General features: G+C 42.7%; 5 protein-coding genes across 6 annotated transcripts; 3 read left to right on the forward strand and 2 right to left on the reverse strand.

Annotated features, from left to right (window-relative positions):
• Positions 1-1,439: 1,439 nt before the first annotated feature.
• LOC311144132 (aspartate--tRNA ligase, cytoplasmic-like) lies at positions 1,440-33,218 on the forward strand. The gene is made up of 18 exons (XM_084180119.1): positions 1,440-1,620; positions 6,894-6,996; positions 12,570-12,599; positions 12,780-12,837; positions 14,354-14,446; positions 15,602-15,704; positions 19,335-19,437; positions 19,704-19,784; positions 20,559-20,618; positions 27,351-27,462; positions 28,110-28,244; positions 28,983-29,130; positions 29,354-29,500; positions 29,767-29,809; positions 29,929-30,009; positions 30,147-30,258; positions 30,464-30,535; positions 32,559-33,218. The coding sequence occupies exons 1-18, from the start codon at positions 1,598-1,600 to the stop codon at positions 32,648-32,650; spliced, it is 1,596 nt and encodes a 531-aa protein (XP_084036245.1). The 5' UTR covers positions 1,440-1,597; the 3' UTR covers positions 32,651-33,218.
• Positions 33,219-34,291: 1,073 nt separating this feature from the next.
• LOC311144134 (protein lifeguard 3-like) lies at positions 34,292-40,058 on the reverse strand. The gene is made up of 12 exons (XM_084180121.1): positions 39,898-40,058; positions 38,509-38,740; positions 38,285-38,355; positions 38,119-38,183; positions 37,940-37,993; positions 37,758-37,808; positions 37,616-37,655; positions 35,856-35,893; positions 35,652-35,739; positions 35,181-35,276; positions 34,977-35,030; positions 34,292-34,858 (listed from the first exon to the last, which is right to left on the reverse strand). Exons 2-12 carry the CDS (start codon positions 38,717-38,719, stop codon positions 34,709-34,711), a joined length of 918 nt encoding a protein of 305 aa, XP_084036247.1. The 5' UTR covers positions 38,720-38,740; positions 39,898-40,058; the 3' UTR covers positions 34,292-34,708.
• A 2,680-nt stretch (positions 40,059-42,738) lies between these two features.
• pnkd (PNKD metallo-beta-lactamase domain containing) lies at positions 42,739-49,826 on the forward strand. The gene is made up of 9 exons (XM_084180162.1): positions 42,739-42,902; positions 43,077-43,192; positions 43,300-43,412; positions 44,068-44,126; positions 44,361-44,453; positions 46,302-46,465; positions 46,659-46,745; positions 46,888-47,003; positions 48,600-49,826. The coding sequence occupies exons 1-9, from the start codon at positions 42,745-42,747 to the stop codon at positions 48,771-48,773; spliced, it is 1,080 nt and encodes a 359-aa protein (XP_084036288.1). The 5' UTR covers positions 42,739-42,744; the 3' UTR covers positions 48,774-49,826.
• Positions 49,827-57,138: 7,312 nt separating this feature from the next.
• Positions 57,139-64,170, forward strand: LOC311143303 (mannose-1-phosphate guanylyltransferase regulatory subunit alpha-A). Of its 2 annotated transcripts, XM_084179133.1 has the most exons (13): positions 57,139-57,255; positions 57,748-57,845; positions 57,927-58,030; positions 58,126-58,318; positions 58,466-58,525; positions 60,475-60,605; positions 60,799-60,813; positions 61,666-61,806; positions 61,925-62,022; positions 62,108-62,154; positions 62,284-62,376; positions 62,589-62,757; positions 63,200-64,170. In XM_084179133.1, the coding sequence occupies exons 1-13, from the start codon at positions 57,216-57,218 to the stop codon at positions 63,298-63,300; spliced, it is 1,290 nt and encodes a 429-aa protein (XP_084035259.1). In that variant the 5' UTR covers positions 57,139-57,215; the 3' UTR covers positions 63,301-64,170. The 2 variants fall into 2 exon arrangements, with proteins under 2 accessions (XP_084035259.1, XP_084035260.1); XM_084179134.1 differs by lacking the exon at positions 60,799-60,813.
• Positions 64,171-65,052: 882 nt separating this feature from the next.
• Positions 65,053-73,869, reverse strand: LOC311143339 (rac GTPase-activating protein 1; the record flags this gene model as incomplete). The annotated part of the gene is made up of 17 exons (XM_084179181.1): positions 65,053-65,134; positions 65,284-65,386; positions 65,573-65,699; positions 65,946-66,078; positions 66,345-66,447; positions 69,624-69,822; positions 69,917-70,012; positions 70,095-70,256; positions 70,343-70,512; positions 70,602-70,746; positions 71,939-72,037; positions 72,119-72,172; positions 72,316-72,388; positions 72,484-72,620; positions 72,910-73,112; positions 73,601-73,692; positions 73,808-73,869. 17 exons carry the CDS (start codon positions 73,867-73,869, stop codon positions 65,080-65,082), a joined length of 2,013 nt encoding a protein of 670 aa, XP_084035307.1. The 3' UTR covers positions 65,053-65,079.
• Between the last annotated feature and the right edge of the window lie 70,310 nt (positions 73,870-144,179).

A 144,179-nucleotide genomic window follows, 5' to 3' on the forward strand; every position in this document is an offset into this window, starting at 1 on the left:
CAGATCCAGAGATGCAATCTGTATTGCACTCCACACTGCCCTTTCCCACCTGGACAAAATGAAAACCTACGTGCGAAAGCTGTTCATTGACTACAGCTCAGTGTTCAACACCATAGTGCTCTCAAACTCCCTGAGACTAAAACCTCCCACTGCAACTGGATCATAGACTTCCTGACGGGCCACCCCAAGGTGGTAAGGGTAGGCAACAACACATCTACCATGCTGATCCTCAACACGGGAGCCCCTCATGGTTGCGTGCTTAGTCCCCTCCTGTACTCCCTGTTCACCCACGACTGCGTGGCCAAGCACGACTCCAACACCATCATTAAGTTTGCCGATGACACAACGGTGGCAGGTCTGATCACCGACAACAATGAGACAGCCTATAGGGAGGAGGTCAGAGACCTGGCAGTGTGGTGCCAGGACAACAACCTCTCCCTCAATGTGAACAAGACAAAGGAGCTGATCGTGGACTACAGGAAAATGAGGGCCGAGCATGCCCTCATTCACATCAACGTGGCTGTTGTGGAGTGGGTCGAGAGCTTTAAGTTCCTTGGTGTCCACATGACCAACAAACTATCATGGTCCAAACACACCAAGACAGGGCACGACAACACCTATTCCCCCTCAAGAGACTGAAAAGATTTGGCATGGGTCCTCAGATCCTCAAGAAGTTATACAGCTGCACCATCGAGAGCATCCTGACTGGTTGCATCACTGCCTGGTATGCCAACTGCTCGGCCTCCGACCGTAAGGAACTACAGAGGGTAGTGCGTACGGCCCAGTACATCACTGGGGCCAAGCTTCCTGCCATCCAGGACCTCTATACCAGGCAGTGTCAGTGGAAGGCCCTAAAAATTGTCAAAGACTCCAGCCACCCAAGTTATAGACTGTTCTCTTTGCTACTGCATGGCAAGTGTTACCGGAGCACCAAGTCTAGGTCCAAAAGGCTCCTTAACAGCTTCTACCCCCAACCCATAAGAATACTGAACAGTTAATCAAATGGCTACCTGTACTATTTGCATTGACCCCCTTTTTTACGCTGCTGCTCCTCGCTGTTTATTATCTATGTATAGTCACTTTACCCCTACCTACATGTACATATTACCTCAATTACCTCGACTAACCCGTACTCACGCAAATTGACTCGTTACTGGTACCCCCTGTATATAGCCTCCTTATTGTTATTGTATAGTGTTACTTTTTTTTACTGGAGTTTATTTACCCCCTGTATTTAGCCTCTTTATTGTTATTTTATTGTGTTTTATTGTGTTTACTTTCGTTGTTTTAGCAAATATGTTCTTACTCTGCGTTTTTGGTTAAGAGCTTGTAAGTAAGCATTTCACGGTAAGGTACCTGCTGTTTTCGGCGCATGTGACAAATCCAATTTGATTTGAAAGATGACAGGATGATATTTCCACAGCTTTTGCGGAACTATTGTTCTTTGACCTAGTTTCTGCCCGGATTGATATAAACTATTTTCCTGTGCATCAGGGAAACAGGTCCTTCTTCTACCACCCACGACTCTGTCTCAGAAGTAACTGTCAAGAAACGTTTGATATCAACTAACTACAATCTCAAAATAATAATAACTGTCATGACTAAAGATGGAGTCCAAGGGTAAGAGAAATGATCAGCTTTCTCGTGTCTCAGAATGTTTTAAACGCGAACGTTAGCTTGCTGGCTAGCTAACGCCGGTTGTATTTGCAGATGATTGCATCAGCAATTTAATTGATCAGTTTTCCATCAAGAAAGTAAACTAGTTTGCTAGCTATCCAATTTAAAACATAGAAAACGTCACGAATAGCAGCTACAGCCGTGAAGTCCACGTTTCTTTCCACTTGCTACTACAGCTAAATTCTGACAGTTAGCTAGCTAATTACCTAGCTAACTTGCTAGTATCTTAACAGTAGCAAGCTAACCACCATGCATGCCAATGCTCTCTGACCGTGCCATCATGCTCAAGAATACATGCCACTTAATTTAGCTGGCTAACAACTGCTTTTCATGCGTGCTGAACCCAGTAGTTAGTTCGGTAGCTAGCTTGCTAGTTAAAACAACAAAGCCTTGATTTAGTGGTTGAACTGTCATTTTGCAATTTGGATTCCTCCATGCTCAAAATAAATGATGTAAAAAAACTACCGGTATATCGTATAAAACCTATTTGAGAGGGAGGTAGTCAGCTGTAATTTATTGCTGCATGTATTACATCAAATGACACTGGCCTACTTTCTGTCCCACCATTCATTATTGAGTGTGGCTGTAAAGGCTCTTCAAAAGCGAACTTGACATAACCTGTCGATCCATACACATTCCACCAGTTGTTTGACCAGTGGCAGTTTCATAGAGCACAACCATGTCATAAAAAACAGTGTTTTCCTTAAAACAGCTAGGCAGGTGTAGGGGAAGCATTACAATTGATTTTGGGACAGAAATAAACCTTATTATTTTTTTTACTGTAAAGTCTGGATCCCTGTTTGACAGTCAGTGTTGGACATTGTATAGCATAAATGTGTAACATCAATGAATGCCACTCAAAATGTTTGCATATAGTGTGCATTGAACAACTACAACTGGCTGTGTGTCAATGTAATGAATAACAATAAGCTCGACATTAACGCATGTCCGCTTGCCGGGGCAAGTTAAACAAATTGTAAGACAAGCAGATTATAGATTTAAATTGTCAGAGTGGACAAGTAAACAAAAACATCACGCAAAAATCACACTATCAAATAATTAGGTTACTCCGATCAGAATTGGATCAAAGTGTCCTCTGCATGTGGTGTGTTGCGCACTGTCCTCCCAATCTCTACAGAACGCATCGCAGTATAATTATTGTAGGCCTGCATTGACAGGCACCAGCGGTCTTTCAATCATGCAGTCGCAAGATGCGTTTTTGAGATCAAAGCGAGCATAGCCGCGTATGCACATTTGTTGATATTCATTGCTAGTTAGTGAGTTATTTGCACAGTTATAGCTGTAAAAGTCATGGTGTGTGCATACCTGCATGCGTGCCAGTGCGAGTGGGCCTTTGCCAGAGGAGAGAGAGACATTGCAGCAGCAGATAAAATAATGATATACAACAGACTAATTAGATAGCCAATTCAAAACATATTGTGTAGTTTGGCAAGTTTTCTCGCTAGTTAACTATTTACCTATTCGCATGTATTAATGTCATTGTCATGTCCAATGTCCTAAATAACTTTCCACCGGCACTTGTGTACAACCGCAAATGGCCGCCACACAGTTGATATGGGTGCACATTTGATGAAACCAATGCTGAGTACTCCGGTTGTAAATGTCTCTCAAGTGTTTCAAAATTGGGTGTTGAAATCATTCTGACACCGTTGGAAAGATGGGATTCTCCTCTATTCAATACTGGCCATATAATTCTGACAACGTAAAAAATATATCTTAGAATAGCCTAATTGACAAGTAACTCCTAGATCTTCCCTGAAAAGAGATAAACATGTCTTAGTTAGCTACCTTGCTTTGAAGTCGCTCACCTTAGCCATTTGATCCCTGGTAATTGTATGAGGGAATTATTTTATAAAAACATAAAAAGTATTTGGTTGTAATTGTAATGTTGCAGGGTCGCCAACCATCATCCAGGAGAGTCCTGGAGAGCTACTGAGTGTGCAGGCTTTTGCTCCAGCCCTGCTCTAATACATTGTAAAAAATCAGCTCCTCAGCAGTCCCTTGATTTAGAGACCAGCAGCCTTCCATTGTCAATACCAGTGCTTTTTATTTTGTGAAGTGGTTCCTTACATTATGCAACACAATTTTCTGGCACCATTTTGGCCCATGGTGTTACAGATGTTCTTTTAATTTGTAAGTGACTTGAGGTTTCAGACAAGTAAAACATCTGTCCTATTTGTCCTATGGACAAGTGACACTTTTTTTTACTGTCAAGCCCTGCTATGTTCACAGCATTTTACATGAGGGCAGGGGCGCAACGTTTTGGAACATTCAGATAGAAATATGCTACAGTATGTAGAACAAACATGCCTCTCCGTCATGTAGAATAAGGAATCACATCAGCTCTATTCATGGGATTTCTATCTGCAACGTTCAAGAACGTTTTGTAACTGAACGTGGCCCAGGTGTCATGGGGGCAGCAGCTGTCCCAAAAAGTGGAGACAAAAATGTTAAAGTAGGCCTATAAATGATGAAAATTAGAAATGAGTAGGGCGCTTAATCAGTCAGTTCATGTCTGATCTTACTTTCACTTATTCAACACATCAAGTCTTCCTTTGTTTTCTGTCAAATAACCCATAGTCTATGCATGATGGCACATGTTGAAGTAGTCACACGGACTCTCTGAGTCTTTCATTTGGAGGAATATGGGCTTATTCTCACTGAATAGAGTTATCGGGACGAAATTTCTATTTACTTAATATGTACATATACTTAGAGAGGGTTCGGTTGACTTTCTTGCTTTGCAGCTCAAAAGTACCGTAAATGTCACAATAGCCAGCCACTAGCCAGGAGGCTAAGCATGGGAAACTATTCTACTAGCTAGCTAGCTACTAGCTAATGTTAAGCAAGCAACTCTTCATGCATCTACCATATTACACTCTTAATTACTGCAACAAAACACTCTTGAATAATGCAGCAATTCACAAGCATGTGCAGATAATTAAAGGGTTTATTTTCTCATCTGTACACTCATTACATTTGAGCTTCAAGACAAAAGCACAGAGTTACTGCTAGCACAAGCTAACACCATGTCTTCATCAAGTAATGTTAGCCTATCAAAAATGAACGATTACCCCTGTAATACGAATAAAAAAGTACAGTAGGCCTACCTTTCAACATTACAACAAACCATGCTTCATTTTTATGAATATCATGCAAATCATTAGGCTACATGTGGTAAAAGCTAATTGGGTATTCACCAGGGAGTTGAGCTGTTTTTTAAATAAATAAATATATATATATATATATATATATATATATATATAGAAACCCATTCCCACCACCCAAAAATAATATGCATATAGATCGTACAGGTTATGTTTTTTAATTTGCAGCATTGTGTGGCAATTTCCTTCTATCCATGTAGCAGAGATCAGCTCAGCAGGGCCGCCGGCAGACGTGTGGCGAGCTGGCATTTGCCCCAGCAATTTCTTTTTTGTTTAATAAAAAATATTGACAGAAAAGCATTGAAAAGAAGGACAAAGTACTGTTGTTTAGACTGATTCGCCTCATGATTTGTTTGACAGGATTTTAATGTTCTCATCCTTCTTATGGCCAGGAGTTTTCCCATACGTTTTTTTAAATTTAATTTTCACCATATGACCTGATTATTTAAAAACTCAGGTCCCATCATAGCCCATATAAAACCGTTTTTTTTTTGTTATTGCAGCTGCTGAATTATTACTATGTCATACCTGGAGTTTTACCTGGTTAGGTTAGCCTACCAGATCAGGAGAAACTCTGGTTCCCAGGAAAACAATGTCCCCCCCACCACTCAGGAACCTGTGGTGCCAACTCTGAAATCACCACACAATGTTACAAATGAAAAAACATATTCTATTTGTATGATCTACTATCTCAAAATAGTTGACTTGCGTTGTTTCACTTCCTTATCTCAAAATGTTGACTTGCATACGTCAACATTTTAAGATGGTATCAACATGTTTTTAAAGAAATGTTGGTGGGAATGGGCTTCCATAGTTTTCCGTGGCTCAGTGCAGCTCTCAGGCGACAGCTACTGTGCCAATTTCAGACTGTAACAGACCATTTCAAGTAAAACCTCAATAAAACAAGTCTGAAATATAAGGAAAATGGCTATACATTTCAGCAGTTTCAAAAACATTGCTCTGCTATTACCATTTATACTGTAGGAGTGTTGAGCTCAACGAGACAATTCTGTTCACACTCGGAGCGGGGCAAGTGTTGTGCGCGACCTCCGGAAGTAGCCTAGCGCTCGAGAGGTGATCATTTCACAAGTTTACACAACAGTATTGTCTCTCGAGTATCGATACCTTTCGAGAACCTCTCAAATGTCCCTTTGCTATCGTCAATGTGAAAACGGCCAATGTCATCTGTGAAGCTAGATGCCATTAAATCAGTTGCAGCCTGGTCAGGGGTCCTACCACCATTTCCTCCTCTCCTCATTGTGTGTTAATGCCACTGGATATGTAGATAGGTGTGAATGTGCTTAATTGCCCTCACTCATCCTGACTCTGACATGCTCATATGGTTCCCAGGGGTTGCTTTTATAGAATTACAGGAGATAAGGATGATATTGTTTGAAAATGTTCATGATTCAATGTCACGAATTTTGAGTTTATGATTTCCTTTGCGAAAGGAAACAAGTGGAACGGAAAACATTGTAAAAGCACTGGCAGGTCCTTCTTTTGAAGTCATTGCCTAATGCCATCTGTTGCTGTTGTGATTGTTGTTTATATTGCTATTTATATCACCGTTCTCCTTTGATCAGTGTTATTTCCTGGAGATGCTTACTGTCAGTAAGTACAATGACACAACCCCACACTATCACAGGTTGGGATGAGAGAGATGCCTCCTGCTGTGTGTGTGCAATATGCGTAGTAATATTGTTGAGGAAGCGCAAAGTTCTTATTTTTCATGGAATCTTTGATCTCAGTCTGAAGTCTGGAGACAAATAGCTATTGTATAGCTACACCCTTGTAGTCCGTATTGACCTAGAATTTTAAGTAATCAATTTTTTCCCCAGTAGCTGTGTTTATTGTTAGCCTGGACAGCAACATGGCTCATCAACCTATGTCATTAGCCACATCCAGAGGTGGTGATGATGGCTGGAACACATTTTCCCACCGGTCAAAAACTTCCTACAGGAAGCCCAAAAAAATTTACCTAGCTAGTTGACTTATATGTTTTGCATTGGTCTTGATTTCCTGTTGCAGGGCTGTGGAGGAGGCGGACCAGGCCCCGTCGAAGAAAGGCCTGAAGAAACAGCAGAAGGAAGCAGAGAAAGTGGCAAAGAAGGCTGAGAAGCAGGCCAAGCTGGTCAGTAATCCTCTCTGCCCCTCACAGCTATTGACGTGACACAATCGGGCGGGGCAGGGGTGGGGGGGGTTGTGGTCCATTGTTTTGCGATTCCTGTCGTTGTTGGTTCATTTTTGTCCACTCAAACAAAGAGCAATTTTCTTAAAAGTTGGGTATCATTGTTGCATCGTAAGCAAGTGGGAGAAAGTTGAAAGGTGTATGAAGAATGGTATTTTTGGTGGGTCATTTTCATTCTCTCATTAGGGACAATCTCAGTTCAGATCCTTCAAAGTAGTCACCCTTTCCTTGATGACAGCTTTGCACACTCTTGGCATTCTCTCAACCAGCTTGATGAGGTAGTCACCTGGAATGCATTTCAATTGACAGGTGTGCCTTGTTAAAAGTTAATTTGTGGAATTTCTTTCCTTCTTAATGCGTATGATCCAATCAGTTGTGTTGTGACAAGGTAGGGGTGGTATACAGAAGATAGCCCTATTTGGTAAAAGACCAAGTCCATATTATGGCAAGAACAGCTCAAATAAGCAAAGAGAAACAACAGTCCATCATTACTTTAAGACATGAAGGTCAGTCAATACGGAAAATGTCAAGACCTTTGAAAGTTTCTTCAAGTGCAGTCGCAAAAACCTTCAAGCGCTATGATGAAACTGGATCTCATGAGGACCGCCACAGGAAATGAAGACCCAGAGTTACCTCTGCTGCAGAGGATAAGTTCATTAGAGTTAACTGCACCTCAGATTGCAGCCCAAATAAATGCTTCACAGAGTTCAAGTAACAGACACATCTCAACATCTGCGTGAATCAGGCCTTCATGATCGAATTGCTGCAAAGAAACCACTACTAAAGGACACCAATAAGAAGAGATTTGCTTGGGCCAAGAAACATGAGCAATGGACATTAGACTGGTGGAAATCTGTCCTTTGGTCTGATGAGTCCAAATTTGAGATTTTTGGTTCCAACCGCGGTGTCTTTGTGAGACGCAGAGTAGGTGAACGGATGATCTCCGCATGTGTGGCTCCCACCGTGAAGCATGGAGGAGGAGGAGGTGTGATGGTGTGGGGGTGCTTTGCTGGTGACACTCAGTGATTTATTTAGAATTCAAGGCACACTAAACCAGCATGGCTAGCACAGCATTCTGCAGCGATACGCCATCCCATCTGGTTTGGGCTTAGTGGGACTATCATTTGTTTTTCAACAGGACAATGACCCAACACACCTCCAGGCTGTGTAAGGGCTATTTTACCAAGGAGAGTGATGGAGTGCTGCATCAGATGACCTGGTCTCCACAATCACCTGACCTCAACTCAATTGAGATGGTTTGGGATGAGTTGGACCGCAGAGTGAAGGAAAAGCAGCCAACAAGTGCTTAGCATATGTGGGACCTCCTTCAAGACTGTTGGAAAATAATTCCAGGTAAAGCTGGCTGAGAGAATGCCAAGAGTGTGCAAAGCTGTCATCAAGGCAAAAGGTGGCTATTGGAAGAATCTCAAATTATAAAATATATTTTGATTTGTATAACTCTTTTTTTGGTTACTACATGATTCCATATGTGTTATTTCATAGTTTTGATGTCTTCATTATTATTCTACAATGTAGAAAATAGTAAAAAATTATAGAAAAACCCTTGAATGAGTAGGTGTGTCCAAACTTTTGACTGGTACTATATATATACAGTTGAAGTCGGAAGTTTACATACACCTTTGCCAAATACATTTAAACTCAGTTTTTCAGAATTCCTGTAATTTAATCCTAGAAAAATGCCCTGTCTTAGGTCAGTTAGGATCACCACTTTATTTTAAGGATGTGACATTTCTGAATAATGGTAGAGAGAATTATTTATTTCAGCTTTTATTTCTTTCATCACATTCCAAGTGGGTCAGACGTTTACATACACTCAATTAGTATTTGGTAGCATTGCCTTTAAATTGTTTAACTTGGGTCAAACGTTTCGGGTAGCCTTCCACAAGCTTCCCACAATAAGTTGGGTGAATTTTGGCCCATTCCTCCTGACAGAGCTGGTGTAACTGAGTCAGGTTTGTAGGCCTCCTTGCTCGCACACGCTTTTTCAGTTCTGCCCACACATTTTCTATAGGATTGAGGTCAGGGCTTTGTGATGGCCACTCCAATACCATGACTTTGTTGTCCTTAAGCCATTTTGCCACAACTTTGGAAGTATGCTTGGGGTCATTGTCCATTTGGATGACCCATTTGCGACCAAGCTTTATCTTCCTGACTGATGTCTTGAGATGTTGCTTCAATATATCCACATCATTTTCCTTCCTCATGATGCCATCTATTTTGTGAAGTGCACCAGTCCCTCCTGCAGCAAAGCACCCCCACAGCATGATGCTGCCACCCCCGTGCTTCACGGTTGGGATGGTGTTCTTCGGCTTGCAAGGTTCCCCCTTTTTCCTCCAAACATAAAGATGGTCATTATGGCCAAACAGTTCTATTTTTGTTTCATCAGACCAGAGGACATTTCTCCAAAAAGTACGATCTTTGTCCCCGTGTGCAGTTGCAAACCGTAGTCTGGCTTTTTTTATGGCGGTTTTGGAGCAGTGGCTTCTTCCTTGCTGAGCAGCCTTTCAGGTTATGTCGATATAGGACTCGTTCTTACGTGGATATAGTTACTTTTGTACCTGTTTCCTCCAGCATCTTCACAAGGTCATTTGCTGTTGTTCTGGGATTGATTTGCACTTTTTGCTCCAAAGTACGTTCATGTCTAGGAGACAGAACGCGTCTCTTTCCTGAGCGGTATGACGGCTGCATGGTCCCATGGTGTTTATACTTGCATACTATTGTTTGTACAGATAAACGTGGTACCTTCAGGCGTTTGGAAATTGCTCCCATGGATGAACCAGACTTGTGGAGGTCTACAAAAAAATTTTCTGAGGTCTTGGCTGATTTCTTTTGATTTTCCCATGATGTCAAGCAAAGAGGCACTGAGTTTGAAGGTAGGCCTTGAAATACATCCACAGGTACACCTCCAATTGACTCAAATTATGTCAATTAGCCTATCAGAAGCTTCTAAAGCCATGACATCACTTTCTGGAATTTTCCAAGCTGTTTAAAGGCACAGTCAACTTAGTGTGTGTAAACCTCTGACCCACTGGAATTGTGATACAGTGAATTATAAGTGAAATAATCTGTCTGTAAACAATTGTTGGAATGATTACTTGTGTCGTGCACAAAGTAGATGTCCTAACCGACTTGCCAAAACTATCGTTTCTTAACAAGAAATGTGTGGAGTGGTTGAAAAACAAGTTTTAATGACTCTAACCTAAGTGTATGTAAACTTCCGACTTCAACTGTATATACATATACACTACCGTTCAGAATTCTGGGGTCACTTCGAAATGTCCTTGTTTTAGAAAGAAAGCCATTTTTTTGTCCATTAAAATAACATCAAATTGATCAGAAATACAGTGTAGACGTTGTTAATGTTGTAAATGCTATTTTAGCTGGAAACGGCTGATTTTTAATGGAATATCTACATAGGCGTACAGAGGCCCATTATCAGCAACAATCAGTCCTGTGTTCCAATGGCACGTTGTGTTTGCTAATCCAAGTTGATCATTTTAAAAGGCTAATTGATCATTAGAAAACCCTTTTGCAATTATGTTAGCACAGCTGAAAACTGTTGTGCTGATTAAAGGAGCAATAAAACTGGCCTTCTTGAGACTAGATGAGTATCTGGAGCATCGGCAATTGTGGGTTCGATTACAGGCTCAAAATGGCCAGAAACAAATAACTTTCTTCTGAAACTCGTCAGTCTATTCTTGATCTGAGAAATGAAGGCTATTCCATGCGAGAAATTGCCAAGAAACTGAAGATCTCGTACAACGCTGTGTACTACTCCCTTTACAGAACAGTGCAAACTGGCTCTAACCAGAATAGAAAGATGAGTGGAAGGCCCCGGTGCATAACTGAGCAAGAGGACATACATTAGAGTGTCTAGTTTGAGAAACAGACACCTCACAGGTCCTCAACTGGCAGCTTCGTTAAATAGTACCCGCAAAACACCAGTCTCAACGTCAACAGTGAAGGGGCGACTGGGATGCTGATCTTCTAGGCAGAGTTGCAAAGAAAAAGCCATATCTCAGACTGGCCAATAAAAATAAAAGATTGGCAAAAGAACACAGACACTGGACAGAGGAAGATTGGAAAAAAGTGTTATGAACAGACTAATCGAAGTTTGAGGTGTTCGGATCACAAAGAAGAACATCTGTGAGACGCAGACCAAATGAAAAGATGCTGGACGCGTGCTTGATGCCATCTGTCAAGCATGGTGGAGGCAATGTGATGGTCTGGGGGTGCTTTGGTGGTGGTAAAGTGGGATATTTGTACAGGGTAAAAGGGATCTTGAAGAAGGAAGGCTATCGCTCCATTTTGCAACGCCATGCCATACCTTGTGGACGGCGCTTGATTGGAGCCAATTTCCTCCTACAACAGGACAATGACCCAAAGCACAGCTCCAAACTATGCAATAACTATTTATGGAAGAAGCAGTCAGCTGGTATTCTGTCTATAATGGAGTGGCCAGCACAGTCACCGGATCTCAACCCTATTGAGCTGTTGTGGGAGCAGCTTGACCGTACGTAAGAAGTGCCCATCAAGCCAATCCAACTTGTGGGAGGTGCTTCAGGAAGCATGGGGTGAAGTCTCTTCAGATTACCTCAACAGATTGACAACTAGAATGCCAAAGGTCTGCAAGGCTGTAATTGCTGCAAATGGAGGATTCTTTGTTGAAAGCAAAGTTTGAAGGACACAATTATTATTTCAATTAAAAATCATTATTTCTAACCTTGTCAGTGACTACATTTCGTATGCATTTTGCTATATTTCCTATTCAAACTCATTTAATGTATGTTTTCATGTAATTTGGCTGAAAATAAAATTGAATCGAGTAGTCATGAGTGCAAACGATTTGGTTTAATTTGAAGGAACAGAATTTTCCGACATGACTTCGGCTTTTCTTATGAATTAGGATCGGTTTTATGTAATTACTTGAAAAATGTAAAAGTGAGGTGTAACTTTGCATTGTGACATTTGATCCGTATACTAATGCAAATCCATATGTTATGTTTATGCTACCTACCCTTTAAGATCATAGTGACAAGTTACAACTTATATTGGTTGCAAAGCCACCGCTTGCTCCTCATCTCCCTACAGTGCAGTGGCGCGCATCAGTTATTTCAGATGGTGTCAACCACCGCTGCTGAAAAATATCCTAGGGGAAACACTTAAAGTAGCCTATATTTCAGATGGAATATGCTTTCCCTTGGATCTTAGAAACTGTAAAAGCATCCATCCAGTTCCATGGCCATGCCATTCACTCTCCCTCTATTCCACCAGCCAATACCGTAGACATATCAATTTGCATGGGAAATTAAATGGTAGCCTAACTGTTAATACTAATGCTCATAGTTTGGAGATTTTGCATAAAAAGGTAACCAATAAGTCGTTGCACAGATAATATCAGTCCACTTGCTGTTCCTAATACAAGGCAGTTTACCATGATTTAAATGCAATGTTAGGCCTATGTCCCACTGTATTGATTTGCCTCTTCTTTTCAGGCTGCTGACCAACATAGCACAGATGACGATGTAAGTATCCAGGAGGATCAATTCAAATTCAGTTAGCTTCAGATATTAAATATTTATTTACACCTTTTCTATATGGTGCAATACCAAAGGAAAATGGAAATGAATGCTCCTCTAGTGATGTTTCCTATAAAGCTACTGTATTTGAATGCTTAGCAGATTAATGCTTCTCTTATTCATCAGGATTTTGCCAAGGATCGGTACGGTGTCCCCCCGATGGTACAGTCCCAGCAGAAACTGGGTCAGTAGTACAGTCAACAACTACCTCCTCTCTTCTTTGTTCCAACAACATGTTCCATTTCAGCAGCCACTAATGTTAAGGAATATAGATAACGTGATTATATCTGAGTGACTCTTTGACATGGTGGCAGTAGTAGAGACGGCGTAGATATCAAAGATGATTGTGGCGTGCCGTAACTCCCAGATAAACGTGACCGAGACAGATGGGTCGTCTGCCTGCTCGTTCAGCTCCAATGGCAGAGAACAAAGTTGCCGTCTCACCTGCATGCCTGTCCACTGGGATGAGGAAAGCAGGAGAGAGACAGCCTGCCTTTCATGTGGGTGGAATCAGGTTCAGCCAAATGGGCGGCTCACTGCTGTCGGGGCGCATGAGGCCGCTCTCTGTCTCCACTAGCCGATCATAATAACGTTAAGCATGCCTCAGTGACACAGGGCAAAATATAGTCCATTTGTCAGAAGACAGAGAATGGGGCGACTTCTACGCAGGGCCGCGTAGTGTTTCATATTTATGACTTCTGTTCTCCTTGTAATATGAGGGTCGTTCCACGAATAGAGTGCCCTTTGCGTCCCTTAGATATTTTAAGGAGAAATTGCACACCAACATTGAATTTTAAAAGCCTTTTATATTAAATGAAGTGCCCTTTTAATATAGACCACATGGGTAATTTAATCAATCCATTTTTTAAATGAATAAAGGCTTGCTAAAGTGCCAAAATGTTGCATTTTCAACCCTGTGTCACTTCGAGGAGGATTTCAACCCACTTAATCCCAAAATGTCTTCAAATTTCACCATCATTGTAAAGTCCTAGTTATTTTGTTGCTTTGACACTCATTTCTAAAGATTATTATTTTATTTAATGTGATTAGTGATTCATTTACGTCTGTCCCTCATTTTAAGGTCACCCTGTTACGTGAACTGAACTCGCGTTTATAATGGTGAAACTATTCCTTTTTAAATATGTATTTCAAAAGGAACATTGAACATCTAATATTCAAATCATAGTGTAAAAGCAGGTGAAATGGTTCTACTCTTTTTTGCAGTTTTGTGGTGGAAAACGGAATGGGTCGAGCATAACAACGTTTTAGCATTACATTTTTTAGGTGAAGCTTACATTCAATTGCCGCTCCTTGTAGCATACAACAAGTTTCCATTCCCCCTGTCTAGGGATTTATGGCTGTTACTTTATTTGGCACTTAGGCCTACTATATATATATATATATTAATATATATATATATATATATATATATATATATTTATATTTATTTTATTTACCTCTTGAGATGGGAAAATTTGTTTTTATGAAGTTGAATATGTGCTCTTTAAGACAGAATGTTAAAATGAGGTGAAATCAAACATTTTTGTTTTCTTACCAAGTTACGCTTCTCAAAAGGCACCGAATTAGTGGACGCCCCATGAGCTTCTTTGTGTGAATGTGTGTGTGGGTAGAGGGGGAGGGAGGTATATGGTCTTTTGAAGTTTTATTGAAAGGCACACTTTTCTTCCCCTGTGAGCCAGACAGAGGGTTGGTGCGTGTCCAGGAGCTGACACCTGAGAAGGCTGGCCGGCTGATCTGGGTGCGCGCCAGGATTCACACCAGCAGAGCTAAAGGTGAGAGTCTCCATCTTTGTCCAGCTCCATATCATTCATCTTTTCCCTTTAGTCCTCAGGACACAGCCAGGCTTCTAATCTGAACGGCGCCGTAACTGAACCGTTGGGTTTCCAAAAAGATTACCAACTGTCCTTGGGCCAAATAGTCACTATTCAGAGAAGAGCTTCATTTTTATCAGTCAACTCCCCTCAGGTTGTCAGATATGGAAGGTCAAAAAGCTAAAAGAGTTGTGCACAATCTTGGAAAATCACAGTATGAAACCAGACTTTAGTTTTTTACCTTATTTGCGGGTGATGTGGGACATAGGGGATGGGGGTCGCAGAGCGCTATGTTTTTTCTATTATAGATTCATTGCACAGGCACATGCAAGTTCCTATTTGAAAAGTTTGAAAACTCAGACCGAAGCTCAGTTACTTAAATGGCACCTCAAACATGGATTAAATTGTTATTTTCCAAACTTGTCAGAACTTGAGGCTATAATACAATGAACTCATTGAATCTTGTATAACTGTCGGATCCCATCCAAAACTATTAGAAACGTCGAGCACGTACACATCTGTGCTAACAATATGCTAATAAATAAACCATCTGATTATGTTGATATTGCGACGGCTTCCTTCCAGGACAACTTCCGTGTCAAAAGCCATTTTCCTCCCCCTCCGTTCCTTCATTCAGCTCCACAGTGAAGGATGTCCTTAAGAGCAGAATAACATCCTGGTTTACACTGGGATGAAGTGACTGTTTTTTTTGCGATTGCAGCACTCCTCTCACCCCCCCCCAGTCAATGAACAGAGGAAGCCACATCAAAGCACTTGGGTGGTGTCTGATGTTGGCATGATGGTTGACAAACCTGGTTTACACAGTCTCTCAAGGTGTTTGGTTGGGAATTAGCTCTCAGCCTCCCTCCATACACCTTTCTTCAAAGGGTCGTCCGTTCACGGTTCTGACAGTTACCTGGAAATGCTGTGAAAAGCGTTTCAATGGGTGAGAGGTGGGGATCTGAAGCAGGTATGACCTCTGCCCTGTTGGCCTGAGATAGAGACATGGCATTTTATAGAACCACCATGGCACCTGGTTTGACAAGTGCAATAGGTGTTGTAGCCCAAATGAGAGGGCCCCTGCTGATGCCTATTGTACGGTTGTCATCGTTTTAGGGAAGCAGTGCTTCTTGGTCCTGCGTCAGCAGCAGTTTAACGTGCAGGCCCTGGTTGCCGTGGGGGAGCGTGCCAGCAAGCAGATGGTGAAGTTTGCTGCCAAGTGAGTACAAGACTGCATTTCCTGTAGGCCCCCGACAAACAATGGTGGGAAAAGCTGGCTCCTAATGGGCCCAATCCATTTTCACACATTCTGAAGGAATCAATAATTTTTCACCTCATGACAAAAGTGGGATACAGCAGTGTTTAATGGAGCCATTCCTGCCCAGATAACAGAGTAAATACAGTAGATCAGATGGGAAGAGCCTGAGCATCATTAATCACTCTTGGGTCCTCCAATTTGGAATTTCTTTTTTGGGGGGGGGGGGGGGGGCATAAACATAGAATTACATATAGAATCCCTGTTAATATAATATGATCTCTATGGGTCTGAAAGTTTATTGTTTACCATTTAAAATGTATTCACTTTTAATGTGGCATTAACGTAACCACTCATGCTGTTTTCATCTGATTACCAAACAATCACTTCAAACTAACAAAACACCCATAAGTTTAATGAATGACATTCAGTGATTTCCTACACCTGTAACCTGAATTGATGCGTCCACTGTCGGCGCGTCTGTCTCAGCCACTCATCTCTGCCTTTGCAAAATGTCACTGTTATCGTCGAACCACACCGCATTCTGAGCGTATTCCACATTATTTCAAGTCCCTTCATAAATGTTTCAGGCGGGTGACTTGCGGTAATGATAAATAATAGTGTAAGGGCCTACAGTTTTCTTGGCATTTTTGTTTTAATTATTGTGATAGGCTCACGTTCAACCGGTACGGCATACCCCTACTAATTATTTTCCCGGGACTCCTGTACCGGACCCTACCGGTTTACTTTCACCTATGGGTCAGACTCAACTTAGTCTGCTACTGGAAAAGCATAACAACGAGGATACTGTACTTTTCCAAGCCAAGTATGTCAAATATGTTCTAATCTCTTTAAGTTTACATGATTACACTTAATTAAGATGAACGAAGTGTAAACGGAAGGACTACTAACTGTAAGTCGCTCTGGATAAGAGCGTCTGCTAAATGACTCAAATGTAAATGGAAGGACTGTACAGGCCCAACACCACTTATTTTATGATCAGTAAGTCAGTCCAATATGCTTGGAAAGTGGAAACGTCACAAACATCAAAAAGTTAACATTACTGGAGACGTTTTGGTGGTGACTAATTAACGGTAAATAAGTTAATTGTTCCGCCCCACTGTTAAAGTTGACTACAGTTAGTTAGCAATCACTCCTACACTTTATTGCTAGCTACAGTAGTGCTTCCGTGTCAAAAACATGTCTCCAAAAATGACAGTGTCTCCAGTAGTTTACGTTTAGCGATTGCGACGCAATGCCAAGATTGTGCAAAGCTGTCATCAAGGCAAAAGGTGGCTATTTGAAGAATCTCAAATATAAAACACTTTTTTGGTAACTACATGATTCCATATCTGTTATTTCATAGTTTTGATGTCTTCACTATTATTCTACAATGTAGAAAATAGTAACAATAAAGAAAAACCCTTGAATGAGTAGGTGTGTCCAGACTTTTGACTGGTAGTGTAGGTTCAGGATGGCAGGAAGCTTGGCCCCAGTGATGTACTGGGCCGTACGCACTACCTTCTGTAGCGCCTTACGGTCATATGCCGAGCAGTTGCCATACCAGGTGGTGATGCAACAGGTCAGGATGCTCTTGATGGTGCAGCTGTAGAACTCTTTGAAGATCTGGGGACCCATGCCAAATCTTTTCAGTCTCTTGAGGGGGAAAATGTGTTGTCGTACCCTCTTCACGACTGTCTTGGTGTGTTTGGACCATGATAGTTCGTTGGTAATGTGGACCCGCTCCACTACAGCCCGTCAAAGTTAATCGGGGCCTGTTCGGACCTCCTTTTCCTGTAATCCACGATCAGCTCCTTTGTCTTGCTCACATTGAGGGAAAGGTTCTTGTCCTGGCACCACCCTGCCAGGTCTCTGACATCCTCCCTATAGGCTGTCTCATCGTTGTTGGTGATCAGTCCTACCACTGTTGTGTCGTCAGCAAACTTAATGATGGTGTTGGAGTCTTGCTTGGCCACGCAGTCGTGAGTGAACAGGGAGTACAGGATGGGACTAAGCACGCACCCCTGAGGGGCCCCAGTGTTGAAGATCAGCGTGGCAGATGTGTTGTTGCCTACCCTTACCACCTGGGGGTGGCCCGTCAGGAAGTCCAGGATCCAGTTGCAGAGGGAGGTGTTTAGTCCCAGGGTCCTTACCTTAGTGATGAGCTTTGAGGGCATTATGGTGTTGAACGCTGAGCTGTAGTCAATGAACAGCATTCTCACATAGGTGTTCCTTTTGTCCAGGTGGGAAAGGGCAGTGTGGAGTGCGATTGAGATTATGTCTTCTGTGGATCTGTTGGGGCGGTATGCGAATTGGAGTGGGTCTAGGGTTTCCGGGATGATGGTGTTGATGTGAGCCATGACCAGCCTTTGCAGACGAGCTAAATGCCTTTTATGCTCACTTCGAGGCAAGCAACACTGAAGCATGCGTGAGAGCACCAGCTGTTCCGGACGACTATGTGATCACGCTCTCCGTAGCCGATGTGAGCAAGACCTTTAAACAGGTCAACATTCACAAAGCCGCGGGGCCAGACGGATTACCAGGACGTGTACTCAAAGTATGCACGGACCAACTGGCAAGTAACTTCACTGACATTTTCAACCTCTCCCTGACCGAGTCTGTAATACCTACATGTTTCAAGCAGACCACCATAGTCCCTGTGCCCAAGAAAGTGAAGGTAACCTGCCTAAATGATTACCGCCCTGTAGCACTCACGTCGGTAGCCATGAAGTGCTTTGAAACACACCCCATGGACATGACGCTAGTCTAGGTAATCAAAAGTCTTACTTGTATGACTTACTCATATTAGTTGATGGGCAGTGTTCATTGTCCCCGGGCAGGCTGGCCAGGTGTTGGAGGGAGGAGGTTATTAATGTGGGCGTTATTTGTCTAGCTGATCCCCCATAGTGTGAAATGTCTGACTGAGGCAGCTGCAGTGGACTGACTGGGTTCACCATTCACAACTCTCTTGTCTCTCATTACTGCTTTTTAATGAGAAGAGGGGAAGGATTACACTGGGCTTGCTCCATCTGGCCCCATGCTATGTGTTGGTTTTGACAGTTCTTCATATTTCTATGAGGCTCTCCTGGGGGCTAGGACAGTGGGATAGGAGAGCAGTGGCCTGCGCTGGTAGTCACTCAACATGTCTTTAAGAGGATTGTTTAACCTCTGTCTTATTGTTGTGTGGCCACTGGTGTTTTACTGTAGTTCATATCTGTGATGTTTGGTTTTTACACGTTGTCACAATCGGCTGATTAAATCAAAAGAAAATAGGAATGTCTGACACAATGGTAACCGTGGCTCAAAACAACATCATCCTGTGACATTTTGCCTATGGAAGAGTAGCATCAGGTGAATTTATGTAGCCTAGAGTGTTATAATATTTGTATTTTGTTTCTTTATATCGTGGTTACCAACTGCACAACAAACCCCCCACCAATTTTATCAGATCATGAAAAGCTTCTGTGACTGTGTGAATCAGGGTTTGGAATGGAGACGTTCAGTTCTCAGATAGCCTCCCATTCGTTTGACTTCAATTGATCTGTGTAGACTGCTAAGCGCTGTGCCTCTTTACCCCCCCCCCCCCATCTGCAGCATCAACAAGGAGAGCATCGTTGATGTGGAGGCGGTGGTGAGGAAGGTGGAGCAGAAGATTGAGAGCTGCTCTCAGCAGGATGTGGAGCTGCACATTGAGAGGGTAGGTCAGTCTTCTGCTCTGTTTGACCACACCACAGACAGACAGACAGGAAGGACAGCCGTGAATCAGAGGAACTACTGGTTCAAAGATATCAGTCTACGACTTCCTTTGAGTGCTTTCTCTTTTTGAAATTGTGGTACTTTCCATTCTGCCTAGCAGTTGAACCTGGAAAGTACTTTGAGTTTAGAGGTACTTTCTAACTGTGAATCTATTTCAACCAACGTCTCCCTTCTAAAAACAAATCTCACCTTCTTTTACTGTTTTAGATTTTTGTGATCAGCCAGGCCGAGCCTCGTCTGCCCCTGCAGCTGGAGGATTGCGTGAGACCGGAAGGAGAGGGGGATGAGGTGAGGATGAGGGCCTGGGCTCCTGGGCCTCGCACAGGCAGCTTTCTGTTGCTGATCAAAGGTCAAACTCATTTCATCCAGAGAACTTCCTCCGTCCTGATGCTGGGTGAAAAACACATGACTGCGTTCCCACACTCAAGGCCTGCCACTGTTGTTTTTGAATAGTATTGGTTCTATACTGTCACGTTGTCAGTCAGTGTCTGTGTTAAGGGTGATCTCTCCAGTGTGGTTCAGAGACAGCTGAAGTGTGTCTGTGTTTATGCAGTAAGCCAGCCCCAGCGGCAGTTGTGTCTAGGGTGTTGCCTGTGGGGAGTCTTTCTGTCAGTTACAGCACCTACCGTTGGGGAGGAGGCTATAACTGACTGGTCTCTCTTTCATGTTCTGACTCAATATGAGCAGGATGTGTGGAGCTTTCTCACAGCCTGTTTTAACCCCATGGGAGCGCCATGGAAGCCTGACAACCTTTGGCATACTGTGATGTAACATTTAGGAGCTTTGGTGCTCTTTTACTGTTTGTAAATTAGTTGTATTAGTTTAATAAAAAACAGGTTTATAAGATTTAAAAATAGAACGGGATAGTGGTTCATTTCCAGGGGAGGAAATAAACAAACATTAGAACACATATAGATCATGTTACACATCATATTTCAATGTCGTACTGTGTTTTCACACTTGTCCAATAGCTTGTTCCGATGTACTTCAGATGTGTTTAATACTTAAATGTTTTGTAATGTGGTCAAATGATGTTTGTGTTATGGTTATGCGTTTACTCAGGATGGAAGAGCGACGGTCAACCAGGACACCAGACTGGACAACCGAGTCATTGATCTCAGGGTAAGTTCTACTACACTATCACACTTCAACCAGTGTTAAATTCCACCAAAAAGAAATGAGTTATTCTAGATTCAAATTGGGTTTGAAGACGCTACATTTGTATCAAAAAATATTGTGATGATGAAAAATGATAAGATGGGCAGTCCTGCCATTTTGACAGAATCGTATCTATCCCTTTTTGCAGTCCCGTGAGTTAGCCTGCTGGTAGAGTGGAGTATAGAACTGCAGGAGTTCAGAGGTTAACGGAGAGGTGGTGCTAAACCAGACTCTGCTAGAGGCCTCATTGTTCTGCTCTGTTCTGAAGCGCACCCACACTAGTGATGTGGCAGCAGTAGCAGGAAAACAGCCCTAGTGCTCGCCTCACCCTGGCTTTGTCACAACACCTGTTTCTACACAATGTCTCTTTGAGCTTGAGGACTTGGGCCTGTTATCACAACCACACTTAAATGAAGAGTAAACCCATAAACAGGGTTTCACACAGACAGACCCCTATCCTTAACCCCAGTCAACAATAAAGGGCAACCATAATGAAAAGGTTCCTAACAACCGAGCACTGTTTTAGTGAAAATGAAAGGATTTTTTCACAAATAACTTCACTTTTTCACAGTGTACAGGCTAGCCATTTTGTTGAAAATAAATGATTGATGCTCTCTAGGGAAATACAGTACTATCCGTTAGGCACAATATGAGTGGTGGTGGTGGCGTGTGACCAAAACCACAAGCCATGGGCCGTTACACGCTATTGTTTTGGGAGCTTGCATGTCAACGAGAGTGACGCACTAAGAGTTATTCCGCTCTCGCTCTGTTTTATTACCCCCCCCCCCCCTCCCAGTAGAGAGAAGTGTTTTGCACAGGAGTTATGTTACACATTTTTATATGTCTGTTTCTAATCAGGCTTTCATGGCAGTTTGGTTAGCTCACTAGGTATTTGCTTAGCAATTTTATCTAGTGTTATCCAGAAGTGGCAGTTATTCATCAGAGCAGGAGTTATTTTCCAACCACAGTCAACTATAGGCTACATATCAGTTGACCATTTCTACCAGGGTCTTCTGGACCAGAGTCATTGTCTGCAGATTCATTCTCTGACAATGAGAGAGTCCGAAAACTCCCATTCAGGGCTTTGAGAAAGTCTAGAAGATAGAAATGTGAGCCTTCAGCTTTCAGTGTTCAATCAGGAGGCTCAGAGCTTTTTGTATTAAACTCTTTGTGTAGATTACTAAAACCAGAGATGAAACCAGATAGAACTGGTTGAAAAAATCCTTAGTAATAACACCAGTCATATTAAGAAATGAGTAATCTGATCAACTGAGAACTAAGTGAGAAGAACACACCTATTGGCTGTTAGGGTAGGGGACTTTGGCTGTTCCTCTGCTCGTTCCCAGACATGATGTGTAATACCCAGTTTATTGATGTGCCTCATCACAAGTCATTTTGATGACTGGGTTATTTTCTACGCCACTAAGTTGACCTCTGTATACAACCAGAATGAATTGCCAATGTTAGGTTTTGAAAAGATGACAAAGAGCTCTATATCTCAGGTTTATTTTCTAAACGCTTAGATTATTGTGAAATGCACCCTGTCTCCACTCCCTTTTCTGAAAATAAAGGTGTCGAGACTGTACAGGGCAAGATGTGACGCAAGCAGTGTTGTTGTCTGTTTTTGACTCTTTTTTGGCATTGTGTAATATCTGACTCAAATCTGTGTGTGGGTCGTTTTGTTGACTGGGTTGTTATCTACTCCACACATTTTGTTCAGAGGAACCTTTATATGCTAATGTTAAAATACGTCAGTCTTCATATCATAGAAACTGCCATGACTGCATCCCACTCTTAAACTTCAAAGTTGAAAATCAGTGTTCCATTGATTTGCAACCTTTTCAAATATTAAAGGTGTGTGTTTGTGGAGGAGCTTCTAGTTTTGTGCGAACATCAAACTGCTCAACTCCTGACGTTTTTCTTTATTTATACATATATACAGTCGTGGTCAAACGTTTTGAGAATGACTCAAGTATTGGTCTTCACAAAGTTTGCTGCTTCAGTGTTTTTAGATATTTTTGTCAGATGTTACTATGGTATACTGAAGTATAATTACAAGCATTCCATAAGTGTAAAAGGCTTTTATTGACAATTTACATTAAGTTTATGCAAAGAGTCAATATTTGCTGTGTTGACCCTTCTTTTTCAAGACCTCTGCAATCCGCCCTGGCATGCTGTCAATTAACTTCTGGGCCACATCCTGACTGATGGCAGCCCATTCTTGCATAATCAATGCTTGGAGTTTGTCAGAATTTGTGGGGTTTTGTTTGTCCACCCGCCTCTTGAGGATTGACCACAAGTTCTCAATGGGATTAAGGTCTGGGGAGTTCCCTGGCCATGGGCCCAAAATGTCGATGTTTTGTTCCCCGAGACACTTAGTTATCACTTTTGCCTTATGGCAAGGTGCTCCATCATGCTTGAAAAGGCATTGTTCGTCACCAAACTGTTCTTGGATGGTTGGGAGAAGTTGCTTTCGGAGGATGTGTTGGTACCATTCTTTATTCATGGCTGTGTTCTTAGGCAAAATTGTGAGTGAGCCCACTCCCTTGGCTGAGAAGCAACCCCACACATGAATGGTCTCAGGATGCTTTACTGTTGGCATGACACAGGACTGATGGTAGCGCTCACCTTGTCTTCTCCGGACAAGCTTTTTTCCGGATGCCCCAAACAATCGGAAAGTGGATTCATCAGAGAAAATGACTTTACCCCAATCCCTGTACCTTTTGCAGAATATCAGTCTGTCCCTGATGTTTTTCCTGGAGAGAAGTGGCTTCCTCGCTGCCCTTCTTGACATCAGGCCATCCTCCAAAAGTCTTCGCCTCACTGTGCGTGCAGATGCACTCACACCTGCCTGCTGCCATTCCTGAGCAAGCTCTGCACTGGTGGTGCCCCGATCCCGCAGCTGAATCAACTTTAGGAAACGGTCCTGGCGCTTGCTGGACTTTCTTGGGCGCCCTGAAGCCGCCTTCACAACAATTGAACCTCTCTCCTTGAAGTTCTTGTTGATCCGATAAATTGTTGATTTAGGTGCAATCTTACTAGCAGCAATATCCTTGCCTGTGAAGCCCTTTTTGTGCAAAGCAATGATGATGGCACGTGTTTCCTTGCAGGTAACCATGGTTAACAGAGGAAGAACAATGATTTCAAGCACCACCCTCCTTTTAAAGCTTCCAATCTGTTATTCTAACTGAATCAGCATGACAGAGTGATCTCCAGCCTTGTCCTCGTCAACACTCACCTGTGTTAACGAGAGACTCACTGACATGATGTCAGCTGGTCCTTTTGTGGCAGGGCTGAAATGCAGTGGAAATGTTTTTTTGGGGATGAAGTTCATTTTCATGGCAAAGAGGGACTTTGCAATTAATTGCAATTCATCTGATCCCGTGTACCTCAGTTGGTAGAGCATGGCGCTTGCAACGCCAGGGTTGTGGGTTCAATTCCCACGGGGGGCCAGTATGAAAAAAAAAATAAAATGTACGCAGTCACTAACTGTAAGTTGCTCTGGATAAGAGCGTCTGCTAAATGACTCAAATGTAAATGTAAATCTGATCACTCTTCATAACATTCTGGAGTATATGCAAATTGCCTATAGGCAGCAGACTTTGTGAAGATTAATATTTGTGTCATTCTCAAAACTTTTGACCACAACTGTATTTACTACCGTTCAAAAGTTTGGGGTCACTTAGAAATGTCCTTGTTTTCGAAAGAAAAGCAATTATTTTGTCCATTTTAAAATAACATCAAATTGTTCAGAAATATAGTGTAGTTGTAAATGGCTATTGTAGCTGGAAACGGCTGATAAAAAAAAAAAAACGTACAGAGGCCCATTATCAGCAACCATCAGTCCTGTGTTCCAATGGCATGTTGTGTTTGCTAATCTTTAAAAAAAAAATGTTTAGTCATTTAGCAGACGCTCTTATCCAGAGCGACTTAGTTAGTGAGTGCATACATTTTTTTCATACTAATCCAAGTTTATCATTTTAAAAGGCTAATTGATCATTAGAAAACCCTTTTGCAATTATGTTAGCATAGCTGAAAACTGTTGTGCTGATTTAAAGAAGCAATAAAACTGGCCTTCTTGAGACACACTCTTGGCATTCTCTCAACCAGCTTCACCTGGAATGCTTTTCCAACAGTCTTGAAGGAGTTCCCACATATGCTGAGCACTTGTTGGCTGCTTTTCCTTCACTCTGCGGTCCAACTCATCCCAAACCATCTCAATTGAGTTGAGGTCAGGTGATTGTGGAGGCCAGGTCATCTGATGCAGCACTCCATCACTCTCCTTTTTGGTAAAATAGCCCTTACACAGCCTGGAAGTGTGTTGGGTCATTGTCCCACTAAGCCCAAACCAGGATGGCGTATCGCTGCAGAATGCTGTGGTAGCCATGCTGGTTAAGTAAATCAAATCAAATCAAATTTTATTGGTCACATGCGCCGAATACAACAGGTGCAGACATTACAGTGAAATGCTTACTTACAGCCCTTAACCAACAGTGCATTTATTTTAAACAAAAAAAAGTAAGAATAAAACAACAACAAAAAAAGTGTTGAGAAAAAAAGAGCAGAAGTAAAATAAAGTGACAGTAGGGAGGCTATATATACAGTAAAATAAAGTGACAGTAGGGAGGCTATATATACAGGGGGGTACCGTTGCAGAGTCAATGTGCGGGGGCACCGGCTAGTTGAGGTAGTTGAGGTAATATGTACATGTGGGTAGAGTTAAAGTGACTATGCATAAATACTTAACAGAGTAGCAGCAGCGTAAAAAGGAGGGGGTGGGGGGGCAGTGCAAATAGTCCGGGTAGCCATGATTAGCTGTTCAGGAGTCTTATGGCTTGGGGGTAGAAGCTGTTGAGAAGTCTTTTGGACCTAGACTTGGCACTCCGGTACCGCTTGCCGTGCGGTAGCAGAGAGAACAGTCTATGACTAGGGTGGCTGGAGTCTTTGACAATTTTGAGGGCCTTCCTCTGACACCGCCTGGTATAGAGGTCCTGAATGGCAGGGAGCTTTGCCCCAGTGATGTACTGGGCCGTACGCACTACCCTCTGTAGTGCCTTGCGGTCAGAGGCCAAGCAGTTGCCATACCAGGCGGTGATGCAACCAGTCAGGATGCTCTCGATGGTGCAGCTGTATAATTTTTTGAGGATCTGAGGACCCATGCCAAATCTTTTCAGTCTCCTGAGGGGGAATAGGCTTTGTCGTGCCCTCTTCACGACTGTCTTGGTGTGTTTGGACCATGATAGTTCGTTGGTGATGTGGACACCAAGGAACTTGAAGCTCTCAACCTGTTCCACTACAGCCCCGTCGATGAGAATGGGGGCGTGCTCAGTCCTCTTTTTTTTCCTGTAGTCCACAATCATCTCCTTTGTCTTGGTCACGTTGAGGGAGAGGTTGTTGTCCTGGCACCACACGGCCAGATCTCTGACCTCCTCCCTATAGGCTGTCTCATCGTTGTCGGTGATCAGGCCTACCACTGTTGTGTCGTCGGCAAACTTAATGATGGTGTTGGAGTCGTGCCTGGCCATGCAGTCATGGGTGAACAGAGAGTACAGGAGGGGACTGAGCACGCACCCCTGAGGGGCCCCCGTGTTGAGGATCAGTGTGGCAGATGTGTTGTTACCTACAAGTGCCTTGAATTCTAAATAAATCACAGACAGTGTCACCAGCAAAGCACCATCACACCTCCTTCATGCTTCACGGTGGGAACTACACATGCGGAGATCATCCGTTCACCTACACTGTGTCTCACAAAGACAGCGGTTGGAACCAAAAATCTCCAATTTGGACTCCAGACCAAAGGACAGATTTCCACCAGTCTAATGTCCATTGCTCGTGTTTCCCAAGCAAGTCTCTTCTTCTTATTGGTGTCCTTTAGTAGTGGTTTCTTTGCAGCAATCGACCATGAAGGCCTGATTCACACAGTCCCCTCTGAACGGTTGATGTTGAGATGTGTCTGTTACTTGAACACTGTGAAGCACTTATTTGGGCTGCAATTTCTGAGGCTGGTAATGCTAATGAACTTATCCTCTGCAGCAGAGGTAACTCTGGGTCTTCCTTTCCTGTGGCGGTCCTAATGAGAGCCAGTTTCATCATACCGCTTGATGGTTTTTGCGACTGCACTTGAAGAAACTTTCAAAGTTCTTCACATTTTCCGGATTAACTGACCTTCATGTCTTAAAATAATGATGGACTGTCATTTCTCTTTGATTATTTGAGCTGTTCTTGCCATAATATGGACTTGGTCTTTTACCTACCTTGTCACAACACAACTGATTGGCTCAAATGCATTAAGAAGGAAAGAAATTCCACAAATTAACTTTTAAGAAGGCACACCTGTTAATTGAAATGCATTCCAGGTGACTACCTCATCAAGCTGGTTGAGAGAATGCCAAGAGTGTGCAAAGCTGTCATCAAGGCAAAGGGGGGCTATTTGAAGAATCTCAAATATAAAATATATTTTGATTTGTTTAACACTTTTTTGGTTACTACATGATTCCATATGTGTTATTTTATAGTTTTGATGTCTTCACTATTATTCTACAATATAGAAAATAGTAAAAATAAAGAAAAACCCTTGACTGAGTAGGTGTTCTAAAACTTTTGACCGGTAGTGTATGTTGACTTACACGTGTGTGTGTGTGTGTGTGTGTGTGTGTGTGTGTGTGTGTGTTTTTCTGCTTGTTTCTCCTCTTGTAGACAACGACCAGCCAGGCCATCTTCCGCCTGCAGTCCGGAGTGTGCCAGCTCTTTAGAGACACCCTGACCAACAAGGGCTTTGTGGAGATCCAGACCCCCAAAATCATATCAGGTACCACCACTGGGCTCATATAAAGCAGTGCCGGCTCGACTCTGACTATCTGGTCATTCGTGCTCTTTATTGATAAGCTGACTCTTAATTGCACTTCACAAGCGTGAGCACATAGACAATGTGTGCGCATGTGTCATATTTTGTAGCCATAGAAATGTGTGACAACAGTGTTGTTTACTACAGTACTTGCTACCACAACCCCACGTGATAGAGTTTTTGAACTGAGCTGTGGTGAAAGAAGTGTTGCTTTCACTTCCTCATCTTCGGTAGGAGCCAATGACATTCAACTCAGCCTGGCATTGACGCATTTAAAATTGCCGCCTTTTTGGTGCGAGCAGCTGCGGATCAACAGTGTGTACTACTCTAAAAACCGCATTTTCCTCTGCCAACACCCATTACCCATCACACGTACCCTGTACAAAATGTTCTATGTGACCATCCTTCTGTAAAGGAAAACACAACAGACAATCTACTATTTGATGTGAACGTCAAACACGTGCGTAAATAAGTTAGTGGCACTGGTATGAAAGGGTGTTATCACATAGACGACTTGAAGAAAGGCTGTTCACTACAGACAGATGATTTTGGGCCATGTATTGCTTCTCTCCTGGGATAGTTTGTCTAAAAGCTGTCGTTCTCCTCTCTAGCTGCCAGTGAGGGTGGGGCAAATGTCTTCACTGTGTCCTACTTCAAAACCAGTGCCTACCTGGCCCAGTCTCCCCAGCTCTACAAGCAGATGTGTATCTGTGCTGACTTTGACAAGGTGTTCTGTGTGGGACCAGGTAAGGCAACACCTAGTGAAGAACCCATGGTCTAGCGGTCATTCTCCTAGCCAGGCACAGGGACACTACTCCCCAAGCCGAGACCAGGGTTTAATCCCTATGTCCACCCTTTCTTAAATGTTCCCTCTGGTCTGTCTCCCCCTTTGTTTCCAACTGTCTGGATGAAGTATAACATTTAAAAAAAACAACTATATATAATACTACATCTCTAAGCTGTTCACCTAACCCCCTATTAACTCCCTGTATCCAATAATGGGAATTAATTTGGACTATTGTGTTGAATACATCAGTCACTCTAGTTATGTAGTCAACAAACAAACAGTGGCTTACACAATATTAAAACTGGGCGAATAACTGCAAATACACCAATTATTTGACACATAGATAGTGTTGCGATAGGGCACATGTTGAGCAATAGGAAACATCATGTATCTGACTGGCTTGCGCTTGGTTGCATAATGACTCTTTGTGAGGTAGGTCAACAGGGCCATCACCTGGCCGGATCCACATGTAACCAGAGGAGTATTGATGTTGTTCCCCCCCCCCCCCCACTGCAGTCAAACATGTCTAGTGTGTGTCCCAAATGGCACTCTATTCCATGGTCAAAAGTAGTGCACTATAAAGGGAATAGGGGACCATTTGGGACACAGCCTCTAGTTTATCTCTGGGCTGATGGATCTAATCCTCATACTGAAATACTACGTCGCTGATACTAACTGAAGATGTTCTCCATTCCAGTGTTCAGAGCAGAAGACTCCAACACCCACCGTCATCTGACAGAGTTTGTGGGTCTGGATATTGAGTTGACCTTTAACTACCACTACCATGAAGTGATCGAGTCCATCACTGACACCATGGTTCAGATCTTCAAAGGGCTCGGAGACAAGTAAGATGTGATTCACTTTTTACCCATATTTGCAAACAACGTGAATTAGGATGGTTTAAACTTTAGAGGGCCTATTACAGGGCTATAACTGAGCAAGTGGATGACACGCCATATAAAGTAAATATGTGCCTCCACCGCCATCTCCTGGTTTGAAAGGGCATTGCATCTGTGCTAAGGGAGCAGGTGGTATTTGAGTTCACTTTTGTGCGTGTGTGTTGGCCAGGTTCCAGACAGAGATCCAGACGGTGGGGAAGCAGTACCCCAGCGAGCAATTCAAGTTCCTGGAGCCCACTCTTAGGCTGGAGTACAGGGAGGGCGTGGCCATGCTCCGGGAAGCAGGGGTGGAGATGGGAGATGAGGAGGACCTCAGGTCAGTAGCAGGTCAAGAGTTTGCAACATAAGACATTAAAATGGGCGGCAGGTAGCGCTTAATCCCCGAGCTGACTAGGTGAAACATCTGTCTGTGCCCTTAAGCAAGGCACTTGACCCTAATTGCTCCTGTAAGTCGCTCTGGATAAGAGCATCTGCTAAATGACCAAAATGTAAAAATGGAACGTAAAGAGCAAATGAAGACGTTGTTTTTAAGTCTTTTTTTTTATTTCCTACTGAAAATACTTTTTTAAACGTTTTTCATAGCACTCCCAATGAGAAGTTGCTTGGTCGTCTGGTGAAAGAAAAGGTATGTTACATTCAGTTTCTTTGGGATGTCAACAGATTTTATATTATTCTATATGGTACATGCTGAGCATTTTAGACTGTAAAGCAAACTAACTCATTTATTTATCTCCTTTCTGTTAGTATGACACTGACTTCTACGTGCTGGACAAGTACCCACTGGCAGTGAGGCCCTTCTACACCATGCCTGACCCCAACGACAAAGTATGCAAGTCACTACACACAAACATACACACACACCACACCACACACTTCACCAGGTTGCTTATGACACCATTGTGGCAGGCATTGGCAGTGTTATACCAGAGCAGTGACTGACTTGACTGATGTTTCCTCCCCAGAAATATTCCAACTCCTATGACATGTTCATGAGAGGAGAGGAGATCCTCTCTGGAGCTCAGAGGATCCACGATGCCCAGCTGCTCACTGAGAGGGCCATATACCACAACATTGGTAATTAAACAACTCTGCCTTGTTATTCAGGGCGGCCATATTGATCAATCAGTAAATCAAGCTTCCTTTCTTCTCTTAATCGATTGCTAGAGAATAAGCATATTATTACTATGTTACAAATACACTGGTGGCTGGTACTAATATGTAAAGTGGTGATGCTAGTATCAAATATTACCATGACTTGAAATGATTTGTGTTGCTGCAGACCTGGAGAAGATCAAGTCCTACATTGACGCCTTCCGATACGGAGCTCCCCCACATGGAGGTGGTGGCATTGGTAAGAAATAAAATACTGATTCTAAACCTTGGCCCATACCCTGTCAATAAGAAAGACATTGTACATCTATTCTACATACAGTGAGGGAAAAAAGTATTTGATCCCCTGCTGATTTTGTACGTTTGCCCACTGACAAAGACATGATCAGTCTATCATTTTAATGGTAGGTTTAGTTGAACAGAGAGACAGAATAACAACAAAAAAATCCAGAACAACGCATGTCAGAAATGTTATAAATTGATTTGCATTTTAATGAGGGAAATAAGTATTTGACCCCCTCTCAATCAGAAAGATTTCTGGCTCCCAGGTGTCTTTTATACAGGTAACGAGCTGAGATTAGGAGCACACTCTTAAAGGGAATGCTCCTAATCTCAGCTTGTTACCTGTATAAAAGACACCTGTCCACAGAAGCAATCAATCAGATTCCAAACTCTCCACCATGGCCAAGACCAAAGAGCTCTCCAAGGATGTCAGGGACAAGATTGTAGACCTACACAAGGCTGGAATGGGCTACAAGACCATCGCCAAGCAGCTTGGTGAGAAGGTGACAACAGTTGGTGCGATTATTCGCAAATGGAAGAAACACAAAAGAACTGCCAATCTCCCTCGGCCTGGGGCTCCATGCAAGATCTCACCTCGTGGAGTTGCAATGATCATGAGAACAGTGAGGAATCAGCCCAGAACTACACGGGAGGATCTTGTCAATGATCTCAAGGCAGCTGGGACCATAGTCACCAAGAAAACAATTGGTAACACACTACGCCGTGAAGGACTGAAATCCTGCAGCGCCCGCAAGGTCCCCCTGCTCAAGAAAGCACATATACAGGCCCGTCTGAAGTTTGCCAATGAACATCTGAATGATTCAGAGGAGAACTGGGTGAAAGTGTTGTGGTCAGATGAGACCAAAATCGAGCTCTTTGGCATCAACTCAACTCGCCGTGTTTGGAGGAGGAGGAATGCTGCCTATGACCCCAAGAACACCATCCCCACTGTCAAACATGGAGGTGGAAACATTATGCTTTGGGGGTGTTTTTCTGCTAAGGGGACTTCACCGCATCAAAGGGACGATGGACGGGGCCATGTACCGTCAAATCTTGGGTGAGAACCTCCTTCCCTCAGCCAGGGCATTGAAAATGGGTCGTGGATGGGTATTCCAGCATGACAATGACCCAAAACACACAGCCAAGGCAACAAAGGAGTGGCTCAAGAAGAGGCACATTAAGGTCCTGGAGTGGCCTAGCCAGTCTCCAGACCTTAATCCCATAGAAAATCTGTGGAGGGAGCTGAAGGTTCGAGTTGCCAAACGTCAGCCTCAAAACCTTAATGACTTGGAGAAGATCTGCAAAGAGGAGTGGGACAAAATCCCTCCTGAGATGTGTGCAAACCTGGTGGCCAACTACAAGAAACGTCTGACCTCTGTGATTGCCACCAAGTACTAAGTCATGTTTTGCAGAGCGGTCAAATACTTATTTCCCTAATTAAAATGCAAATCAATTTATAACATTTTTGACATGCGTTTTTCTGGATTTTTTTGTTGTTATTCTGTCTCTCACTGTTCAAATAAACCTACCATTAAAATTATAGACTGATCATGTCTTTGTCAGTGGGCAAACGTACAAAATCAGCAGGGGATCAAATACTTTTTTCCCTCACTGTACTCATTGTAAATATACTCAATAAGAAAGACATTGTACGTCTATTCTAAACATACTCATTGTAAATATACTCAATATGAAAGACATTGTAAATATATTCTAAATATACTCATTGTAAATATACTCTGCATGAAAGACATTGTAAATATATTCTAAATATACTCATTGTAAATATACTCTGCATGAAACACATTGTAAATATATTCTAAATATACTCATTGTAAATATACTCTGCATGAAAGACATTGTAAATATATTCTAAATATACTCATTGTAAATATACTCTGCATGAAATACATTGTCATGGTACTCTAAATATACTCATTGTAAGTGCACTGTAATGCTGACAAGTGAGTTGTTTCCCTCAGGACTTGAGAGAGTCTGCATGCTCTACCTGGGTCTTCACAACGTCCGCCAGACCTCCATGTTCCCCCGTGATCCCAAACGTCTGACCCCCTGAGCGGCCATCGATCGCCACTGGACACGGATGCAGGACATGGGAAACTACATGAATCTCCAATACACCAGACAGAGGATAAATGAGTGGCACAACACTGAAGTGCCACTGTGATTAACAAGAGAAAAATAGAGAATCAAGCCAGGCTACTATGGTTACCAGTATTCAGTTATAGAAAATGACACAGGAAGAAATAGATCCATAATATAAGGGATAAATTATTCTTAGACATTAGAAGTGGAATATGATTTAGGGATGTAATAACTTAGGCTTAGCTTGACTGCCTGTCTGTTTCTGCTGTCTTGCCAACTGCTTATGCCATGTTTGGCTTGACAATGATAATGGAGCAGGCAAAGGTACAAACAGATTCCAGGCTTCCCTAGGCTCACCAATGGGATAACACACCTGTGTTTTATGTCTAACACTTTTCTATGGGGTTAATACACTTTGATAACAGTCTTTATCACACTGCAGAGCTATGACTAATAAATAATTGTGGTCTGGTGACAATTTGTAATTATTGCAGATGTTTTTAAAGTAATTGGAGGACAAAAAGTACTTCAAAAGCATATTTCGCTTTCCGTCTTATTTAAAAAGACAATCCTTCGTTTCGGGGTGGATTCATCTGTATTGGGTTACTGGAGCCCCTTGGATATATGATGTCTCGGTCGCTCAAGGAGGAGCCACTAACCAAGTCATTGAAAACAATGGGGGAAACAACCCCTATCATATTCTACACGTTCTTTGCTATGAGCAATGTGCTAAGGAGCTTGCTTTGTTCAAATTATTCATGTGGGATTATTTTATCACTACAAGCCCTGTCATTTGAGAAACATTCATTTAGAAGTATTTTGATTACCTTTCAGGAGGAATGCTGTCATGTTTGAAATATATTTCAGGGTTTGTTACATTTTGAAATTGGTGGACATGATAAAGTGCTTTTTGTCAGGAAAAGGACCATAGTGAACTGGCACCTGAAAGGAGTAGTGTATGAAATCAACTCAATGGAAGGACTCATTATCAGTAGGCACATAATTGGAAAAGTCCACACACTAATAAGCTGTATAAGAGAACATACCTTTTTCATTACTTCCCACCTCTATGCCATCCTGATTCAGTTGGTGATTAGGTTGTAATTAAGTAAAAGAAAGTCCCCATGCAATAATTGCTCTCACAGAAAAACTGCATGACTAACAGAACCGTCTGAGGTATCATTGTCTTTAATTATTGGTTCTGATAATCAGAAATATATATCTCAAGAAAAGTTAATCCCTTTCAACAGTTATCACATATACAATTCCAATTGAGGAAAATGGAAGCAATGTTAGAATATACTGTAATTTGTATTATAAACTGGGTGGTTTGAGCCCTGAATGCTGATTGGCTGACAGACTTCTATCAGACTGTATACCACATGTATGACAAAACATTTATTTGTACTGCTCTAATTACGTTGGTAAGACGTTTATAATAGCAATAAGGCACCTCAGGGGTTTGTGATATATGGCCAACATACCATGGCTAAGGGCTGTATCCAGGCACTCCGTGTTGCGTCATGCGAAGAACAGCCCTTAGCCGTGGTATATTGGCCATATACCACACCCCCTTGGGCCTTATTGCTTAAATATAGCACCACCAATAGATGCATACATGGAAAGTTTATTCAGCCATTTTGACATATAAAGGACTGACAATAAATTATTTAATTATGTTTTACATTCTTAAGGACAAAGGCAACATAAGGACAATAAATATATGTTAAACAAATATGTAGGTAAAATCAAATGCGATTCAGACAATCATGTATGCATATTTCATTCATAACTTACCAAATAATCACATAACCAACATCCATTCTGGGAATAATAAGTAAATATACTATAGATATATAACAATCTTAATTGAAAGTTTGCAGTACTCTCATAGGGTTATGTTAATGGCATTAAAAGACAAAAAAATAAGCATAATTTACAGTTATGTATGAGCAGCAACTGTTTGAGATGAAAAATTACAATATAAGTAGGATCCATCCACACTAGGTCGTGCATCATCCTCCTGCCTTTAATCTGTGGAAGCCCCAACTAGTTGTAGGAGGAAAATGAAGATCTGGACAATGTCAACATAAAGTGAAAGTGCTCCAAAAACATACTCCTCTGGGCCGATGGAAAGCTTGCGGTTTCCGATGAGAAGCTGGGTGTTGTATGCTAAAAACTACAAAATAAAAATGGTTCATTTCATACGTACAGGTTGGTTCAAGAGACATGAAGAAAGTCACCATTCTCCTATTCCCTTTGATATACTGAGGCTATTCAAGAAAAAAACAACTCACCAGGGTGTAAATGACAGCTCCGATAGCAGCATAGAGCATATGAAGCCATGGGACCTGTGAGTGGAAGAAAACACAGGACCTTTTGTATGTATAGGCCTACATTTCTCCGATTTGTACAAATGCCATTAATCAATCAAAATGCATGCGTATTACTATTAAAGCTTTTTGAAGTAGTTCAACTTTTGACCAAACTGAGGCACTTACATATTTGAAGGACAGTACGACGACTGTGATGATCCCAGTAACCAAGAGTACGATGGCAAGAATACTGAAAAGTCCCCCACAAGACGTAAAATCCACCTGTCATAAGCATAGACATACATGTTCTTCACAACATTGGTCATACGACAATCATTAAGGTACAACAATGACCCAATAGTTGGAATGTTTCATAGGATGGCACATGAATGGACAATGAACTAACTTGATATGAAAGGTCTACAAAAATGAACACAACCATGGAATGTGTAACAGCACAATAAGCCCAGGGAATCAATGTATGCTATTTATTTTGACAATCGGTTTCATAAGGAGGAATTGCACAAAATGTCATGAATATTTAAAAGACAGTCGCCCATTGTAATCCTATACAAAGGAGTCATTTGACACTGACAACAAAGACTCTCACAAGCTACAGGCTGTAGGTTCTAAAGAGGCAGGATGTTATACATGTACCTTAGTTTGAAAGCAGAAGATGGTGACAATTATGCACACTATTGCTGTTATTCCAATGGTCAGAAACACTGCTTTTGTGTCATAGTAACTGCAAGAAATACAAAGTAGACAGTCACAAAACAAACAAACTGCACCTTACATTAGTATTTCTAGTTGTATTATGTAAAAGAAAAGAAAACAATATATGAAAATTCTATAACAAACCTTGATATTGTTCCTGTCATGTAGGACATGGCCAGTGTCTAAAATATGAAATATAAAACAATACAATCATAACATACAGTGAGCAAAAAAAGTATTTGATCCCCTGCTGATTTTGTATGTTTGCCCACTGACAAAGACATGATCAGTCTATAATTTTAATGGTAGGTTTATTTGAACAGTGAGAGACAGAATAACAACAAAAAAATCCAGAAAAATGCATGTCAAAAATATTATAAATTGATTTGCATTTTAATGAGGGAAATAAGTATTTGACCCCTCTGCAAAACATGACTTAGTACTTGGTGGGAAAACCCTTGTTGGCAATCACAGAGGTCAGACGTTTCTTGTAGTTGGCCACCAGGTTTGCAGACATCTCAGGAGGGATTTTGTCCCACTCCTCTTTGCAGATCTTCTCCAAGTCATTAAGGTTTCGAGGCTGACGTTTGGCAACTCGAACCTTCAGCTCCCTCCACAGATTTTCTATGGGATTAAGGTCTGGAGACTGGCTAGGCCACTCCAGGACCTTAATGTGCTTCTTCTTGAGCCACTCCTTTGTTGCCTTGGTCGTGAGTTTTGGGTCATTGTCATGCTGGAATACCCATCCACGACCCATTTTCAATGCCCTGGCTGAGGGAAGGAGGTTCTCACCCAAGATTTGACGGTACATGGCCCCGTCCATCGTCCCTTTGATGCGGTGAAGTTGTCCTGTCCCCTTAGCAGAAAAACACCACCAAAGTATAATGTTTCCACCTCCATGTTTGACGGTGGGGATGGTGTTCTTGGGGTCATAGGCAGCATTCCTCCTCCTCCAAACACGGCGAGTTGAGTTGATGCCAAAAAGCTCAATTTTGGTCTCATCTGACCACAACACTTTCACCCAGTTCTCCTCTGAATCATTCAGATGTTCATTGGCAAACTTCAGACGGGCCTGTATATGTGCTTTCTTGAGCAGGGGGACCTTGCGGGCGCTGCAGGATTTCAGTCCTTGACGGCGTAGTGTGTTACCAATTGTTTTCTTGGTGACTATGGTCCCAGCTGCCTTGAGATCATTGACAAGATCCTCCCGTGTAGTTCTGGGCTGATTCCTCACCGTTCTCATGATCATTGCAACTCCACGAGGTGAGATCTTACATGGAGCCCCAGGCCGAAGGGAGATTGACAGTTCTTTTGTGTTTCTTCCATTTGCGAATAATCGCACCAACTGTTGTCACCTTCTCACCAAACTGCTTGGCGATGGTCTTGTAGCCCATTCCAGCCTTGTGTAGGTCTACAATCTTGTCCCTGACATCCTTGGAGAGCTCTTTAGTCTTGGCCATGGTGGAGAGTTTGGAATCTGATTGATTGATTGCTTCTGTGGACAGGTGTCTTTTATACAGGTAACAAGCTGAGATTAGGAGCACTCCCTTTAAGAGTGTGCTCCTAATCTCAGTTTGTTACCTGTATAAAAGACACTTGGGAGCCAGAAATCTTTCTGATTGAGAGGGGGGTCAAATACTTATTTCCCTCATTAAAATGCAAATCAATTTATAACATTTTTGACATGCGTTTTTCTGGATTATTTTGTTGTTATTCTGTCTCTCACTGTTCAAATAAACCTACCATTAAAATTATAGACAGATCATTTCTTTGTCAGTGGGCAAACGTACAAAATCAGCAGGGGATCAAATACTTTTTTCCCTCACTGTATATATACTGTAGATCTAGTTCCATTATGTGTTAAGATAGGATATAGAGATTCTTTTTTTGCAAGCGTTACTTACAAAAATGGCCAGCAGCACAAAGTTCCAAGGAAAGCGTCTCCTAAACAAAGATTATTAAGATCAAAAGATAAATGTCATTATCTGATGTTTAACGGTATGTACTGTTGTATACACAGTATAAAAAGGGCATGGATAATCTTACCTTGGCCCTTTGCAGCAGACAAGAATGCAGTAAGTGACTAAATAAACAGCGCTGGAAGAAAAACAAGCTATTAGTATGATAGGTCAAAAATATTGCTCATGTTTTATTATAATATATAATTCAGTAATAATGAATGAGTAATACATGTAGTAAGGAACCTTAATGGAATATGAAGTACTTACAATGATGTCCAGTACACGGCTGGGTTCCTAATGACAAACGCACGTACTTCATCACTGTAATATAGATGAAATGCTCAAACGTTAGCATTACACAAACAGAAAACACAAACGGAAAAGAGCTCACATTGATATGAAATGGTACAACAGAGATAATACAATGTAACATTGTTGACACTTACACAAATGTAAACACAGCCACAATTGATACAGTGACGATGAGCTGAGCAGCCAAAATTAAGTACACCTGTCCCAACACAAAAAGGGTCAATTCTTTCATGATCACAGCAAGTATAAGTAGACTGAGTGATTAGGACGTTGATGTGTAAAAGGTATAAGATCTCATACTTTTCGGATGAATGCATGTCGAATAGAAGTGCTTTCCCATGCAGTAGAATATGCAAATTCATCGTCTTCCACTGCATTAAAGAAATACATGAAGTTAAGACATGAAGTCAATAATGACCAAGTAAAACTATTTTGACAAACTTCAGATATTAACAGTATATATTTGTTATATTCTGTTACATAATATGTAATATATTATACTGTACAGTAAATAGCTCCAGAACCTGGGTTGGAGGTGGGCATTCCTAGAGGAATGGAATAAGGCATCCCAGATGGAGGGTAGCCCAGAGGGTACCCTGCTTGTCCTGGGTATTGAGCTGAGGACTGAGCAGGGTATGGTCCATATGCTGGTGGGGGCTGTGGGTAGTTCCCATACCCGGGCCTGCGGCCATGTAATGCATCTTCATAGGCTGGAGGGAAATCCGACTTCAACATTATGATATGCGATATGGGCACCTTATAAGACAGAGGGGGTAAGAGGGAAACATTATGCCGCGTTCAAAACAACTGGGAACTATCTCCGACTTCTGCCTTCAGTGCGTTCAAGACAACTGGGAACTTTTTCCCCCAGTTGTCTTGAAAGCACCATTAGACCATGCCAAGAGTTTCGTGGGTAAATTAGCTTTTGTTGTTTAAATAAATGATGAAAGAGATTTGTGTGTTTTCTCACTATCTAATCATGGCATGATGTTCAATGACATATAGCCTATGTACTATATCTGTTTAAAATCTATCACTTGATGGTTTCATTTCAGAGAGAAAAATGCTATATGTCTGCCTCACTCAGAGAAATAGGTAGTAGCCTACTGCTAGGTTTTGCACAGTCCAATGTAACAAATAACTACAAGTAAAGAACTGTACAGATGATACAATTGTGACATCAATATTTAAAAAAAAATATATATATATATATATATTGTATACAGTAATATGAGATCTGTATGTAAAACATTTACATTTGACATTTTAGTCATTTAGCAGATGCTCTTACAGAGCGACTTACAGTAAGTGCATTCATCTTAAGATAGCTAGGTGAGACAACCACATATTACATTCAAATGTACAGGATAAGAACATTCCATTCCAGCTAAACAATGGATAGGCCTATATTGTGCAAAAAAAACACATTTTCATACACATCTAAAATCTATGAATGAAAAATCTGTTTTACATACACACGAGGGTACCCATAAGCAATCATTTCTGATGAAAAAACACAAATGTTAAATTTCTTGGAGAAATTGCGTTTTGGAAATACACTTTGACTAGTGGGGTATTTAAGGTTGCACATATAGAGTCTCAGTAACTTCAGATAGGGATTCCTGCATACTTCAGATGACATGTTTGATGTTAATGATAAAACATGTCAAAAAAAAAAAATATATATATATATATGATGTCATCACATTTTCCACAAATACCCAGCAGACGACACTGTCTGGCATGACAAGCCTTCTAGCATCTACTGTATAAAGGTGTATAACACCATAATAAACGTACACAAATTGAGTACAAGATATCCATCCATATTGTTATAACAAAGTCTGAATTAAATTTCATAACGTAGTTTCGACTAAAACTGAGCAAAAACATAAAGACGCATGTATACTCACCAAGTGGATTCTGATGAGATATCGATCTGCGATGTAAAACACCTAACGCTTAAATGGTTTGATAATTTAGCCTGGTCAAGTCTGGGACACTGCGTGTGTCGCCGACATTTCACGGAGTTGTAATGAGATCTTTACCCAACATGCCCCCCTGCTGATACATTCTAAATTTGGAAGAAAAAAAGTGTGGTTATTTTTGGTTTGTTCCAAATGAACAATTATTGAAGTTTTAAGGCCTGTCATTAAAACCATTATTTATTCACCTTTATTAAGACCTTATTTTGGTAGAGAAATGTGAATACCTATCCGAATAACGCAGCATTACTAGATACATTCCAATAGGCACTACCAAATAGCAACATTTCCGCTGAAGTTACACTGTAACAATGTGTCAACAATGTTTAATAGATCAATACAATATTAGTTACATGTCATACTAGTAGGCGTCACTGTTTGGAAACAAAGTGTGACACACAGTCCCAATTCCCTTCGCTAGTTCCTACTCTCCTGTTTACACATTTGAAAGGAAAACAATGGACACATTATGGCGCAAATTCCACTATGGTCTATTAACTGGTAGTTTTGTAAACATCACAATATCTTTGCATCCAAATCCTTTCAGATACTTTCTGCAGCAGTGGAAATAACAATAAGGTGAAAGTGACCGGGCCCATAATCACCCAACACCACTAGTCTCGAAAACCAGACCCGGAGCGTTTGAAAATTGTGGGAACGCTGATGTCTACATTTTTATTTTAGTCATTTAGCAGACGCTCTTATACAGAGCGATTAGGGTTAAGTGCCTTGCTCAAGGGCACATCGACAGACTTTTCACCTAGTCGGCTCGGGGATTAGAACCAGCGATCTTTCGGTTACTAGCACAACGCTCGTAACCGCTAAGCTACCTGTCTAGACTAGAGACCTTTGGGTTTAGTTGTCCGTTTCTTTACTTGTTTGTAGGTTCTTGACTTATCGTCTGTAAACTGTATGCGCTATCAATATTCAATTCATATTGACTAGAAACTATATTCAGACTTGGCTATATGGTTCGCAATGACATGGATGACACAGGGAAAAGGCTATAAGGACACGCCTGACGCCCAAACCGATATTTAATTTCAGAATGTATAGGTTAGGGTTAGGTTTAAGGGTTTGGTTAAGGTAAGGGTCAGTTTTAGGTTTTTGCTAGTCGGTTTAAGCGTCAGCTGTGTCCTGATGATGCTTTCAAGGCAACTGGGAAAAACGGGGTCAAATCATGACGTTAGTGATTTTCAGGTCGGAAAGTCGGAGCTCTAGAAAGAGGCCCCAGTTCCCGAATTGAAATCAGAGTTGAATGACCGTACAAACCGATTTTTCCCAGTCGGAGCTCTTTTTTTACGGAGTTCCCAGTTGTCTTGAACGCACTGAACTCGGAAGTCAGAGAACTTTCAGTTCTGAGCTCCCAGTTGTTTTGAACGCGGCAATAGTCGCTCCCACGACACACTGGAGGAGGAGGAGGAGAAATTTAGGCTACGTGTGTGTCGTGAACAACATTAGCGTGAGCAACACTAGTGGAATCGGCGGTTCGCCTTCAAAATAAAAGTCGCCCGTTGAAACTAACGCAAACCGATACAAATAGTGAAAACATCCCACAATTGGACTGATAAACACGGTTGGAATGTTGTTATATAAATTCAACAAAAGATAATTATTCGTTAATTTGACAACAAACAAAATCTGTTGAAATCGCACTCTTTCAAACCTAACCTATAGATTGTGCACAGTGCTTGACTTGGACTGAAGTACACTTGAGTTTACAAAACATTAAGAACACCTGCTCTTTCCATGACATAGACTGACCAGGTGAATCCAGGTAAAAGCTATGATCCTTTATTGATGTCACTTGTTAAAGCCACTTCAATCAGTATAGATGAAGGGGAGAAGACAGGTTAAAGAAGGATTTTTAAGCCTTGAGACAATTGAGCCATGGATTGTGTATGTGTGCCATTCAGAGGGTGAATGGGCAAGACAAAATATTTAAGTTTGCTCATCTCATATGTATTTACTGTATTCTATTCTACTGTATTTTAGTCTATGCCACTCCAACATTGCTCATCCTAATATTTCTAATATTTATATATTCCTTAATTCCATTATTTTACTTTTAGATTGTGTGTATTGTGTGTATTGATGTGAATTTTTAGATATACTACACTGTTGGGGCTAGAAACACAAGCATTTCGCTACACCCGCAATAACATATGCTAAACATGTGTATGTGACAAATACAATTTGATTTGATTTGAATTGAAGTGCCTTTGAACGGGGTATGGTAGTAGGTAGCAGTAGAACATTTGAAGTGCCGGTACTCAGCTCACCATCAAGCACTGATTGTGCACCCATGAAATGAGGTATCAGCCTATTCAGTGACAGCCACAGAACCCAACTATGTAGAGTTTACACAATTATTAGTGTCTACAAAGCTACATAGTTGTATTCTGTGGGTGTTAGTGAGTAGGCTGATACCCCATTTCATGGTTAGGCTGTACAGTGTATATTCTGTAAGCATGCCCCCAATGCAATTCTGAAGTCTAATACATCCACAGTGCGGTTTCAACAAATGTTAGAATTTTGGGGGGCAAATTAACTAATAATTGTATTTTGTTTAATTTATATAACAACATTCTAACCTTGTTTAGCGTTATCTAGTACAATTGTGGCATGTTTTCAACATTTGTAGTTTCAATGGGGTATTTTTATTTTGAAGGCGAATCGACGATTCCACAATTGTTGTTCACGCTAATGTTGGTCACAAAACACTTCCGATAAATGCGACGAAAATTGAGTCATATGTTGCACCGCCCACGCAATATGGCGCCTCCTGACTGGTCGGTAACCCTCATTGCAACTGCATCATTTTGCAGTGTGTTATATTTATGTCTTCGTTTTAGGCGCACAGGACGTACCATTTGGAAAAGCTTTTTTGGTAAAATAATGGCACGCACGGAGAAACCACTGTTTCGGATCGCGTAAGTTGGTTGAAGCTTCAGGATTTGAATCAAATTGTATTTTTTCCATTCTCGTTCCTCACTTCTTACAAAATGAAGCGATGCTACCGTTAGCTAGCCTAACTAGCTACATCTGTCATTATTTTGCCTGCAAATAATGTAGCAATGAAAATAACACAGGCTACTACATTTTAGGTATACATTGTACACAAGAACCAAACTTGGTTACCTGTACTACAAGAGGCAGATGAGGAAGGCACGCGAGCAGTTCCCCACTGGACATTCCAGAGCACAGCCCATGGAAGTAAATGGTAGTTGTGATTCCAACAACAGGTTACTCATGTTTAGTCGATGAATGTGAGCTAGCATAAAGATCAGTGCATGACTTACACGTCTCCTTTCACTCTTCTATCTACAGGTATTAAAATAATGCCCATTTCAGTACTGTCTGATAACTACAGCTACCTTGTCATTGACACGGCCTCGAGCGTTGCAGTGGTGGTAGACCCTGCAGACCCACAGACAGTTCAGGTGGGTGATGGGAAATGGTTATGCCTTCTTTGTAAATATAATTTCTGACCATATAATACTCTCTCTTGAAATAGATGGGACACTATGAAGACAATGTCATGTTAACTAACAAAGCATCTGGTGAGCTTGGCATTTTATAGGCCTATGCTACATTGGATATTCAGTAAATAAGTCACCATTCCAAGATTACATTTTACTTTATTTTATTTTATTCATTTAGCAGACACTCTTATCCAGAGCGACTTACAGTTAGTGAGTGCATACATTTTTCATACTGGCCCCCCGTGGGAAACGAACCCACAACCCTGGCGTTGCAAGCGCCATGCTCTACCAAATGAGCTCAGTCTGGATTAGGCCACACTGGGGTTTATGGTGTCCTAGATAAATCCACAGCATGTTTTAGGAAGTGCATGTTTCATATTTTCTCAACAACAAAAAAAATCCCAAATTACTGCAAACATTTGATATTATCTCTAGTTGTTATACATAATACAACACACTATAGTTCCAGCACTTTTCAGTTCCAGTCTCTGTTTTACATCCATCTAGTGTTGCCTATATCTAGTGAATTCAAGTGGTGGGTTTAGCCACTGGCATGATATGAATGTTTATACCCTGTCGATTATAATTGATGCCTCTGTCTGTAACCATTTAGGCAGTCGTTGAGGAAGAAGGGGTGACGTTAGAAGCAATCCTCTGCACGCATAAACACTGGTGAGAACAGAGCATCATTACTTTTAATGCAAATTCCTTGTAGATAGAGTTAGATTAACTGGGTTGTATGTGTCATACATAACAATGGATCTATTCAATCTTTTTTTGGTTGATGCTACATCAAATGTTCTATCTCACATTGCAATATGATATTCAGTGTTGTTCTGTGTTGTTCATCTACACACATCTATAAGGAGCTGTTTTTTTTATAGACATATTCTGTTTTATCCCTAGGGACCACAGTGGGGGTAACAAAGGACTTAAAAAACTCTACAGCTCATGTCGTGTTTATGGGAATGCAACTGATAACATTCCTGGCCTCACACAGTAAGTCTAGGGTACAGCTGCTTAAAAAGTCATGATCCTATCTTTGACTGCTTTTCCGTTGTATTTGGAATTTCAGCCTTCATCTTTCATCATTATGTTGTAGTGAAAATGTGTAGTTATGGCAAATATTATATGGGAAATTGCATGTTATTTGCCCAATTCTGTGATTCAGAATCATAGAGGAGGTTGGTATGTATCATTGATGATATTGATCCAGAGGGCAAACATGCATTTCACTTGCTAAACAGAATGTCAACAGTAGTTCCCATGGCACTGTCTTTTAATTTGTCTGCTAAGGATTTGTGGAGAATTATCTCCTCAGTCTCAGATTACATAAAATCAGAAGAGGTCAAATGATTCACTCTGATCATCACAGTTTCTCACTATTATTGGTTTGTATTAGCATGTTAATCAGTGCATATTCATTCATATAATCATCAATATGTCAGTGCTTGACTTGGGATGGAAGAAATGCAGGAGATGTCTTTTTCCAAGTCAGTCCATTAGACTATGTTCACCGAAATTCACAAATTACATTATGCTATAGAGATCTCTGATCTGTCTCTTAACGGTTTATACACATTTTCCATGACTTCTCCATGATTTTAACCACATTTTCACGACTATTATTATAGCCTAAATGTAAGCATTATTGACACTGGAAAGCTGCTGTGTCTGATCCCATTTAGACCTACCACCTCCTGCCATTGTGCCCTTGATCAAGGCACGTAGCCCTCCTGTAGCTCAGTTGGTAGAGCATGGCACTTGCAAAGCCAGGGTTGTGGGTTCGATTCCCACGGGGGGCCAGTATGAAAAAATGTATATACTCACTAACTGTAAGTCGCTCTGGATAAGAGCGTCTGCTAAATGACTAAAATGTAATATTGAACTGCACTGTTAGTCACAAGTTGTCAACCCTCCATCTGGAGAGCTCCTGGGTGTGCAGGCTTTTTCAACATTACAACCAAATACTTTTGCCTTTATAAAATTATTTCCTCATTCAATAAATCAGGGATCAAATGGATAAAGTAGGCTACTTCGAAGCAAGGTATCTAACTAGACATGTTTATATATAAGGCTCAAATATTCATGTTTCAGGGGAGATCTAAGCACAGCAAGTTAATTGTCAATTAGGCAATTCTTAAAATATTTTTTTTACGTTGTCGCAATTACATGGCTACTGTTTAATAGAGGGTAATCCAGTGCTGGTGGAAAGGCGACAACCAAATGAATGCTTAATTAGCTATAGTTAAATTGTAGCAGTTATCTCGCTAGTTATGTTTTGAATTGGTGATCTATTTACTCTGTCATTATTTTACACCTGCTGCTGAAATGTCACGCTCTCTCTCCTTGGGCAACAGCCCACTCGGACTGGCACACAGGCAGCACCACAGACATGCACTGAAAGGTCATTCCGATAATGGCTGATATGTCGTTTTTTAATTGATTGATCATATTTAAGTGTTTTTATAGAGGAGCCAGTACGCAATTCCCCAAAAATTGGAAGTGCCGGTACAGTGTTCCGGATAGCTCCAGCCCAAGTCAAGCACTGTATATAATAGATTGGGGGTACAGCACTGTGGTAGACTAGCGTCCTGTCCAGGGGATGTACTTGTACATCAAGCTGACTCACGCTACAGAGACAGGCTCCTCCTCCGATGAGCCGTTCTGGTTCACACAAACCAAGGCTACTTATTTGTACTTTGAAGCATCTCACAGTTATGAGTGGTGTGAATAGGTAAGCAATGGTACGTGACTTGAATATGCACATCAACTGGCCAGGTGGTCACATTTTAACTTATCTGATGACCACATGCATGAAGCCTTTGTCTTTTGCTTGGTTTCTAGCCCACTGACAGACAAAGACTCCGTAGACGTGGGCCGTATGCACTTCAAGGCACTGTTCACACCTGGACACACAGTGGGTCATATGATCTACCTCCTGGATGGTCATGCCATAGGAGCCCCCTCCAGCCTGTTCTCAGGTGACCTGGTGTTCCTCTCTGGATGCGGTAAGTCCAGCTCCGAATCAACTCTGTAGTTATTTTGAAGCATTTAGTGAGCAATGTGCATGTATTGAAAAGCAGGTTCAGTTGTCCGGCTTCTGTAGCTGTAATGCACTATGCTGCAGTTTGCTTTGAGTTTCATCCGCTGTGTTGTGTATATAACTTGGTAATTACAGTAGATCATCTATTTTGTCTGCAGGGAGGATGTTTGAAGGCAGTGCCTTAACAATGCTGTCATCACTAGACACGGTCTGCTCCTTAAGTGATGAAACCCTCTTATGGCCTGGTAGGAAAATGACCTTCTCCCTTTTGTTTGCATTAAGTGCAAATATATGCAATAGAATTACAAACAAAATATTTCAGAACCAGTCTTCTGTAAGAGTTGTGTTGATGTCTGTGTTCCGTGTGTGCGGACTCGTATTTCCCAGGCCATGAGTATGCAGAGGATAACCTGATGTTTGCTGCTGAGGTGGAGCCCCACAATGCTGCCAGGGAAAATAAATATCAGTGGGTCCTACAACAGAGAGGTCAAAAGCTGTGTACGGTACGGAGAATAATCCATCCTCATTGTTATTCCTTACTGGTATCAATTCCCAAAGGTATTCACTATCCCAGGCTGTGTGGAAGAGAGGCTTGTCAGCGGCCCACAGGACAGGCTTTGTCAGAATGCCTTTGCACTCCCTCCTCTCTGAATGCTCCCATCATGCACAGGTCTCTTTGGTGGTGCAACAGTCAGTGTATCTACTGTATCTGTTAAATGCTGCAAATAATGTCCTCATGACCTCATGTCAATTAAACTTATATGTAGGAGACTAAAAATAACCACGAATCAGTGATCCCACACTCCTTGTGTCTTTGAAGTTAGTGGAGGCAGATTCCAACGGTGGAATGCATGCCAGACTAGCGCTGTGGGTGGGATTTTCATTTGGTCAGGAGGATAAGACCAGTCTTTGCTATGGATTTGACAGATCCTAGCTACTGGGATCAGGGTGTTGGTCTGATGCCTCTGCCCACAGGGGAAGCTTTACTAACAATGTGCATTTGGTTACCGGACAATAAAATAAAGTTGAGAACATGAGAGAAGTAGGCTACTGGTTTCAATGGCTTATGGAAGTCTTTATAGAATAATTGCCTCCATGGATATGGTCTGATTTTGGCTAGGCTACTAGGAAGCAAGGGAAGACATGCCTCATAAAATGTAGTAAAATGTTCAGGTTTCAAACAATTAAGTAGCTATATGTTTTCAAAATGCATACTGGCTCCAGCTCATTGAAAAGTGGTGTGACTCGCTTCAATTACCAGTTGAGAAATAAAACTAGTAGCTATTTTTAATTGTGGCCCAAAAACTATTTTTAACATTGCATTTAGAATGGTTGCGCAATGATTGGGGTATAAAAGCGCTGTCTGACAGATTTTCCGCTCAAAGGCTCTGTATCTGTATGCTGTGCCCGTGTGATAAATAAGAAACAGAACGAATATACACACATGCCAATTTAATTCCACTAAATTATGCAAATGTTCCTATAGACCAATAAGCATGACCGGTCAAATGTATTTCCATCAACTGGTATTGCCATCAATTAATGGGCTAAAAAGCATTATTTCGCAATGAGATTTTTTTGGCTGATTTTTTTTTTTTGTGTTGCCTGGAGCCAATTTTATCGGCTTTTCAATTTTTTTAACGGCCAAAAGCCGGCTAACAAGTCACCGCCCAGGCAGAAACGTATTGTGACTACCAGCTAGTGTAAAGCACGTTACGCAGTGAGTACCGCTTCCTCCTGATCCGGCTCACACGGAGGCTCGAAACCAGGACCTCTGCCTTGCTAGCACACGTGACCACGCTCCTTGAAGCGTCTTACCAGTCGGCGCCAGGCGTAAAGCTAGCTCTCCGCTGGCGCAATTGGTGACACTTCAGGCTGAGGAGTACGTTTTACACATTCCCATGTGCTACATGAGCATAAGTCTCTGTCTTTACATACAGTACATGCAGGTAATTTCTATCAAACTATTAATTGAAGAAACCTTTCAGACCTCTACTTAGAAAATCTAAGGCAAAAACTACCTATAGTATGTTGAATTGAGAGAATTACTATTACTGTTTTGTTCTTCATACATTGTTTACAAAATCATGTGGTTTCAGAGTCCCTCCACCATTGGGGAGGAGAAGGAGTACAACCCATTCCTGCGCATCCACTCCTCTGAGCTGCACCAGGCGTTGGGCCTCCAGCAGGACCAGGATGAGGACTGGACACTGTTCCGGGCTCGCATCTTGGAGGAGCTGCGAAGGCGCAAGGATATTTACAAGGGCAGATAGTGATGAGAATAAATTAGAACAAAATGCCTTTAGGTGAATTAAGCCAATGGGGAACTCCTATATTTATGTAATGTGAGGTTTAAAACAAATACAGGCAGGTAGCATTTCCACTAGCATTCCTTTAAGAATGCCATGTTCCGTTCCATTCCATGTTGGTTGTTCTGACCTTCCAGCTCTAATATTGCAGGTGACAAATATGAAACCTATTGCTTGAAATAAGCACACAGAAACGTTTAGTTCAGGACACTAGTTGTAGCACCTCACTGTAAAGTTGATCTTGTGTGTGTGACTCTAAAAGTTGACATGGTCAACAAATGTATTACTTTACTGTAAAAGTGACTTCCTGTAATGCAGCAGTCTTTTCAAACAATTGTACAGCTTCTGGTACTCAAACTAGACTCAGTGTCTAAAAGACTTGTTTGCACATTATTGTTATTTGTTGTTAGATTGAATTAATATTGAACTATAAAGATCAAGGGATAGGTACGGTTTGTTCATAGTTAGCTGCTTTTATAGGTTTGGTTTTTGTTTGACATGCAGTGTAATAGGAGTAAACAGATTGATATTGGAAAGCGTGTATTATATCTTTTACGGTTAAAACACAAGCTTCAGACAGGTACATGCATGTTAACTCAGTTTTACTGGACCATATTGATACCACTTCAGTCAATGGGCACATGTTTTATATTTTATTTTGGCTGAATTGATAATATAACTCCACATTGTATGCTGTGATAAAATTATTAAGAATTGTTGCCATTTTATGATTTTTTTTCAAATGGCTATAGATTAAGTTATTGTTATGTGTAGAAATGAATGAAATAAACCCTCGTATTCTTTATATTGGTGACTGCTGCCTTCTGAAAGGTTGAATATTTTTGCTACTTTTCTTGAACGTGTTACTTAACAATTGAGATATCCTTTATATTGCATTGAAGGAGACAATTACGAGCTATCATCAATGATACATTTGATATTTGGTAGAAGATTGAGTGCACTGATTATTTGATTAAAATGAAAGGGATTTTATTGCAATAAAGATTTTATGCATTATTTGTTGTATTTTCATTTTTTCTTTAGTCACCTATATCTTTTGCGTTGTCATTAACTAACCATAAATGGCCTTTGTACTGTCATCCTGATCCTGAAACGTCACAATCTTATTGGCTCTTACATGCTGCGCCCTAGTGGTGAATCCTTTTGTTCTCATGAATGGTAGGGAAATGTGTTTATTATAAGTTGTGCTGGTTTGTTTAAATTCAAGACATATGACATGCTGTATGAGGGGAATTTAAAGGGATAGTTCACCCAAATTTGAAATTACATTTTGGTTTCCTTAACCTATAAGCAGTCTATGGAAAGGATATGACAACAATCCATGCTTTGGTTTAGTTTCCCTGGCACAGTTTCCACATGCTAATGTTTTAGCATTTGTTGCACAAATCCCATTCAAATCATGGAACCGATATTAGCATGTTTTGCGCATCATGTTCCAATCATCTATAAGTTACTTTGTTGAGCTTCACAATCAATTTCAGAGATCCAATTTTAGCAGATCCAACCTCCTATTTACTGTTGCTTTAAGCATTCCTCTCTAACTGTACATTTTGGGAGCTGAAGAGGCCTTCAAACCAGTAACTTCTCCAGAGAGACTCATCTCAGAGCTCCTTTCAGTCTTATGATTATTCCAGTGATCATTTCAGGTTATATTTTAATGAGCAAATAAAAAAGTCAACTCCTTGGTTATTGCACCTGTTTGTGTAGTTGTCTTTTATTGAAGCTCATGATCTACTTGGACCTTAGGCATGTTTCATGCATAAAATGTGATGTGAACAAAACAGGTATCAGTGCGAAGCAGGTGTTAGACTTGCCTGGTTTGAACTGGATTTGGAGAGACATGAAGGAATTCTAGTAGTGGGAAGAAGGGAATGATGAGGAAGATAAATACATGTGCCCCATTAAAGTTTTTTAATAACATAATTGACCCTGGAGGAAAATGGGGGAGGGTCATGCTTTTTCAATTTCAGTCAAGGGGAGAGTTTAGTTTAAAAAAAATCTTAGTCCAGGGGAGAGTCATGCAATTTGTAATTGATTATATTTATCAGTGTTTTAGAATGAGTTTCTTATTACGGTATATAGCGATGTGTGCCCGATGCTGCCCCTCATCTCTGATTATCCGCTGGGCAATACCAAGTGCGCCTATTGGCTATTTAGTGTGGTCTCAATCAAATGATCCACAGCCTATAGGCTACGAAGTGCATGCTCGGAGAAGCACCGAGCAAAGTTATATTGATAAGATACCTGCTGGGATGGTGTAAATAACACTAGGCTGCATTACACACTGCAATCGATATTCCAACCCTGATCCCCGGCCTGCTCTGCTCTTGGTAATCCAAAACTTTTTTTGTGTGCTGCCTAACCAATGTGCTGCCTAACCAATGGCTGTGCTGTGTAGGCCTACGGTGGTAGTTCAGGAGGAGAGTCAAAGGCTTCTTCCGAAAATAATTTTTGATTAACCTAGTCCAAAAACATTCACTATCGTGAGTGTGGACTAGCCTATAGCCTATGTTCTGTTCAGTTTGAGGAGGCGAGCGCGAAGATGAGGAGGAACGGAGGTCAACTTTGATGGCTTGCTACTAATATAATTGATTTTATTAAGAACAATATGTTTCTTGCACATGATGTAGGCCTATTTATCAGAGTTATTGACCTCACAATAAACCAGATTCGGAGAGGACGGCTCATAATAATGGCTGGAACGGAGCAAATGGAATGGCATCAAACACATGGAAAACATGTGTTTGATGTATTTGATACCGCTTCACAAATTCCACTCCAGCCATTACCACAAGCCCATTCGCCCCAATTACGGTGCCACCAACAACCTGTGCTACATGTTTGACAGACAAAATTAGGCTGCTATATCCATAGATTTTTCAGTCAATTCCTCCACCAACCATGCACTCTTTAAATAGGTTACCTCCGTGTCAGTGAAGGGCTGTTAAGTTCAAACCAAGACTCGATTTGATGGGGTATGAGAGGGTATGCCATAGGCCTACTTTCTATTAAAGAAAATGCCAAAAAGCACAGGCCTACCCCTTGTTAGCATATGGGGATATCATTATTTTGTTTCTTTGACATTCAGAGGCTGAGCTACAACCTTCTATAGCCAAGGAGACAGAAAATGACATCTCAGATTTAATTATTTGCAAACAAGACACTGATTTGGCATTGGAAAAATATGATAAGATGAACACAGGCCTATCTCTCTATTCATTCTTAACCTGTAATTTGTGTGGTATTAAAAAATATTCTGCTAATATGTAAAAGGACTTAGAATTACATGAAATGTTTATAAAAGGCAATTTTTTCTCAGACCTGCAAATACCATGATAGATTCATGCTATGCTTTTACTATAAAGGAGTTCTTTCCACCCCTACTCTTGTCCATGGTGGTCGGTGAACCCATAACCTTCTGCCCCGCAGCCCTGTGCGCTATCAAAGCTGCTGTGTTGCCATGTAATGTTTACAGTACAGTTACTAAAACTGCATATCTAAGGCTCTGGGCCCAGATTCACAAAACACTTCATATGAAAAAACTTAAGAAGTATCTTAAGAAAATAAAAAAAGAAGTTCATAAGATAGTTCGTAAGTGCAATTCCTCAACAATATCTTAAGATTTAATGATTTTCCTACGAATTTCTTAAATATCTTCTTACGAATCTTCTTAAGATGTTTGTTGCTAGGCAACTGATTTAGCTAGCTATCTAGCTAGCAATGGCAATCATGTTAGCATATTTCCTACTGAGATTACTGTTCTAAAACATGTTATTGGGTTTAAAATAATCAATACTGAAACTTTCAGATGAAGTTTGTGAGTGAATTAAACATGTTCAATTGCTTTCATGAGCTTTTTCTCTCACTGCCCTGAGTTTAAGACAAGGGTTTAGCTATCTTGGAATAAAGAACATTTCCAATAACTTTATTTTCAATAATTTAATTTCTTCTTAACTTGTTGCTTAAGGAGAAACAAGAAATTGCATAAGAAAATGTCCAAGAACCTTTTTGAGGAATAGCAACTTTGCTTAACTTTCTTCTTAAGTCTATAGTCTATAAAAATGGCAGTTAAGAAAAAATGTATTCTTAAGAAGGTTTAGTGAATCTGGCCCCTGGTCTGTCAAATAAGTGAGTGTAAATGGTAGACATGTTCTCTGCTATCCACTTTATGTTTTTATTATTATTTTGGGTATAGGGGAGGGTCCCTTGTTTTTTTTTTCAAGCGTTCAGAGAGGGTTTAGGTAAAATATATTTTGTTGAAGGGAGGGCCATTTATTTTCATTTCAGAGGTCCGATTTTCTCCATGTAACCCTTATTATAAATTACGTTCACTACCTAACCACTGGCAAAATCCCCTCACAATGATCTTAAACTCAAACTGTGTTTTTAATACACAATCAAATTAAACCCAGACTACTCCTTGCTAATCAGGAAGCTCTTTGGTATGTTGTGGTGGACTCAGAAACCTAGTAAAATTATGTTTGTAGTTAGGCTAGCCACTCCCTGCATCCAAAATAACACTTTTTTTTGGATGCAGTAATTTTGCAGTGTAGCTGCAATTATAGTGCAGTATAACTGCAGTTCAACTAGTTATTCTGCAATTACTGCGTCCCAAATATCACAGTCGACTGCAGTTACAGTGGGGGAAAAAAGTATTTAGTCAGCCACCAATTGTGCAAGTTCTCCCACTTAAGAAGATGAGAGAGGCCTGTAATTTTCATCATAGGTACACGTCAACTATGACAGACAAATTTAGAAAAAAAAATACAGAAAATCACATAGTAGGATTTTTAATGAATTTATTTGCAAATTATGGTGGAAAATAAGTATTTGGTCACCTACAAACAAGCAAGATTTCTGGCTCTCACAGACCTGTAACTTCTTCTTTAAGAGGCTCCTCTGTCCTCCACTCGTTACCTGTATTAATGGCACCTGTTTGAACTTGTTATCAGTATAAAAGACACCTGTCCACAACCTCAAACAGTCACACTCCAAACTCCACTTGGGCCAAGACCAAAGAGCTGTCAAAGGACATCAGAAACAAAATTGTAGACCTGCACCAGGTTGGGAAGACTGAATCTGCAATAGGTAAGCAGCTTGGTTTGAAGAAATCAACTGTGGGAGCAATTATTAGGAAATGGAAGACATACAAGACCACTGATAATCTCCCTCGATCTGGGGCTCCACGCAAGATCTCACCCCGTGGGGTCAAAATGATCACAAGAACGGTGAGCAAAAATCCCAGAACCACACGGGGGGACCTAGTGAATGACCTGCAGAGAGCTGGGACCAAAGTAACAAAGCCTACCATCAGTAACACACTACGCCGCCAGGGACTCAAATCCTGCAGTGCCAGACGTGTCCCCCTGCTTAAGCCAGTACATGTCCAGGCCCGTCTGAAGTTTGCTAGAGTGCATTTGGATGATCCAGAAGAGGATTGGGAGAATGTCATATGGTCAGATGAAACCAAAATAGAACTTTTTGGTAAAAACTTAACTCGTCGTGTTTGGAGGACAAAGAATGCTGAGTTGCATCCAAAGAACACCATACCTACTGTGAAGCATGGGGGTGGAAACATCATGCTTTGGGGCTGTTTTTCTGCAAAGGGACCAGGACGACTGATCCGTGTAAAGGAAAGAATGAATGGGGCCATGTATCGTGAGATTTTGAGTGAAAACCTCCTTCCATCAGCAAGGGCATTGAAGATGAAACGTGGCTGGGTCTTTCAGCATGACAATGATCCCAAACACACTGCCCGGGCAACGAAGGAGTGGCTTCGTAAGAAGCATTTCAAGGTCCTGGAGTGGCCTAGCCAGTCTCCAGATCTCAACCCCATAGAAAATCTTTGGAGGGAGTTGAAAGTCCGTGTTGCCCAGCGACAGCCCCAAAACATCACTGCTCTAGAGGAGATCTGCATGGAGGAATATGCCAAAATACCAGCAACAGTGTGTGAAAACCTTGTGAAGACTTACAGAAAATGTTTGACCTGTGTCATTGCCAACAAAGGGTATATAACAAAGTATTGAGAAACTTTTGTTATTGACCAAATACTTATTTTCCACCATAATTTGCAAATAAATTCATTAAAAATCCTACAATGTGATTTTCTGGAATGTTTTTTCTCATTTTGTCTGTCATAGTTGACGTGTACCTATGATGAAAATTACAGGCCTCTCTCATCTTTTTAAGTGGGAGAACTTTCACAATTGGTGGCTGACTAAATACTTTTTTTCCCCACTGTAGGCCTAGTGCACTTACTGCAGTTTCAAAACGGCCATCTTTTTTGTAAGGGCTGAATGGCTCTGAATTCACTGTCAGCATGCAGTCAAGGCTACAACCACTTTTGGAGCAAACGAGGGCTCTCAAATCGTGTCACAACCAGTATTATAAACTGGGTGGTTCGAGCCCTGAATGCTGAAAGACATGGTAATGAGACCGTATACCACGGGTATGACAAAACATTTATTTTTACATAGCCCTTAGCCGTGGTATATTGGCCATATACCACAAACCCCTGAGGTGCCTTATTGCTATTATAAACTGGTTATCAAGGTAATTAGAACAGTAAAAAGTATGTTTTTCTAATTCCCGTGGTACATGTCTGATATACCATGGCTTTCAACCAATCAGCATTCAGGGCTCAAACCACCCAGTTTATAAGAGCTTCTGCTAAATGACTAAAATGTAAATGTAAATAAATCCCGTTTGCGCATGTGCATAACTATAGATAAATCCGACAGGAGAGTTTGAGTGTTGAAAGTTGGACAGAGGATCTCGAAATCTCTGTGCAAGAAACACTTTTTTTTTGCAATTGTGCCATTATTATGTGCCATATACACATATATATTTTTCTATAGAAATGCCATGGCGGCCGCACAAAAACCCGCCACCTACGACAACTACATTTTCACCAGCACATCATTTTCAAAGTAGCACAATTTGGCTGGAAAACCGAAAAATTAACGTAGCAGTTTAGGAGAATTAGGCTAATGTTGGGTTCTATTTTTCTCATAATTGGATCTGTATGTGTTGAATAGCTGGGAAGGAATGCATTAATGAGGAGCATAGGTTTGAACTGTACTGATATGGATTGTTTCACATAGCAGGCTGTGATTCATGTGGGGAACGTTAGGGGCTAGGATGAGATAAGACTTGTATTTCTCACAGATACGAACACTCTCTCTTTGTTGTCTGTGAAACCGTCCTTGAACGTGGGTACATGGAGTACAGTGGAATGGTGTCTTTTGGGTGCTGACTCCGCAGGTTATTATGATAGCAACTTATGCCTGGCAACAGTGTGCAACAAATGGAGTGCCGAGGGGTGGGACTAACCCGTGCACCAACGGATTGGCTGAGTGGAGTCTGGACCACACTCAGTCCTTTGCTCTGGTTGGCCAACAGAAGAGGTGGAGGCTTTCTGTCAGAGTATTTGAGAAAGAACCTGTAAACAATAGTTTAGTTCTCTGAGTGCCCTGCGTGGTATTTCAGTGGACCCGTATATACGAACCTTCATACTTATCATACATACATTTTGCATATAATAAATTAAGCTTGGATTGAAGATCTCTTGATTCTTATTCCAATACCAGATTTGAATTACGCAATTTCTAACACTAAGGTTAGGAAAAGGGTTAGGGTTACCTAAAATGTTCTCTTAACCTGCTACGAAAAGTAACTTCCGGTCGTAGCTGTTGCTGTACTCAATTTAGTGACAACCCATTCATCCCGATTCATTTGCACCAATGTGGCTAATATTTTTTTAGAACAAACGCAAGATAGAACAGCGCCTGTCGTTTTGAATGGGAGCAAATTACTCAAGGTGGGCAGAACAAGCAAGGAGGTGGGCAGAGCCAAGCACGAGCTAGTGAGATCCAATGGGCTTGTTCTAGCAAATATTTGCATATTTCTGTTAGGGAACACCTGCTCTTTGAAGTGAGCGTGTGCAATAACTCAATTCGCCCCTGTACGCCTAAACAACGAAACTTTGGCAAAGGGTAAAGTCTACAAAAACGCAGTCCTCTCTGTTTGTTACAGATTCTAGTTTTGGAAACAGAAAACTGTATGGAGATCAAATGTTTTATAGTGAGAAAATTAGCAGAATGTCGGCCTAAATCCATCTTCTCCCACTGCCGGCCATTGGGCTTCCTCTCATCACCATATTTGGTAGTAAGCGGAAACGCCAACCGGATGCTTCACATTTATACATCCGGGGAACTATCTGGCTTATTGTTCTATTTGTGACTGAGGTATAAGATTCGCTTTATGACCCACAAAATAACTCAAATTCCCATAATCCTCAGTTTTACGTGGTGACGTTATCAGCATAACAAACAAATCCGGAAGAGCATAATTTATCCAGATTAGACAGTTTGCTACACATTCAAAATGCTGAAGGCTGTGATTCTCATTGGAGGCCCGCAGAAAGGTAAGTGTTAAATAAATCACTCTTTTACAAATGCATACATGTTCATTCTCCAGTACTGCTCTAGAGCCATGTATCTTACTAACGTTAGCTAGTTAGCCTTGCTTTAAAGGGCTAGCTAGCTAGTTGTAATGAATGACGTGGCGTATTCATGGAAACCCTCAGGTGCAGCTTGCATATCTAAACATTCTGGCAATAAGCATTTGGTCGAAAAAGCTAACAAACAAACGATTGCATGGGCTGACAGCTTGCCACCAAGATAGTTGATAGCCTTGCATAAACATTCTGTGCTAGCTAACGTTACCGGTACTTGAATTGTCATTAATTGAACGAGTTGTGTGCTTTCAACGTCTTAGAATATAATATAATAGTATGGAGTGCTTTCTACTACATCAAATAGAATCTAGAGTGGAATAATTTGTTTTTACTTTTCCTAAGGTCACTTCTGAAAATGTAATGTGATCAACTGAGCAGGTGACTTTCATTGTCATACAGGTACACGGTTTCGACCATTGTCATTTGAGGTCCCGAAACCCTTGTTTCCAGTGGCTGGTGTGCCCATGCTACAGCATCACATTGAAGCATGTGCCAAGGTCGGTTAGGACTGATAAAATAATCAATTTCCACATCTTTTTCATTGGTAGAAAGAAACATGTTTTTAATTTCCCCAATAGGTGCCAAATATGAAGGAGATTTTGCTTATCGGCTTTTACCAGCCAAATGAAGAACTTACCAGATTCATGTGTAGCGCACAGCAGGAATTCAAAATCTCAATCAGGTAAACAAGAGGATCTTACAGAAATGTCATAAGACAAAGCATAGAACACATTCAGAATGGATGGATCATTGATAAACTTGTTGAAACTCTTGTAGGTATTTGCAGGAGTATGCTGCATTGGGCACTGGGGGCGGAATCTACCACTTCAGAGATCAGATTCTATCTGGTGGCCCTGAGGCATTCTTCATTATGAATGCTGACGTGTGCTCTGAGTTTCCTCTACCAGAGATGCTCAACTTCCAGAAAGAACACGGAGAGCCAAGCAGTTTCATCATCCTGGGGACAACTGTGAGAAGACTCCCATGATTTCTATGGCTAAGGCCTTGAATAATACAAGGAAAAGTTGGCCAATGAACTGTTGGGAGTATGTTTGGTGGGGACATTGGGGTATAATTCCTTTGACTTTGAATAGTTTTTTTCTTCTTTGTTTTGCAGGCAAACAGAAAGCAGTCCATGAACTATGGCTGTATTGTGGAAAACCAGCAAACAAATGAGGTGATGATGCAGCACATTTTAGTCATGGGCAATTCCACTGTAACGGAATTGTGCAGAGACTCAGATCTTTCACTTAAAATGTATGCCAAACAAAAAACATTAATTTCAAACTTTAACAAACTCTATGCACAAGGACTACTTTTAACAATTTACACTGAACATTTTACAAAAACACATTTACTGGAAGAACTGTGCAGATGCAAATTTAGGTAATGGAATTTCTGTAAAATCTCCCTCAGTTTGTGTGTCCACGTTTTCAAAACTCTCTTAAATACTGCTGCAAATTTAGATTCAACTATGTCTGCATAAAGAATGGGGTGTCAGCTATGACATGACACATTGACTTTGAAAAAATCTATTTGGGTTATTGAACTACATTAAGTGAAGTGGATCAACACCCGTAACGGAATTGCGGCAACGGAATTTCATCATGGGTCCTTGATCTTTACCACACATAAATGCATAATTATGGATATGAACGTCATTCTCTTCATGGTGATGTATCCTAAATAGGTACACAAAGGTATAAATATGCAATAGCCTTCTTTGCATATTTGGGTATTATTCTACACACTGGTTATTATTTTAATGAGCTCTGCCCTCAAACCGGACCAAATCTGAACCAATTATAAACATCTATGTTTCACAAGTTTGGACATCAAAGTAGAGCTCAGTACAGTAGAATTCAGTACAGTTCAGTAAAGGATACACTGATGTACAAAACATTAGGAACACCTGCTCTTTCCATGAGACTGGTGAAAGCTATGATCCCTTATTGATGTCACTTGTTAAATACACTTCAATAAGTGTAGATGAAGGAGAGGAGACAGGTTAAAGAAGGATTTTTATTGTGTTTGTGTGCCATTCAGAGGGTGAATGGGCAAGACAAAAGATTTAAGTGCCTTTGAACGGGGTATGGTAGTAGGTACCAGGTGCACTGGTTTGAGTGTGTCAAGAACTGCAACGCTGCTGGGTTTTTCACGCTCATCAGATTCCCATGTGTATCAAGAATGGTCAATCACCCAAAGGACATCCAGTCAACTTGACACAACTGTGGGAAGCATTGGAGTCAACATGGGCCAGCATCCCTGTGGAACGCTTTCGACACATTGTAGAGTCCATGCCCCGCTGAATTGAGGCTGTTCTGAGGGCAAAAGGGGTACAACTCAATATTAGGGAAGGTCTTCCTAATGTTTTGTACACTGTAGTTCAGTAGAGTACTTTACAATACAGTACAGTGTAATCAACTCGTGTGCTCTACTGTGTATTGTACTGAACTCTACTGTACTGAACTATACTCTACTTTTCTTTACTGTACTGGGCTGTCCCAACTTGTGAACCCAACTGGTTTGTGACTACTATGATTTCCCATTGTAGCCAATTCAATTGCAGAAATTCCGTTACCGATTTGGTAACGGAATTTCGAGTTAATCAAGTAATAATTCATAAATAAAATGTATATCAGTAAACTAACTAATTAATAGGTCTACCTTCTGTGAACTTTAATTATAAATGTGAAAATATCTTAATGATATGTGGGTTTTTGGTAATGGAATTTTAATGCACAAGGCAATGTTTCTTAAACTTACAAAAGGCAGAAAAATGTCTAACTAAATATAAGTGTTGATATTAGTTGGCAGGGGTCTTTGCTTCAACAGTGAGTATTGATGTACTTAGAACACCTTTTAAGACTTTTTTGCTAGATGTTTTCTAAGACTATCCATCTGTTTGACATGAAATCAAAGCCTAATATTTAGGATGGAAAATGGTAGAAAAATGTATATGCCTTCATTTATCTAAAATAGACGTACCTTTCATTTGACACCCAATTAGACATGCTCCTATGAACTTCACGTTTGTGATCATGGTTCCTTTTACATGCTTTTATACAAACATCTGACAGTTCTTACTTGATTCAGAAATGATTTACTAATCTGCTCTTATTTCAGGTTTTACATTATGTGGAGAAGCCTAGCACTTTTGTTAGTGACATCATCAACTGTGGAATCTACCTGTTTACCCCGGAGATCTTCCAACATATTGGGGAAGTCTTCCAGAAGAACCAGCAGGACTTGCTGTTGTGAGTGGGAGGAATCCCTCGGGGACCCTATCGTGGGAGCATAGAGATCCTATAAAGATCCTAGGATCTCTATGCGTGGGAGTGGTGCATGTGCATGTGATCATTTCCTATCCTTGGTTCTCCTCATTTGTCTTATTTCCTTTTTTCTTTCCTGCCATCATTCTGTTTCCTGTTTCCTGTTTCCCATCACCAGATATCCATACGAGGGGTAAGTCGGTACAGCTAGGGTGCACAGTGTGGTTGTAGAGTAGAGATGTGCATTAGTAAAATACGTCACACCAAAATATGTATCTAAAAAGTGTATTTCTTTTTGGAGTCACAATAACAGCACATGGTGTGATAGATCATTCTTAAAGCTGCAGTATGTCACTTTTTGGGCGACCTGACAATTCACAGAAATGTGAGTTATAGATATTTCGTTTTCATGGAAAGCCTAAGAAGAAGGTAGATGTGCACTTTCTATGCCTCCTGTGCTTAAGTGTCATTTTTGCGTTTTGTACACCAGCTTCAAACAGCTGAAAATACAATATATTTTTGTTATTGAAAATATATTTTACAGTTGTTTAGATGTACAATGATTCTCTACACTATACATTGCTTGTTTTGTCACAAACTATTTCCCCACACTGCACGTCCTCATCACTTTTCAAGATTGAGAGCGTTGGCATACAGATTTATACAATTGGTTATTCACAAATCACATGTACAATCAAGTATTTCAGTATAACATTTGGACCCATTCAAAATAATTGGTGTGATGTATTGATATTCATAGTTTGGACTATGAGTATGTGTACCATTACTCAAGTCAACCATGTTGTCTCTGATTCCTCTTCTGTCCAATGCATGTTCCTGTCACAATCCATTTTAATACTACTGTGCTTGTCAACTTAACACTCCCCATGTATCCTTGGGCACTTGGGGAATCCTTTACTCACTTTGTCTACAGCCCTTCAAACTGTCTTGTATAGCCTTTCAAAATTCAATCAGAAATAGTTGTGATCTACCTTTGGTAAACACTGTACTACAGAATAATCTCCTACATTGGTCTCTTCCTCAGAGATGAGCAGACCAATGGCAACGGCTGGCATCGGGCTGAGGCCATTCGGTTAGAACAGGACATCTTCACAGCCCTGGCTGGGCAGGGCAAGCTCTACGTCTACAAAACACCCGCCTTCTGGAGCCAGATCAAATCTGCAGGGTGAGTAGGTAGTCTGCATCTGTGGAAAAACTATTGTGTGGTCAGTGAAACCTGAAGATGTCGGAGTAGTATACCCAACCATATTATGAACCGGCTTTGTCTCATTTTTTTTTAACAGGTCTGCAATATACGCCAGTCGCTTGTACCTTAACCAGTACCATAAAACCCATCCTGAAAGACTGGCTACAACTGAAGATGGAGGGCCTAGAATAAGTGGTAGGCTAATCCAGTACTTGCCGTTTGTTAGCTTTGCAGTTTCTGGTTTGTGATTACACACCAGTGATTTGTTTTTGTGTCCCAGGAAATGTTTACGTTCACCCAACAGCCAATATTGACCCTACTGCGGTGGTAAGTGCTTCTTGTCCTTGGTATTACTACTTACCTATGCAGCACAATACAATTCAAAACTCCTCAGTCAAAGACACAACAACAACATATTCCTAATAATAATAATGAAAACATTTTTATTTTCTATAGTTGGGTCCCAACGTCTCCATAGGCACAGGAGTGACCATCGGGGCTGGGGTGCGCGTGAGAGAGTCCATCATCCTCCACGGGGCTACTCTACAGGCAAGCAGTTACCAGTGGCATATCTTACCTTTGTGGCAAATGTCTTTTTTTATTTTTATTAGCCAGTTCCTCAAGCGAAAAATAAATGCTGAAATGGCTCTTCTTCCCTTGATCATAGCTCACAGATCATATTTTTATTTGTATCATGTCCACGTGTTCATAAGTATGATTGATAATTGAGTGACCTAATTCTGTTGTTATGTTTATTTTAGGATCACAGTTGTGTGTTGAACTGTATAGTGGGGTGGGACAGCACTATCGGCAAGTGGGCCAGAGTTGAAGGAACTCCCAGTGACCCCAATCCAAATGACCCCTTTGCCAAAATAGACAGTGAAACACTCTTCAGAGATGGAAAACTCACACCATCAATCACCATTCTTGGTAAGTTGCTAATACTTTTACCCTTATACCACTGAGTTGAGCTGTACTGGGCTGGCCTGGTTATGCATACACCATAGTTGCTGAAACTGTGCTGGAACGGACTACAATATCTGAGCCAGCACAGTGCGGTCCGGCGAGATAGTGTGAAAGGTATTGGATAAGTGTTGATTTTTGGATCATGTAACTTTTTGTATAAAATTAGTTCATAAACAATAACATACATACTAAACGACTACATACATCACCTGCCCAGACCCGTTAGCCCTCACCCTTATCTCCAGCGCCCTTATCACTTTCTGCCACATGGCCTCAAACTGCGCCATTTCTCTGTCGCCCACGCTTTTTCAATTTTTAGATCAAGCGTTTGACCTTTCCATTGCGTGAACGACAGAGGATTGGCTGATTTCTAGTTGACATTGTTTTAATATTGCTCTTTTTTCAGGATGTAATGTGACTATCCCATCGGAGGTGATCATACTCAACTCAATTGTTCTGCCACACAAAGACCTCAACAGGAGCTTCAAAAACCAAATTATACTGTAGTTAATTTGCTGTGTTCTGTTCATTTAGTGTCAAATGAATTAAGGAGAGTAGCTTGAAGAACAATGTCACTGCCTATGGGTTCTTGTATATAAGATGTCAAATAAAGATGACTTATTTAGGTGTTTGGAAAGATAATGTTTTAGCCTTTATGAATTAACTGACATGTGAGAGGCTTTGGGAGGATGATAGTGTGTTGGTTAGATTACCTCAACATATTTGAATGTCATCCCATAACTTATGAAAAAAGTTTTATAAAATTAACTGTTGAAGCGAGAATCCTTAATTTGAAACACTAACAAAGCGGTCACCCCACCTGTGTTTTGGTAAAAAGCTGAGGAATGGGCCTGGAGAAATGTAACCAATCAAATTGAGCTATGGGTGCAACCATGTTGAGGCTAGACAGTGTTTGTTTACAAACATTGGAGTAAAACAAGCTTCTATTTTGGCTTCTGATGGGGTACGACAGTTGAACTAAGCTCATGAGGTATGTATAAGTTAGTCTTCAAGAATCATTGGATAGATGTGTGTGTGTATATATATATACACACACACACGTCAAATGGATGTAGCAACTAAGGATTCTAGCTTTACATTTCTGCACTATCCCTATGATTAGCTCTGTATTCACTACCATGTAAGGGAAATAAAACAATGGTTATATTTTGGCACGGGGATTGCTAGCATTACTTACCATTTGGTGGTGGTGCTAGCCTAGTTACTGAGAAATGTAATCTTGAAAATGTGAAAGTCTGCAGCTGATTTAGTCAAGATTGCAAAATTAAAGGAATTGTTAGCTACGAACTTCAATTTGTGAGGGGTAATTTGGGGGCCTTTTACATGAGTGCTTTGATTAAAACATGACCATTTTAATTGCAAGAGTTATTCTGGCATTCTTCTGAAAGAAATGCATGAGTCTCATGTTTTAGGTTAAAGGGACAATCAGTGGCAACCCTGCCTGTTTTGGTAAATAGCTGATGGATGGGGCTGTTGAAATGTACCACTTCAAATTCATAGACAGAGCTATGGATGCAAGGACTGACCAACCATGAGAAACAGTTTAACCTTGAGGCTATACAGTGTTTGTTTACAATTAAATTGTTTACAAACATTGGAGTACAAATCTATTTAAGTCCAATAATGGATGTACCAATCACAGATTGCCGATTTTAAATAGCAATCAAGAAATGTTTGCTTTCAATTTGAACATGGCAGGGAACCTAAAGATTCGGCCTGTGTGGGTGGGGAAGGGGCTGTAGGAGAGTAACTTTAAATTAGTAGCCTCTGATTCTGTTTTTTGCTAGTGACAATCATAACCGGGAAATTGTTACCCAGTATTCAAATGGTTGCTGCATGCCTAATTTGAAAGTGAAATAACGTTGGCTTCAATCAAGCACTCCTGGTTTAAAAAATAAAAATACAGTTTTGAAACTAAATTGCAAGAGTCAGTGCCGAGTATAGGAGAAAAGGTTTTGATTCTCACGTTCATGCAGAAATGTCTCGTTTCACAGCTCTATCCATTTAGAAACAGTACTACAACAGTTTCATAATGCAGTTTATTCAAAGTTTCTCATGCATTAGTGTGGAGTTCCTAGAATGTACACTGTTCTAACCCTTCAAATCATACTCCATGTTATGATACCAAACACATACATATTACATTTTTACATCGAAAAGATAGCTAGCCAAATGTGAAGTGCTTTAGTTTCTCATGAATATACAAAAACAGTCTTCATTCCACACAAACTAATCCAACTTAAAAGAAGTCTGGAAACCACAATATCAGTTGGGGGAAGTAAAGAACTTATTTTTGCCCGGGTCAGTCTTTGCCCTGTTACTGCAAAATAAAAAGACCACCACAAGTGACAAGATTGTTACAAGAACCAATGAGAAAAGCTAGCAAATCAGTCGTATACCATCAACAAAACGATTTAGGCAAATTACAAAATGTTCATTTAAGAAGAAAAAAAACTCAAGTAGTCTTACGTATTATTGAAGGCATTCTTCATTCTGCCCTTCAGGGAACCACTGGTAGGAGTCTTTGGGTATTTACTCAGCTCCGGGGAAGTCAGCGGTTTAAACAGACGATCTGAAGAGATGGTAGATACGTGTTAGAGGCACCATGATGATTTAGCCTTCGTCATAGTCCAGCATAGTGTACATTAAAGCGGACACACAACCCCGGTGATATTTGGGTGAGGCTGTTGAGTCACCATTGATGGACAGTTTTTCGATAGCACAGCAGCTTAGTGATGCTGGCAGGTTGTGTGTTTACCGCGGTCTGTGCTGTGGCTCTCGCTATTGATGTTGGCATCGACAACTGATGATATAACTTGGTCCCTCTCCACCATGATGAGGCGTTTCCAGTACTCAACAGGGAACGACAGCATTCTGCCTATGACCTGAGAGAGATGAAATCAAATACAAAGAGGCAATATACAGAGGCATCACACCGAATTCAAATCGTATTAACATCTCCATGGGTGACATTGACAGTGCAAGTGTTACAGCACCGAAAGGACCGTATCATTGGAAATACTGTGGCACTTCATAAAAATAATCTATATATATATAATAAAATCAGGAACACTGCAAAATACTGGAATAGTGACGATCTCAATTGCATTTATGCACAAGACAGTGCCCACCTTTGGCTGAATGTTTGTGTCTCTCATAATGGTCATTGGGGAGGGCTCTGCCATTCCATGTCCAACAATGGTTGGTCCAAACACCCTGGACAAATTGTTCTTGTCCATCTGACAGAGGGGGCTCTGCATGACTCTACAGTGGGAGATAAGGCAGTGTGCAGTATTTTTATTAAAGAAATTACCCCTTATTGAATATAGACTTCCTGTTTACTCATGCAATAAACTGCATCTGAGTGGTCCAATTTTGCTTCACTACCATTATCGTGACAAGTTATGAAACTCGTCATTTATGGAATTGCAAGTTGAGAAAATGGTTCAACGTTGCAAATCAGTGCCCTCTCGGAGAGAAACCAAAATTCACTCCAAAGCCAGAGGTATCCCATCACCCATAGGTGTTACCTCTGTAGATGAAGCATGAGGAAAGCCAGTGTATCTCTGTTGGGCTTAGGCAGATCCCCTATGGCCCGGTACATTATTGCTGCGCTGTCATCATCAGGAATTTCTGTAATTGATACACATCAGTGAGGCTCTTGGGACACCTTAGGATAAAGAACATTGTAACAATGCTGAGAGATACAGTACATTATACCTCAAATCTATACTCCCTCAGCAGATTATAATCTTTCAGTTGATTAGCTCACTTCATTATGACTGAGAAGGCCTCGAGTGTAGAAATTATGGTTCTCTGTAGCATATGTCCATTATTGGCTGCCAAGGAAAATTAGACAAGGCAGCCCTGGGCTCCCTCAGACATCAACGCAATTAACAAAAAGGGAGGTGCTGTGTCCTAAAGTAAAATTGGCTTTTCTAAGAGGCAGCAAGAGAGACTGATTTACATTGGATAATTTCCAGCACGGTGCAAATTACCACTTACCCTTCACTCAAGATCATACAAGATTGAAATGAATATGCTGAAAGTAGACAAACTGGGCTAGGATAAATATTGAGCGTTGATTGTTTTACAGTCATCAAGGAGTTGTCAGGAATTACAATGAAATAACCATCTGCCCTGAATGGATGAGCTTAAGTAAACGCATTCCATGTCTCCAGCACTTGATACCTAAAAGGTTTCCGAGGCGATTTTGAGATCATTAAAAATCAATCCATGAGTTACTGCCAAATGCATTCTCTTTATGTAGAAAGCATCGTTCAGATACTCTAGTGCGGCTTAAAACCAGAGGCGAAATCACTAAGTCTGAGTGCAACACTCAGATCCTGCTTTGCACATTCAGGGGCGAATACCATCTTCCACTTATGTCGAATTTGTCTCCCACGGACATCACTAGGTATCAAGTGCTGGGGACATGGGAATGCGACTTAACTAATTTTCACCATCTGCCCTGAATGGATGAGGTTAAGTGGAAGTTATGTGCCACATAATAAACATAAGGTATTTGCTGATCATTAAATGTGATAGTTTTTTAATTTCTGAAGTTGTTTGGAAGACTGTTTGCGTCATTCAGAATTAAAGTATTGCGTAATTGGTCAGATACTCAATTAAGTTCTGGGTCCATGTGTGTTAAAAGAAGAGATATGAGGATCAGAATGAAGAGCTCCACCTTTTCTCTTTTCAAGTTACGGGGGAAGTCTATGGGCCAAATGTCCCTTCTTCCGAAATTCTAAAGATGCCAACACCTGCGAAATCGTGATTTATACAAAGCACCGGAACTAATGCCGCTTGATCTCATGCATCCCGTTGTATCATGACAGATCTACGGTACCATTTATGTAGTCCACGAGAGATTATTCAGTCAACTACTGCATTGGTTCTGCACAGTGATTATAGCCTAGTGCTCTGTGTTAATACAATACCAATTGTAGTCAGAGAAAATCAATCACAGCTGCTCAACAGGCAATTAAGACCACTTGACATACAATACAGTCAAAAGTTTGGACACACCTACTCATTCAAGGGTTTCTTTATTTTTACTATTTTCTACATTGTAGAATAAACAGTGAAGACATCAAAACTATGAAATGACACATGGAAAAAATTAGATTCTTCAAATAGCCACCATTTGCCTTGACAGCTTTGCACACTCTTGGCATTCTCACACCTTCATGAGGAATGCTTTTCCAACAGTCTTGAAGGAGTTCCCACATATGCTGAGCACTTGTTGGCTGCTTTTCCTTCACTCTGCGGTTCAACTCATCCCAAACCATCTCAATTGGGTTGAGATTGGGTGATTGTGGAGGCCAGGTCATCTGATGCAGCACTCCATCACTCTCCTTGGTCAAATAGCACTTTGGTCATTGTCCTGTTGAAAAACAAATGGTAATCCCACTAAGCGCAAACCAGATGGGATGGTGTATCACTGCAGAATGCTGTGGTAGCCATGCTGGTTAAGTGTACCTTGAATTCTAAATAAATCACCAGCAAAGCACCCCCACACCACCTCCATGCTTCACGGTGGGAACCACACATGCGGAGGTCAACCGTTCACCTACTCTGCATCTCACAAAGACAGTGGTTGGAACCAAAAATCGCAAATTTGGACTCAGACCAAAGGACAGATTTCCACTGGTCTAATGTCCATTGCTCGTGTTTCTTGGCCCAAGCAAGTCTCTTCTTATTGGTGCCCTTTAGTAGTGGTTTCTTTGCAGCAATTTGACCATGAAGGACTGATTCACGCAGTCTTCTCTGAACAATTGATGTTGAGATGTGTCGGTTACTTGAACTCTGAAGCATTTATTTGGGCTGCAATTTCTAAGGCTGGTAACTCTAATGAACTTATCCTCTGCAGCAGAGGTAACTCTGGGTCTTCCTTTCCTGTGGCGGTCCTCATGAGAGCCAGTTTCATCATAGCGCTTGATGGTTTTTGCGACTGCACTTGAAGAAACATTCAAAGTTCTTGAAACATTCCGTATTGACTGACTTTCATGTCTTAAAGTAATGATGGACTATCATTTCTCTTTGCTTATTTGAGCTGTTTTTGCCATAATACAGACTTTGTCTTTTACCAAATAGGGCTGTCTTCTGTATACCCCCCTACCTTGTCACAACACAACTGATTGGCTCAAAACGCATTAAGGAGGAAAGAAATTCTACAAATTAACTTAAGGCACACCTGTTCATTGAAATGCATTCCAGGTGACTACCTGATTAAGCTGGTTGAGAGAATGCCAAGAGTATGCAAAGCTGTCTAGGCAAAGGGTGGCTACTTTGAAGAATCTCAAATATATTTTGATTTGTTTTTTTGGTTACTACATGATTCCATATGTGTTATTTAATAGTTTTGATGTCTTCACTATTATTCTACAATGTAGAAAATAGTAAAAATAAAGAAAAACCCCTTGAATGAGTAGGTGTGTCCAAACTTTTGACTGGTACTGTATATGCACCTCAAGGAATTCAAGAGAGGTTGACTATTGTATACCCTCCACTTGAGAAACCAAGGCTGCGTTTAAACAGGCAGCCCAATTCTGATATTTTGTCCACTAATTGGTCTTTTTACCAATCACGTCAGATCTTCACATCAGCTCTTTTTCAGAGCTTATCCGATTTGTCAAAATTTGTGAAAGAAAAGATCAGAATTGGTCTCTGTGTAAACACAGCCCAAGTGTCCCTTCCATTTGGTGGTGTGACAGTGGATGAGTCCCAAATGGCACCCTATATAGTGCATTACTGTTGACCAGGGCCCATATGTGCCATTTGGAACAGTGTGTGGGAACACATACCACAGGCCTCCATGAAGGTTCTATGCAGCCTGAAGGTGATGAGAGGCTCCTTCAGTTTCCTCAGGAAGTCCTTGAGAAGTCCACAGACAACGTGGATCTCATCCACTCTACTGAGCATGAGCGGCCTTTTCCTGTTAATGTATCTCTCTCTCAGCTCCTTCACCATACGCTCACCCCCAGGAACACGGTAGATGCCTTTCTGCAACAGAGGGAGGAGGAAGTCAAACTTATGTTGATAACAAGGCAAATACAAATATCTGAATGGAAAGTATTCCAGATAGAAAATAACATACCTCCTCTAATCCCCTTTTCTCAATTTCATTCACGCACTGAACAATTATCTGAGGGATCCTAGGCTGGGTAGGTGGGGCAAAGCTCTCTAACGTGTCCTGCAAGTGAATGAGAAATCTTTATTTTAACAAACAGAACAAACAGCAAGGTTGGAATCTTAGGAATATTGAGTTGAGGTACCTCAGATCCATTAGCGCCACACAAGGCAGAGGCAGAGCAGCTGTCCAGGCACTTCTGTTTACATTCAGGATGAGCTACCACACGGCAGTCCCTGCACTTCACAGCCATCTTCCCGAACCGGATCCTCTTCCCACATGGCACACACGTTTCTGGACGAATCACCTGAAAAGGGCCCAGACGGTTAGAAGTTGCATACACATTCTAAACATGAGAACATGGGAAGATGGTATCCATGAAACAGTTCTTACCGTTTTAGACAGGAAGAAGTGTCTCAAAGCTTTGCTAACAGTGGGAGTGAACACCTGGTTAAATCTAGGCTCTGTGGTGGTGGACTCCATTTCGGTCATGGTGTCAGGCTCCACGGTAGTTTCATGGTCAACAGCGGTTTCATCATTGGGAGTCCACACTGACGTTTGCTCTGAGGGACAGAAATATAGACCATTTTATTGAATGGGAATTGGGAAACGTTGCTTGAGCCACAGCGACTATGGAGTATATCTCCCTTACCGCCAACAGATGAAATCTGGTGCTCCTTCCGGTAAGTCCTGGATGGTTTCTCAGGTGTTTCCTGGGTGATGTCGATCACCATGTGAATTTGACCTCCACTCTCTGGGGTTGTGACAGATGCTGTCACAATCGTAGTCTCAACTTCCTGAATAAGAGCGAAACGCTTTACATTTTAACGATTCGTATTTAATAAACTAATCTGATCATTCCATGCTATTTGAGTGAGTCAGTGCTGAATTGTCTTTGTTCCCTCAGAGTGAAGTAATCTCTACAGTGCATGTGGGAGGAGAAGGAATGTGACCGAGGCAGACAAAGACTGCATCCCAAATGGCACCCTATTTCTTATATATTGAAGTAGTACACCATAGGAAATAGCGTGCCATTTAGGATGCAAACAATGGGTATGGTCCAGTGCCGTTTCCACCTGTGCACTGAAAGGATGACACTGAGCAGAGGGCCTGGAGACTGACGAATGAGCCACCTAATAGGTGACAACCCACTACCCACTGGGAACAGACGTCAGTTCCACGCCTAGTTGAGCAAGTTATCAACTAACGCAAATTCAACAAAAAATGTCACCATGTCATTGGATTTAGGTAAAAAGTTGGGTGGGGGGAAAAAAAATGAATTTCCCTTGCGTTGATGACTTTTTTCAAAGCCAATCAGTTTTCCATGTCAATTCAACATAGTCACAGATTTCTGGTTGAAATGACATGGCAACAACGTTGATTCAACCAGTTTTTGCCAAGTGGGTAGGTCCAGGGACAATGGCCAGGAACACATCAGATGATTCCGCAGAATAAACGTTTAACCAGGAACTGCTAATGTTTTGTTAACTGTATATTAACGATTCTCTGTTAATCCAGTAAGGTTCTTTCTATCCCACAAAATGTCCAATTATTTATTTTCAAAGACACATAAGCTCTAATGACCTGCTGATAATATGAATGTATACGTTTTAACTAAAAACCTTGTGTTTGTGCCTAGGGATTAAAATAGACTTGCTGAACCAAGTCACAGTCTCCCCGGTGAAAAGGCCTTAGTTCCACTCCAGCTGGTTCAAATAACTTTCAGAGAACTGGACTGCCATTGCATTGTGAAGCCAAATACTTCTTAGCAGAAGATTTTGTGTAAAACCAGAAAGCATCCATTTTTAAACAAAGGAATAAGCATCAATTTTCAACATGAACAATTCAGATAGTCAGTTTTTTGTGGTTGAAACTGAAACTCCAGTGAATTTTTTTTTCATATTATGAAAGTTAAACAAAAGGCTGCAACATGGAGAGGTTATGAAAAGTATGTTTGGTCAAAATCACTAATATTTGGCCTCTGCTTACCTTTTCCACTGGTCTTCTTTCGAGGAGATCGTCTGAGTGGCCACCTACTCTTCCTCTCTTCCCCGCAGGAGCACCTCCATTTGGTCCCATGGAAGAGCGCTGGTAATGCCCAAAAGTGCAGAACATGGGTCAAAAGCACCATCATAATCATAGCTTCAACCTCAAGAGGTCCACTCTTACCCTTTTTTCCCTTGCCCTCGACTTAAGTGGTTTCACGGCTGTCACATCCAGGTCCTGTTCATATTGAAACAAAATGTTCGCATCAAAAAGTGATACATGGACAAGCCTCAAGCCACATCCAGCTTTGATGGTCATTGACATTTAATTATCTTGCTTTCAATGTGGATGTTCAGTCATAAATACAAAAAATATCATACCATGTCATCATCAGTTCTATCATAACTAATATCAGAGTGAGACAGGAATGAAGATTCGTCGATGACAGATAATCTAATGAGAAATCAGAAGAAACAAACAATAAAATACAACTGAGAAAAAAAAGCAGTAATATAAAAAGTAATGGGATATGGCTATACATGTAATACCGTTTGCTCTTGTGCTGGGGGATATTGGCTCCCCTGTGGTTGAAGTTGGCCAGCAGAGATCTCTGCTCATCATTCAGACATGCATTGGACTTGCTGTCATGGACCAGTATATCACACATCAGTTGCATTTGCCGCTGCTGTGAAGGAATACAATATGACAGTTAAAGGAGGACTTCTTCTTCTTACAGACTACATAAAGTATATATTTGTACGCATTGACAAATCAAGCCATGCATTTACTGATGAATGTTGAAGTGCATCACTGATAAGTTTACAAGTTTTACGCAAGATAAAATGGTGCTACTACATTAGGATTTGTCATGAATATGACACCTACCATGACGTTGTGAAAGTCATTCTGGACCTCTAATAGTGCAAATCATGAGTTCCAATAGGACAGTGTAACAAGCTTAAAGGGAGCCATACCAGGTACTGAAAGTCTGCCTCGGCCTTGAAGCGCTTCTTAATCTCCACATCGACCTGGTTGCGACAGTGTTTTAGTTTGACCTCCAGGGCAGCCTGGGCTATGTCGGACTTCAACAGCAGCTCCTTGTGCCTCTTCAGCTCCAGCTCTGCATGTAGCCATTTCTTCCTTGTGGCATCATAGTTATTCACTACCTCAATAAACTCTGGCAGAAAGAGAAGACCAAAGTGATGAGGCTTGTGTCAGACACCAATTTGAACGCCATAGGCAGCAAGAATTGCATTGTAGAGAAGCCTGTTCCATGTGTGTGTAATGACAGAACAAAAAGGATATACCATAACAAGAAATTAGCACATGCAAAGTTTGGCCATAACATCTCACTTTTGTCTGGTCACATCTTTTTAGGGGCTGTAACGTTCCGAACTGAACAAAAGCAAAATGGCATAGGGGAGTAGTATGCCAAGATTGAAATCGTGCACACACAAAAATGGATTTGACTGGGCGTTCACTTATTTAAGTCCCAGGTAAGCCCATGGAATATAAACATCTGAACAGGAATATGGTATTGCAGAATGGACTTCTAATTCTGTGAAACAAAAATGTATTGTGTAGAGCCACAAAGAAAACCTGCAATCAACTTTCATTGATTATTCTGCAACAAGTTCACAACCACTATTCAGATTGCATTCTTACCAAGTTCAGTGTTGTTCATTGCATTTTCCTCCACAGCAATCCGTTGAAGGCACAGAGAGAGAAGCTCCCTGATAAAGGCTTCGCCCATTTTACTGATGGATAGAAAAGTTTGCATCTAAATAAATTGATTCTAAATTCAGAGAAGCATAGAGCAAAGGCCTAAAAATCAAAAACAATCAATAGGCCTATACTACAGCTCCTCCTTACCTTTCAGGTAGGACGCAGGCTGTCAAATGAACATGCTTGCGGGGAGCCAAATAAAAGCCCATCCCTACAACTGGGATGATCCAAAATGCGCCTAAACAGGTAGGCTATTTCATTAATTTAAATGAATATCTCAATCAATAATCAATATGTATCACTAGTTTCAATATCAATGGCCAAAAAATAATATATTACAACAAATTGGGATATAATATCACATAAACGTTTGAGGACTAAATAGGAATTCACACCTCAACATAGAACATTCTAATTACAAAGCGCGCGCACCTTTTTCTTTTGTTGCTCAATATGTGCGCGATCCCTCGTAGCCAGTGTTGCCAACTTAGCGACTTTGTCGCTATATTTAGCGAGTATTCAGACGCCTCTAGCGACACATTTTCAAAAAAGCGACTAGTGACAAATCTAGCGACTTTTTCTGATGTTATTGGAGACTGACGTGAAAGCACGTATCGTTCTTACGCGGAGGAGTGAACATCTCCTGCTCTGACTGCAGCGCGAGGACTGGGCCACCTGTGAGTGCTTTGGTACGGGGGCCACCCGGTCAATGGGTTCCGGTGGCATTCCCCCTTGAGATTTGTTGTTATAAATAGCTGTTTACATTTACATTTTAATCATTTAGCAGACGCTCTTATCCAGAGCGACTTACAGGAGCAATTAGGGTTAAGTGCCTTGCTCAAGGGCACATCGACAGATTTTTCACCTAGTTCTGTTCAATCCAAAAATGTCTGGTCTATATACCCCAATCACAACTTTTTTTTATCACCTTCCCAAAGAGCAATTTTTACCTTCCCAAATTAAAATACTTTATTTATTTTTGTTTGATATGCCAACATGGGTCTACTCTAGGACCTACAGTAGGTCATTCACAGTGATTTAATAAGAGTTCTACTGAAATAGATAAATGGGGCTGTCAACAGAGCCAGAAATTCACCATTAAAAATGTGCCTCTAAAAAGGCCAACATTGGAATAATATTCAAATGTATTTTGCATAAATGTACAGGTAACTGACAAAATAAAGGAAACACTTGCGTAAATGAGGTATACAAAGTATATTGAAAGCAGGTACTTCCACACAGGTGTGGTTCCTGAGTTAATTAAGCAATTAACATCCCATCATGCTTAGGGTCATGTAGGATATAAAAATGGCAGGTTACCTATTATTTTGTCTACCATGGCTAGAAGAAGAGATCTCAGGGGTTTAAAGTGTGTGTGTGTGTGTGTGTGTGTGTGTGTGTGTGTGTGTGTGTGTGTGTGTGTGTGTGTGTGTGTGTGTGTGTGTGTGTGTGTGTGTGTGTGTGTGTGTGTGCGCGTGCGTGTCTCAGTCACCAGATCTCAACCTAATTGAACACTTATGGGAGATTCTTGAGCAGCGCCCGAGACAGCGCTTTCCACCACCATCAACAAAACACCAAATTATGGTATTTCTCATGGAAGAATGGTATTGCATGTTTTGCATGTTATTTTGGCATTAATACGTGTTACATATCAGTTTGCAAAAAATGTAAAAAATCAATAAAAAATCATTCAGTTAATAAAGCCGCATACAAACATGGTCTCCTTTTTGCTTTCTTGAGTAAGGCAGCTCCAGAATGCAGGTGTTCAGTCTAGCTCAGTGCTTTCTGTGATGGTGGGGAAGCCAGCGGAAAATACGGAGCGTAGGGGTTGGTAATGTTCTCTAGTTGTGCCGTGATTGGCTCAGTGTTCTGTCACTCATGGGGACGTTACGTCACTGCCAAATCTAAGGGTAGAGCTCGGAAATTCAAGCCTCTTGGGTGCTGCCATAGAGTTACATTAGAAGTGTCCATCCAAGAAGGCTCAAGGTCATTGGCCACAGATAAAATGACGTCAAATCACGTTATATCTACAGTAGCTTTGATTGGACTGATCATGTCAATATCATACTTTCAAAATCTTAGCTAGCAGTCATCATCATGAATCAAGTTGACAATCTACTGGCAAATCCTTTTAAATCCTTGTCATATGAAGATAAATAATTAAGAGAAATATAGATAAAACGTATCGGTGCTCATTGGACATTGGACATAAACATTACACAACAAGTTGGAAATCGCAAATTCAACAATGAGTGGTTTGGAAGGAATCAGTGGCTAACTGCAAGCATTGCAAAGCAATCACTAGCGTGCTATTCAGTGGAGTGGGTGTGTGGTCCCAATTCTGGGTTTAAGGGTCTCTTTTCCAAGCTGAAAATTATAAACATTCAACATTGGCCATGCTGTCAATCCAGCATGATCTCTGCTGCACTCAAAACAACTGTTAACTCGGAACTGGGAAATCTGAGTTCAAGACAACAGGGAATTCGGGAATAAACGAGCTCCGACTGGGAAAATACATTTTGAACGGTCATCCAACTCGGAATTGTATGTCGGGAACTCGGGCCTCTTTCTAAAGCTACGACCTGAAGATCACTGATGTCATCATGAATCAACCTTGTTTTTTCCGAGTTCCCAGTTGTCTTGAAAGCACCATAAATCCACAAGATTTGCCCATGAAGGACCGCCGCGCCACCTTCCTGTTCAAGTGAGCACAGCACAACAAGGTGAGTCCAAAAATTTATTTTATGCTGCTGCATAAATGATGTAATATGCCAGGGAGATATGTATACTGTAGCTAAGAAAGTAATACTAAGTGTATGTTGTGTAGTAAGCTGTTAGTAGCCCATGTGCCTCACCCTAATATTTTGGTCTATTTTCTTTTTGGTGCACATGTAGCCTATAACCTGTTTTAGAGAAATGTAATCATCAAATATTGTAAGAGCTTTCATTGTCTGCTTATATGCCCCCTTTATTTATTCTACGGTTCTGACTTGGTTTACAGGGAGAACACTGTAAGAACGGCCCAAGTTCTGAATTCTGTCTCTGTACATTTCAAAAGTGCTGAACAAATAGTTATATTAACTACGTCCGTCCTAGCTCGCTCATTAATGTCTTAATCAAAATTACGGATTGCCTCTTATCCGCTTGTCGTCCCCTTATGCCATAGTTTGTACATCTCAATTGTTTGTAGAAACCACATTTGTTTAAGCAAGTCAGCTATATCAGCTATGTTTTTTAAAAACTGATAGCCATGTGTAGCATGTGTAGCAGTGGTAAGGTGTTGGGACTCTGCTGTTGGGACAGCTTTATGTAGGCCCTAACAGTTTGTGGGCACCGTTTGTCACCGTTATAGTGCAATTAATGTATTGTTTAGTGTTGTGTTGTGTAGTGGCTTTACTGGCATGCATCCCCCAATTTTTGTTTTTGTTTGCCCCACCACTAGCAACCCATGCTAGTTGTTTGTTAATTTTTTTATTTTACCCTTATTTAACCAGGTAAGTTGACTGAGAACACATTCTCATTTACAGCAACGACCTGGGGAATAGTTACAGGGGAGAGGAGGGGGATGAATAAGCCAATTGGAAGCTGGTGATGATTAGGTTGCCATGATGGTATGAGGGCCAGATTGGGAATTTAGCCAGGACACTGGAGGTTAACACTCCTACTCTTACGATAAGTGCCATGGGATCTTTAGTGACCACAAAAAGTCAGGACACCCGTTTAACATCCCATCCAAAAGACAGCACCTTACACAGGGCAATGTTCCCAGTCACATATATTTTTTGACCAGAGGAAAGAGTGCCTCCTACTGGCCCTCCAACACTATCTGATCTCCCATCCAGGGACAGACCAGGACCAACTCTGCTTAGCTTCAAAGGCAAGCCAGCAGTGGGATGCATGGTGGTATGTTGCATCTTTGGATCTCCCTTCTTTCAAATTGTTTTACTGATATTTTCATCTCTGTCACAAGAAACCGCTTGCATGTGCAGTGCGCTTTTTCGAACAGTGTGTTCGTGCAAATTGCATTTTGGAACATTCGTATGTAGCCTGTAGGCCTACTGCCGTGTGCGCATTGCTGCGCAACTAAAATCATATTTGTCTGTGGGGGGATCCAATCATAAAATGAGGAACTGAGTCACTGTGGTGCGAAGCCACATAAAGCCAGTAGCTGCCTGGCACTTTACAGTGGGGATTTCTTTCTCCAATCAATCAAACTAATCATGGTAGGATGTTAAAGGGGTGGTCAAATTGACCTGTTTCTAATATTGGGGCGGTCATGACCCCCGTCCCCCCTGCAAGTTACGCGCCTGAGTGATGTGCAGTTTGCAAACGATTTGTTCTTTTTTAAGAACTCTTTTAACTTACTTGAGAGTCATGATCTGTTTTTCAGAATGACTCATTCATTTTAGTCATTCATTTGACTTGCTGGCAGTAATGATTTAAACAGGAGGATTAATACATGCTCCTCCGGCTCAGAAGCTCCAACTGTCTATCATGTGTGCGCAGAAAATGTGATCATGCATGCAGGCAGTATAGAGAAGAAAAGGGCATGTTTAGAAAATATAAATGGTTGCATGGTGCAAGAATGAATGCAATTAATTGATTATTGAATGTTATCGATGGACACAGCTTTGTAGAACCAAAACATACAAAGCCTGCTTCTGCTCGACACTCAAACTGGAGAACGAATCATTTGGGGGGCTAATGCAGGTACCGAACGATATCTCCCTTGCGGCAGTCAAGCAATTGCATTCTGCCAAGAGTCGTTCACAATTTAGTCCAGTTGCGGCCACAACTAGACCTTGTTTCAAAGGTATCAATAAATAATCATATTTGTTAGAAAGATTTTGACCCTACCGTTACACTTGTTTACACTGATCTGCACTGGTCGGAACGCCATCGTGGTTATATTGAGACACCGCGGAGCACGAGATATGGGTCAGAAAACGTACCTCAATGCAGGGATGGGATATGACACTTTACCCCACATTTTACCCTGGTACATCAAGAAAATTGAAATACTGCAATATTTTCTGGAAAACTGCTATTTTCGCCCTCATGCTAGCTAGCAGTAGCCACCGCAGCCATTTTGGAATGGCAGCGCCAGACAATCGGATCCTTTGTTGTTCAACGCAACATGCCATTCCATAATGGCTTTTCCGGAATTTCAATCTTCTCGATGTATCAATTTGGATCAAGGTAAAATGTGGAGTACAGTGGCATAAGGAAAGGGGAGTGTGGCTAAGATGCACAAGGCGCGTCTCTCTCCAGAATGTGCTCTCTCATTGTTTCATAATTGTATTGTGTGAATTGTTTGCCCTTTGATTGTTAGTGTATATCAGTTCCCTATTACATATATCACCAGAAGTACATTTACCGTTATTCCCCATTATTTCTAATCTACAATGCTTGTTTGGTTATGGTCATTTTTGTTAATGTCTTCCAGGGCCAGTTCCAGGCTTAAGCGACTGCTTAGGGCCCCCGACCCCAAAAAATGTACTATTAAGAGTAAGAATAGTAGAATACACCAGGTGAAATTTCAAAATTTGGTTGTGCATCAGTATCTTTTCTCTTATGTCAAGGGCCCTGCCTGACCTCAAGGGGGCCCCCATTGATTATACTCCCCATGGCAGAATGAGTAGAATTGCTTGAAATGTATTATAAAATTAAAAAAATGTCTCTCTGCCCCATGGCAAAATGTGTAGAATTGCAGGAAAACTTCAATTCTCTCCACTGTCAAGTGGGGGGCCACTAAAATATTTTGCCGTGAGGTGGGGGGCCAAAAGGCATTCAATATATTATTGTTATTATTATTACTACAGTAATTTACTGTTCTCATTGTAGGAGTGGACACATTGTTTGCAGAGCTCACAACCTGTGCTACACTTGTGAAAACAAGTTTGGGTTTATTTCATTCCATTTACGAGTTTTGTCAATTTTGTCATTGTATTTTGTTTGGAGCGCTCCTGTTAATGTTGAGTAGGGACGCGCACCTGATTACGCATAGAAGCAGGCCTAGGCTACCTGGCCTGCGCACAAATGTATAAATGTGCCCATTTGGGGATGTCTGATAGTATTTCTGATTGTCTTAACTCACCACCACTAATGAGCTGTGGAGCTTCTCAAATAAATGCTTTCTTCTCCTCAAACAGCATGTAAACAAAGTCTGTTTTTACAGTGCATTCGGAAAGTATTCAGACCCCCTGACCTTTTCCACATTTTGTTACGTTACAGCCTTATTCTAAAATTGATTAAATTGTTTTTTCTCCTCATCAGGTTGGATGGAGAGCTTCACTGCACAGCTATTTTCAGGTCTCTCCAGAGATGCTCGATCGGGTTCAAGTCCGGGCTCTGGCTGGGCCACTCAAGGACATTGAGAGACTTGTCCCGAAGCCACTCCTGTGTTGTCTTGGCTGTGTGCTTAGGGTCATTGTCCTGTTGGAAGGTGAACCTTCGCCCCAGTCAAAGGTCCTGAGTGCTCTGGAGCAGGTTTTCATCAAGGATCTCACTCTACTTTGTTCCATTAATCTTTCCCTCGATCTTGACTAGTCTCTCAATCCCTGCCGCTGAAAAACATCCCCACAACATGATGCTGCCACCACAATGATTCACCGTAGGGATGGTGCCAGGTTTCCCCCAGATGTGACGCTTGGCATTCAGGCCAAAGAGTTCAATCTTGGTTTCTCATGGTCTGAGAGTCCTTTACGTGCCTTTTGGCAAACTCCAAGTGGGCTGTCATGTGCCTTTTACTGAGGAGTGGCTTCCGTTTGGCCACTCTACCATAAAGGCCTGATTGGTGGAGTGCTGCAGAGATGGTTGTCCTTCTGGAATGTTCTCCCATCTCCACAGAGGACCTCTGGAGAGCTGTCAGAGTGACCATCGGGTTCTTGGTCATCTCCCTGACCAAGGCACTTCTCCCCCAAATGCTCAGTTTGGCCGGGCGGCCAGCTCTAGGAAGAGTCTTTAAATTTTGGTGCCCTTCCCCAGATCTGTGCCTCGACACAATCCTGTCTCGGAGCTCTACTGACAATTCCTTCGACCTTATGGCTTGGTTTTTGCTCTGACATGCACTATCAACGGTGGGACCTTATATAGATAGGTATGTGCCTTTCCAAATCATGTCCAATCAATTGAATTTACCACAGATGGACTCTAATCAAGTTGTAGAAACATCTCAAGGATGATCAATGGAAACAGGATGCACCTGAGCTCATTTTCAAGTCTCATAGCAAAGGGTCTGAATACTTATGTAAATAAGGTATATAACAAATACAAATATTACCCCTTTTTTGGGATATACAATTGGTAGTTACAGTCTCGTCCCATCGCTGCAACTCCCATACGGACTCGGGAGAGTCATGCGTCCTCCGAAACACAACCCTGCCAAGCTGCACTGCTTCTTGACACATTCTCGCTTAACACAGAAGCCAGCCGCACCAATGTGTCAGAGGAAACACTGTACAATTGGCGTCCGAAGTCAATGTGCATGTGCCCGGCCTGCCACAAGAAGTTGCTAGAGCGTGATGGGACAAGGACATCCCGGCCGGCCGATTTTAATCCATGACGGCGTAGTGTGTTACTAATGGTTTTCTTTGAGACTGTGGTCCCAGCTCTCTTCAGGTCATTGACCAGGTCCTGCCGTGTAGTTCTGGGCTGATCCCTCACCTTCCTCATGATCATTGTTGCCCCACGAGGTGAGATCTTGCATGGAGCCCCAGACTGAGTGTGATTGACCGTCATCTTGAACTTCTTCCATTTTCTAATAATTGCGCCAACAGTTGTTGCCTTCTCACCAAGCTGCTTGCCTATTGTCCTGTAGCCCATCCCAGCCTTGTGCAGGTCTACAATTTTATCCCTGATGTCCTTACACAGCTCTCTGGTCTTTGCCATTGTGGAGAGGTTGGAGTCTGTTTGATTGAGTGTGTGGACAGGTGTTTTTTATACAGGTAACGAGTTCAAACAGGTGCAGTTAATACAGGTAATGAGTGGAGAACAGGAGGGCTTCTTAAAGAAAAACGAACAGGTCTGTGAGAGCCGGAATTCTTACTGGTTGGTAGGTGATCAAATACTTATGTCATGCAATAAAATGCAAATTAATTACTTAAAAATCATACAATGTGATTTTCAGGATTTTTGTTTTAGATTCCGTCTCTCACAGTTGAAGTGTACCTATGATAAAAATTACAGACCTCTACATGCTTTGTAAGTAGGAAAACCTGCAAAATCGGCAGTGTATCAAATACTTGTTTTCCCCACTGTATATATATTTATATACAGTACCAGTCAAAGGTTTGGACACACCTACTCATTCAAGGGTTTTTCTTTATTTGTAAAAAATGTTACATTGTAGAATAATAGTGAAGACATCAAAACTATGAAATAACACATATGGAATCATGTAGTAACCAAATAAGTGTTAAACAAATCAAAATATATTTTATATTTGCGATTCTTCAAATAGCCACCCTTTGCCTTGATGACAGCTTTGCACACTCTTGGCATTCTCTCAACCAGCTTCACCTGGAATGCTTTTCCAACAGTCTTGAAAGCGTTTCCACATATGCTGAGCACTTGTTGGCTGCTTTTCCTTCACTCTGCCGTCCGACTCATCCCAAACCATCTCAATTGGGTTGAGGTCAGGGGATTGTGGAGGCCAGATCATCTGATGCAGCACTCCATCACTCTCCTTCTTGGTAAAATAGCCCTTACACAGCCTGGAGGTGTATTGGGTCATTGTCCTGTTGAAAAACAAATGATAGTCTCACTAAGCCCAAACCAGATGGGATGGCGTATCGCTGCAGAATGCTGTGGTAGCCATGCTGGTTAAGTGCCATGCGGAGATCATCCGTTCACCCACACAGTGTCTAACAAAGACACGGTTGTTTGAACCAACAATCTCCAAATTGGACTCCAGACCAAAGGACACATTTCCACCGGAAATGTCCATTGCTCTTGATTCTTGGCCCAAGCAGGTCTCTTCTTCTTATTGGTGTCCTTTAGTAGTGGTTTCTTTGTAGCAATTCGACCATGAAGGCCTGATTCACACAGTCCCCTCTGAACAGTTGATGTTGAGATGTGTCTGTTACTTGAACTCTGTGAAGCATTTATTTGGGCTGCAATTTCTGTGGCTGGTAACTCTAATGAACTTATTCTCTGCAGCAGAGGTAACTGTGGGTCTTCCTTTCCTGTGGCGGTCCTCATGAGAGCCAGTTTCATCATAGCCCTTGATAGTTTTTGCGACTGCACTTGAAGAAACGTTAAAAGTTCTTGAAATGTTCCATATTGACTGACCTTCATGTCTTAAAGTAATGATGGACTGTCGTTTCTCTTTGCTTATTTGAGCTGTTCTTGCCATAATATGGACTTGGTCTTTTACCTATCTTCTGTATACCCCCTCCCCCCCCCCCACCTTGTCACAACACAACTTGTTAGAGCCGATTTAGACATATTTGTATAAAAGACAGAACAGACAGAGCTCCATGTACGTGTGTGTAAATATATGAAATATGAATGTATATGATGAAATATTAGGTACGTACATTTATGATTTATTTACCTGATTGAAATATAGTCCTTTGTTATTAGTATAAGTTCGTTTTTGCCTCCCCCTCTTGCCCATTCATTGTACTGTGGTACGTGTGTTAATGATAGGATAAAGGCAGGAAGTTGGGCCTTCAGGGGGAGGGGAGTCCTAGCTAGACGCGGGAGCGGTATAGTCTTTTGACCATACAGACAGGCCATATTACGTATTATTCATGTCAAGTAATCTGTGCTTGAAGTTGATTGGAGAATCATTTTTTGTTAGATATAAGAAGAATAAACCTTGTTGTTGCACCATATCCCTGGATCTCATTGAATGTTTTTGTCGTTTGGGAAATTTGAATGTGGACTGTATGCGTCCGAAACAACCCTGCTTCAGGCTTGGGCAGTGGCTATGGTCAATTGGTAAGGAAGCCACTACATTAAAGTCAAAAGACTCCGTGAAGGATTACTATCGGAATGAAAGCTCCGGTATGGACACACGGACACAAGCTGGATATTGTTATATTTACCATTGCATTCGGACAGCAAGGACAGCTCGCTTGGAAGGACTTGAACTCCTAGAATTCGCCAGCCATGAGTAACCACTGCGAATGAATGAGCTGCCCTGTTCAATGCAATCGTTTCATCAAGCATATTATGGAAGCGCAAATGTGCTCATAACTGGAATGTTTGATAAACTTGGGAATGGAATTCAAAACACAGCGCTGTGAAAACAATTAAGAAGTTTGGGTTTGGGAAACACAGACCCTATGCACAATGTAGCCTAATCAAATGTCTAATATTTGGCCTAACGTGGAAATACAATGCATCAATGGAACGCAACTAAAGGATCTAAAATATACTGTGTGTTTAAATGTAATTAAAGGGGACAAAACCTATAATGGGATTAAATGTTTAACGCATCTAAAATGCCTAACTTGCAAATGTTCAATGAGAAATGGGTCAATATGCTGAAATGGATGACTGTGTTTTAAAGCATTAGAGGTCTAAAGGGGCATTGCGTTTAACAATCAAATCAACAACTGTGTCATTGTAAATTGAGTGAATTAAAAGTGAATGATGGCGGATGAAATCCCAAATAAGACCCCACTGGAGAGGGCAGAGGAGCATCTAAATTCACTCTATGCAGCCCGGAGAAGCAAACTTGGAGTATGTACACACAAAATGAATGAAATAAAAGTCCTTCTTGTTGATGGAGGAAATGTCGAAACTGAATGAGGGTCTTGAAGCATTTGATGTTGTTCTCAATGACTTTAAGAATGCTCATGAATCTGTGCTAGAGATGGTCACAGAGGAGGAAAAGGAACAGGAGAGCATTAACTATTATCAACCAAGAATGAGGACTTATGAACATTTCCTGAAAGAGGTGGAAATATGGAAAAATGCTGAAGTGGAGCCACAAACACTAATTGAACCACATGACATCATTGTGTCAAAAATATCAAGTAAAACAAAGTATTCTAAGGCTGCATCATCCTCAGTGTCCTCTGCACACCTAAAAGCTGAGGCAGAGCGAGCAGCTCTACTGGCTCGCCAAGCATCATTACAGGACAAGCATGTATTGGAGCTGGAGAAAGCTCAACTGGAACAACAGAAACCTCAAGTGAATGGTAGGATGGAAAAAAATGGAACTGGAAATGGACATAGCAGCATATAATGCCAGACTGAAGGTCCTGGAGAGTTTTGAGTCAACTTCTCAATCCCATGCTTTGGCAGCCCACTTACTAAGCCAAGAAGATGGAATTAACTCCTATTTTGAGAACCAGGATCCTGAGGTCTTTGAGGAACCTGAACCATCACCTGTTGAGTTTGCAGGATTAGGTACAGTTCCAAAGACCCCACTACAAAGGGTTTTACAACAACAGACAACAAAGCCATCAAAACCCATTCAGAAAACAGTCATAAACCACACCCTTCAGCAGCCAACAGCAAGGTCTAGCAATCAACACAGAATCAACACTGTGGGTATCAGCCATAATACCAGCCATGATAAACTCTATACTGTCATGCAAAGGCAGAATGAAATTGCTGACCTCCTTGTACTCCAGCACAAACAGCCCACACTCCCTGTTAGGGAGATCCCTATGTTTGACGGTGATCCTCTAAACTTTAGGCTATTCATGCGTGCATTTGAGCATGGCATTGAAGATAAGACAAGCAGCCACCAGGATAGGCTCTATTACCTGGAACAGTACACCTCTGGTCAGCGCAAGGATCTGGTCCGCAGTTGTCTGCATATGGAAGCCAGAAGAGGCTATGCAGAGGCTAAGAGGTTGTTAAAGGAACACTTTGGCAATGAAATCAAAGTCACCACTGCTTACATGGAAAAAATGTGGAACTGGACTAATATCAAACCGGATGATGGAAAGGAACTGGGTGGCTATACACTCTATCTTAGAGGTTGCTGTAACGCTATGCAAATGCGGGAGGAGACCGTCAGCAGTGCTCTTGTTTCACTGGCAGCTGGTGAAGATACCGGGGCCGGTACAGATTGTGCACTTGCAATTGTGCCAGTTCAAGTAAAGATGTCAAATGGAAGCAAGTCTGTGTTAACCTATGCGTTTCTCGATTCTGGGAGCTCAGCAACATTTTGTACGGAGAGACTCATGAGACAGCTGAAAGCTAAAGGCAGTGAGACTGAAATTTTGCTTCGCACAATGGGGCAGGAGTCTCCTACCAAGAGCTTTGAGATATCTGGATTAGAGATTGGCAACGTGGAATGGAACACATTTCTTGCATTACCAAAGGTCTACACCCAGAGTAAGATCCCAGTGACAAGAGAGAACATTCCCACACAGAAAGATCTCAAAAGGTGGCCATACCTGAAAGAGGTTCAGTTGAAGGAGATTGATGCCGATGTTGAACTGCTGATTGGCGTAAATGCTCCAAAGGCAATGGAACCCTGGCAAATCATAAATAGCCAAGGCAACGGACCGTATGCAGTGAAAACACTCTTTGGATGGGTGATGAACGTTCCTCTTAACCCCTGTACCATGGCAGAAGAATCTGGACGTCCTACGGTGATAGCCAATCGTATCTCAGTGGCCGAACTGGGGGTTCTTCTTGTAAATCAGTACAACAATGACTTCCCTGAGAGAGAGTATGAAGAGAAAAGGGAGATGTCAGCTGATCGTCATCGGATCGTAAGTTTATGGAGATGGTATCAAGCTCCATAACCCTCAAAGACTGTCACTACTACTTACTGTTGCCCTTTCACAACAAAGATCTAGTCCTGCCAAACAACCGTGACATGGCAGAGCAGCGGGCTCTAAATCTTATCAGGAAGTTCAAGAAGTTTACGCTGCAGAGTACAAAGGCTTCATGGAAGAGGTAATAACAAAAGGTTACGCCGAGAAGGTACCACAAGAACAGCTCCTCAGAGAGAAAGGGAAGGTATGGTACATACCACACCATGGCGTTCACCATCCGCGCAAAGGAACAATACAAATGGTGTTCGACTGCTCATCATCATATAAAGGCACATCTCTCAACAGTGAACTCCGTCAAGGACCTGACCTGGCAAACATGCTCATCGGAGTCTTGCTTAGATTTCGGCAAGAGCACATTGCCATGATGGCAGACATCGAAGGAATGTTCCATCAAGTACGTGTCCATGAAGATGACTTAGACTTCCTGGGATTCCTATGGTGGCCAGGTGGTGATACTAACAAAAAATTGGAGGAGTATAGAATGACGGTACATCTTTTCGGTGCTATATCCACTGCAAGTTGCCAAACTTTGCACTGCAAAAGACTGCGGAAGACAACTGTGAGAAGTACGATGAAGAGGTGATTGAAACAGTCAAGTCCAACTTCTATGTTGATGACTGCCTAAAATCAGTGGCCATAGCTCTCACAAAAAAACTCAGATGTGTGCTCTCAGGGTGGGTTCATGTTTACCAAGTGGGTCAGCAACAGCCGCACTGTGCTGGATTCTATCCCTGATGATCACAAAGCAAAGCAGATTAAAGAACTGGACCTGGACAGAGAAAAGCTGCCTGTTGAAAGAGCACTTGGAATCCGATGGAACATTGAAAGTGATGCGTTTACCTTCCGAGTCACTATCAAGAACAGACCCCTTACAAGAAGAGGTATTATCTCAACTGTCAGCTCTGTTTATGAGTCGAGGTTTCCTCGCCCCATTCATATTAAAAGCAAAGCAAATTCTTCAAGAGCTCTGCAAGCTAAAGTGTGGATGGGATGGTCATCCCCGAAGAACACACTATTTCATGGAAGAGATGGCTCTCAGAGCTGGACCAGCTGTCCAGATTGACAGGTGCATGATGCCTGAGATCTTTGGTCAAGTCAAGACCGCACAGCTGCATCACTTTGGTGATGCAAGTGAACAAGGTTATGGCACGTCAAGTTACCTTAGGTTCACAAATGGAATGGAAAAGGTCCACATCGCATTCATGCTGGGGAAATTAAGGGTGACTCCACTCAAGCTGATGACTATCCCCAGACTGGAACTTGCTGCAGCAACATTGGCGGTGCGAGTGGACAGGATGTTAAGGTTGGAGCTCCAGATTGAACTTGAGGAGTAAACTTTCTGGATACCCTGTGCTAAAATATATCCGTAACGATACCAAGAGATTCCATACCTTTGGGGTAATAGGGTTGCTGTGATCCGTGACCTATCGAAAGCAAAACAGTGGAGGTATTTGAACTCCAAACACAACCCAGCCGATGAAGCCTCGAGGGTTACATTTGGAAACTTTCCTGAACTCAAAGAGATGGCTCAAAGGACCAGAATTACTAGAGAAAGCAGAAACACAAAGACTCCCACATCTCCAGACTGACCTTACTCCACATCCATGAGTAGGTTGGCCACTCTGGGAGAGGTCACATGCTTTCCAAACTTCACCAGCGATATTGGATACCCTGTGCCAACTCCTTAGCAAGGAAGATCCTTAAGAGCTGTGTCTTCTGCAGGCGGATGCAAGCTAGAGCTGGAGAACAGAAGATGGCCGACCTTCCACAAGATCGGGTGTCACCTGATTTGCTGCCATTCACCCATGTGTGCATAGATTACTTCGGCCCCATAGAGGTGAAGCGAGGCCATGTTCATGTGAAGCGGTATGGTGTGATCTTTACTTGCCTTGTGAGTTGAGCTGTCCATCTAGAAGTTGCTAGTTATCTGGATACTGATTCCTGCATCAATGCCCTGTGCAGGTTCATCTGTCGAAGGGGCCCAGTAGCAAGTATCAGAACAGACAATGGCACCAACTTTGTTGGAACACACAGAGAGCTAGGAGAAGCTCTGAAAGCGCTGGATCACAACAAGATTCAAAATATATTACTGAAGGAAGGAGTGACATGGTCATTCAACCTTCACTCTGGAGCCCACCATGGGGGAGTATGGGAGAGGTTGATCCAACTGGTGAAAAATATCCTCTATTCAGTCCTTAAAGAGCAAGTGCTGCATGATGAGGCTTTGCAGACAGCCTTATGTGAAGTTGAGGCGATCATGAACGACAGACCAATCACAACTGTAACAAATGACCAATGACCCTAATGATCTAGAACCCCTGACTCCAAACCATCTGCTTCATCTGAAAGCAAAGCCAGTCCTGCCACCAGGACTATTCCAGAGAGGAGACCTACAGTGAGGTAAAAAGTATTTGATCCCCTGCTGATTTTGTATGTTTGCCCACTGACAAAGAAATGATCAGTCTATAATTTTAATGGTAGGTTTATTTGAACAGTGAGAGACAGAATAACAACAAAAAAATCCAGAAAAACGCATGTCAGAAATGTTATGAATTGATTTGCATTTTAATGAGGGAAATACGTTTTTGACCCCTCTGCAAAACATGACTTAGTACTTGGTGGCAAAACCCTTGTTGGCAATCACAGAGGTCAGACGTTTCTTGTAGTTGGCCACCAGGTTTGCACACATCTCAGGAGGGATTTTGTCCCACTCCTCTTTTCAGATCTTCTCCAAGTCATTAAGGTTTCGAGCCTGACGTTTGGCAACTCAAACCTTCAGCTCCCTCCACATATTTTCAATGGGATTAAGGTCTGGAGACTGGCTAGGCCACTCCAGGACCTTAATGTGCTTCTTTTTGAGCCACTACTTTGTTGCCTTGGCCGTGTGTTTTGGGTCATTGTCGTGCTGGAATACCCATCCACGACCCATTTTCAATGCCCTGGCTGAGGGAAGGAGGTTCTCACCCATGATTTGACGGTACATGGCCCCGTCCATCGTCCCTTTGATGCAGTGAAGTTGTCCTGTCCCCTTAGCAGAAAAACCCCCCCAAAGCATGATGTTTCCACCTCCATGTTTGACGGTGGGGATGGTGTTCTTGGGGTCATAGGCAGCATTCCTCCTCCTCCAAACACAGCGAGTTGAGTTGATGCCAAAGAGCTCGATTTTGGTGTCATCTGACCACAACACTTACACCCAGTTCTCCTCTGAATCATTCAGATGTTCATTGGCAAACTTCAGACGGGCCTGTCTATGTGCTTTCTTGAGCAGGGGGACCTTGCAGGCGCTGCAGGATTTCAGTCCTTCACGGCGTAGTGTGTTACCAATTGTTTTCTTGGTGACTATGGTCCCAGCTGCCTTGAGCTCATTGACAAGATCCTCCTGTGTAGTTCTGGGCTGATTCATCACCGTTCTCATGATCGTTGCAACTCCACTAGGTGAGATCTTGCATGGAGCCCCAGGCCAAGGGAGATTGACAGTTATTTGTGTTTCTTCCATTTGCGAATAATCGCACCAACTGTAGTCACCTTCTCACCGAGCTGCTTGGCGATGGTCTTGTAGCCCATTCCAGCCTTGTGTAGGTCTACAATCGTGTCCCTGACATCCTTGGAGAGCTCTTTGGTCTTGGCCATGGTGGAGAGTTTGGAATCTGATTGATTGATTGCTTCTGTGGACAGGTGTCTTTTATACAGATAACAAGCTGAGATTAGGAGCACTCCCTTTAAGAGTGTGCTCCTAATCTCAGCTCGTTACCTGTATAAAAGACACCTGGGAGCCAGAAATCTTTCGGATTGAGAGGGGGTCAAATACTTATTTCCCTCATTAAAATGCAAATCAATTTATAACATTTTTGACATGCGTTGTTCTGGATTTTTTTGTTGTTATTCTGTCTCTCACTGTTCAAATAAACCTACCGTTAAAATTATAGACTGATCATTTCTTTGTCAGTGGGCAAATGTACAAAATCAGCAGGGGATCAAATACTTTTTTCCCTCACTGTATACTCACGAAGGAGATGGAAGCAAGTACAATATATCACTGACCTCTTCTGGAAGAGATGGTTAAGGGAGTATCTTCCACTTATGCAGGAGCGGAACAAATGGAACAAAACTAAGAGAAACTTCAGTCCTGGTGACCTTGTTGTCATCGTCGATGACACAGCCCCAAGGAACTCTTGGCTAATGAGGCTTGTGGTGGAGGCTTTGCCAGGGGCCAAAGGTCTTGTCCGGAGCGTCATGTTTAAGACCAACATCTTACTGAGACCTATCAATAAACTCCTGGAGGCAACTGACTGAGACACACACCCACACAGGGCTCCATCTTTGAATCATGTGTCCCTCTGATTCTTTGATGTCATACTCTTAAATTTTTGGACGTCAAACTCTTTAAATTTTTTGGATGTTGAACACTTGAACACTTCAAATCTGGGACTGAGATCAATGGAATATTGTCCTATATGGGACCTTGTATATTTGTATATAGCTATGAACCGTAATACTGCTCTGGTATAGTATGTTTTGTGTGTTGGCTCTATTTTTGAATATTAAGTAATTGTTATGCATTCAGTGCAGTTAACAATTAGGGGCTGGTATGTCAGAGCCGATTTAGACATATTTGTATAAAAGACAGAACATACAGAGCTCCATGTACGTGTGTGTAAATATATGAAATATGAATGTATATGATGAAATATTAGGTACATACGTTTATGATTTATTTACCTGATTGAGATATATTCCTTTGTTATTAGTGTAAGTTAGTTTTAGCCTCCCCCTCTTGCACATTCATTGTACTGTGGTACGTGTGTTAATGATAGGATAAAGGCAGGAAGTTGGGCCTTCGGGGGGAGGGGAGTCCTAGCTAGACGCGGGAGCGGTATAGTCTTTTGACCATACAGACATACATACAAACAGCCCATATTACTTATTTTTCATGTCAAGTAATCTGTGCTTGAAGTTGATTGGAGAATCATTTTTTGTTAGATATAAGAAGAATAAACCTTGTTGTTGCACCATATCCCTGGATCTCATTGAATGTTTTTGTTGTTTGGGAACTTTGAATGTGGACTGTATGCGTCCGAAACAACCCTGCTTCAGGCTTGGGCAGTGGCTATGGTCAGTTGGTAAGGAAGCCACTACACAACTGATTGACTCAAACGCATTAAGAAGGAAAGAAATTCCACAAATTAACTTTTTAAGAAGGCACACCTGTTAATTGAAATGCATTCTAGGTGATTACCTCATGAAGCTGGTTGAGAGAATGCCAAGAGTGTGCAAAGCTGTCCTCAAGGCAAAGGGTGGCTATTTGAAGAATCTCAAATCTCAAATATATTTTGATTTGTTTAACACTTTTTTGTTTACTACACGGTTCCGTATGTGTTCTTTCATAGTTTTGATGTCTTCACTATTATTCTACAATGTAAAAAAATAGTGACAATAAAGAAAATCCCTTGAATGAGTAGGTGTCCAAACTTTTGACTGGTAGTGTAAATTTATACAGTATATATACAAGGGATTTTCTTTATTTTTACTATTTTTTTACGTTGTAGAACAATAGTGAAGACATCAAAACTATGAAAGAACACATATGGAATCATGTAGTAAACAGAAAAGTGTTAAACAAATCAAAATATATTTTATATACTTTTCCAACAGTCTTGAAGGAGTTCCCACACATGCTGAGCACTTGTTGGCTGCTTTTCCTTCACTCTGCGGTCCGACTCATCCCAAACCATCTCAATTGGGTTGAGGTCGGGGGATTGTGGAGGCCAGGTCATCTGATGCAGCACTTCATCACTCTCCTTCTTGGTCAAATAGCCCTTACACAGCCTGGAGGTGTGTTGGGTCATTTGGTATTTAATATTTTATTAGGATCCCCATTAGCTGTTGCAAAAGCAGCAGCTACTCTTCCTGGGGACCACACAAAACATGAAATAATACAGAACATTAATAGATAAGAACAGCTCAAGGACTACATACATTTTTTGTAAAGGCACACTTAGCCTAGATATCAATACATACACACAAACTAGGTCAAATATGGGAGAGGCGTTGTGCCGTGAGGTGTTGCTTTATCTGTTTTTTGAAACCAGGTTTGCTGTTTATTTGAGCAATATGAGATGGAAAGGAGTTCCATGCAATAATGTCTCTATATAATACTGTACGCTTTCTTGAATTTGGGGACTGTGAAAAGACCCCTGGTGGCATAAGTGTGTGTGTCAGAGCTGTGTGTAAATTGACTATGCAAACCATTTGGGATTTTCAACACATTGTTTCTTATTTTACATTTTAGTCATTTAGCAGACGCTCTTATCCAGAGCGACTTACAGTTAGTGCATAGATTATTTTATATTTATCATACTGGCCCCCCGTGGGAATCGAACCCACAACCCTGGCGTTGCAAACGCCATGCTCTACCAACTGAGCTACCCTGGGCCAATTGTGCGCCGCCCCATGGGTCTCCCGGTCGCGGCCGGCTACGACAGAGCCTGGATTCGAACCAGGATCTCTAGTGGCACAGCTAGCACTGCGATGCAGTGCCTAAGACCACTGCGCCACTCGGGAGACAAGAAGTGATGCAGTCAGTCTCTCCTCAACTCTTAGCCAAGATACTGGCATGCATAGTATTTATATCAGCCCTCTGATTACAATGAAGAGCAAGACGTGCCACTCTGTTTTGGGCCGCTGCAGCTTAACTAGGTCTTTCCTTGCAGCACTGGACCACACGACTGGACAATAATCAAGATTAGACAAAACTAGAGCCTGCAGAACTTGCTTTTTGGAGTGTGGTGTCAAAAAAGCAGAGCATCTCTTTATTACGGACAGACCTCTCCCCATCTTTACAACCATTGAATCTATATGTTTTGACCATGATAGTTTACAATCTAAGGTAACGCCAAGTAATTTAGTCTCCTCAACTTGTTCAACAGCCACACCATTCATTACCAGATTCAGCTGAGGTCGAGAATTTAGGGAATGATTTGTACCAAATACAATGCTCTTAGTTTTAGAGATGTTCAGGACCAGTTTATTAGTGGCCACCCATTCCAACACAGACTGCAACTATTTGTTAAGGGTTTCAGTGACTTCATTAGCTGTGGTTGCTGATGCGTATATGGTTGAATCATCAGTATACATGGGCACACATGCTTTGTTTAATGCCAGTGTCAGGTCATTGGTAAAAATAGAAAAGAGTGGAGGGCCTAGAGAACTGCTCTGCAGTACACCACACTTGACATGTTTGACATTAGAGATGCTTCCATTAAAGAAAACCCTTTGAGTTATATTAGATAGCTCTGAATCCCCGATATGGCAGAGGTTGAAAAGCCATAACACATACGGTTTTTCCCACAACAGGTTATGGTCAGTAATATCAAAGGCTGCACTGAAATCTAACAGTACAGCTCCCACAATTTTCTTATTATCAATTTCTTTCAACCAATCATCAGTAATTTGTGTCAGTGCAGTACATGTTGAGTGCCCTTCCCTATAAGCATGCTGAAAGTCTGTTGTTAATTTCTTTTTACAGAGAAATAGTATTGTATTTGGTCAAACACCATTTGTTCCAACTGTTTGCTAAGAGCTGGCAGCAAGCTTATAGGTCTGCTGTTAGAACCAGTAAAGGCCGGTTTACCATTCTTGGGTAGTGGAATTACTTTGGCTTCCCTCCAGGCCTGAGGACAAAGACTTTCCTCTAGGCTCATATTAAAGATATGACAGATAGGAGTGGCTATAGAGTCAGCTACCATCCTCAGTAGCGTTCCATCTAAGTTGTCAATGCCAGGAGGTTTGTCATTATTGATCGATAACAATAATTTTTCCACGTCTCCCACACTAACTTTACAAAATTCAAACTTGCAATGCTTTTCTTTCATTATTTGTTTTTTTATGCATGAATACGATGGCTCACTGTTCGTTGTTGGCATTTCCTGCCTAAGTTTGCCCACTTTGCAGATGAAGTAATCATTAAAATAAGCCATCTGATTCGATGAAAGATGGAGTTGAATTTGTCTTTCTGCCCATCATTTCATTTAAATACTCCAACTTTTTTTTCCATCATTCTTTATATCATTGATCTTGGCTTCATAATACAGTTTCTTTTTTTGTTGTTGAGTTTAGTCACATCATTTCTCAATTTGCAGTCAGCCAGTCAGATGTGCAGCCAGACTTATTAGCCACTCCTTTTGCCCCATCTCTTCCAACCATACAGTTTTTCAATTCCTCATCAATCCATGGAGCCTTAACAGTTCCAACAGTCAGTTTCCTAACAGGTGCATGTTTATCAATAATTGGAAGAAGCTATTTCATAAATTCATCAAGTGCAGCGTCTGGATGCTCCTTTTTAATCACATCAGACCAACAAATATTTTTTATATCATCCACATATGAGTCACAGCTAAAGCTTTTGTATGATCTCTTATACATTATTTTAGGCCCAGCTGTTGGAACTTTGGCTTTCCTGGATATAGTCACTATATTGTGATCACTGCATCCAGGGGGTACAGTTACAGCTTTAGAACAAAGTTCTACAGTATTAGTAAAAATGTGATCGATACATGTGGATGATCTTGTTCCTGTAGTGTTTGTAAACACCCTGGTAGGTTGATTAATAACCTGATCCAGATTACAGGCACTGGTTACAGTAAGCAACTTCCTCTTGAGCTTGATGGAAACCAGTCAATATTCAGGTCCCCAAGAAGGTAGACCACTCTGTTTACATCACATTCACTATTAAGCATTTCACACATATTATTTAGATACTGACTGTTCACACTTGGTGGCCTATAGCAACACCCCAAAAGAAAAGGCTTTAGATGTGGCAAGTGAATCTGCAACCACAACACTTCAATAACACTTGACATAAGATCTTCTCTAAGCATTACAGGGATATGGCTCTGAATATATACAGCTACACCTCCCCCATAAGCATTTCTGTCTCTTCTATAGATTATTGTATTGCTACTGCTGTATCATCAATTGAATTATCTTAGTGATTCTCAGAAATGGCTAATATGCATGTTACCTGATGTTAGCAAGTTATTGATTTCATTAACCTTGTTTCTAAGGCTACATATATTTTCAAACATTTCCTGGGTAGCTTATCAGAGATAGACATCATACTGAAAAGAGCAAACAAAGCAAGATAAAAAAATATACATTCAGCAGTCCATTAATCAATTGGTGTGTGTGTGCTGCGGGGTTGAAGCTACGAACCCATAGGCTTGGTCCTGTGGGCGCGCTCCACCTCAATCTTCCTGTGGGCCATCTTCAATTTCTCAGAGATCATTTCCCTCACTTTGTCCTCAGACTCCATCCAGGTCTCATGTGGAGATTTCTGTTGAAAAACAAATGATCGTCCCACTAAGCCCAAACCAGATGGGATGGCGTATCGCTGCAGAATGCTGTGGTAGCCATGCTGGTTAAGTGTGCCTTGAATTCTAAATGAATCACGGACAGTGTCACCAGCAAAGCACCCCCACACCATAACACCTCCTTCATGCTTTACGGTGGGAAATATACATGCAGAGATCATCCGTTCACCCACACTGCATCTCACAAAGACACGGCGGTTGGAACCAAAAATCTCAAATTTGGACAAATTTGGACAAATCTTGGCCCAAGCAAGTCACTTCTTCCTATTGGTGTCCTTTAGTTGTGGTTTCTTTGCAGCAATTTGACCATGAAGGCCTGATTCACACAGTCTCCTCTGAACAGTTGATGTTGAGATGTGTCTGTTACTTGAACTCTGTGAAGCATTTATTTGGGCTGCAATTTCTGAGACTGGTAACTCTAATGAACTTATCCTCTGCAGCTTCCATTCCTGTGGCGGTCCTCATGAGAGTCAGTTTCATCATAGCGCTTGATGGTTTTTGCAACTGAAATGTTCTGTATCGACTGACCTTCATGTCTTAAAGTAATGATGGACTGTCGTTTCTCTTTGGTTATTTGAGCTGTTCTTGCCATAATATGGAATTGGTCGTTTACCAAATAGGGCTATCTTCTGTATATGTATGATGTCTTCACTATTATTCTACAATTTAGAAAATAGTAAAAAATTCAGGAAAACCCTGGAATGAGTAGGTGTGTCCAAACTTTTGACTGGTACTGAAGGTTGGCTATGAAAACCTCTGTAGGCCTAAGAGTAGTTGTAGTCTAAGGTAGATTTTATTGTGAGGTTTTAGTCCCTCCCTTCCATATCCAGAGCACTGCCAGAAAGCAGAGGGTGGATGTTCTCATAAGCAGATGATGTTAATGTATGCTGCTGCAATGCATTCACACCATTATTCTGAAGAAGGAACATCATTAATTTGATGGGAGAAAGTCATGCTGTCACTTATTTATAGGAGATGGCAGTGTGATTATTTTCATTATTTCCATAAGATCATAATTTTGCACATTCGGTACATTTAAGATTAAAGCATATCAGGAACTTGTCATCCTGGGGGATGTCTTTTTCTGCTTTGCTGGCAGCAGCTGTCAGACAGCCCCTACATGATAATAAGTGTTATATTGATGCGTTGTCAAACTAACACATTGTTCACTAACAAATCTCAGCTACCCTGCTCTGACTGAGCACAAAGGGTATGTTCAAAATCCAACAGTTGTGAATGTTTTTATCAATAAGCAACATGTTTGAGGTTTTACTGTACATCCTGGAGTCTGGATAACATGTTTAGCAAAGTGCCCATTACATTTTTCCTATACCCTGACTGTTCATAGGCCTACTGGTGAGGCTAATTGTTTTAAGAGCCTTTTCAAAAGTATTCATCCCCCTTGGCGTTTTTCCTATTTTATTGCATTACAACCTGTACTTTAAATAGATTTTTATTTGGATTTCATGTAATGGACATACACAAAATAGTCCAAATTGGTGAAGTGAAATTTAAAAAATAACTCAGAAAATTATACAAAATAAATAACGGAAAAGTGGTGCGTGCATATGTATTCACCCCCTTTGCTATGAAGCCCCTAAATAAGATCTGGTGCAACCAATTACCTTCAGAAGTCACATAATTAGTTAAATAAAGTCCACCTGTGTGCAATTTAAGTGTCACATGATCTGTCACATGATCTCAGTATATATACACCTGTTCTGAAACAGTCTGCAACACCACCAAGCAAGCGGCACCACCAAGCAAGCGGCACCACCAAGCAAGCGGCACCATGAAGACCAAGGAGCTCTCCAAACAGGTCAGGTGTCACGGATTCAGCCGAGGCTGCCCCTCCTCCTTGCTCGGGCAGGCTTCGGTGTTCGTCGTCACCGGAGTACTAGCTGCTACCGATCTATGTTTCTATGTTCGACTTGTTCTGTCTTGATTCTGTACACCTGTTTCCCATTATGTAGAATTGTCTTCCCTATTTAACCCTCTGTCTTACACTGTGTGTTGTGTGTGATTGTTATTGTTATCGGCAGTCGTTAGTGTGCGGGTTATTTCCTCCCTGTGTGGAGATTGTGTATTCTCAGATTACTTTCTAGTAAAGTACGTTTTCTGATCAGCTCTGTGTCCTGCGTTTGACTTCGCCCACCGCATTTCACTGACGCCGTTGACATCAGGGACAAAGTTGTGGAGAAGTACAGATCAGGGTTGGGTTATAAAAAAATATCCAAAACTTTGAACATCCCACGGAGCACCATTAAATCCATTATAAAAAAATGGAAAGAATATGGCACCACAACAAACCTGCCAAGAGAGGGCCGCCCACCAAAACTCACAGACCAGGCAAGAAGGGCATTATTCAGAGAGGCAACATAGAGACCAACGATAACCCTGAAGGAGCTGCAAAGCGCAACTGCGGAGATTGAAGTATCTGTCCATTGAACCACTTTAAGCCGTACACTCCACAGAGCTGGGCTTTACAGAAGAGTTGCCAGAAAAAAGCCATTGCTTAAAGTCATGGCATGTGGGAGACTCCCAAAACATATGGAAGAAGGTACTCTGGTCAGATGAGACTAAAATTTAGCTTTTTGGCCATCAAGGAAAACGCTATGTCTGGCGCAAACCCAACACCACTCATCACCCCGAGTACATCATCCCCGATGTTTTTCATCGGCAGGGACTGGGAAACTGGTTAGAATTGAAGGAATGATGGATGGTGCTAAATACAGGGAAATTCTTGAGGGAAACCTTATAGAGACATACCCCAAGAGACTTGCAGCTGTAATTGCTGCAAAAGGTGGCTCTACAAAGTATTGACTTTGGGGGGGGTGAATAGTTATGCACGCTCAAGTTTTCATTTTTTTTGTCTTATTTCTTGTTAGTTTCACAGAAAAAATATTTTGCATCTTCAAAGTGGTAGGCATGTTGTGTAAATCAAATGATACAAACCCCAAAAAAATCCATTTTAATTCCAGGTTGTAAGGCAACAAAATACGAAAAATGCCAAGGGGGGTGAATACTTTCGCAAGCCACTGTACTTATAGCATTTGTATTGACTCAGTACACCGGACAAACTAACCACTCTAATGATTGCATGGAATGGCCTTGGGTGATGACATAATGGCCATTGACGGTGCATTTTACAGGCTAAAAATGCATTTCCTGCATTGTTTGTTGATTCTCTACATTGGCGTATAGAAAACCAAATCAAACCAATCTGCTGTTTTAATGTCTAGAAGGCCACAGCAGAGTTTATTATTTGACTAATAATGCAGACTTACTTGTGGTCTTTTTATTTGATCAATGGTCCACGATGGTGTTTGCATAGCTCCATTCATTACATGTGTATACTGCTCCTGTAGCGCCAAGGTGATATGGGATATTGTTTTTTCCCCCAGTAGAGGGCATTGTGGGTATTCATTCTAGGGTAGCCAGTACCTCTTTTTAGTGTGTGGTTGTGTGGCCTCAGTGATTAGGACAATGTTTGAGCAAAGCTTTGTTGTGTTTGGTTGACTTTACCCTACTCACAAGAAAAAATAAGCTCCCTGCTGATATCTCAGTGTTGAAATTACTCTATTTCACAAACAGTAGTTCTAGCTGGCTTGGAATCACTTGAATTAGAGACCCATATTTTGATGTGTTATGAGGCCCTTGAGTCTAAGGCAGATCACAAGCAACACAGATGGGTTAGTTCCATGTTTGAGACACAGGTGTGAAACTGTGATTTTACTCTTTCCTTGAGCGTTTATTCATTTGGAGGTAAGCTCAGACATTGTTGTTAAGCTCTTAATTAGTTTGAACAGAATGTTTTGCCAGGGTCTAAGCTTCCTATTCATACCGATTTTGGATGAATGACTGAAAGTCAATATCACTATTATTAGACAGATTGAAAAGTAATTTAAAGTTAAATTAAAGTGGATCTACTTCTTTATATGACACTGGTAAAGATTTTACCTTTGAATTAAATCTTTCCGCTGTTACACAAGAATGTATATTGGCTATTAGTTGTAACACAAACATACCAAAAAATAAAATAAGGAAAGTACATTGGCTACAACTCATGGAATAAGCACTTCATATTATGTCTAATGCTTAGCAGAAGTGCATTTGTAAATGTTTTTGAATATTAAACACAAGTCTGAGTGCAGAGCAAATCTGAATTTCCATGTTTTTAAGAACATTTTAGAAAAGGTGCAGTATTAGATATACATTTTGACTCTGTGATGCAAATAGGGAACACTACATCTGGGAGAAATATAATGTGTAATCTTGCAGGTGAGCCCTCACTCCCACACCCCTACCCTATTTTAGTTGCAATATGTCTATTTGTACGAGAATAGACTAGAGGTATTTTAATAAATCCTTTGTATAAAGCAATTTCTGATTTATCTTTCTCTTTTACCCACTTCTCTATCTTCGCTTCTTCTTTCTCAAACACTTTTATTCTCTCTCTGCTCCCCTCTCTTCACCCTGTGCATATAATTCCAGTGTTATTTTAGAAATTGAGTTTTGCTCTCTAAGTTAAATGCTCTCCCAGTGCCATGTTGATAAAAATGTAATTTTGATAGGGAGTGTTGTGTTGAATGCAAAATCTGTTATTCTCCGGGTATATTCCTATTTGCATTGTTTAGAAAACCCTAAAAATAATCACTTGGTGATAATATGACATTTGATTAATGAAAACCTTTATTTGTGAGGGAAAATGACATTGCAAATGATTTTCCTTGGATTAACACACATTATTGCTGTTAATGTTTGTAGAGAGAAAATTGTTTTTTTGCACCATCATAAGCATACCATTTAAAGCTTAGTTTTCTATTGTGGTATGAGTTCCACTATTGTTGATTGATTTCTGCCAAATGTGTAAATTGGACATCAGGGAGATGCTATATGTCAATGTAAATTTACTATATAACAAACTATAATCCAGGCCTGCTTCTGAATCTGGAACTGTAGTCACCCCAGAGTCTACATCAAATCCCTCAAATGGAATGATACCTTCTACACTGAGAGCCACCACTCTGCTAAGTACAGAACTTTCACTTAGTGGTGTACTTTGCTTAACACTGCTGGCCAGTGAAACATTGATTTTTAGTGTGTATCATTTTTGTCTGTGGTGCTGTTATGAAGGAGAGGTGTGTAATAAACAAGGGATGCATGGCACTCCAAAATCCTCAGGGATCCATTATCAGCATCGCTGATGCAGGAAATAGATTCAATGTAGAAAATAATACCTTTTGAATAATTAATTAGATGGGTTTTAAATGGGCCACTAACAGTCTAACTGCACCCAGGGGAGGTGGAGCAGGTAAGTTTACAAGTGCTTTTTAAAAAGCTGTGGGACCTGCATGTGAGACCTGGGGACTGTCGATAAGCATGCAAAGGAAAGAGATTAAAGCAGTTCTTTAGTGTAGAAAGCATTCAAAACACTGGATCTTTGACATTGAACCTCATTTGTTGAGGTGTATTTCTGTGTCAGTTAAGATGATCATACCAAGATGGCATAGGGGCCTCCTGTAGCTAAGTTGGTAGAGCATGGCGCTTGCAACGCCAGGGTTGTGGATTCGGGGCCAGTTTGAAAAATGTATGCACTCACTAACTGTAAGTCGCTCTGGATAAGAGCGTCTGCTAAATGACTAAAATGTAAAATGCGTAGCAGTGCGGTCGTGTGCTCTGTTGTGTGTCTGTGTAAATAGCCAGTTTTTTGTATTTTACGTATATATTTCCATATCACACTTTTCATCCTTCTACTAAATATACTTTCCTGCAACCCGCCTCACTCAATGTGGAACGGATTCTATTATTTACTCACCTTTATCTAGAATCTCCAGTTGAAACTAGCTAGCCAGCTAACTAGCTAACTAGCTACTTGCTATTAGCCACCGTTAGCGGTTTTCACCCAGAACATCGGATTTCCTGCCGGAATAACTTAATCACTGGACCTTAACACCGGATCGCAACTAGCTAGCCGCAACCGAATGGATGTTGCTGTAGGCTAATCACCACTGCCCCCGAAGCAAGCACCAGTTAGCCTTGAGCTAGCCTCTAGCCAGGCCCATATCCCGGCTATCTACCTCTTTGTCTACCGGACGGGAGTAGCCAGCTAACTAGCTACTTGCTATTAGCCACCGTTAGCGTTTTTTCAACATTGTCCGTGGCCTGGACTATTATCGGCCAGTCTGCACAGCGCGTTCTGCCAGAATCACTGAATCACTGGACCTTTAACACCGGATCATCGCAACTAGCTAGCTGCAACCAAATGGATGTTGTTGTTGGCTAATCAGCCTTGAGCTAGCCTCGAGTCAGGCATATCTCCCGGCTATCTACCTCTCTGTCAACCGGACGGGACCTCCTAGAGTCGACACAGAGCCCCGCCGATCCATCACGACTGGTCTGCCGACGTCTGTGGTTTCAACAGGCTTCCCGTTGCGACGACCACGAAGATCCATCTGCTAGCCCCAGCCCGCTAGCACACACAAACAACAGCCATGCTTCCTGCTCGCTGTGCTGTAGCACCAATTCGAACTGCTCTCAGACTCACATATTGCTGTTCACTGGACCTTATGATCACTCAGCTGCACAGCTGATGCCTGCTGGACTGTTCCTTTACACAGTACCCTGTCCTGTTTGTCTGTTTAGTCTCAGCCCAAACTTTCATCGCCATTACCAGTTGTTGTCTTAGCTCTCTCTAATAACACCTGTGATTGCTTTATGCCTCTCAACCCATGTCAATATTCCTTGCCTATTGCTGTTCCAGTTAGTTCTTATTATACAATTTCACTGTAGAACCCCGTCCCTCTCAAACTGCCTCAAATAGCTCCTTTGTTCCACCCCCCATACATGCCGAGACAGGCTCAATCGGTGCCTCCAGTGATGCTATCTCTTTCATTGTTACCCAACGCTTAGGTTTAACTCCACTGTACTCATATCCTTCCATATCCTTGTCTGTACATATCCTTCCATATCCTTGCCCTGAATCTATTCTACAATGCCCGGAAATCTGGCCCCTTTATTCTCTGTACCCAACGCACTAGAAGACCAGTTCTTAAAGCCTTTAGCCGTATCCTTATTCTAGTCCTCTTCTGTTCCTCTGGTGATGTAGAGGCTAACCCAGGCCCTGCAGTATCACTCCTACTCCCCAGGAGCTATCATTTGTTGACTTCTGTAACCGTAAAAGCCTTGGTTTTCTGCACGTTAACATCAGAAGCCTCTTTCCTAAGTTTGAGTTATTCACTGCGTTAGCACACTCCGCCAACCCTGATGTTCTAGCAGTGTCTGAATCCTGCTTAGGAAGGCCACCAAAAATTCAGAAATGTCCATCCCTAACTACAACATTTTCCGTCTAGATAGAACTGCCAAAGGGGGTGGAGTTGCAATCTACTGTAGAGATAGCCTGCAGAGCTCTATCATACTATCCAGGTCTATGCCCAAACAGTTTGAGCTCCTACTTCTAAAAATCCACCTTTCCAGAAATAAGTCTCTCACTGTTGCCGCTTGCTACAGACCCCCCTCAGCCCCCAGCTGTGCCCTGGACACCATATGTGAACTGATTGCCCCCCATCTATCCTCAGAGTTCGTACTGCTTGGTGACCTAAACTGGGATATGCTTAACACCCCGGCCATCCTACAATCCAAACTAGATGCCCTCAATCTCACACAAATTATCAGGGAACCTACCAGGTACAACCCTAATCCGTAAACATGGGTACCCTCATAGATATCATCCTGACTAACTTACCCTCTAAATACACCTCCGCTGTCTTCAACCAGGATCTCAGCGATCACTGCCTTATTGCCTGCGTCCGTAACGGGTCCGCGGTCAAACGACCACCCCTCATCACTGTCAAACGCTCCCTAAAACACTTTAGCGAGCAGTACTTCCTAATTGACCTGGCCCAGGTATCCTGGATGGATATCGATCTCATTCCGTAAATAAGCATGCCCCTTTCAAAAAATTCAGAACTAAGAACAGATATAGCCCCTGGTTCTCCTCAGACTTGACTGCCCTTGACCAGCACAAAAACATCCTGTGGCGTACTGCATTAGCATCGAATAGCCCCCGCGATATGCAACTTTTCAGGGAAGTTAGGAACCAATATATACAAGCAGTTAGGAAAGCAAAGGCTAGCTTTTTCAAACAGAAATTTGCATCCTGTAGCACTAACTCCAAAAAGTTTTGGGACACTGTAAAGTCCATGGAGAATAAGAGCACCTCCTCCCAGCTGCCCACTGCACTGAGGCTAGGAAACATTATCACCACTGATAAATCTACAATAATCGAGAATTTCAACAAGCATTTTGCTACGGCTGGCCATGCTTTCCACCTGGCTACCACTACCCTGGCCACCAGCTCTGCTAGGCAAATCCCCGCCTTATCTTAGCTCATTGGTCACCATAGCAACACCCACCCGTAGTATGCGCTCCAGCAGGTATATCTCACTGGTCATCCCCAAAGCCAACACCTCCTTTGGCCGCCATTCCTTCCAGTTCTCTGCTGTCAATGACTGGAACGAACTGCAAAAATCTCTGAAGCTGGAGACTGTTATCTCCCTCACTAACTTTAAGCATCAGTTGTCAGAGCACCTTACCGATCACTGCACCTGTACACAGCCCATCTGAAATTAGACCACCCAACTACCTCATCCCCATATTGTTATTTATTTTGCTCATTTGCACCCCAGTATCTCTATTTGCAAATCATCTCTTGCACATCTATCATTCCAGTGTTAATACTAATTGCAATTATTTTTCACTATGTCATATTTATTGCCTTACCTCCATAACTTGCTACATTTGCACACACTGTATATATATTTTCTGTTGTATTTTTGACTTTATGTTTTGTTTTACTCTATATGTAACTCTGTGTTGTTGTTTTTATCGCACTGCTTTGCTTTATCTTGGCCAGGTCGCAGTTGTAAGTGAGAACTTGTTCTCAACTGGCTTACCTGGTTAAATAAAGTTGAAATAAATAAATAAAATAAAAGTCAATGAAAGGTGCCTATTCACTAGACTGTGGCAAAGCAATGCATAAATGAATTCATGGGTTTTGTATAGATGCAAATTATTGGAATGTTTGTTGACAGAGGAGGTTTTGTGTAATGTTTTAATGTATTCTAAAGAAGCTTGAAAGATAACCTACGATGGGGGCAAAATGTCAACTTTGAACACACAAATCTTATTCCGTCTCATACGCAGCCCTTTTAAAATGGTTTCCTCCACTGGCTGGTTCCAGTGAGTAGGATATGTTCATGTACAAATGTCACTATATGACCTTTTGGTTGCCATTCCATTGAACTAAAGGACGCTAGGCCATAAGCCTTCCGAGATGTTTTTTGTTAGCGAAATGAAGTGTCCAAATTAGATTTTTTGTCATGTTTCATGTGACTTATAACCACACTATATGTCCTAATATGTTAGTTGAATCAGCAAGTATGTTGAACTACTGACTAGCTTTTAATAGAATACTTGGCAGCCGAGCACTTCATTTGTTGATTTTGTGGAAATGTCACAGTTTCCCAAATCTGCTATTTGAACATCACCTCCCGCTGCAACTGCTCACTTAGTAAGACTGTCAAATGACTTTTAAGGTTGTGCGGCATCCATCAGCTCCCATTGGACATGTTCATTTATTTATTACATGTTATTTTCTTCATTTATGATGTTTCTCCTGAAAGCAACCATCATTTTTCTGTGAAAACACACACACAATTAGTGTGAAAACGGGACCCATATGAATTCAGAGTGAATCGGGAGGGAGGGGGAGGTACAAGAGGAAACAGTGAATTCAGGAATGGACTGAATGTACTGTAGGAATCTCTGATCTACATCTCAGGGAGCCCATTTATTCTTTATTAATGTCACGTTGATTTGAATGTGTCTTTGTTGGATGTTGAATGAAGACAAAAGTGGAATTGTGTAATAATGACTTCTGAGGATAGTCTCCCAGCTGGGGGGCTGCTTGTAGGCCCAGCAGTTGTTAGTTGTTTGCGTTATATGTATTATGTAGTGTTTGTTCCTTGATCTGAATCAGATAAAAAGTACGCACATGCATCTGAATACTGTATCTTGCACAAGACTGGTATTCATGCACATTTCCTGTGTGAGAGATGATGATGTCACAAATGTACTGTTCTGTTATGACATGTCAGCGTATTATACTGCCATGTAAATTGTGTTGTCTCTATTTGAAGTTCAATGTTCATCCTTATGATTAGAGCCTAGTCTGCACACGGCACTACATTAAATCTAGGATGTATTTGTTTATTTTAGTTTTAGGCATCTTTCCAAATACAATGAGCTCCTGGAAATGTTTGTTCTCCCTTGGTTGAGCCCTCAAGACCACTTGCATTAGACTGCATAAATTATACTGCTACCAGCCAAAGAGGTTGGGTATTTCTTACTGATATTTCATAAATAATGGCACAATTCCAGGTGGCTGAAAGCCCTCAAAGTAATTTTGTTCAGAGTTGGAGCTCCAAGGACTGTGTTTATTGGTGCCTTGGCTGATAAGGTAAGAAGGGAAAATTCATTACATGCCAGAGGCCAATGTTGTTAGATTGCACTTCATTGTTCAATTCTTCGGTATAGACCATAGGACTACACCCCACAGTATTTGGCTATCATTTCAAGCATCCCATAGGTCTATAGATGATGATGTTTACATTTAATCCAAGACTCTACTATATCTTGTTTCCATGTAACCTGTGTTTTACTGTTTACACACTAACCCTCAAAGGAAACAGCCCTTATCATCATATATGGTCAAGGTAGTAAGTTAACACCCCTTTGTCAGTGTGCACATTCTTAATTGGTGGAAGGACAATTATTTGCATAGTAGTACTGATGCAACCTTTTACAATAGTTTCTGAGAGTATTGAGTTTAATCGTCATGTTGAACACTAAGTAAGCCCGTTGGAAGCATTAAACTTCTAGACTTATTACACAGCCTATTGTTTACATTTGTCTGCAGTCAGTTAAACGCAGAAGGGAATTTCAGTGTGAGAAACAAATTCAGCTGATGATTTTGTTACCCTACCAGACATGGAAATATTCATTAGTTGGGATTCATAATTTATGGAAGCTAATTACACAAAGTACATGGTTTTTAGGCTTATCTGGGAGGATAAGGAGTAAGAAATCGCAATATTTCTGCTCAGCCTGCTTGGGGTAATTTTGATTATTATGAGGGAACTTCAGCAAATTGACTCGGATTAAAAAATCATTATCAGTCTCTAATGAACATGCAGTTTGGCCTGTGATTTAATTGTGAGCACAATGTAGCAATTTTAAACAAACAGGATAAAGAGATTACAGCAAACAATCACAATTTATTCTATATATTTATGTGTCAAATGTCACAGCACAATTTAATCAGTGAATGTCACACGAATCACTGCAGGTCTTATAGAAAGGCATCAGATAAACCTTTCCATATCTATTCTGCTTGAGGCAGATATGATATGTTTTAATTAAATGTCCTTAGATAACCATGTTGGACCGTGTATTATTTATTCCATTTATTCACATTAATAATTTCTTCATGGGCCACACTCCTCTCTGAAAAGTCAAATGAAATCTGGCCAGAGGTGTCTTCTTCCGTTTCTTTTCACATTATGTACATTTTATTTATGTTCCGATCATCTGTGATGTGGAATGATACATTTAGAACTCACTTGAGTGAATACGTTCCAGAGTCCATTACTGTGATGGTAAAAGTCCTCAAAGAATGAAAGTGGTGACCCGGTCCAGCAATTAGAATGTCTTTAATTTGCAATGGGACAGCAGGATGAAAACCAGCAGTCATTCCTGCTAATGAACTGCTCACTTGTACGTGCTTCACATGTCCTGCTGGCTGCTGTTTCAGACTAATGCAATTTGTTCTAACGAATGGGAGACCGCGTCAAGTTGGCCGGTTCCCCCGCCCCCAAGTATGTGTTCATTTAAACTGTACAGTTTAGCCAAATCTAATAATTGGAGAGTACAGGGAACAATCACAACTCTCTAAGAAAGTATTTGTGTTTAGTAAGTTGCCTGAACAGAGCAATGGTCAGTGTCTAACAGAGTCTAGATATTCTGGATGTATAAAGTTCTCTGTGCACAATTCACAGCATTATAAAGATGGACTATGATGTCTGCAACAGATACTCAGACATCAATCTTCTTCCCACAGATATTATGATCTGGCGCAGTATAGGGGCTGTCCAAGCTCGAGCACAACTTCTATTAAACTGTTGCCTCTCCTGGACATTTCCATGACCCTGTACCCACAGCAGCCATAGAAATACTAAGTTGAGAGGTAGAGCTGGGACTTGGAGCTGCAGGAGAGAGAAATGAAAGGCATTGGAGTTAATTGGAAGCCAGCTAGGCCAATGCCAGATCAATTTGATTTGAGCAGGTTTAAGAGCCTAGGTTATACAGGCGGCATGTTGGTGTCCTCTCACAGACTCATGCATTACAAAGGGGATATGACAGAGGTTATGGGGGAGATGATGAATTGAGCAGTTTATTTTTTATAGGACTCTATAATTTAAGATTCGACAGGATATGTTTTCCTCTGGAGCTTGGTAGTTTTTCTCTGAACACTGTACCACAAATCTTTTGACCCAGCTTGAAGATTGTTGTGTTAATTGCAATAGTTCCCACCCCTTACATTACTAAATGATTTAACTAATGAACTTTACGTAAACAATGCAAATTGTAGTGACCATCCTGTTTTCGGAGAGGTTCTTGGATGTATTATTGGATGTAGTTGGAGCGTCGCCAAGGGAGATGATTGCGATCCTTTGTCAGGCAGTACAGTACAGTATCTAGCCTGACAGTGTAACCTGGTTACTGGAAGGTTGGCTACGAGGGTGTTAATCTTGTAGAGATGGCAGGCAGAGAGGACATGCTGTGTCTTGGCTGCACTCTGATCAGTGTCGGCAGGACATCACACTCCCTATTGTGAGATGTCTCACTGGGTTGGGGGTTGTTTGGGTGGAAGCCAGAGCCCACTTCTTTGTATAACAGCAAATCATTGCCTAGCCATGAGTGGAAGGATGGCAAACACTCTATGTTGATATAACCGTAATGTTGAACAATCTATCTACAAGGACTTTGTAATCAATATTTAGCTTGAGTGTTTTTCATTGAAGAAGTAATGCTCAAATGGAACATGAACCATATAACCTGTAGGCCTAAAACTTATTTTCTCAAGCTTGCTCAACCATGCTTTCAAACTAATACTATATTTTTGGATGCTTTCACGCAAACGTGCCCTAATGTTGCTAAAGCATGTCCCATTTTGCTGATCAATAAGCCCTTATCATGCCTGCTATCTGAACCAGAGGGAACAACGACTATTAGACTAGCTTCCTGCACCATTTCAACCAAAAGAGAAAGCTTTTTATATGGATGTTTTTACATCTATTCTACTTTGTTTTTCATTTATGATCTAGATATTTGAATGTATTTTCCTATTGTGATGAGTTTCGTTGATGATAAAAGGTTTGTTGATGGAGAGGGTAATGTGGTTGTCTGGAAACTTTCCTACTTGTGGTTTCTTTCCCTGTGTGTAATCCTCCCTTGGTAATTGTAAAACAATGAGTGGCCGTGTCTCACCGATGCCAGAGATATACACTGTTTATTAAGTACACCCATCTAGTACCGGGTTGGACCCCCCTTTGCCTCCAGAACAGCCTGAATTCTTCGGGGCATGGAAACGTTGCTCAATTGGTATCAAGGGACCTAACGTGTGCCAGGAAAACATTCCCCACACCATTACACCACCGCCACCAGCCTGTATCGTTGACACTAGGCAGGATGGGCCATGGACTCATGCTGCTTACGCCTAATCCTGACTCTACCATCAGCATGACGCAACAGGAACTGGGATTCGTCGGACCAGGCAATGTTTTTCCACTCCTCAATTGTCCAGTGTTGGTGATCGTGTTCCCACTGGAGCCGCTTGTTCTTGTTTTTAGCTGATAGGAGTGGAACCCGGTGTGGCAATAGCCCATCCGTGACACGGACTGACAAGTTGTGCGTTCCCGAGATGTCATTCTGCACACCACTGTTCTACTGCGCCATTATTTGCCTGTTTGTGGCCCGCCTGTTAGCTTGCGCCATTCTTGTCATTCTCCTTCGACCTTTCATCAACAAGCTATTTTTACCCACAGGGCTGCCGCTGACTGGATGGTTTTTGTTTGTCGCACCATTCTTAGTAAACCTTAGACACGGTCGTCCATGAAAAGCCCATGAGGCCGGCCATTTCTGAGATACTGGAAATGGCCCCGACGATCATACCGCGCTCAAAGTCGCTTAGGTCACTCGTTTTGCCCATTCTAACGTTCAATTGAACAGTAACTGAATGCCTCTGACTGTCTGCCTGCTTTATATAGCAAGCCACGGTCACTTGACTTACTGTTTTTCGTAAATGGGGTGGTGTGCTTAATAAACTGGCTACTGTGTATAAAAGGCCATTAAATCCACTTTAGTCTTGTTAGTTGGCTATGAGTTATCAAATGTTAACTTCACATTTGGGTGGAGGGTATGAAAGTTTCCCAGAGTCCAACTCCTGTCCTATCCATACTCGCCCTGAGGAGCTGAATATGCCAGAAGATTTGTTGAATATGTCAGAAGATTTGCAGTGGTTTTCCAGCAGAACCGCTCTCCATGGTCTACTACATGCAGTCAACTGTGGTTCCTCCAACATCAGGCTCTGCCTCTGGGCTTTCTCTGGACCACTCTGCTTCTTCCTCTACCACTGCATCTGTGCTATCCCCTACTACTTCCATGTGGATAAGTCGAACCTAAAGCAGACCTGTTCTCCGTGACCGAAGAGGAGCGCCACATTTGTAAGTTTGACTGGACAGACCTGTACGAACGTGTTGTCGCTTGCATAAAGCCCACTGCACGGTCGAAGACTGAGTCTGTGAGTCATTTTTCTTCTGCCTTTGAACTTAATCATTTTAGTGGAAGTTTGCCCTGAGGCCTGCAGGGTGTATGGAAGACATCAATGAACCAAGAAATATGCATACAGGCCTCCGTCTATTCATGAATCAGAAATGTTCCAATTGACCAGTCCTTTGTTGTAAAAAAGTGATTTCATAGAGAAAGAACAATGTATGGCTCATTTTGAATATTGAGAAACAAGAATGGTACTACTTTTTTGAATAAGCTCTCTGCAAACTCTTGCTTTTTGCCCATAAAGGCACCAACTACACATCAAAGCTTGAAATATATTCTGTTTGAAGTCCCATTTTCTACTTCGGTATTTCCAAAGCAGTTCATATCATTTTTAGACCACCTGTCTTATACTCCTGAGTGTACATGAATCCTGAAATATGGGCTAAAGGAGGCTGTTGGTAAGACTGTTGCAGACTGAATAATCTTTCATGCTCAGCTTCCCTATCTGATACAAGTAGTACTCAGAATAAGCCTTTTCCACATACCATACTGTACTAATACACTTCATACACCATCGTATATACCACCCACAGTCAGTAAATAAAGTAATTAATTGCACTGCTACATGATGTAGATGCATGTTCTGAGCTACCTGTTTTTAGCAAGATGTACTCATATTGCACTGAACTTTTGCCCTTATCTGACATCTCAGTGTATTGGTAGGGTGGATTACTCTGTAATGATATTTACAATCTTTCTCTATTTGATTAGAGATCTAGATCATCAAAGCAGATTAACTCTCCCCTTGGTGTAAATAACCTCCCCATTTTCTCTCCACCTCCACGGCAGCGACTGACAAGGCATTAAGTTGTGAAGACTTTATCCTTCGCTCTAGTGTTTGGGGTTTAATTAAAACTCTGCTCACTCAGGAGAGGGTGTCACCACATAGAGATATCTACAGATGAGGTTCTAGCTATATATTATCAATCTGATTGTTATAACCTCGCAGTAATATATCGGTTGAATTACTGTGTTGGTGAATCATATTAATGAAAGCCATACAGTACCTTAGACGTAGTGCACTGGTGAAGAATATGAACTATTTGAAAAACACCACCATTAACTTACCAAGAGAGGATAAAACACAAACATCTGACTAAAGCTTTGATGGATTTTGTACATTACGAATACAATGTTAATTTGCCATGTTAGTTGAATGGGATAAAACTTTATTTGAACTCGTCCTTGGATACGATGATGATGTGGGTGAATTTTTGCCATGAACTATAGCATGAATCTATAAACATTTGCTGAAAAGTGTCTTTTTAGAAATATAGTTTGCGCATTTGTACAATGTCCAGTAGCAGATGGTCAACATGACTATTTCTCACGATGCTACTTCACTTGCCTCTGGGATGTATACAGAGAAAAACCAAGGGTATAGTAAGTAGGCTAGTTAGTTTCCTTCTCTGTATTCATCGGTATCTGAGGCTCCTGTAGGACGTGCAGTTTGTGCCGGCACATCTCATGGTCCAGTGCCTGTGGGGGAACTGTTTTTCTCCGTAACCTTGTGGCCTGTAGACAAGTAATTGGTCTCTAGATTATTCATGTTGATTGTCATGGAGCGTTCATCAAGCAAGTCTAATTGACATATGGAAATCCTTCTCTCTTACCCGTGTAAACAACACACCCTCAGAAATGCCTCGGCACAGACATTCATGATTTGTAATTTACTAATGTACATGATTAGACTTGCAGACTTTTTATTCTCATCGTTACCGACATTATGTAAACAGAGTCCCTTGCAGTTGTTATTGACCAATTCTGACTTGCTAGCTAATATTGATTGATGGGCGTGTTTGATAAGTTGTATTGTCTATACATTTACACAATTTCAGTCATTTAGCAGATGCTCTTATCCAGAGCGACTTACAGGAGCAATTAGGGTTAAGTGTCTTGCTCAAGGGCACATTGACAGATTTTCCACCTAGTCGGCTCGGGGATTTTAACCAGCGACATTTTGGTTACTGGCCCAATGCTCTTAACTGCTAGGCTACCTGCCGACCCCTCTCTATATGGAGAAAAGGCTTAGATTAGGCTTGTTTTAGAGGTTTGATGTGTTGATTTGTCTATCACAGTGGTAGGTACGGTGCTGTTACTGATGATCAGATCAATGCAGCCTTACAATGGAAAACAAACCAGAGGGGGCCTCAGCACTGAGATTGGCTGCTCAATATTGCCGTCTCGTCACATTGCACCAGGGTTATCATTTCTTTTTAGAGGTCTGAAATGCAAGCTTATGTACCAGTATGGAGGTTAATCAACATTAATACAAAATACTATTGTTGCCCTGATGAAATTTCCTGTCAAGAAATAATGTTGCTTAAATCTCCCAGACATGCACAAGCTGAAATATATTTACAGTGTTTGTATATCTAATGAATAAAATGCAACGCTGGTGTCTTTGTACCTGACAGGCAGTGCCTTTAAGTTTTTAGGACAAATGTATTGTGTTTTTGGCTTTAGCAGTGGTAAATAGGGGTGTAATGAACCAATCCAAGATGTTGTCATGCAGGGGAACATTCCCATTTCCAGCTCAGCAGGTATCCATGGCAACCCTAATTCTGCAGGTACAGCCAGATCACTGGTGGTAATTGCTTCAAACGGATGCATACTTTTACCAAATTGACCTTTATCAGAACCTTGAGCCGTATTAATCTTCTGTTTTGTCTCCATTAGTCTGACTCTGCAAAGTCATCCTGATTTATGGCATTGTCTGGAGGCAGGCTCCAGACACCAGGTTTTGAAACAGGCCTGTGAATGTCATCATTTCATCCTGTCTATCAGAAAAAAAGAAAACAACTGACTGCCACTGAGGCTTTGCTGTTGGTTTAGTGGTTATGAAGGGCCTGTTGGCCATGTAGTTCACTTTCGATTAGATCATATTCCATTTCCAATACAAAAGACAGTAAATCACTGAAAGTGAATTAAAATGTTGCAATGATATCAAGGTGGACTGTGTCAGACCTGATTTTATAACTAGCACAGAAGGTTATTAGAAGGTTTTTAACATTGTTGTCTTGTATTTCTTACAATTTCAATGCTTTCAGAATATTTTGGTTCAGAACATTCTATTTTAGAACCACATGCTTCTTTGGCCAGACTGGTTGAGAACACTTGCATAAGACCCATTACTAATAGAAGATTAATCTTTGAGAAGCTTCTACCATCCTCTGACTAGTAGAAAATGGTCTTGTCAGGGTTTTGGGCTGGTAGCTTAGAGTGTTAGGGAAAGAAGCATCCTACCCTGCTTCTACCTCCTATGCATCAGAAATCCGCAGTGTTTATCATCAGAGATTCAGAATCCTCAGATTATCTGTGTTCCGGCAACATGAGGGAAAAGGCATCAGCTTCCAATTTTGTATTATAAAAACAGCATTTTGTCAGAGTTTGATGTGCAATTACTTTTCCCCCAGCTCACAGTTCATGATTTCCCCCCCAGTCTTTGGGATATGCACTGGCCTTATATGCTTTTCACTAAGGTCTTACTGCTGTCCTATAAAGATTAAAAGCATTTTGTGCGTCATCACATTTAAACCACAATCAGAGAAGCAATAAACGATCTGTTTTCTTTCTACAGAGGACACTTGCCTGTCCAGAGGACACTTGTCACGTAGTTGTCATGTGGTGTTGCTACCATGCTGTGTTGTCATGTGTTGCTGCCATGCTATGTTGTTGTCTTAGGTCTCTCTTTATGTAGTGTTGTGGTGTCTCTCTGTGTGTTTTGTCCTTTTGGTCCCTGCAGGAGGCCTTTTGCCTTTTGGTAGGCCGTCATTGTAAATAAGAATTTGTTCTTAACTGACTTGCCTAGTTAAATAAAGGTAAAAAATAAAAATGTCCCCCACATGATAGTGACAAAACGTTTCATTAGTTTATTTGATATGTTTCTCTCTCAGTAGGTGTTTGTGATGTTATTTGGGGGCATGTTTTCACTCAGGCAACATGGGTATGATATACCCTCAACCAACCCATTGGTTTGCCCTTGGCATATAATTAGAGTCAAAGCCTGGTCTGTGATCATTAACAACATTATTTCTCTGTCTGTCCCACAAGCGCCGTTAGGGTGAGTGACCTAGCTGAATTTGTCCGGCTTTTTTCCCTCATCTTTAGCTATGACCCTAAAGCTGTTTGCTAACCAAAGGAGTCGAGAAGGGACTCAATTTGCTTGAATGACTCTCTAATAACGTTTAATGAGCTGTGTTTTGGCATGATGATGTCTTCTGGAGCTTGTTTGCAGAGCGAGGCGATCTGACATCACCAGTCTGCAACCCACCCCAGAGTGTGTGTGAGGTAGTGTGTGTGTGTGTGAAGCAGTTTGTGTGAGGTGATGTGTATGTTGGGTGCTGATCACAGAGAGCCAGCCTGGCAGGCTTAATGGAGCCAGATGTACTGTACCAAGTGTCTCCCTAAGGACCTGCAGCTCTCAGGCCTGCCTCTGGAAAGCCACAGTCCAGAGAGACCCTAGCTATTTTAAATCGCCTACAGGGAAAATCAGTTAATGTGTTTCTAGGAAGCCATGCAGTCATAAATTGAACCAAGTGATTATGCTGGAAGTTGAGAGAAGAACCTCCCACATAGCAAGTCAACAGGACCAGGGTGTAGCATTCTCAGGACCAGACAACTGGCTGGATCATCAGCTGGCCAGGAACCCAAAGACCTGTGGTCCTCTCTAGCTCAGCTGGTAGAGCACGGCGCTTGTAATGCCAAGGTAGTGGGTTCGATCCCCGGGACCACCCATACACAAAAAAAAAATGTATGCACGTATGACTGTAAGTCGCTTTGGATAAAAGCGTCTGCTAAATGGCATATTATTATTATTATCCTTAGCATTATGGGTATGCTAGGGTCTCAACTCTATGGCTTCTAGTACCCTGAAGGATATTTTTTTAAATAAAGATTTCTCCCCAAATGAGCTCCTCATGGATTTGTTGTCTCCATTGTCCGTTACATCATTAGCACCCAAACCTGGTTGCATCTGTCTTTATAATCTTTTAAGTACTGTAAATAGCCTATCTTAGATGTGTTATTATCTGGTACAAAATGAGCATGCCTTTTATTATTTAACCCATCTTATCGTGTTAGTTATGTGTTTGATCTTTGCATGAGACAAATTAAAGAACTTCAGTCCGGTCCCTGACTCCCTGCTGCTTTATTGCATTCTATTGGAATCTCTCTATTAATAGATGTGTCTGATATCTTTGGTAATTACAGTCATCTATTAATATTTGACATAGCCTCATGTGTAAAGCAAGAATCTAAAATATATATGAGATAATGTTGATATTCAGCTGCAGATTTAGCCTATAGGTGGTGCTACCATTTTCGATGATGCCTGGATCAAATGGCACTGTATCAGTAATTGTTTAGTTTGACAAATTATACAAGTGTGCCAATTTTCACGTCTATACCACAGTGGTACGATTTAATTTGAGCTTATCTGCTGGACTAACTGTCTGTTTGTCATGCAATTAAGGGGGTGGCATATTGAAATGTTACAGGAATGCCTGCACTCCGGTTGAAATAAATTTTCTGGACCACGGTGAACTTCGGATTTAATAAGCCATTATCAAGTCATCTGTATTATTGTTAAATGCAATAACTACTGCGCACACACATTTACAAAAGGAAAGCCTAATGAGGTTTGCATGATTTATAGTCTGTCTTGTAGTCTGTTTCATTCATATCCATGAAAATGTATTTGGAAAAATATTATTAAACCTACTGAACCATCATTTGACTAATAATCATAGAGCAACCTCAACATTTATATTACCCTCCCAAGTCCTTTTTATTCTGCTCCCAAAAACCTTTGAGCCTCCCCCTCATCTCTGGGTAGCTGCATGCCTGGAATGTTAAACTCATGAAGAATAGTCTATTTCTCCTGCTTTCTCTCCCTCCCCTGTGTTAGTACTGGGAAATCACCGTATACACAGCTTTGTTGATACTTTTGTATATACAGTGTATGTGGACACCCCTTCAAATTAGTGGATTAGGCTATTTCAGCCACACATGTTGCTGACAGGTGTATAAAATCGAGCACACAGCCATGCAGTCTCCATAGACAAACATTGGCAGTAGAATGGCCTTACCTTAGAGCTCAGTGAATTTCAAGTCAGTTCGTCAAATTTCTGTCCTGCTAGAGCTGCCCCGGTCAACTGTAAGTGCTGTTATTGTGAAGTAGAATAATCTAGGAGCAACAACGGCTCAGCTGCGAAGTAGGCTGGAGTGGTGTAAAGCTCGCCCCCTTTGGACTCTGGAGCAGTGGAAATGCGTTCTCTGGCAGTCCAACGGACGAATCTGGGTTTGGTGGATGCCAGGAGAACGGTACCTGCCCCAATGCATAGTGCCAACTGTAAAGTTTGGTGGAGGAGGAATAATGGTCTGGGGTAGTTCCAGTGAAGGGAAATCTTAACGCTACAGCATTCAATGACATTCTAGACGATTCTGTGCTTCCAACATTGTGTCAACAATTTGGGGAAGGCCCTTTCCTGTTTCAGCATGACAATGCCCCCGTGCACAAAGCGAGGTCCATACAAAAATGGTTTGTCGAGATCGGTGTGGAAGAACTTGACTGGCCTGCATAGAGCCTGACCTCAACCCCATCTAACACCTTTTGGATGAATTGGAAAGCCGACTTCGAGCCAGGCCTAATTGCCCAACATCAGTGCCCGACCTCACTAATGCTCTTGTGGCTGAATGGAAGCAAGTCCCCGCAGCAATGTTCCAACATCTAGTGGAAAGCCTTCCCAGAAGAGTGGAGGCTGTTATAGCCGCAAAGGGGGGACCAACTCCATATTAATGCCCATGATTTTGGAATGAGATGTTCGACAAGCAGGTGTCTACATACTTTTGGTCATGTAGTGTATTTCAGAGTGAAGCGGGGTGCTAAGAGGGGTGATGCCTTTACAGCAACTCACCCAGACCATTCTGTTTTTTCCCCCGTCCTCTCTTTATGCAAAACAAACATGAGTTTGAAGTACACCTCGTGGAAGTTGGAATATGCAGTATTAATGCTGGAATGTAGGAATGGGACGAATGTAAAACATTTCTTAATGTTTAAACAGCCATTTTCTTTGTTTAAACAGTAAGAAAAAATCATACAATTACATGTGAATTCACAATGCAGATATTGTCCTGTGCATTACCAGTAGGGGGCAATTTAGTTCCATGTACGCGGTCATGGCTACCAGACGACGACGCTCACCTTGCTGCTGTCCCCCACCAACTCAGTAATAATGGTAGTTAATGCCGTTTTTAGGTTCTCTGCTGTGTGCCTCTCCTCCATGTTCTCAGTGGTCAGTATATGGGACTTCATGTCCCACTGTTCATCAATATGAAGGCTCATTGCAGTGATGTTCATAGATGTCCAACAATCTGTTGTTAACGCCACGTATAGGGTGTTTGAGAGCTCGCGCTTTGTAATTGCAGAGCAATCATTGTACAATTTTTCCATCCGGGCCATCAAGGTTTTTAGACATGGCATCTTGTAGTCTGGTTCTAGATATGCCATCAGGGCATTGAAGTCAACATCCTCTACCATTGACAATGGCTGCATATCAACTGCAATCTTCCCTGCTGAGAAAAAAAAAACAACCTAGACCAGCATACATTTCAAGCTGGTCCATGCTCGTCTATGCTGGTCAGTGCTGGTTGGATGCTGGCCAAGCTGGTCTGACCTGCATGGTCTAGCTGGTCAAGCTGGACTGACCAGTATGGTCTAACTGGTTCTGCTGGCAGACCAGCATGGTCTAGCTGGTTATGCTGGCAGACCAGCCTTCATTGTGTTTTTGCTGGTGACCAGCCTTCGTTGTGTTTTTGCTGGTGACCAGCCTTCATTGTGTTTTTGCTGGTGACCAGCCTTCATTGTGTTTTTGCTGGTGACCAGCCTTCGCTGTGTTTTTGACACTGGTGACCAGCATAAGCTAAAGCAAAACCAGCATCAAGTCAAACCAGCATCAAGTCACATTATGATTAGTTGTCTAATTCCTATTGGAATCCAGCCAGAGTGGATTCCCACAATCTGCATTCAGAATGACTACCAGAGATAGAAAGATTAATTAATGAGACTACCTAAACCATCTAAACTGGAACAACCATTTCAATAACAGGTGCAATAAATCCAACTAACAGATTGGATTAGTTTAGAAAAGTGTAAGTTATTTATCTTTGTGCAGCATAAGATACATTAATTGATTGATTGATTAATGTACATGCAAAACACAGATTGCAACAAACAATTCTAAAAATCTAACCGTTATTTTTACATTTTAGTCATTTAGCAGACGCTCTTATCCAGAGCGACTAACAGTTAGTGAGTGAATACATATTTTTTATTTCATACTGGCCCCCCCGTGGGAATCGAACCCACAACCCTAGCGTTGCAAGCGCCATGCTCTACCACTGGATCTGTTGATACAATAAAGATTGTAAAAGATTATAACCAATGGACATTCTGTCATTTGTCTCTATGGGGGAACCCTTTTGTGTGCCATGTACAGTCGTGGTCAAAAGTTTTGAGAATGACACAAGTATTGGTCTTCACAAAGTTTGCTGCTTCAGTGTTTTTAGATATTTTTGTCAGATGTTACTATGGTATACTGAAGTATAATTACAAGCATTCCATAAGTGTCAAAGGCTTTTATTGACAGTTACATTAAGTTTATGCAAAGAGTCAATATTTGCAGTGTTGACCCTTCTTTTTCAATACCACTGCAATCCGCCCTGGCATGCTGTCAATTAACTTCTGGGCCACATCCTGACTGATGGCAGCCCATTCTTGCATAATCAATGCTTGGAGTTTGTCCGAATTTGCGGGTTTTTGTTTGTCCACCCGCCTCTTGAGGATTGACCACAAGTTCTCAATGGGATTAAGGTCTGGGGAGTTTCCTGGCCATGGACCCAAAATGTCGATGTCTTGTTCCCCGAGCCACTTAGTTATCACTTTTGCCTTATGGCAAGGTGCTCCATCATGCTGGAAAAGGCATTGTTCATCACCAAACTGTTCTCGGATGGTTGGGAGAAGTTGCTCTTGGAGGATGTGCTGGTACCATTCTTTATTCATGGCTGTGTTCTTAGGCAAAATTGTGAGTGAGCCCACTCCCTTGGCTGAGAAGCAACCCCACACATGAATGGTCTCAGGATGCTTTACTGTTGGCATGACACAGGACTGATGGTAGCGTTCACCTTGTCTTCTTTGGACAAGCTTTTTTTCCGGATGCCCCAAACAATCGGATAGGGGATTGTCACGATCGTCGGATACAGAGGACCAATGCGCAGCGTTATTTGCGAACATACTTATTTTTATTAGAATGAACACAGGAACAAAAACAACAAACGATAACGTGACGTCCTCGGTTCTAACACAAACCTATACTGGAACAAGATCCCACACCAAACAATGCCAAACGGCTACCTAAGTATGGCTCCCAATCAGAGACAACGAGCTACAGCCGTCTCCGATTGGGAGCCACCCTGGCCAACATAGAAATACAAAACTAGAACAAACAAACAAAGAAAACTCACACCCTGGCTCAACATACAAGCGTCCCCATAGCCAGGGCGTGACAGTACCCCCCCCCCCCAGGGGTGTGGCGGCGGATCCGGCTCCGGGCATGATCCCCACTCCCTCTCTAACCCCCCAAAGTACCCCTGGTCCGGTCTGGCCCTGCTGGCCGGAGCTGGACTGAACACTGGTGGAGCGGATTGCTCTAGCTCCGGCGTGGAGCAGCTGACCGGTGCCGGACCAGGCACCGGTGGAACAGGCACGGGCTGTGCCGGACTGACGACGCACACCACTGGCTTGGTGTGGGGAGAAGGAACGGGCCGGACCGGGCTGACGAAGCGCACCACTGGCTTGGTGCGGGGAGCAGGAACGGGCCGGACCGGGCTGACAAAGCGCACCACTGACTTGGTGCGGGGAGCAGGAACGGGCCGGACCGGGCTGACGAAACGCACCACTGACTTGGTGCGGGGAGCAGGAACGGGCCGGACCGGGCTGACGAAACGCACCACTGACTTGGTGCGGGGAGCAGGAACGGGCCGGACCGGGCTGGCGAAGCGCACCACTGACTTGGTGCGGGGAGCAGGAGCGGGCCGGACCGGGCTGACGACGCGCACCACTGACTTGGTGCGGGGAGCAGGTACGAGCCGGACCGGGCTGACGAAGCGCACCACTGACTTGGTGCGGGAAGCAGGAGCGGGCCGGACCAGGCTGGCGACGCGCACCACAGGCTCGGTGCGAGGGACAGGAACAAGCCGGACCGTACTGGGAACACACACCCCTGGCCCTACGCGGGAATCAGGAACGGGTCGGACCGGACTGGCAACACACCCCAGTACCTCTCGCCGTGCCTCTACATCCTCCTTCCCCCTGGTGACCAGTGACTCCCGTAACCTGGCGGCCTCCTGCTGCCCCGTCGTCCACGGCGTGAGCCCCCCCCCTAAAAAAATTCTGGGCGTCTCTCCTCCCCGTGGGCCAGGCCTCCATAGCTCTCGCCAGACTTTCGCCCTTCTGCTTCCAAGTCCAGCCTCTCTCCCCCTCACACGGCTTGACCCAGTCGAGGTGGCAAAGGAGATCCGCTAGAGATTCCCCTGGCAATGGCTCCTGGACACGCTGCTTGGTCCAGTTTTGGTGGGATCTTCTGTCACGATCGTCGGATACAGAGGACCAATGCGCAGCGTTATTTGCGAACATACTTCTTTTTATTAGAATGAACACACGAACAAAAACAACAAACGATAACGTAACGTCCTCGGTTCTAACACAAACCTATACTGGAACAAGATCCCACATAAAACAATGCCAAACGGCTACCTAAGTATGGCTCCCAATCAGAGACAACGAGCTACAGCCGTCTCCGATTGGGAGCCACCCTGGCCAACATAGAAATACAAAACTAGAACAAACAAAGAAAACTCACACCCTGGCTCAACATACAAGCGTCCCCAGAGCCAGGGCATGACAGGGATTCATCAGAGAAAATGACTTTACCCCAGTCCTCAGCAGTCCAATCCCTGTACCTTTTGCAGAATATCAGCCTGTCCCTGATGTTTTCCCTGGAGAAAAGTGGCTTCCTCGCTGCCCTTCTTGACACCAGGCCATCCTCCAAAAGTCTTTGCCTCACTGTGCGTGCAGATGCACTCACACCTGCCTGCTGCCATTCCTGAGCAAGCTCTGGTGGTGCCCCGATCCCGTAGCTGAATTAACTTTAGGAGACGGTCCTGGCGCTTGCTGGACTTTCTTGGGCACCCTGAAGCCTTCTTCACAACAATTGAACCTCTCTCCTTAAAGTTCTTGATGATCCGATAAATGGTTGATTTAGGTGCAATCTTACTAGCAGCAATATCCTTGCCTGTGAAGCAATGATGAAGGCACATGTTTCCTTGCAGGTAACCATGGTTAACAGAGGAAGAACAATGATTTCAAGCACCACCCTCCTTTTAAAGCTTCCAGTCTGTTATTCTAACTCAATCAGTATGACAGAGTGATCAAATCTGGCAAATCTGGCCATAACTCTATCCTCCTGATTCCTGCTTATAAGCAAAAACTGAAGCAGGAAGCACCAGTGATTCGGTTAATAAAAAAGTGGTCAGATGACGCAGATGCTAAGCTACAGGACTGTTTTGCTAGCACAGACTGGAACATGTTCCGGGATTCTTCAGACAGCATTGAGGAGTACACCACATCAGTCACTGGCTTCATCAATAAGTGCATCGATGATGTCGTCCCCACAGTGACCGTACGTACATACCCCAACCAGAAGCCATGGATTACAGGAAACATCCGCACTGATAAGAAATCCCGCTATGACCTCCGACGAACCATCAAACAGGCAAAGAGTCAATACAGGTCTAAGATTGAATCATACTACACTGGCTCTGACGCTCGTCGGATGTGGCAGGGCTTGAAAACTATTACAGACTACAAAGGGAAGCACAGCCGCGAGCTGCCCAGTGACACAAGCCTACCAGACGAGCTAAACCACTTCTATGCTCGCTTCGAGGCAAGCAACACTGAAGCATGCATGAGAGCACCAGCTGTTCCGGACGACTATGTGATCACGCTCTCCGTAGCCGATGTGAGTAAGACTTTTAAGCAGGTCAACATTCACAAGGCCGCAGGGCCAGACGGATTACCAGGACGTGTACTCCGAGCATGTGCTGACCAACTGGCAAGTGTCTTCACTGACATTTTCAACATGTCCCTGACTGAGTCTGTAATACCAACATGTTTCAAGCAGACCACCATAGTCCCCGTGCCCAAGAACTCTAAGATAACCTGCCTAAATGACTACCGACCCGTAGCACTGACGTCTGTAGCCATGAAGTGCTTTGAAAGACTGGTCATGGCTCACATCAACAGCATAATCCCAGAAACCCTAGACCCACTCCAATTTGCATACCGCCCCAACAGATCCACAGATGATGCAATCTCTATCGCACTCCACACTGCCCTTTCCCACCTGGACAAGAGGAACACCTACGTGAGAATGCTATTCATTGACTACAGCTCAGCATTCAACACCATAGTGCCCTCTAAGCTCATCACTAAGCTAAGGATCCTGGGACTAAACACCTCCCTCTGCAACTGGATCCTGGACTTCCTGACGGGCCGCCCCCAGGTGGTAAGGGTAGGTAACAACACATCTGCCACACTGATCCTCAACACGGGGGCCCCTCAGGGGTGCGTGCTCAGTCCCCTCCTGTACTCTCTGTTCACCCATGACTGCATGGCCAGGCACGACTCCAACACCATCATTAAGTTTGCCGACGACACAACAGTGGTAGGCCTGATCACCGACAACGATGAGACAGCCTATAGGGAGGAGGTCAGAGATCTGGCCGTGTGGTGCCAGGACAACAACCTCTCCCTCAACGTGACCAAGACAAAGGAGATGATTGTGGACTACAGGAAAAAAAAGAGGACTGAGCACGCCCCCATTCTCATCGACGGGGCTGTAGTGGAACAGGTTGAGAGCTTCAAGTTCCTTGGTGTCCACATCACCAACGAACTATCATGGTCCAAACACACCAAGACAGTCGTGAAGAGGGCACGACAAAGCCTATTCCCCCTCAGGAGACTAAAAAGATTTGGCATGGGTCCTCAGATCCTCAAAAAATTCTACAGCTGCACCATCGAGAGCATCCTGACTGGTTGCATCACCGCCTGGTATGGCAACTGCTTGGCCTCTGACCGCAAGGCACTACAGAGGGTAGTGCGTACGGCCCAGTACATCACTGGGGCAAAGCTCCCTGCCATCCAGGACCTCTATACCAGGCGGTGTCAGAGGAAGGCCCTCAAAATTGTCAAAGACTCCAGCCACCCTAGTCATAGACTGTTCTCTCTGCTACCGCACGGCAAGCGGTACCGGAGTGCCAAGTCTAGGTCCAAAAGACTTCTCAACAGCTTCTACCCCCAAGCCATAAGACTCCTGAACAGCTAATCATGGCTACCCGGACTATTTGCACTGCCCCCCCACCCCATCCTTTTTACGCTGCTGCTACTCTGTTAAGTATTTATGCATAGTCACTTTAACTCTACCCACATGTACATATTACCTCAACTACCTCAACTAGCCGGTGCCCCCGCACATTGACTATGCAACGGTACCCCCCTGTATATATAGCCTCCCTACTGTCACTTTATTTTACTGTATATATAGCCTCCCTACTGTCACTTTATTTTACTTCTGCTCTTTTTTTCTCAACACTTTTTTGTTGTTGTTTTATTCTTACTTTTTTGTTTAAAATAAATGCACTGTTGGTTAAGGGCTGTAAGTAAGCATTTCACTGTAATGTCTGCACCTGTTGTATTCGGCGCATGTGACCAATAAAATTTGATTTGATTTGATTTGATTTGATCTCCAGCCTTGTCCTCGTCAACACTCTCACCTGTGATAACGAGAGAATCACTGACATGATGTCAGCTTGTCGTTTTGTGGCAGGGCTGAAATGCAATGGAAATGTTTTTTGGGGATTAAGTTCATTTTCATGAATTCATAACATTTCATCTGATCACTCTTCATAACATTCTGGAGTATATGCAAATTGCCATCATAAAAACTGAGGCAGCAGACTTTGTGAACGTTAATATTTGTGTCAATCTCAAAACCTTTGACCACGACTGTCTAACTCTTTGATTTGTCCCTGTAGGAGAACCCTTTTTTTCTTTCTTTTTTCCCCCTTTTTTGAATATTTAAAACATACACATTAGTCGTCTAACAGACTCCCATCCAGAGTGACCCACAGAAGCAACCAGGGTCAACGTCCTGCTCAATGGCAATTCTACAGATCTCCCATAAGGTCAAAAACGGGGACCAGAACCAGCAACCCATCAGCCACCGGCCCAAGCTCCCAACCGCCAGGCCACCAGCTCTCCAAGATCCCCCCCTTAGTTCCCCAGGGGAACCCTTTTGAGTTCCATTTAGAACCCTCTCATAAAGAATCCTCTGGTTCCAGGTATTAACCCCAGTTATCACAAAACTACCACTAACAGGTTCCAACCATCATCATAATGGGAAAAATAGAAATGAAACATATCTAACGCAACAATGCTGTGACGTTAGTAGGAGATATGCATCTTTCAAATTATTTTCCACAGATATAAAGCACTGCACGTCATCGCTATTAACAGTTGGAAAAATGTCAGAGAGTGAGACAGGGAAGCAACAGCAGCTAAGTTCCATATGACAATATTTTGAGAAGTTCAATGAGAAGGTGGTGAAATGCAAACTTTGCGAGGTGGAATTGAGCTACATTGGCAATACAGGTGCAATGCTTAACTATATGAAAGGGAGGCACAGTGAGACCCAAACCGTTGCTGGCAGCAGCGTAGGCCCCTAACAACCGACATTAGACAGACAGGCTCTTCACACGAAAGAAGTGCGATAAGGGATGGAGTGATAAAATCACAGCGCTGATTACAACAACAAAAAACAGCAACCCAGCATTGACCAGTATAGGCTGGTGACAAGCCTTCATTGTGTTTTCACTGGTGACCAGCCTTCGCTGTGTTTTTGCTGTTGACCAGCCTTCACTGTGTTTTTGCTAGTGACCAGCCTTCATTGTGTTTTGGACACTGGTGATCAGCATAAGCTGATCACTAACAAACAAGTATATGCTGGTCACCTGCAAAACCAGCATCGAGTCACATTTTGCTGGCTTGAAAGTGTCTAATTTCTATTGGAATCCAGCGTGACTGGAGATATCGAACAATTGGAACTTATATACACCCACAATCTGCAATCAATAAAAAATGTACAGTATGTTATTTATCTTTGTGTAGCATATGATACATTAATTGATTGATTAATTAATCAATCAATGTACATGCAAAAACATAGATATTGAAACAAACAATTCTAAAAATCAAACTGCAATAAAGCATGCTGGTAAATCTAATAATGATGGGCGTGGTTTTGCAGAACAGCTTGACCAGACAACGATGGACCAGCATACACATCTGTCACGCCCTGGCTCTGGGGACTCTTGTATGTTGAGCCAGGGTGTGGATTTTCTATGTTTTGTTTTCTATGTTTTTGTTTCTAGATCGTGTTGATCTATGTTGGCCAGGGTGGTTCCCAATCAGAGACAGCTGTAGCTCGTTGTCTCTGATTGGGGACAATACTTAGGCAGCCTGTTTTGCACTAGTTAATTTGTGGGATCTTGTTCCGTAGGGTTTTGTGTTTAACCTGGTTTATTGTTTTGGTTCGTGTGTGTACACAATAAAGAATGTACGCTTATCACGCTGCGCCTTGGTCCGCTTCATCTGTCGACGATCGTGACAGAAGATCCCACCATAAAAGGACCAAGCAGCGTGCCAAACAGGAGAAGTTGGCGATGTCCCAGGTGGGCGAATGGTGGTCTTGGGAGGACATATTCGCGGGCAGAGGGCCATGGGCAAAAATAAATGCCCAGGCAGGAGAGGAGAAACGGCGCCAACCGTGCCGACGACGGACACGCGAGAGGCAACCCAAAGTAATTTTTTGGGGGGGGCACACGGCGTGGACGACGGGGCTGCTGGAGGCAGCTACAGGGCGCATCGGCGATCTAGGAGAGGAGGCCATCAGGTTTGGGGGGCTGGAAGGGTGGTTGGCGGAGCCTAGAGGTAGAGCAGAGCCAACTCCCCGTACTCAGGCTAGGCAGCGTGAGACTGGGAAGGTTCCGTGTTATGCGGAGCCACATACTGTGCCGCGAGTGTTCCGGCACAGTCCTGTACGTCCTGTGCTAGCACCACGCACGTGTCGTGCTAAGGTGGGCATGCAGCCAGGACGGAGTGTGCCGGCTCAACGCTCGTGGCCTCCAGTACCCCTCCTCGGTCCCGGATATCCTGCGCCAGTGCCACGTGCTGTAGTGCCAGTACGAGTGCACAGCCCTGTACGTCCTGTGCTGATGCCTCACACAGATTGTGTGGGAATAGGCATTCAGCCAGGACGGGTTGTGTCAGCTCTCCGCTCCAGACCTCCAGTCCGTCTCCACAGTCCAGCCCGGCCTGTTCCTGTCCCTCGCACCAAAACAGTGGTGCACGTCGCCAGCCCGGTCCGGCCCATTCCTGCTCCCCGCACCAAGCCAGTGGTGCGCATCACCAGCCCGGTCCGGCCTGTTCCTGTCCCTCGCACCAAGCCTGTGGTGCGCGTTCGCCAGCCCGGTCCGGCCTGTTCCTGCTTCCCGCACCAAACCAGTGGTGCGCGTCGCCAGCCCAGTCCGGCCTGTTCCTGCTCCCCGCACCAAGCCTGTGGTGCGCGTCGTCAGCCCGGTCCGGCCCGTTCCTGCTCCCCGCACCAAGCCAGTGGAGCGCGTCGTCAGCCTGGTCCGGCCCGTTCCTGCTCCCCGCACCAAGCCAGTGGTGCGCGTCGTCAGCCCGGTCCGGCCCGTTCCTGCTCCCCGCACCAAGCCAGTGGTGCGCGTCGTCAGCCTGGTCCGGCCCGTTCCTGCTCCCCGCACCAAGCCAGTGGTGCGCGTCATCAGCCTGGTCCGGCCCGTTCCTGCTCCCCGCACCAAGCCAGTGGTGCGCGTCGCCAGCCCGGTCCGGCCTGTTCCTGTCCCTCGCACCAAGCCTGTGGTGCGCGTCGCCAGCCCGGTCCGGCCTGTTCCTGCTTCCCGCACCAAACCAGTGGTGCCCGTCGCCAGCCCGGTCCGGTTTGTTCCTGCTCCCCGCACCAAGCCTGTGGTGCGCGTCGTCAGCCCGGTCCGGCCCGTTCCTGCTCCCCGCACCAAGGCAGTGGTGCGCGTCGTCAGCCCGGTCCGGCCCGTTCCTGCTCCCCGCACCAAGCCAGTGGTGAGAGTCGCCAGCCTGGTCCGTCCCTGCTCCCCGCACCAAGCCAGTGGTGCGCGTCGTCAGCCCGGTACGGCCCGTTCCTGCTCCCCGCACCATGCCAGTGGTGCGCGTCACCAGCCCGGTCCGGCCCGTCCCTGCACCAAGCCAGTGGTGCGCGTCGTCAGTCCGGCACCGGTCAGCTGCTCCACACCGGAGCCAGAGCAATCCGCTCCACCGATGTCCAGTCCAGCTCCGGCCAGCGGGACCAGACCAGGGGCGCTACGGGGGGGTAGAGAGAGAGTGGTGGTCACGCCCGGAGCCGGATCCGCCTCCGAGGCGGAATGCCCACCCGGCCCCTACCCTCTTGTGTTTGTGTGGCGCGGTCGCAGTCCGCGCCTTTGGGGGGGGGGGTACTGTCACGCCCTGGCTCTGGGGACTCTTATATGTTGAGCCAGGGTGTGGATTTTCTATGTTTTGTTTTCTATGTTTTTGTTTCTAGATCGTGTTGATCTATGTTGGCCAGGGAGGTTCCCAATCAGAGACAGCTGTAGCTCGTTGTCTCTGATTGGGGACCATACTTAGGCAGCCCGTTTTGCACTAGTTAATTTGTGGGATCTTGTTCCGTAGGGTTTTGTGTTTAACCTAGGACTTCGCGTATCGTTTGGTTTATTGTTTTGGTTCGTGTGTGTACACAATAAAGAATGTACGCTTATCACGCTGCGCCTTGGTCCGCTTCATCTGTCGACGATCGTGACAACACCAAAAAAAAAGGTTATTGAGGGGTTCTTTGTCAGGGGTGAGGGTGATGTGTAACCATTTTTTTTTGCATACCAGGAAGGGCTCTTTACTGCTGTGATGGTTATGAAGAACCACCCTTTCCTTTCACTCTGCACCATATTTTCCTTTTATGCCATGAAATGCTACACTGTTAAAAAGTTGTAATTTTACAGTACACTACAGGCTACTAGTTGCAGTGAAAGTAAGGTAAACATCAAGTTACTGAATTTTTACAGCTGAATGAAGGTGTTATTGCTGTAAATGGACAGTATGCTGCTTAATTCTGGTGACATGAGACAATACCTCACTTTTTGAGCTCACAACCTCTTGGTTGCTAATGACCTGAATTTCCTTCTACACCACCAGGTCTGTGACTTATATTAATCCATTAACTGACCAGCCCTACATGGACGACGTCAAACCCACTGGCTCACATTCATATACAAATCCCTCCTTGGCAAGACCCCTCTTTATCTCAGCTCACTACTAAGACTCCCCACCACCATCAGCAACCTGAGATCCAGCAATTACTGTACATAAACCTGGCAATCTCCAAGACATGCAGTATCTTTGGTGAAAATGCTTTTCAATTCTCCCCTGCTAGAGACTGGACCATCCTGAAAAAAACACTGAAACAAAGCTATTTTGTGTCCATTGGTACTTTTAAAAACAAACAGTCTGAGATTTGAACAGATATCTGCATTTGTTTTCCCCTGCCTCTTAAATCATGCCTATTACTGAATGTCTTACTGACTGTTTTACTGACTGTGCATTGTGTATTTTTGACTGTTGTTTGTATGATATTGTTTAATCTACTTGTGTGTTATACGTGTTACGCTCACTCCCTGACAAGTCGTCATTGTAAATTAGAATTTGTTCTTAATTGACTTAACTGTATAAATTAAGGTGGGGGAAAAAAACAACTAATGAACAATTATCTTACCAATGTAGCAAGAGATAAAATACATCAAATAGCTTTAAAAACATTTCAACGCGCTGATTATTTAATCCCATGTTTGAGTTTCCTGTTTAAGATTAGGACAAAATTGGAGAAACATGGATGGTTTTATCCCTGCATTGTCTGTGTTGGTTTGTATGATCATGTCAACATGAATGCAGAGCATTGCTGTAATGAAAATAAAAGGCACAGGGGTAGAGGAGGCACAGGCATGTACAGCTGTAGCAGCACTCCAGGTCTGAGTAGATTACATTACATTCCCTGACCAGGTCGATGGGCCTAATCTCTGTCTTGTTTGAGCAGAGACACACACCAGGCTGCCATGCTGATAATAACAGATATGGCTTTGAGGTTTGCCCTGTAATTCTACGTGATGGACACTAATGATGTTGAAAGACTCCATCAGTGTTATCTCACTGTCTGTATGGATCCCATCTGCATGTGTGTTGCCATTAACGCAGTCACTGCTGTCATCATTACCACCGCAGCCATGGAGACCGAGGGTGGACAAGGTCTCATCTATTCCAAACCCATCAGCCACTGGGAATTATTCAGTCCTGGATTGGCCTCTCCTCCTCTGGACATGCCAGAGCCACTGGCCCAGAGTTCATACTAGGGAGAGGGGGCGGGGCGCGACATCATCCTGCATCAGACACTAGTTTAGAAAATCAATGGATCTAATGGGTAGTGAGGAACACAGGGCAGTGGAAGAGGGGAAGAGGGAGGGAGGGAGGAAGGCGGGGGCTTCCTGTGTGTCCAGCAGGCCAGAGAGCAGCCTCATTTTTATGGAGATGTGTTGAAGTAGGCAGGCAATGGCAGGCAGGCAGGTAGGTAGGCGGGAAGGCCACCATGTAGACTGAGATTGTCTAGGGTCCCCCAGCAGGACTCTGGTGCATTGAGATTAGCTGTGCTGAGGGTCAGCGTCATATTGGGCTTTATGGTTCATCAGGCAACCCCGGTGGAAGTGGGTTTGGATGAGTGTGACATGCTGGGATCAACCTGAACTCTGTCGCTCTCACCAAAGGAAGAAGCTTTAAAGCCTGCGGTGTGACTAAAAACACCTGCCTCTCCACTTCCAGTCTCAAACCGGTAGGATGAACTGCAGCACTGCGACACCAAGCAGTCATTTCATTACTATAGGATGAGTTGAAAGGCATGGTGTGTATGTATTGTACAGCCAACACACATCTGAAATGGTGCACAGTAAGGTGAAAAAACAAATGTTCAGATGGGAAGTCTTTCTAGAAGAAAATCTGAAATTGGTACCGTTTCAGTGCATTTGCTTATGGAGGTTGAAAGACATGCATATGATTCTATTGACTATACAGTATAACATATCAAAAGGATCTAAGAATGTCCTATTGGTGCCTTGTGGGATTGACATGAAAAGTTTCAGATAGTTTGCTGAGCTGTGTTATTTTCTACTGAAAAATAAGACGGACTGAGCAAAAGCTTATCAAAGTGTATAATTCTCCACCGTTCATTCAGTTTACTGTGACACACTGTGGCATCCTTCATCTGATCTCAACAAAAGTAGATTTATTTTCCTTGTTCCAATGCCGGGGTCCTGCCAGGTGAGGACAGGGCCAACGGCCTGTACAGCTGAGATGGAAGACTGGATGGATATTATGTGTATCTCTAGGGTTGACGGATCTCATCCACTATGATCCCATTCACTTTAAAGATAGGCCAGCATATTATGGACTAATTTACAACTAAAAAACTCTGAACTCTTCTCCAAAACTCCCCCGGAATCTACAGGGGGCCCTGCCGGCTCTGAGACTCACAGGCTGACAGATGGACTGGAAAGGGTTCCAGCTACATTTGGATTATGGACTTTAAATATTGAAGTAGTCTTTCATTAGGATTTGTTACCCATGTTGCATATGCTGTACTAAATAGAAGAACATAGTGCTTTCCTGCATCCAGATTAATAATGAATATCTGTGATTCATTTACTACGATTTACTGTACTGTGTTATCATAGTTATTGGCTATTCTGGTCATACATCTGCATTCATTTTTGTTGTTGGACAGAGTTTGGCACTATGAAAGATTTTCGTTTGACAAGGTCCAACATTGGACTTTATTGTCCCTGTGGAGAAAATGTGTTGCAGTATCATGCACACGTTTAAAATGGCGTTAAGAAAAAGGAAAAGTATAATACTGTAGACAACAAATTCACGACAGTTATATACAGTATATACCGATGAAAGAACACCAGCCTTAGGATATCCCTCCTAAACAAGCTGTTAAGGAGGGATATCAATTTTTAATTAAATAATTTTAGGAGACGCTCTTATCCAGAACGACTTACAGGAGCAATTAGGGTTAAGTGTCTTGCTCAAGGGCACATCGACAGATTGTTCAACTAGTCGGCTCTGGGATTAGAACCAGCGAACTTTCGGTTACTGGTACAACGCTCTTAACCACTAAGCTACCTGCCGCCCACATATCACACCTGGCACAAATGATTGTCTAAATCTGTTTTCCTGCAGGCAGGTGCCACTATATCTGCGCCCAGAGAGGAGTAGTTCGAAGTCCATGGGAGAATCTCAATTGCATACACCTCGTGTCCTCTCTCCTAGCCTCCTTCTCAAAACCCATTGGAGGAAAAGATCAGAGGGGAGGGCCCCCTGGCTTTCTCATGGGTTTTGAGAAGGAGACAAGTAGAAAGGACACGAGGAGTATGCAATTTAGATCTTCCCCAGGTACAGGGGGTGGCTGTCTGTCTGACTCCAAGTACCTTGCTTTCTGGGGTGATAATCCGTCTCAGCATGTTTTTCTGACTGACAGTGGCATTACCAAAGCAACAAACAATGTAGAAAGTTGTCAGTTATTTCGTTTTTTTTATGTATGCAATGAGACTTCCCCCGGCCGGTAAGGATGTGCACCTTAGTCCTTATACATACACTATACCAGCATTTTCCAAACTAGGTACTGGGGACCCCAAGCAGTGCACATTTTGGTTTTTGCCCTAGCATTACACAGCCGATTCAAATAATCAACTCATCATCAAGCTTTGCTTATTTGAATCCGCTATGTAGTGCTACGGCAAAAAACTGCATGTGCACCCTGTGGGGTCCCCCAATAACAGAGTTTGGGAAATGCTGCACTATACTTTATATGCTGAGCCTTGTCCGAGCCAGAACAGCTCATAGGACAGGACCCTATCTCCTGTTTCCGTAACGTGAGGCAGCTTGATGTACACACCCTGGACAGGACACTTGAGGGAAGGTAGAAATACATGTAGATCCTCTTTCCTTGCGTGCCTACAGTAAAATGAGTATTTACGGCAATGCTTCTATTTGAACCATTGCCCTGTGGTACTGTAATTGACTGTGTAAACAATACAACATTTCTCCGCCTGAAGAGAAATTAACTCCATACCTTATCTTAAATATAGTTAAACACAATCATAATGGTATTATTTAGCAATCACCGTAATGCATAATATGAAATAAGTAATTTTGTGACTAATTTGCATTAGTCATGATGTTCAGGAGCCTCGGGGCTTGTAGCATGAACATATTGGGGCAGGGAGTATTCCAATAGCTTGGGTATGCTAAAATAGAGGCAATTGAGTATACTGACATTCAGCTACATTGCTTAGACGACGTATAAAACAGAAGTAGGTAAAGGAAAGAAGTAGGCCTAGATTTAGTATACTAGTATACTTTGTATTGTACAAATATTCACCTTGATGTCATAGTTTGAACTGTTGAATTGAACTACACTACCAGTCAAAAGTTTGGACACACCTACTCATTCAAGGGTTTTTCTGTATTTTTACTATTTTTTACATTGTAGAATAATAGTGAAGATATCAAAACTATGAAATAACACATATGGAATCACGCAGTAACCATACAATTGTTAAACAAATCCAAATATGTTTTATATTTGAGATTCTTCAAATAGCCATCCTTTGTCTTTGTCACGTCTCCTCCTGTTGCTCCCCTCCGGCGCTCTGATTCGGCGGTCTACTGAGCCACCGGTCTGAGCACACCACCTCGGCAACACCGGAATGGAAACCCAACGCACCCTAATCACCTCCAGCGCACCTTCACCTCCAGCGCACCTGCACCTCATCATCTCATCACCACCCCTATATAGCCCTGGACTGTTCAGTGTTGTGTTGTGTGTGTTTGGTAGTGTCATGTCGTGTACTCACTCTTTGTTGTTCTCTTGCTCAGTGTTAAGTAAACCTTTACATCGTTGATTCCTGCGTCTGCGTCCTACCTCTTCGTATCCTCAGTACTTGTCACAGAATCACACACCTCACGAAGATGGATGCAGCAGGTAATCCTCCTGGAGTTTCCCAGCGCCTCGACCAGCACCAGCAGCAGATTGCCCAGCTGAACGCCTCCATGCAGGAAGTGCTCCAAACGCTGCATAAACTGACCATTGCTCCGGTTCCACCTCAGGGAGCGGCGAGTGCACCTAGTCCACCTCCTCCTGTGCTATCACCAACGTCTGAGGGACCCCTCGCCTTGCTGGAGCGCTATGATGGGAAAACGACGAAATGTAGAGGCTTCCTGCTACAGGTTTCACTGTATCTGGCGCGTCAGCGTGGGGCATCTCCATCGGACCAAGCCAGGATAGCGCTGGTGATTTCGCTACCGAACGGAAAGGCGCTGGATTGGGCCACGGCTGTCTGGGAAGGTGGTGAGGCCGCGGCGCTTCCCTACTCCACCTTCCTCGATTGGTTCAGGGTGGTGTTCGATCATCCCACGGAGGGAAAGGACGGGGGTGAGCATCTCCTCTGGCTACACCAGGGAGAGGAGGCCACGTTCGAGTACATCTTGAGCTTTCGCACGGTGGTGGCGTCTTCCGGCTGGAATGAGCGTGTCGGGACGACGAGACGGACCTTGATACCCTCAACACCACATCCATTCGTCTCAATGACATGTTGAGAGACCGACGGCGTTCCCAACACCACCCGGAGCCTCGACGCTCACCCCATCTGAGCTATGGAAGCCGCCCTGCCTCCGAGTCCTCACCCATGGAGGTGGGCAGCACCCCCTACACCACCACGGACCACAGATTTCCTGGCGGCTCCCTATCTAGGCGGTATGACTCCCATTGCCGCTCCGTGAGTGTTCCGTCATCACCTGTCAACAAACCATTGAATGGTTCTTCCTTCTCTTCACTTTCCATGGCAATGATAGATTCCGGATCAGCGGGGAACCTTATTGATAGGGAGCTGGTCTCTGAATGGGGGTTGCCCACCGTGCCACTGACTTCTCCGTTACACGTCACCTCGCTGGACAATAAACCAATTGGATCAGGCACCATTACGCACGTCACACTCCCCATCACCATCACCATTCCCACACTACCAGAGCACCACGAGGAGCTATCCTTCCACATCGTCACGTCACCCCTTCACCGGATCGTCTTGGGATTGCCCTGGCTCAGACTACACAACCCCACCATCAATTGGATCACCAAGAGGATCACAGCCTGGTCTCCCTCATGCCGGAGGACCTGCCTGCCGGTGGTTTGTTGTTCCACGTCAGTGGAGAGTCCGGAGTCTGCCCTCCAGCCCAACATTCCATGTGAGTACGGAGATCTCTCCGATGTCTTCTCCGCCTCCAAGGCTAAGTGTCTCCCTCCTCACAGGCCCTGGGACTGCGCCATTGACCTGCTGGATGTACAACACCCCCCGAAGAGTCGCATTTACTCCCTTTCCATAGCGGAGGCCATGGAGAAGTATGTGGCGGAGACCCTGAAACAGGGGTTCATCAGACGCTCTACCTCTCCTGCCTCCGCCAGCTTCTTCTTTGTGGCCAAAAAATACAGAGGACTGAGGCCGTGCATTGACTACTGTGCTCCGAACGCAGTCACCACCAAGTACCGGTACCCCCTCCCTCTGGTTCCGTCGGCCATCGAGTAGCTGCGAGGGGCCCGGTACTTTACCAAGTTGGACCTGAGGAGTGCCTACAACCTGATCCGAATCCGGGAAGGAGACGAGTGGAATACGGCATTCAGCACTACCTCAGGCCACTATGAATACTGCATCATGCCCCACGGCCTCGCCAGCGCACCTTCCGTGTTCCAGTCCTTCGTCAATGACGTGTTCCGAGACATGCTGAGTAGACAGGGGGTGGTGTACATCGGCGATATCTTCGAGGAGCATGTCAGGGACGTCCGAGCAGTCCTACTCTGCCTCCGGGAACACAGCCTGTGGGTGAAGGGGGAGAAATGCGAATTCCACCAACAGGCCATCTCCTTCCTGGAATACAGGATCAGTCCTCAGGGGGTGTTCATGGAAAGAGCGAAGACGGACACCGTCAGGTCATGGCCCGTCCCCACCACCATCAAGGGCCTACAGAGCTTCCTGGGCTTCGCAAATTTCTACCGGCGTTTCATCACGCCCTTCAGCTATATGGCCGCCGCGCTCACCTCTCTCCTTAAGGGTGGGCCTCAGAAGCTGGCCTGGGACCCTGATGCTGTCGCTGCCTTCAAGAGGCTGAGAGGAGGTTCACCACAGCGCCCCTCCTAAAACACCCAGATACAGCTCGTCCTTTCATCCTGGAGGTGGACGCATCTGAGGAGGGCGTGGGTGGGGTCCTCTCCCAGTGGCAAGGTAAGCCAGAGAAAATGTATCCCTGTGCCTTTTTCTCTAAAAAGCTTACCCCCGCAAAGAGGAATTATGGAGTTGGAGACAGGGAGCTGTTGGCGGTGGTCCTCGCTCTGGAGGAATGGAGACACTGGCAGGAGGGCACAGTCCATCCATTCCGGATTCTCACTGACCACCGGAATTTGAAGCACATACTGGCAGCGAAACGGATGAACTCTCGTCAAGCCAGGTGGGCCCAATTTCTTACTCGCTTTCAGTTTATTCTGTCCTACCACCCAGGATCCCAGAATGTGAAGCCCAGTGCACTCTCCAGGATGCACAATACCGGAGAAAGGAAGGATCTGGGGGGTCCTATCCTGCCTCTGTCTCTCATCATGGCACCTGTCATTTGGGATGTGGACGAAGACATCCACCTGTCGGCTCAGGAGGACTCAGCGCCTGCCAACGCCCCTCCGGGGCACGTGTATGTACCCACCAGGGTCCGTGACTGCCTGCTGATCTGGGCAAACACCACCCTTACGGCAGGGCACTCCGGTATGACGCACACCCTACATTCTCTCTCACAAATATACTGGTGGCCAACCTTGGCTACTGATGTCTCCCGCTATATCAACTCCTGTTCCATATGTGCCCAAACGAAGACACCTTGGAACGCCCCGGCAGGCAAACTAGTTCCTCTCCCAGTGCCTCAGCGACCTTGGTCACACCTTTCCATAGACTTTGTCACCCACCTCCCACGTTCTGATGGTTTCACCACAGTCCTGGTGGTCGTAGATTGGTTCTCCAAATCATGACGTTTTTTGCCACTAACTGGTCTTCCTTCTGCTCTCCAGGTCACTGAGGTCCTGTTCCAACAGGTCTTCTGGCATTTTTGACTTCCGGAGGACATCGTCTCGGACCGTGGCCCCCAATTCACCTCCCGAGTGTGGAAGACTTTCCTGGAGAAGATCGGGGCCATGGTCAGCCTCTCTTCCGGGTATAGGCCTCAGTCGAATGGGCAGGTGGAGCGCATGAACCAGGAGCTTTCTTCATTGCCACTGTCTGGACCGGCAGGGTGAGTGGGCAAGGTTTCTTCCCTGGGCAGAAAATGCCCAGAACTCCCTCGTTCACTCCTCCATGGGGCTCACTCCCTTCCAGTGCGTCCTGGGGTACCAGCCGGCCCTGGCCCCTTGGACACCCGCTGTCGACGAGTGGTTCCGCAGGGCCGGACAGGTCTGGAACGCCGCCCATGTCCATCTCCAGAGGGCCATTCGTCGGCAGAAGGACCAAGCCGACCGTCACCGCAGTGAGGCCTCCGTATTCCAGCCTGGTGATTGTGTCTGGCTGTCCACAAAAAACCTCCCTCTCCACCTGCCCTGCAAGAAACTGAGCCCTCGGTTTGTGGGGCCGTTTAAGGTCCTCCGGCGGATAAATGAGGTATCGTACCGGCTGCTCCTTCCCCCTCACTACCGTGTCTCACCCACTTTTTATGTGTCTCTCCTCAGGCCAGTGGTTACTGGTCCTCTGGCTGGTGCCGTCTCCCGGGGTACGCCCCCCACCCCCGCCCCTGGACATTGACGGGAGTCCGGCGTATGCGGTGAGGGACCTGTGGACTCCAGGTTCCGTGGGGGACGGCTCCGTTACCTGGTGGACTGGGGTCAGTCAATACGGAAAATGTCAAGAACTTTGAGCGTTTTTTCAAGTGCAGTCACAAAAACCATCAAGCTTGATGAAACTGGCTCTCATGAGGACCGCCACAGGAATGGAAGACCCAGATTTACCTCTGCTGCAGAGGATATGTTCATTAGAGTTAACAGCCTCAGAAATTGCAGCCCAAATAAATGCTTCACAGAGTTCAAGTAACAGACACATCTCAACATCAACTGTTCAGAGGAGACTGTGTGAATCAGGCCATCATGGTCGAATTTCTGCAAAGAAACCACTCCTAAAGGACACCAATAAGAAGAAGAGACATGCTTGGGCCAAGAAACACGAGCAATGGACATTAGACCGGTGGAAATGTGTCCTTTGGTCTGATGAGTCCAAATTGGAGATTTTTGGTTCCAACCGCCGTGTCTTTGTGAGACACGGTGTGGGTGAACGGATGATCTCTGCATGTGTGGGGGAGGACGTGTTATGGTGTGTTTTTTTTTTTGCCGGTGACACTGTCTGTGATTTATTTAGAATTCAAGGCACACTTAACCAGCATGGCTACCACAGCATTCTGCTGTGATACACCATCCCATCTGGTTTGGGCTTAGTGGGACTGTCATTTGTTTTTCAACAGGACAATGACCCAACACACCTCCAGGCTGTGTAAGGGCTATTTTATCAAGAAGGAGAGTGATGGAGTGCTGGATCAGATGACCTGGCCTCCACAAACCCCCGACCTCCACCCAATTGAGATGGTTTGGGATGAGTCGGACCCCAGAGTGAAGGAAAAGCAGCTAACAAGTGCTCAGCCTTTGTAGGACCTCCTTCAAGACTGTTGGAAAAGCATTCCAGGTGAAGCTGGTTGAGAGAATGCCAAGAGTGTGCAAAGTTGTCATCAAGGCAAATGGTGGCTATTTGAAGAACCTCAAATATAAAATATATTTTGATTTGTTTAACACTTTTTTGCTTACTACATGATTCCATATGTGTTATTTCATAGTTTTGATGTCTTCACTATTATTCTACAATGTAGAAATTAGTAACAATATAGAAAAACCCTTGAATGAGTAGGTATGTCCAAACTTTTGACTGGTACTGTACAAACATTCTACTTGTTAGGCTTTGAATAGATAAAGGTTTTGTTGACTAACAAACAGATAGCTCTTTTAAACTGAATGTAATTTGCTAAGTTGATTGATGCTATGGGAGGCCTGAGCAATCTAAAAAACCATTGCTCACTAAAAGAGTGTGAACGCATCACTGGCCCAAATACCACCCGGCTAGATAACATGTCTAATCTGTATTCCATCACACACGTAGCAGTTATTTTGGAGATATTTCTTCCACAAGAGACTTGCACTTCGTTGCCATCTGTATCATGTTGATTTAAAGACTCTGCTTGTGCATAGCATGATCGACTGCAATCAAAGCATCTCCATATGAAGTAGCAACTGAATTTGATGAATCTTTGGCGTTTATCGAGTCTGCTTCGCATTCGTAATTTGATTATGTTGTCCATCAAGAACCCTTTTTAAAAGGCAAGAGATTTAAAAGCCTGCTTGCCCCGGCCCCCTCCCCACTCTAACCTTCCCCTCCCTCAGATTGGTCCCACTGCTTCATCCATCAGCAGTGTGGTCACCATGCTGACAGGGAGCATCTTGGTTTCTGCATCAGGTTCTAATAAAAGTCCCGCTGTGTGCCCTGACCCCTGTCACCTTGACACGTGTTTATGTTGCTCAAGTGTGGAGGAGTGGAGGGCCCTGCCCCCGCCTGGTCCCTGTTGGCCTCCGCCTATCACTGGTCTCCCATAATCACTACCTTATTTACAGTCGTCTCCCGTCCTGCAGCCTTTGATTGATGGCAGGCTTCTCATTAACGCCCAAGGCCTCCACACCAGCCAGAGCCACAGCCAGAGCCACACAGCCCAACCCAGCCAGCAGCCCAACCCCGCAGCTCACCTTTAAGCCAAGCCTCCCTACCTCAATTAAACAACCCCCTGAAAGAAAACTGAGAGGCGATGGAAACAGCACTAACCCTAGCTCCCTAGCTTTGAGTTGTTATTATTTTAGAAAGGGGCAGGGGGGGGGGGGGGGTATAAGAAAGGGAGAGAGAGAACGTGAGAGTGTTGAGGGGGAGATGGGTGGATGTGAATGATTTATAAGTGCAGCTGGACACTTAATAATTACTTAACACACACACATAGATCACCTTTACAGTATTTCTGTCACGCGGTGGTGCAGGAATGGAAATGACACGTGATTGATGCCAGGAAGCACAGGCCCGGCCCAGGGGGAATGCGGTGCAAGGTCTTACTTATAAAAACATCAATCAGAGAGCGTGCCCGCCCTGTGAAACGGGTCTGTGAAACACCAGAGGTACCCCTTGCCTCACACTTCACTGTGCACCATGGAGCACTGCCTACCTGCCTCAGAGGGATGGGGCATCCTTCTGTTGATTAATGAAGACATTGGTCGTGCCCGAATACCCATTCTAGCATACTACATACTTACAGTGCCTTCAGAAAGTATTCGTACCCCTTGACTTATTCCACATTTTGTGTTACATTTTACATTTTAGTCATTTAGCAGACGCTCTTATCCAGAGCGACTTACAGTTAGTGAGTGCATACATTTTCATACTGGTCCCCTGTGGGAAACCCACAACCCTGGCGTTGGAAGCGCAATGCTCTACCAACTGAGCTACAGGGGCCTGAATTCAGAATGGATTAAATAAAAATGTTATCACCCATCTACACATAATACCCCATAATGACAAAGTGAAAACATGTTTTAGAATTGTTTTCAAATGTATTTAAAATTAAAACAAAATACCTAATTTACACCTTTTGGCAGCGATTACAGCTGTGAGTCTTTCTGGGTAAGTCTCTAAGAGCTTTCCGCACCTGGATTGTGCAACATTTGGCCATTATTATTTTCAAAATTCTTCAAGCTCTGTTAAATTTGTTGTTGATCATTGCTAGACAACCATTTTCAGATATTGCCATAGATTTTCAAGTAGATTTAAATCAAAACTGTAACTCGGCCACTCAGGAACATTCACTGTCTTCTTGGTAAGCAACTCCAGTGTAGATTTGGCCTTGTGTTTTAGGTTATTGTCCTGCTGAAAGGTACATTAATCTCCCAGTGTCTGGTAGAAAGCAGACTGAACAAGTTTTCCTCAAGGATTTTGCCTGTGCTTAGCTCCATTCTGTTTCTTTTTTATCCTGAAAAACTCCCCAATCCTTAACGATTACAAACATACCCATAACATGATGCAACCACAACTATGCTTGACAATAGGAATGGAGTTATAGGCCTACTCAGACTATCACATTCGACCTATACCTTGGTAGACCATGTAGCCCATCTATCCTATTTAAAAACGGCTGAAGACAGAAACAGATAACTTGGTTCCATTTCAACATATTTATTAGTGAAACCGAAGTGCTGTATTATCTATAAATTAAATCAAATAGCCCTAGGCTTACACACACACCAAAACTTTTCAAATGTTCAAATCAAAAGGCTATTGCACAGAAAAACATGGACAGTCGGGTGCATCGCAAATTCAGAACTGCTGGACAGCAACATAATAAACTTAACCCCTGATCATTGGGAACGAGATCAGAATGACTGCTAAGGCTTGATCCAGAAATGTAATAATTAAATAGCCTACAAAACTAAAACAATCCATATGTTGAAATCAAAAGGCCTGATTAACATGACATCAATAACGCAGCCACATTACGAGTCCCCGGTGCCGACAGTCAGTAATGAAAGGCTGGTTTAGTATTTAGTTTTAAATGCTTTTCAGTTAGAAAACAGAAATCCACTTTCGACCCAAAATAAATAAAAAAGACTTCTGTTTTCAAAGATGTAGCCTACAATGCAATAGTCATTATCATTTTAAGGAGAACAAAAAATACTTAGCCTACATTTGAACACCACCACAGAAGCTTTGGACATTAGCCCAATTAAGTAGCCTAGTTTTGTTGTGGAAAAGTTTGCATCGAATTCTACTAGATGAAGAGCCTAAATAACATCCTGGAATATAAACCATACTATTAAACATTCTATTTTCGCATATTGAGTATGCGTCGTGGGATTGTGTTGTTTCCCGCTATTCGTTGATTTCAGTAGCGCATCCCCATATCAAATCAATCAGCTGTTGTCAAAGCTGAAATTAGTATGACATCCAGGTATTTAAAGTATGCTAGATTTTCGAAATGTAACATACTATAAAAAAAATGTTTTTTCTCGCATACTCAAATGGCCTACTATTTAGGACGCAAGTATGGGTATTCGTACACAGCCATTGACACCACGTGTCTACAGTACAGTATAGTACACTACTTAGGCTACAGCACAAACACTTATTGTTTAAAAATCAAAATATATTCTCTCCAATACAGCTGGCTTGGTTTGTGGGGGTCCTATTGATGTGTAGTTGGCTAGGAGGAGCTATTAGGTACAGTGCATTAGGAAAGTATTCAGACCCCTTGACTTTTTCCACATTTTGTTACATTACAGCATTATTCTAAAATAGATTAAATAAGAAAATGTCCTCATCAATCTACACACATTACCTCATAATGACAAAGCAAAAACAGGTTTTTAGAAATGTTTGCACATTTATTAAAAATAAAAAACAAATACCTTATTTACATAAGTATTAAGACCCTTTGCTATGAGACTCGAAATTGAACTTAGGTGCATTCTGTTTCCATTGATCATCCTTGAGATGTTTCTACAACTTGATTTTAGTCCACCTGTGGTAAATTAAATTGATTGGACATGATTTGGAGAGGCACACACCTGTCTATATAAGGTCCCACAGTTGACAGTGTATGTCAGAGCAAAAACCAAGCCATGAGGTCAAAGGAATTGTCCGTAGAGCTCAAAGACAGGATTGGTCAGGGAGGTGACCAAGAGCCTGATGGTCAGTCTGACAGAGCTCCAGAGTTCCTCTGTGGAGATGGGAGAACCTTCCAGAAGGACAACAATCTCTGCAGCACTCCACCAATCAGGCCTTTATGGTAGAGTGGCCAGACGGTAGCCACTCCTCAGTAAAAGACACATGACAGCCCGCTTGGAATTTGCCAAAAAGCACCTAAAGGACTCTCAGACCATGAGAAAAAAGCACACAGCCAAGAACGCAGGAGTGGCTTCGGGACAAGTCTCTGAATGTCTTGAGTGGCGCAGCCAGAGCCTGGACTTGAACCCAATCGAACATCTCTGGAGAGACCTGAAAATAGCTGTGCAGCGACTCTTCCCATCCAACCTGACAGAGCTTGAGAGGATCTGCAATGAAGAATGGGAGGAACTCCCCAAATCCAGGTGTGCCAAGCTTGTAGCGTCATACCCAAGAAGACTTGAGGCTGAAATCACTGCCAATGGTGCTTCAACAAAGTACTGAGTAAAGGTTCTGAATACTTATGTAAATGTGATACAGTTGAAGTCGGAAGTTTACATACAGTGGGGGAAAAAAGTATTTAGTCAGCCACCAATTGTGCAAGTTCTCCCACTTAAAAAGATGAGAGAGGCCTGTAATCTTCATCATAGGTACACGTCAACTATGACAGACACATTGAGAAAAAATATTCCAGAAAATCACATTGTAGGATTTTTAATGATTTTATTTGCAAATTATGGTGGAAAATAAGTATTTGGTCACCTACAAACAAGCAAGATTTCTGTCTCTCACAGACCTGTAACTTCTTCTTTAAGAGGCTCCTCTGTCCTCCACTCGTTACCTGTATTAATGGCACCTGTTTGAACTTGTTATCAGTATAAAAGACACCTGTCCACAACCTCAAACAGTCACACTCCAAACTCCACTATGGCCAAGACCAAAGAGCTGTCAAAGGACACCAGAAACAAAATTGTAGACCTGCACCAGGCTGGGAAGACTGAATCTGCAATAGGTAAGCAGCTTGGTTTGAAGAAATCAACTGTGGGAGCAATTATTAGGAAATGGAAGACATACAAGACCACTGATAATCTCCCTCGATCTGGGGCTCCACGCAAGATCTCACCCCGTGGGGTCAAAATGATCACAAGAACGGTGAGCAAAAATCCCAGAACCACATGGGGGGACCTAGTGAATGACCTGCAGAGAGCTGGGACCAAAGTAACAAAGCCTACCATCAATAACACACTATGCCGCCAGGGACTCAAATCCTGCAGTGCCAGACGTGTCCCCCTGCTTAAGCCAGTACATGTCCAGGCCCGTCTGAAG

This window comes from Coregonus lavaretus, assembly GCF_964263955.1.
Source record: "Coregonus lavaretus genome assembly, chromosome: 16".
Taxonomy (NCBI): Eukaryota; Metazoa; Chordata; class Actinopteri; order Salmoniformes; family Salmonidae; genus Coregonus; species Coregonus lavaretus.

Coding starts and splice junctions, on each gene's coding strand:
- LOC311144134 (XM_084180121.1), bottom strand. CDS start 38,719: ATGTTGAAGTCGGATTTCCCTCCAGCCTATGAAGATGCATTACATGGC. Junction 37,656..37,757: donor GTCTGCTGCAAAGGGCCAAG/GTAAGATTATCC, acceptor ATCTTTGTTTAG/GAGACGCTTTCCTTGGAACT. Junction 35,894..37,615: donor TTGTGCTGCTGGCCATTTTT/GTAAGTAACGCT, acceptor TTCATATTTTAG/ACACTGGCCATGTCCTACAT.
- pnkd (XM_084180162.1), top strand. CDS start 42,745: ATGGCGCCTCCTGACTGGTCGGTAACCCTCATTGCAACTGCATCATTT. Junction 43,413..44,067: donor CAGACCCACAGACAGTTCAG/GTGGGTGATGGG, acceptor GTAACCATTTAG/GCAGTCGTTGAGGAAGAAGG. Junction 44,454..46,301: donor AACATTCCTGGCCTCACACA/GTAAGTCTAGGG, acceptor CTTGGTTTCTAG/CCCACTGACAGACAAAGACT.
- LOC311143303 (XM_084179133.1), top strand. CDS start 57,216: ATGCTGAAGGCTGTGATTCTCATTGGAGGCCCGCAGAAAG. Junction 57,846..57,926: donor ACATTGAAGCATGTGCCAAG/GTCGGTTAGGAC, acceptor TTTCCCCAATAG/GTGCCAAATATGAAGGAGAT. Junction 58,319..58,465: donor TCATCATCCTGGGGACAACT/GTGAGAAGACTC, acceptor TTTGTTTTGCAG/GCAAACAGAAAGCAGTCCAT.
- LOC311144132 (XM_084180119.1), top strand. CDS start 1,598: ATGACTAAAGATGGAGTCCAAGG. Junction 20,619..27,350: donor ACCGAGTCATTGATCTCAGG/GTAAGTTCTACT, acceptor CTCCTCTTGTAG/ACAACGACCAGCCAGGCCAT. Junction 28,245..28,982: donor GGTGTTCTGTGTGGGACCAG/GTAAGGCAACAC, acceptor TCTCCATTCCAG/TGTTCAGAGCAGAAGACTCC.